The 115361-nt window shown below is 44.6% G+C and overlaps 1 protein-coding gene across 2 annotated transcripts; it reads left to right on the top strand.

Moving 5' to 3' along the window:
- Window positions 1-25377: 25377 nt before the first annotated feature.
- Window positions 25378-105770, top strand: LOC145355954 (solute carrier family 2, facilitated glucose transporter member 11-like). Of its 2 annotated transcripts, XM_080208465.1 has the most exons (13): window positions 25378-25551; window positions 48822-48925; window positions 54264-54362; window positions 58234-58394; window positions 60922-61046; window positions 62360-62489; window positions 73468-73616; window positions 75288-75475; window positions 88163-88273; window positions 89732-89833; window positions 97777-97852; window positions 104152-104279; window positions 104858-105770. In XM_080208465.1, exons 3-13 carry the CDS (start codon window positions 54306-54308, stop codon window positions 105077-105079), a joined length of 1449 nt encoding a protein of 482 aa, XP_080064591.1. In that variant the 5' UTR covers window positions 25378-25551; window positions 48822-48925; window positions 54264-54305; the 3' UTR covers window positions 105080-105770. The 2 variants fall into 2 exon arrangements, with proteins under 2 accessions (XP_080064591.1, XP_080064590.1); XM_080208464.1 differs by lacking the exon at window positions 48822-48925.
- The last annotated feature ends 9591 nt before the right edge of the window (window positions 105771-115361 follow it).

Below are 115361 nucleotides of genomic sequence, written 5' to 3' on the forward strand. Positions count from 1 at the left end.
GTTAATACTCATGTTCTTTTGGCAGAGAAATCTGTCATCCTTACTCAGTATGCCCGACGTGTAACTCTAGACCCACAGTAATGTGGTTGACTCTTAACTGCCCTTCAAAATGCCCTAGCAAGGAGGCCACTCAGTTCAAAGGCAATTAGGGATGGGCAAATATGCTGATCTTGCCAATGATGCCCACATCCCATGGAATAATTTTTAAAAAATTCTCCCAAGCTGGACTTAGAATGGATGATCCCCCTGCAGCTAAGTGGCTTATACGTTTTTATTCACTCTCCCTGAAGGCAATTACTTTAACCCTGGCAATTCAGTGCTCCCTAGTACTCAAACCTCAGACCTGTAGCAGTTACTTCAGTCAAAAATAAGTATAATACTGGGTTCTTACAGTAACCTCTCAATATCCTAGGTAAATACTAACTTCCTAGCAAGTACCCTACTACTGACGGTCTCTCTTGACAAATGCCCCCAGTAAGTATTCTGTCACCCTGTAGTCAATGATGCATTCCTTTTTATACCCTTTTACAGGTAACTTTTCAACATTTAGCCCAAGTCCTTGCACTTGGATCAACGCAACTATCCAACTGTCAATTATTGACACAACACAACTAACAACTTCTAACCCAATATTTACAACTCATGACCAACAGGAAGAGCGCTCCTAGTGTCTCCACAACAATCTACCTTAATTTGTATCTCCAATCAGAGGTCCTTTGAACATTCTAGGCTTAAGGCCACTCTTTTAGTCAATCAGCTTTGCAGCCTTGGCATCCCTTCTAAGTGCTAAATTTCTTTGACCGGAGGTACTGGAACATCTAGACCTCTGGGCGCCTTCCCGGCCAATCAGCTAGACTCAGTGGAAGCCAAATGTGTCTTAGCTGTAACTTCGGTTCACTCCCAAAGGATCCATATGTCCTTGTCTAAATCTCCATCACAGTACTTGGCACTTAAAGAGTTGCCAACTTTAAGACTTACCTAACAACATAGCCCAAAGTTCAAGAATCATCCTAATAATATGTCCAAATTAAGACTTTTCATCACTAAATTCGTATCATACAGTTTGATCATTTAAGCCTTATGAACTAAACAAAATATGTCAACCATGCAAAGTCTAACAGCCAGATTCAAAAAAATAGAAACTTGTAGTGTTAAGTGAAGTGCTAATGGTTCCATGTTTGGTCCCTGGAATAATTCCCATTGGAATAAGAGCTGAACTTTAGTAAATCATTCTATTTATTGGCCCTAAGTGGCTGTCGTGCTTTGGTTATAAATCCTGCTGGTTAAGGGCGATCACTGGATCCGAATTCTGCTGGTCACACCCACTGAGAATCTGGCTTCCTTGTGAGCTTGACATGCAGAGCAATCAGTCTGCAATTTGGAATGTCCTATACTGTCCTCTGCTGCATAAAATCTCAGCCTATGGAATCAGATTTCTACAGGTATGTAAGCAAATGGCAGCAATGGTGTATTCCATAACATGTGACATCATGATGCTCAGTGAATTTTTGTTGGTGTTATTTGCGATGTAACAAGTTTGCTTTGCCAGGCTTTGCTAGTTCTTTTCAAATTCAAAGCCAACCCAGACCAATAGGTGAAACCTCCTCCTCTCTTTACAAGGTTCCTATTGAATAGAATAGGGGACAGGGTTGCAATCCATTTCAAGACAGGTACCTGTCTATATCAGATAAAAGCAAATTACTGCGGATGCTGGAATCTGAAATGAAATCAGAAAATATTGGAAAATCTCAGCAAGCCTGACAGCATCTGTGGAGAGAGAACAGAGCCAACATTTCGAGTCTAGATGACTCGGAAGATTCGAAACATTGGTGCTGTTCTCCCTATCTATTTCAGATTTGGTTATGGGCAATTTCTGAAGGGTTCATAGCTTAGTAATTAAGGTGTTTGATCCTCCTGATGTACTACTATTGATTAAAAGAAAGGACAATTAAATAAAATAATATAGGAATTACAGTACAGAAATATGTTTATGCCAGTTTTAATATGCCATACAAGCTTCCTCCACCTTCACCTCACCCTATCAATATCTCCTTCTTTTCAGGTCTATGACCTTTCATTAAAATGCATTGGAGCCAGTTGGAACCAGAAAGCTTCAATTCTGAAGTAAAACTGATGGAAGGTTACAGACCTGAAACGTTAGCTGTTTTTGCTCACCACAGATGCTGCCTGATACATTGAATATTTGCAGCATTTTCTGTTTTTATTTCAGATTTCCAGTATCTGCATAATTTGCTTCTGTAACCTGCTATTCCTTTCTCCCACATATACTTATCTAGCTTTCCCTTAACCTGCACCCATGCTTTTCGCATCAACCACTACATCCGGTAGCAAGTTCCACATAATCACCATTCTGTGAGTAAAGCCATTTCTCTTGAATTGCTTACTGGATGTATTGTGAGTATTTTGTATACCTGGGCCTTGGTTTTAGACTTGCCCACAAGTAGATTAATCTCCTCTACGTCCACCCGATGGAAAACATTCATAATTTTAATGACCTCTATCAGATCACCTTAGTCTTTTCTGGAAAAAAGAGCCTCAGTTTGTTCAGTCTTTCCTGAAAACTGTATCTTCTTAGCTCTAATATTTTCAAAGTTTTATTTTGTATTTTCTTCAGTGCTTAATTCACGGTCAGATTCAAATTGCCTCCCCCAACTGCGTTAACAATAGAAGTTCCTGAGAGCCATTGAATTATATTTATGATGGTTTCATTGGTTGCATCATTTTGTTCAGCTGTACTCCTCTAAACCCAGCAAAGAAATGATGGTGAGAGTTAGGGTCTGCCCTGGAGATAGTGAGGCTTAAGATTGTGATGGCCTCGTGTTGTGAAATCAATTGTTTCGAAAGTTTGACATATATAATCAAAGTTAAATGTGTAACTTGAAACTCCCATGTGTTAATCCACCAAAGACGGATCAGATCTAAGGTCTGGGGTCCTGCCACATCCAGCTGTGAACAGTGGTGAACAAGTAAACAACTCACTGATGGAGAAGGCTCCACAAATATCCCCATCCTCACTGATGGAGGAGTCCAGAACATCAGTGAAAAAGATAAGGGACTGGGTGGCTCGGTGGCACAGTAGTTAGCACTGCTGACTCATAGTGCCAGGGACCTGGACTTAATTCTGGCCTTGGGTCGCTATCTGTGTGGAGTTTGCACATTCTTCTCATGTCGGTGTGGATTTCCTCCGGGTGCTCTGATTTCCTCCCACAGTCCAAAGAAATGCAGGTTAGGTAGATTGGCCATGCTTAAATTGCCTCTTCGTGTCCAAAAATGTGTGTGTACATCAGATGAATTCGACATGGTAAATGTGCAAGGAAAGGGCAGGTGAGAGGGCCCGGGTAAGATACTCTTTGTCAGAGAGATGGTGCAAACTTGATGGGCTCAATGGCCTCTGACACTGAAGGAATTCAGTGATTCTATGCTGCCAAGTTTATTTTCTACCTGCTGTCCTGCACAGATCCCATTACTTTGGAGACCACCTCATTGCAGTCCCTCGGACTTTATGAGAGAATATCTCTGAACCTTCTGCAGTCCTCATCTCCTGGCCCTGTGATCGGAAACACATACAAAAGTCTGATTGACAGAAATCATCCTGTAACACATATAAAGGTGATCAGAGCAAGCCTATGGCAGGGACCTACAGAGATAGAAATGAGAGTTAGAATGGGTAGAATTCACCTTTAGGGATTGTCACACACCATACGATAGCAAATTGATTGCCTGTTTTATACTCCACTCCATTATTATCTTTCCCAGTGATTTGGCTGCCTGAATTTTTGAAATTAGTTTTCTGGGCAATCCTGGAATGGCGATGATGCCCCTTTTTGCTTTACTCCAGACCTATGCTGTTCTCCTGAATTCCTGGTGGTCCATTGGGCAGAGTCTGTCTCCTTTTCTGAATCAAGTGGTTGAAGGATATTTGATGTTGTAGGATATTTCAAAAGCCAACTTTGAGCATTTAAATTCTGTTTCAGTTTGATATAATAAATGTTCTCCACTCGTTGCTGACTCTAATGTGAAATAAATTTGGGTAAGTGAGCTCCAAGCTGATGTAGGTCATTGCACTAAGCTACTTTTAACTTTGTATTAATGGTAATAAAAATGGAAGGCTGATGAGGTGAGGCCAGGGCACAGCTGCTGCTGGATATGAAAGTGTTGCTATCATATTGGATGCACATCCAAGATTGGGAATGAGACATACAGCAGTAGCGCTGAGGCAGAGTAGAGGAAGCTTTACTTTCCACATAGCATTGCAATACCAGGTGCTGAGACAGGCTATCTAACAGATGCTGCAGTTCCTTCCATTTCTTAAATGTCTATGGTTTCTGAAGAGTTACCTGTTGTAATACGAGATATGGATTTGATTCATTCATATTGGAGTATTCCAAAATGAGATTTATTACAGCAAATCCATAGTAGCCCCAGTGCTGGGATAGCAAAACTCAGTTTGTGCATTCAAATTTCACCTTGCTAATTTGTGAGATTAAGTTCACTAAATTTGATGATTTGATCATAGAATAGATCGTAGAAACCCTACAGTGCTGAAGAAGGCCATTCGGCCTATTGAATCTGCACTGACCACAATCCCTCACATGCCCTATCCCCATAACCCCACATGTTTATCCTACTAATCCCCACTAAGGTCAATTTAATACAACCAATCAACCTAACCAACACATCTTTGGGCCGCATATTTGTGGGACGGTAACACGGAGTACTGCGTCACTGATGTCCTTCAGAGATGGGAACTACCCCATTCCTCCATGGTGTGCTCTACATGTGACTCTATGCCCTGTACACTTGTAGTTGACACTGAAGTCACTCAGATATCAGGGCAAATTATATAAAACTGAGCAAGAACTTTGAAACACATCACCAGCATTGATTTGAATTAATGAAAAATTAGTGATTGTGGACTGCAAACGTACATGCCTCCCAAAGCACTTGCTTCTATATTATTGCAAATCATTTTATGCAATTGTGTACCAGGGTGAAGAGGTCTGGTGGTGCTGTGGGTATTGTCCCTACCTCTGGGCCAGAAGCTCTGAGTTCAAGTTTTACTTCTGGACTTGATGGCCATGGAAGGTGTGTTCATAAGGTGGGCAAACGGGTTGATTATCAGCCTGAAGAGCCTTGCAATATGCCTGATGGCGGGTGATAAGAACAGGAAACCTTTCCAGGTCAGCCATACTGCCAACGGCAAAATACTTTGTCAGGCGATAATTGTGGACCAATTTATTGGTAATCCATATTCCCCAATGCCCTCTTCGGGCATGGTGTCAGGAGAAGGTAACAAGGACAACTACAACTGCTGCCCCTAAAGTGATGAGTGGTTTTAAAAATATCGTGGTGGTCAGTAGTTTATTTGATAATAGTTGTCCTTGGCAAAACAGCCTTCCCCATGTCCAAAGACCTGAAGACGTTAGGAGTCAAGCAACTGGTGTGGGACTGGAGTCCAAAGCGGACCAGGGCGGGATAGGTGGGAGGCAAGTTCCCTTCCTTGTCTGGCATTTATGAACCAACTGGGTTTTGGCAACTTTTACATAATTTATTTCCCCCATTGCCAGCCCCCTAATTTATCAGATTTATTACAGTGGTATTCACCATCTCTGAATTACTGATCCAGTCCCAAGGTCACCGGGCTATTTACTGTGCCCCAGAGTTAGAATGCCAGAAGAATCTTCCAGGAAATAAGATTTCTCCCCTCTTTCTCTTGTCTAGCTCCTACCCTCCCCACCCCCTCAATCTTCACTCTCTCTAATACAGTGCACATTCTTGCTCTTCTAGTAGTGATCATGGTGACACAGTGGTTAGCACTGCTGCCTCACAGCATCAGGGACCCATGTTTGATTCCCAACTTAGGTCACTGTCTGAGTGGAGTTTGCACATTCTCCCCGCATCTGTGTGGATTTCCTCCAGGTGCTCTGGTTTCCTCCCACAGTCTGAAAGACATGCTGGTTAGGTGCATTGTCCATGCTAAATTCTCCCTGAGTGTACTCGAACAGGTGCCGGAGTGTGGCGACTAGGGGATTTTCACAGTAACTTCATTGCAGTGTTAATGTAAGCCTACTTGTAACACTAATAAACAAACTTTAAACTTAAAATGCAATTGTATCTGGTTACAACTTAAAAGTGTGAATTTTCACAATTAACTCGTGTTAATTAATAATATTCAAATCAGTCAAACTTAAAATCATAAGAAATAGGAGCAGGAGTAGGCCATTAGACCCATCAAGCCTGTACTGCCTTTCAATAAGATAACGGCTGATCAGATTTTGGCCTTAGCACCTCTTTTCTACCTGTACTCCCCCACCTCTTAACCCTTAATTCCCTGGGTGCGTAAAAACCTGTCTCGCTCAGCTTTGAATATATTCAATAACTCAGTGTCCATTGCAGCAAGTTAACATAACATAAGAAATAGGAGCAGGAGTAGGCCATCTAGCCCTTCGAGCCTGCCCCACCATTCAATAAGATCGTGGCTGATCTGAAATGGATCAGTTCCACTTTCCAACTTTCTCCCATAACCCTTAATTCCCTTGTCTATCAGAAATCTATCTACCTGTGACTTAAACATATTCAACGAGGTAGCCTCCGCTGTTTCAATGGGCAGAGAATTCCATCCTCTGAGAGAAGAAGTTCCTCCTCAACTCTGTTCTAAACTGCACCCACCCCCCCCTTATTTTGAGGCTGTGCCCTCTAGTCCTGGTTTCCTTTCTAAGTGGAAAGAATCTCTCTACCTCTACCCTATCTAGCCCCTTCATTATCTTGTAAGTCTCTATAAGATCCGCCTAAGTTCCAAAGTCTGGGAGGAGAGATTCCTCCTCATTCCCATCTTGACTGGAGGACTATCTGATTTTCAAAGTGTAATGGCCCTGTCAGATAAAAATGTGTTTCTTCAAGCCAAAAGAAAAATACATTTTGAAATACTGTGAATTGCTTGAAGCAGAACATTGTAAACCAGGACAACGGGAAACAATCTGGGTGCTTCCACCAGGTGTCTTGTCTCAGTGCCATTCTCCTAGTCTTCAGCAGCTGTGTGGGTGGGAAACTCAGTCATTTGCTGGGCTTGAGTGACACCCATCCCCCCAGTGCTTAAGGCAGTACAGTGAAATAACTGGAGTGATTCCATGTGGGCTATTGAACTTTTCGTTGCTGAGGCATGTACAGCAGCTGGAAGCAGGGAGAGGGGGTTCAAGTGTGTGAAATCCGAGCCAAGTGCTCTCCTGTCCGCGGTTTGTGTTCTCCATGCCCTTGCTTGCGGACCAGACAGATTTAGCCGCTGTCTTAAATCTAAAAAGCATTTCAGAAACGGATGAATGATCTATAATTAGCAAGACGAGCCGTACAAAGTTGTCTAGGAGCTGGAAGCTGTTTGAGATGATGAGTGCAGGATGTGGTTGTGGAGGGTACACAGTGTCCCCACTTCACACATGCCAGGTGCGCAGATATTTCAACTTGCACCTGGCAAAGCGCAAGGCTGGGATTGTTCAGAGCACTCCAAGCACCGCATTGGAAGCAGTGATTTCATAGAATCATAAAACCCTACAGTGCAGAAAGAGGCCCTTTGGCCCATTGAGTCTGCACCGACCACAATCCCACCCAGGCCCTACCCCATTTGCTGAATGTTATGTTGCAGGGATGGTTAGACTGGTATTTGGGACTTGTGGAGCGGTGTTGAGATTAACAGGAACAAGCCCAAAACTATTTCACCCCAAAAGTCAACCTTGCCATTTTACTATGTCTCACCACGGACGATATGAGGTAGAGGACTCTTGCAGATAGCAGAGACTTTGATAGTATGCAGAGCTAGGCCAAAAAGTGGTAGATAAGTATGAGGTGATTCATTTTGGTAGGATAAACTTGAATGCAGATTACAGGGTCAATGGCAGGGTTCTAAGAAGAGTGGAAGAACAGAGAGATCTTGGGGTTCATATCCACAGATCTCTGAAGGTTGTCACTCAAGTGGATAGAGCCGTGAAGAAGGCTTATAGTGTGTTAGCATTTGTTAACAGGGGGTTCGAGTTTAAGAGCCGTGGGTTTATGCTGCAACTATACCGGACATTAGTGAGACCACATTTGGAATATTGTGTACAGTTCTGGTCACCTCACTATAAGAAGGATGTCGAAGCATTGGAGAGAGTGCAGAGGAGATTTATCAGGATGCTGCCTGGTTTGGAGGGTAGGTCTTATGAGGAAAGGTTGAGGGAGCTGGGGCTTTTCTCTTTGGAGTGGAAGAGGATGAGAGGCGACTTAACAGATGATATAAGATGATGAGAGGGATTGATAGAGTGGACATGCAGAGACTATTTCCTCGGGTGGATGTAGCTGTTACTAGGGGGCATTACTATAAGGTTCATGGTGGAAGATATAGGAGGGATGTCCGAGGTAGATTCTTTACTCGGAGTGGTTGGGGTGTGGAATGGACTTCCTGCTGTGATAGTGGGGTCGGACACTTTAGGAACTTTCAAGCGGTTATTGGATAGGCACATCGAGCAGACCAGAATGATAGGGAGGGGGCAGCTTGACCTTGGGATTGGACATAGCTCAGCACAACATTGAGAGCCGAAGGGCCTGTACTGTGCTGTAATGTTCTATGTTTCTAATACTGTCTGTGAATTTGTGTGTGAACACACAACCTACTGACTTGCCTTTTACTTTCAATAACAAGAGCAGACACTTACCAAACAAAAGCAAAGTGGTGCAACTACTCTGCAACTCAAGTTAATAACATCCATAAAATTCAATACAGGACTAATATCCCCTAAATGTATTTGACAGATCCTCCCATCACTTTCCAGGATAAGTGTTTAGCAAGGAGGCCGGTGAGGTTGGTGTGGTCTTACATAAAAAAGAACAAAGAAATGGTACCTGTTCGGGTACACTGAGGGAGAATTTAACATGATCAATACACCCAACCAGCATGTTTTTTTGGACTATGGGAGGAAACTGGAACACCCAGAGGAATCCTGCACAGATATGGGGAGAACATGCAGACTCCACACAGACAATCGCTCAAGCCAGGAATCGAACCGGGATCCGTGGCGCTGTGAGGCAGCATGCTTGCCACCATACCGATGGTGTGTGTTCAACTCCTGTCCCGACTGAGGTAATTTTAGGGGCCTGTCTCTGGCATTCCTCTGTCTTGTACCATCATGATCTAATTTCATCATAGCCATGATTAGCAATTGGAAAGGAAAATAGTAAATGTAACACCTTTATTCAAGAAAAGAAGGAGAGGAAGTAATAAGTGAGCTGATAAGAGGGTACCTGTAAATGTGGTATACATTTAAGGTGCCACATCAAAGATTATGACACAAAATAAGAGTCCATCGTGTGTATTAGTATGGATAAAGAGTTGGTTGGCTAACAGGAAGCAGAGGGTAGGGATAAATGGGTCTTTTTTAAGTTGGCAAACTGTAACTTGTGGAGTGCCATATGGATAAGTGCTGGGCCTCAACTATTTATAATCTACATCAATAACTTGGATAAAAGGACTGAATGTACGATAGTTAAATTTGGCAATGACTCCAGATAGGAAAGTAAGTTGCCAAGAGGAGGAAATAATCTACAAAGGGATATAAATAAGTTAAGTCAGTGGGTAAAAAATTGGCAGATGAAGTATGATAGAAGAGAACTTGTCCACTTTGGCAAAAAAAAAGAAGCAGGATATTATTTAAATAGAGAGAGATTGCAGAATTCAGTGATACAGGGGGACCTGGGTGTGCTGGTATATGAGTCACAAAAATAGTAGGTATAGGTACAGCGAGTGATTTGAACAAAGAACAGCACAGGAAACAGGCCCTTCGGCCCTACAAGCCCACGCCACCCATTTTAACATTTAGTGAGTGCCTCATTCAAGTCCTTCCTCTACCTACGACTTTTGTCTACATCTAGTGGACTCCACAATAAAGGGATGCAAATTTAGGGAATTATATGTGTGCCAGATTAAGGGAGGTTGTTAGCCTGTGGAATGGAGGGAAATAGTGCCATGGCCAGATTAGCAATCCAGTGGCCCCGACTAATGCACTGGGGACTTGGGTTCCACACCACAGCAATACATAGAACGTAGAACATTACAGCGCAGAACAGGCCCTTCGGCCCACGATGTTGCGCCGACCAGTTAAAAAGCAATGACCCTCTACCCTAAACCAAACCCTTTTCATCCATAAACCTATCCACGGATCTCTTAAACGCCCCCAAACTAGGCGCATTTACAACTGCAGCAGGCAGGGCATTCCAATCCCTCACCACCCTCTGGGTAAAGAACCTACCCCTGACATCCGTCCTATAACTACCACCCCTTAATTTAAAGCTATGCCCCCTCGTGCAAGCTTTCTCCATCCGAGGAAAAAGGCTATCACTGTCCACCCTATTTAAACCTCTAATCATCTTATATGTTTCAATAAGGTCCCCTCTTAGCCGCTTCTTTCTAACGAAAACAACCTCAGTCTCTCCTCATAGGACCTCCCCTCCATACCAGGCAACAGCCTGGTAAACCTCCTCTGCACCCTCTCCAAAGCCTCCACATCCTTCCTATAATGTGGGGACCAGAACTGCACACAATACTCCAAGTGCGGCCGCACATGGAATTGAACTAATGAAACAAACTAAAAGCCAGCCTCAGTAATAGGGACTATGAAACCATTATGAATTGTTGTAAAAACCTATCTAGTTCATTGATGCCCTTTTGGGAAGGAAATCTACTGTCCTTACTTGGTATGGCCTACATGTGACTCCAGGTCCACAGCAATGGTAACTCTTAACTGCCCTCAGAAATGACCTAGCAAGCCAGTCAGTTGTAACAAACGTCTATGAAGAATGAAATCCAGCATTGACCGAGGCATACAGCTCTGTTGACCTTGCAAAATCTTCCTTACTACCATCTTGTGCCAACATTGGGAGAGCTTGTCCACAGACTAATCAAGCAACAGCCTGACATAATCACAGAATCATACCTTAGAGATAATGTCTCAGACACCACGATCACCATCCTTGGGAATGTCCTGTCCCCACGTCCAAAGCAGACTCACCAGAGGTGGTGATACAGTGCTATACAGTCAGGAAGGAGTTGCTCTGGGACTCCTCAACATCAACTCTGAACCCCATGAAGTTGCATGGCATCAGGTCAAATATGGGCAAGGAAACTTCCTGCTGACTACCATGTACCATCTCCTTCAGCCAATGAATCAGTACTCCTTCATGTTGCACACCACTTGGAGTGGTAAGGGCACAGAATATACTCTGGTGGGGTCTTAAATGTCCATCATTAACAGTGATTAAGTATCACCATTCCTGATTGAGCTGGCTGAGTCCTAAAGGACATGGCTGCTAGACTGGGATTGCAGCAGATATTGTGTTATTTGCAGACTTCTTTAACTGTACATTACTAGATAATACTTGCACTTCATAATTATGTGCAACAGATTAGTCCAAATGTTACGTTTATTCACTAAGCGGTGAAGATTGAAGCAAAGTTCATAGAATGATGAAATCAAAGAAACCCTATAGTGCAGAAAGAAGCCATCTGGCCTATCAAGTCTGCACCGACCACAATCCTACCCAGGCCCTACCCTCATATCCCTACAAATTTACCTGCTAATCCCTCTAACCTATGCATCTCAGGACACTAAGGGGTGATTTTAGCATGGCCAATCAACCTAACCCACACATTTTTGGATTGTGGGAGGAAATGGGAGCACCCAGAGGAAACCCACACAGGCACAATAAGAATGTGCAAACTCCACACAGACAGTGACCCAAGCCGGGAAAGGAACCCAGGTTCCTGGAGCTGTGAAGCAGCAGTCCTAACCACTGTGCTACCGTGCTGCCCATGGTTAAGGAACATAAAAGTGCTACTTACTTAGGTTTGATGATAGCAACACATTGAGGTCACTAAAGTGAGTTGTAATTCCATGTGAAATACCTGAAGTAAGCCATTTTACTGATGTAGTTTGTTTTTGAGTAAAACATTTACGAAAAAGGCACAAATGAAACTTGACATGGAGCACTATAATGCAGCTGCTTTTGAAAAATCAGTGGATCTGCGACTTAGTCAATCAGGACATTATTTTATCCCTTTAACAAAACCTGATGTTTCTCATCAGAGTCTTAGTCAAGTATTACTGGCATCAGCTGATGAGAATCAGAGGAAAAAAATACAAATAATCTCAAAGTTACAGATAATTTACTCACCTTAGTGTCAAATGTTAAACATCCAGCTAAAACGTCAAGTCTGTTTGATAATAAATATAAGAGACTAATAGAAGAGATTAGTCAGAAAAATGCATCAAAGGATGCCATCACATTCTAATATAAACTGTCCATTGGCAGATGAAATTGATGCAATTGTGGAATCATAGAATCCCCACAGTGCAGAAACAGGCCATTCAGCCCAAAGTCTGCAGTGACTTTGACAGAGTATCTTACCCTCCCCCTGTCCTACTAACTCCACACAGTCATCATGGCTAATCCATTTAACCTATACATCTTGGGACACTGAAGGACAATTTTTATCATGGTCAATCCACCCAAGCTGCACATCTTTGGACTTTGGGAGGAAGCCGGAGCACCTGGAGGAAACCCACGCAGACATGGGGAGAAAGTGCAACCTCCATGGAGACAGTGGCCCAAAGCTGGAATTGAACCTGGTGCAGTGCTAGCCAGTGTACCACCTGGTGATAGTTGCAATGGATCAAAAGGTATGAGACAAATACAGAAACATTTTTATCCTCAACATTTTATCCTCCTGAGGAATGTGGAGGAACAGAGAGACCTTGGGGTTCATATCCACAGATCTCTGAAGGTTGCCATCAAATGGATAGAACCGTGAAGAAGGCTTATAGTGTGTTAGCGTTTATTAACAGGGGGTTTGAGTTTAAGAGCCTGGGGGTTATGCTGCAACTATACCAGACGTTGGTGAGACCACATTTGGAATATTGTGTTCAGTTCTGGTCATCTCACTATAAGAAGGATGTGGAAGCATTGGAGAGAGTGCAGAGGAGATTTACCAGGATGCTGCCTGGTTTGGAGGATAGATCTTATAAGGAAAGGTTGAGGGAGCTGGGGCTTTTCACTTTAGAGTGGAAGAGGATGAGAGGCGACTTAATAGAGGTTTATAAGATGATGAGAGTGATAGAGTGAACGTGCAGAGACTATTTCCTCGGGTAGATATGGCTGTTACTAGGGGGCATAACTATAAGGTTCGTGGTGGGAGATATAGGAGGGATGTCCGAGGTAGATTCTTCACTCAGATAGTGGCTGGGGTGTGGAATGGACTGCCTGCTGTGATCGTGGAGTCGGACACTTCAGGAACTTTCAAGTGATTATTGTATAGGCAGATGGAGCACACCAGAATGATAGGGAATGATAGCTTGATCTTGGGTTTGGGGCCAAAAGGCCTGTACTGTACTGTTCTATGTTCTACTTTTTAAATCTGGCAACCAAATCTAGTCTCTCTCCAATGATATAGTGAAGACAAAATGATCATTACAGACAAAATCATGCAGAAATTGATAGGGATTATATTTGGGATACCCGTGGAGTTGCTGACTGACAGGAAGGGAATTTGCTGGAGATGTGTTCAGAGACATGTGAAAATATGAACATCATGGTCAGGAATAATGTAACTGAAGTCCTTTCAAAAATGGTCTCTATGAAAGGAGCTTTACAGCGATTGATTAAATGCTGCATAAATGTTTAGATGATCAATCACACTACAAATTGAACATCTCCCCGGCAGAGGTGATCCATGCAAAGAATTCATATCAGATGTTTGGGGTTATAGTCCCTGGCAGTTATCTATTGGTAAAAATCCCAAATCTCCTTTTGTTCTGTTCAATAGTCCTCTTGCTGTGGAAGGTACAATAATTATATAATATTTTCTGCGCATTTAAATGCTTTACATGCAGGAAGACCGTCTTTCATTAAGGCTGAAGTCCTGGAAAAAATTTAGAGCGCATGGAAGCATCATAAAAGGCCACTTGTGATAGGCGTCTTGGTATGCTACAAAAGAGAGGGTCATGGGAACTCAAAAGGACCTGGTAAGGTAATAGACCATAATGGTAAGTCATTACTTCTCAAACATGACAATAAATCTGTTAAGGTTCATTCATTACAATTAATTGGAATTAACTATAAAATGTCAGACTCTGAGCAGCTAATGGAACTTTAAAAACGCATGTATTTTATGGTGAAGGTCTTGAGGAATAGATTGTGAAAGATCAAGGACTGGATAGTGGTAACGTGAGTGATTGTAACACTATGACAGAGCTGTTGCATCAACAGGCCTGTTGCCCTGACTGGGTACCTGGGTGATAAATATTCCAGAGGGCCTCAGTGAATGGAGGGATCTGCCAACTGTGGGGCATGAAGGAAAAGCTACCATTAAGTTGGAATATTAATTTAATGTCCAAGGTAGTTACTAAGAACTGAAGTCCAGAATGGGTGAAAGAGTGACGGAAAAGCAAGTACTGACAATGAATCCAGTCCGAAGAAACAAACGCCATGGAACAATTCAGTAACCAAATGTAGAGGTCCTCATGAATATGACATTTTGGTCACTGCCAATATGTCTGAAAGTATATTAACAAGGCTGCAAAACCATGGGAGTCAGACAACTTTAGGCAGAGTTTCGCATTTATTCTGAGGTACCAGATAAGTCAATCAGATTTGCTGCAGATGGGTTTATCCTTGCACATGGGATTTAAAAGGCCAAAGTCAGGTTGACTGTTGAGGGTTTTGAAGAGTGACTGGCGGTATAGATACTGGAGTGGCCTGCCCCACAGCTAAAATCGCTTCAGCTCTCTTGCCCACGTATTCATGGAAATGCAAATAAATCGACATAAAAGCCTCAATGCTGCAAGGGAGAGGAATGTTTTTGATATTGCCCAAAGATGTAGCAGAGGTAGATGGAAAGCTATGAAAATGAAACAAATCTGTGGCCCGACTGATTGTTCCAGGGTGTTAAACGTTTTAGTGACACCTGTTTTGCTGAAAATACTGAAAAACATTTTTGACTTAAAAGCAAATCCTTCAATATTTTATTTGATGTCACAAGAGAAAACATTTAGGTCTCCTCATGATGCATGTCAATGATTTCTTATGAAGCAGTACTGGGGAATATGAGAAATGTATTATTAATTAAAAAGATCGAGTAGAATGTAAGATTGGGAGACAGGACTTTGGGGATTTTAATTATATTAGTTTAGATATTAAATAGAATTATTCTGGGGATAATTTTAAATCCACCATCTTATTTAGGGAGTGTTGCTCCCATCTAGATTATTTATACTAGATTGTCAGAGAAAGATAATGGTAAATCTAAAACAGACAGTGGGCCAGTTTCTCCGATCTCACCTGTGGCTGGGACTCTCTGGGCCGGCTGCTGGGATTCTCCGGGCCCACTGTTGGGAACAGAGATTTGGCTGAATGCCAAATTCTCCATTCTCGCTGGCAGCAGAGCATGTGAGACCAGATAATTCTGGCCACAGAAACCACAAAGCTTGATTGGTTAGTCAAATTGGTTATGTATTAGGACCAGACAGAAGTTCACGTTGTATTGGGAATTAAGTACTGCGGAGAAACACTTAAAATGGAGAATGTTGAAAGCATCTTTAAAAATTACACCTGGATAAATGGATACTGAAGTTTCCCACTCTTAGGCAAACCAAAGAACATAAAACTTGTCATTTTTGCAATGCTTCATGTATTTTTTATTCATTCGTCGGACATGGGCATCGCTGACTGGCCAGCATTTATTGTCCATCCCTAATTGCCCCTTGTTCAGAGGGCAGTGAGAGTCAACCACACTTCTGTGGCTCTGGAATCACATGTAGGCTAAACGGGTAAGGATGGCAGATTTCCTTCTCTAAAGTGCATTAGTGAACCTAACCTTCCTATGTATTTGAGTGCATTTGGTTTGTTAATATTTCTGATGGGTGGAAATGGGAAATGTTGTCATTTTGTTTAGAAAGTGATGAAATTAATATAAAAGTACCCTGATAGCTGAAACACCAATCTGTGTGGAGACAGTGAATTCTATTTGTTATTGGAAGTGAGATTCTGTATAATGGGCGTACTGAAGGTTGTATACCCATTGAATGCTATGTAAAAAATGGTTGATTGTGGGACGATGTGCTCTGTGTGAAAGTGAGGAAAGGTTTCAGATTGACTTTGCTGATTTGAAGCAAATGCTGGAGAAAAAGGAAATCTCTAAAGTAAAAGGGACGAACGCTGGTGCAAATACAAAATGCCACAGATGCTGGAATTCTGAAATAAAAACAGAAAATGCATGGAAATACTCAGTAAGTCTGGCAGCATCTGTGGAGAGAGAATCAGAGTTACTGACCTGAACCTTCCGACATGAGAAGTGGTGAATGTCTCAACATAAGGCGCCGATGCATGTTGTGATCCTAAGAAAGTCCTAACGCATGCACATGCGTGGCATTGTGTGGGAAGTTTAAATCTCTGATTGCTGGTTTTACCTAGCATGACCATATCCATGCCGATTTGAACTTGTCACCCTATTCTGCACTGGTTTTTCCGTGGATTTATTCTGTAGCTTTTCCTAGCAAGTCAAAACCTGCTTGGACTGCAGTTCAAAGTCAGCTTAAGAAGCAGCTGATGACATTAGATGTCTGTATTGTAGCTGCACTGAAGTGTTAATTTACAATACATGGATTTAATATAATTTCACACTATAGCAATGCATTACTGGCCATCAAAGAACAATGTATATTACTGGGCAACAGCACCCAACATGTAAAATTGATTAAAAACACCATGTATATTTTTGGATAATAACTAATAATGAATACACAAGGAACTGAAATTTTCCTAAACAAAAGCAAGCAGCAAATAGGATTAGAATGCAGAAATATGTTATAAAGACAAAGTTAAGGACACTCTAACTGAATACAGCTCTATGGGCGCGGGTTTGATTCTGGCTTGGGGTGACTGTGTGGACTTTGCACATTCTCCCCATATTTGTGTGGGTTTCCTCCGGGTGCTCTGGTTTCCTCCCACTGCGGCACCTATATCCTCAATACCGCACACTACGCTCACCGTCACCCAGGCTCAAAAAGAAGCAGTCACTCCAGGAAGCGTGGAAAATGTGCAGGCCTGCAGGTGAGCGTGAAACAATGCAGTCCCAAGGCCTTCTCACTCCCCAGCTTACACCTGGCAAATGTCCAATCTCTGGAAAACAAGCTGGATGAACTTAAAGCCAGAGTCACATTTCAAAAGGAACTGAGAGACTCCTGTGTGCTCTGTTTCACGGAGACACGGCTCACTCCTGCTTCACTGGACTGTGCTCTACAACTAAAGGGCTTCTCAACCTCCTGAATAGACCATACAGCGGCCTCAGGTAAGCCTGGTGAAGCTGGGGTTCTGCCTTTGAATGAATACGTCTTGGTGCCTTGACATTGCAACATTGGCGAGTTCCTGCTCCCCAGACCTAGGATACCTGACGCTAAAATGTCGTCCGTACTACCTTACATGGGCATTCACCTCTGTTACTGACAGCAGTTTACATCTCATCCCATGCGGACATAAAGACTGCGCTGGATGAAATATGCAGCGCCACAAATAGCCTTGAGACAAAATATCCCAAAGCCTTGTTCATTGTGACCAAGCAGCTCAAATCAGGGCCAGCTCAAGAACTTATTACTGAGATACCACCAACACATCTGTTCCACCAGAGGCCCAAATGTCCTAGACCACTGCTACACAAATATCAAACATGCCTACATCTCTGCGATAGTTACAGGATGACTACAAATCAAATCAGATCCCAAGGCTGTTCTCCTGCTCCCAGCTTACAAGCAAAACTGAAGCGGGAGAATCCATCAAAGAAAGTTGTGCAATATTGGTCTGAGGAATCAGATGATCTCCTACAGGACTGCATCGAGTCAGTAGACCGGTCAGTATTTAAAAACTCTGTGACCAACCTGAATGAGTACACCACTACAGTAACTGACTTCATTAGAGTCATAGTCATAGAGGTTTACAGCATAGAAACAGGCCCTTTGGCCCAACTTATTCATGCCACCCTTATTTTTTAAACCCCTAAGCTAATCCCAATTGCCCACATTTGGCCCATATCCCTCTATACCCATCATACCCATGTAACTACTTAAATGCTTTTTAAAAGATAAAATTGTACCCACCTCTATTACAACCTCTGGCAGCTTGTTCCAGATACTCACCACCCTCTGTGTGAAAAAAATTGCCCCTCTGGACACTTTTGTATCTCTCCCCTCTCACCTTAAACCTATGCCCTCTAGTTTTAGACTCCCCTACCTTTGGGAAAAGATATTGACTATCTAGCTGATCTGTGCCCCTTATTATTTTATAGACCTTGATAAGATCACCTCTCAGCCTCCTATGCTCCAGAGAAAAAAGTCACAGTCTTTCCAGCCTCTACTTTTAATTCAATCCATCAAGTCCCGGTAACATCCTAGTTAATCTTTTCTGCACTGTTTCTCGTTTAATAATATCCTTTCTATAGTAGGGTGACCAGAATTGCACACAGTATTCCAAGTGTGGCCTTACCAATGTCTTGTACAACTTCAACAGGATGTCCCAACTCCTGTATTCAATGTTCTGACCGATGAAACCAAGCATGCCGAATGCCTTCTTCACCACTCTGTCCACCTGTGACTCCACTTTCAAGGAGCTATGAACATGTATTCCTAGATCTCTTTGTTCTATCATTAACTGAGTAACTTTAACCAACAACCTACCATTAACTGAGTAAGTCCTGCCCTGGTTCAATCTACCAAAATGCATAACCTCGCATCTGTCTAAATTAAACTCCATCTGCCATTCATCAGCCCACTGGCCCAATTGATCAAGATCCCGCTGCAATTGGAGATAACCTTCTTCACTGTCCACCATGCCACCACTCTTGGTGTCATCTGCAAACTTACTAAGCATACCCCCTATATTCTCATCCAAATCATTAATATCAATAAGTAAGTGTGCAGAAGACTGTGTGCTAAAGAAGCAAATCTGTGTGTTCCCCAACTGAAAACCATGGATGAACAGGGATATTCACAGCTTGCTGAAGTCCAGGCCTGAGGCATTCAAGTCAGGTGACCCTGCCCTGTACAAGAAATCCAAATATGATCTAAGGAGATCCATCAAAAATGCCAAAAGACAGTGCTGGAGCAAGCTGGAGTCCCAAGCTTGTTACACAGACTCCCACTGATTATGGCAAAGTCTGCAAGACATATCAGGCTACAAGATGAAGATATGTAAAATTGCCAGCATCAGTGCATCCCTATCTGATGAGCTCAATGCATTCTGTGCCTGTTTTGAGCAAGAGGTCAGCGAGAGCATGCCCTCCACCCTGAAGGCCTTGGACGATCCTATATCTGAGGTAACCAATGCAGATGTCAGAGCAGCCTTCTCATAAGTCAACCCGTGGGCAGCGACTGACCTAGATGGGGTACCTAGTACTCGGATCAGCTTCTTCCATGCTGCCATCAGACTTTTCAATGGACCTACCTCATATTACGTTAATCTTTCTCTACACCCTAGCTATGACTGTAGCACTACATTCTGTACTGTCTCCTTTCCTTCTCTATGTATGATATACCTTGTCTGTATAGTGTGCAAAAAACAATACTTTTTACTGTATATTAATACATATGATAATAAATCAAATCAAATTTTAAAAATGTGCGGGTTAGGCTGATTGGCCATGCTAGACTTCCCCTTAGTGTCAGGGGGACTAGCAAAATAAATATGAGGTTACAGGGAAAGGGCCTGGGTGGGATTGTTGTCAGTGCAGGCTCGATGGGTTGAAAGCCTCTTTCTGCACTGTAGGGATACTGTGATTCTATGATTTGCAACAAGGTAGGTGATTTGAAAGTGAGGTCAATGGGTATGATTTAATTGCTGTCGCAGAGACATAGTTACCGGGTGACCAGAACTAGTGAGTGAATATTTAAGGCTTTATGCAATTTAGGAAGGATGGGTGGAGGAGAAAAGAGAACGGGGTAGCACTGTTAATAAGGAATCGGTATATTAGTAAGAGAGTATCTTAGATTGCAGGATCAAGATCTAAGTTTGGGTGGATCTAAGAAACAGTAAGATGCAGCTACTATTTAATGTGCAAGGTATAATCAATAACATTGCTGTAAAGGAGCAATTGGGAAATAGTGACCACAATATGATAGGGTTTTACATTGAATTTGAAAATTATATTGTTTATTCTGAAAACAAACCCTAAATCTGAGCAAAAGAAATTCTGAAGGTGTGAGGGACAAATTGGATATGGTGCATTGGGAAAATGCACTGAAAGATTTAACTGTGGATAGGCAATGGTTAGTATTAGTATGTAATAAGTATTACATAGTCTACAGCATGTATACATTTTTCTAAGATGCAAAAATCCAACAGGAAAGATGGATCAACTGTGATAGCAAAGAAGTTAAAGATGGCATTAGATTAAAGGAAGTGAATTATAAGGTGCCAAGAAAAGTGATAAATCTAAAGATTGGGAACAATTCAAAATCCAGCAAAGGATGACCTAGAAACTGATAAAGAAAGGGAAAAGACAATATGAATGTAAGTTTAGCGAGTAACATAAAGGTGGACTGTAAAAGCTTCTTTAGGTATATGAACAGCAAAAAAATTAGCAAGGACAAACATGGGTCCATTACAGGCAGAGACAGGAGAATTTGTAATGAAGAATAGGGAAGTGGTGGAGAAACTAAACTATGGCTTTGAGTTTATCTTCACAGAAGACAGAAGGTACAGAAGATCTCCTAGAAATACTAAGGGACTAGTGAAAAGGAGGAACTGAAAGAAATTAGTATTAATAATAGATTGAAAGTTGAAGAATCACTTCTTCCAGATGAGCTACATCCCAGAGTATTGAAAGTGGTGCTATAGAGATATTAGATGAATTGTGTTTTGACCGGTATGGAAGAAGTGCATGGATAATTGGTCCCATACTCCACAAGTCATACCATTAATTTAGAAGTTTAATTTACTCACCAAAATGGCCAATTGTTTACCTTCATTCCTGTTACCCAGAATAAAAGGGACTTTTAATCTTCTTTCAGTAAAATCAGAATGGTTGATTAGTTATAAAACAAACCTTCTCTTCAAAATTTACAAGAGCTGGTTAACACACAATTGTAATCTGGAAGTTATCTCTTCTTATCGCTTCCCCAGCACACACACACACACACACACACACACACACACACACACACAGTCACACACTCATACAGACAGACACACATTCACACACTCATACAGACACACAGACAGACACACGCTCACGCAGACACACAGACACACACTCACACGGACACACTCAAACAAGGACACATAAGTGGTCTCTGAAGCGAAGGGCAGTTAGAAAAAACTTTAGAAGATAAATTTTGTAGGGTTTGGCACCATCGATTTGGAGCTTCCCTCATGTGAAGATGAGCCACTGGATCCAGAAGATGCCTGGAGGTTCTCACCAATGGAGCTTCAGCATGAATAATACATAGAGCTGGATCAATTCTTTTTGTCTTAACTTTGCACGTTTCCAAATGCGGACAAGTTACATTCAGATGAGGATTCTCTGCTATAGATTTATAATCACACATGGAATTTCAGACGAGGCAGGGAGAGAATCAGCAAGGGCAGCCTTCCTTTGCAACTTATTCCCCAAAGAAAACTGAGTTCAAAAACAACAGGTTCAAAACTTGAAGTTTGTCATGTAATTTCCAATAGATCATTAGCCTTTTGCCCCTTTTAATTCCTTTCCACCCCACCATCCATTGAAGTGATTGCAGTTCTAAACAAACAAATATCTCTTCCCCCTCAAGTGCCATGCTGATTAAGTTATTTCTTTGAAAAGGCATTGTTGCTTTCAGTCCAAAGGTGAAACTATGACCATTTTTGTGAAGTGTCCAAACAATGCATTCACCTTCCAAATTTTAAAAGAAAGATCCAGTTTGTGAAGATGTTGATGGTTTTCCTTCCAAATTCTGTAGATTCTGGGAAAGCTTCCTGCAGACTGGAAAGTAGCAAATGTAACCCCCGCCATTTAAGAAGGGAGGGAGAGAGAAAAAACAAAGAACTACAGACCTGTTAGTTTGACATTGGTAATAGGAAAAGTAGGAATCTATTCTGAAGGATAGAAAGAAACATGGAAAGCTATAATATATTGGGCAGAGTCAACTTGGATTGATGAAAGTGAAATTATGTTTGACAATCTGTTGGAGTTTTTTTTGCATATATTATTTGTAGCATAGATGAAGCAGAACCAGAGCATGTGGTGCATTTGGATTTTCAGAAGACTTTCAATAAAGCCCAACACAGGAGATTAATAAACAAAATTAGAACACTTGAGCGTTCAAACTCAAAATGTTAACTCTCTTTCTCTCCTCACAGATGCTGCCAGATCTGCTGGATCTATCCAGCATTTTCTGTCTTTATTTTAGAACATGTGGGAATGGTGATAGTATAGTGCTATGGATTGAGAATTGGTTAACTAAGAGTAGGAATAAATGGGCCATTTGCAGGGTAGCAGGCTGTTATAGACTCAAACGGGATCTTGGGTTCGTTTTACACTATCTATAACCCCCACAACCTGCCTGGACTTTAAAATCTCACTAACTTTCCTGTCTGGAAATAATACACATCTTTTTAACCTGTGCTTAATGCTCCCTCCACTCACATTGTCTGTGCCTTTAAGACTTGATTAGCTGTAAAGACTCACTTTCCAATCATAATTCATGTAAATTGAGTTTGTGTCTTTATATGACCTGTTTGTGAACAGAACTCCCACCCAACTGATGAAGAAACAGCCAGTTCCGAAAGCTAGTGGCGTTTGCTACAAATAAGCCAGTTGGACTTTAACCTGGTGTTGTGAGACTTCTTACTGTGTTTATCCCAGTCCAACGCCAGCATCTCCACATCATGAGTTGAGAACCAATGGACAGAGCCTCAGCATAAGGGGCCAACTATTTAAGACTGAAATGAGGAGAAATCTCTTCAATCAGAGGTGGTGGATCTTTGGAATTCTTTATCCTGTAAAAAGTCTGACAACACCAGGTTTTAGTCCAATTGATTTATTTGATAGTAAACTCACTAGCTTTCGAGGGGTTTCCCTCTTCTTCAGGTGAATGGAGAGTTCTGGCCTCAGACAGAGCATATAAAGCACAGACAGTTTACAGATTACTGATTAGAATGCGAATCTTTACACCTAACCTGCTGTTCAAGTCCTAAAGTGGCTGACAATGTGTGTGGAAGGAGCAAGGAGCACTGATCACAGGTTAAAGAGGTGTGTATTGTCTCCAGACAGTATAGTAAGTGAGGTTTTGCAAACCCAGGCAAGTGACGGGGGTTACAGATAGTGCGACTTGAACCCAAGATCCCTGTTGAGATCGTCCTCATGTGTGCGGAACTTGGCTATCAGTCTCTGCTCAGCGACTCTGCGCTGTCGTGTGTCGTGAAGGCTGCCTTGGAGAATGCTTACCTGAAGGTCAGAGGCTGAATGTCCGTGACCACTGAAGTGTTCGCCAACAGGAAGGGTACAGTCTTGCCTGGTGATTGTCGAGCGATGTTCATTCATCCGTTGTCATAGCGTCTGCATGGTCTCCCCAATGTACCATGCTTCGGGACATCCTTTCTTGCAACGTATCAGGTAGACAATGTTGACCGAGTTGCAAGAGTATTTACCGTGTATCTGGTGGATGGTATTCTCACGTGTGATGATGGTATCCATGTCAATGATCCAGCGTGTCTTGCAGAGGTTGTTGTGGCAAGGTTGTGTGGTATTGTGGTCACTGTTCTCCTGAAGGCTGGGTAGTTTGCTGCGAACAATGGTCTGTTTGAGGTTGCGTGGTTGTCTGAAGGCAAGAAGTGGGGGTGTGGGAATGGCCCTGGTGAGATGTTCGTCTTCATCAATGATATGTTGAAGACTCCGGAGAAGATGTCGTAGCTTCTCCGCTCCGGGGAAGTACTGGACGATGAAGGGTACTCTGTACACTGTGTCCCGTGTTTGTCTTCTGAGGAGATCGGTGCGGTTTTTCACTGTGGCGCATCGGAACTGTCGATCTATGAGTCGAGCACCATATCCTGTTCTTATGAGGGCACCTTTCAGCGTCTGGAGGTGTCTGTCACAATCCTCCTCATCTGAGCAAATCTTGTGTATACGGAGGACTTGTCCATAGGGGATGGCTTCTTTAACATGTTTAGGGTGGAAACTGGAGAAGTGGAGCATTGTGAGATTGTCTGTGGGCTTGCAGTACAGTGAGGTGCTGAGGTGACCGTCCTTGATGGAGATGCGTGTGTCCAAGAATGCAACTGATTCTGGGGAATAGTCCATGGTGAGTCTGATGGTGGGGTGGAATTTGTTGATGTCATCATATAGTTGTTTCAGTGATTGTTCACCATGAGGCCAAAGGAAGAAAATGTCATCGATGTATCTAGTGTATAGGATCAGTTGAAGATTCTGTGCAGTGAAGAAGTCTTGTTCGAACCTGTGCATGAAGAAGAGGGAAACCCCTCGAAAGCTAGTGAGTTTACTATCAAATAAATCGGTTGGACTAAAACCTGGTGTTGTCAGACTTTTTACTGTGTTTACCCCAGTCCAACGCCGGCATATCCACATCATTCTTTATCCTAGCAGACTGTGGAAGCTCAGTCATTGAACTTGTTCAAGAAAAAAATTGATAGACTTCTGGATACTAATGATATCAAAGGATATGGAGATAGTGGAAAAAATGGCGTAAGAGTTAGTTGATTGGTCACGATCTGTTTGAATGGCAGAGTAGGCTCAATGGGCTGAATGGCCCACTCTTGTTCCTTTTTCCTAAGTTCCTATATGTCCCTGGTGTGGAATTGAACCCTCAACCTTCTGACTCAAAAGAAAAGGTGCCATTGATTGACCTATAGTTAAACACCAAGCAACTAGTTTGCAATTGTTACTTTTTTTGAACTTTCAATTTCCCTCCATTTGGCATATCATGACCACGATTATGAACTGGGGAGTAAGGCCAGAAGACTGGGTTTATGACATGAGGAATACTCAGTACCATGGCACTGTGCCACCAAGGTGCCCACAATATGGGACCTGCCAGATATGTCTCTGGGACTTTGAAAGAATTGGTTGTAATTTGCAACCTGTTCAGTGCAGAATATGTACACAGATTTCAATACAATTCCTGTGTCACAGTCACCCGGATTGTACCGGTGATTGGGAAAGTACAGTTCTTCTAAAGGTCAATTAGAATTCTCATCATGAACGTGCAAAAAAATGCAATTCAAGTGTTTTTAGCATGATTAACAGACCATGAAAAGATCATCTGGAATAGTCCTGTTCTTGCACTAACTATATATGAGACTCATGCTGGAACTCTGCTGCATTGGCCTCCCAATCCTCCTCAGTTCCCCTCTGTCATTCAACTCAAACTTGCCTGGGCTTTTGCTCCCTTTGTAATTTTTCATATCTTTGCAGAGATTGGGACTAGGAAGTGATTTGGGATCAAACATCTAATGGAAAATATCCTGAAGGAGCTGGTATGAACCCGTTACATCTTCTCGGATTTATTAACTGCATTTTAATATTGTGTGCGTGCAACTTGTTATCATTGGTACTTATTTTACAATTTGTAGATTCCAATTTCTCGTCGGCTGCACGTGGATTAATTTTAAATGATGCGAGCGAATGATGAAATCGGGGGGTAATTTTGTGGACTGGGCTGTGAATGGAGAATTCAGATGGGCGCGTTAGGGCAGGTCCTATCTGGGATTTCTCAACAGGGTAGACTTACATGATGACCCCCTTTAAATCTTCACAAGAAGATAAGTAAGCTGATTAATAGCGCAACCTACTCACTCTCTGAAATTCCCTGTTGTGTTTAATTTGCTCAGTGCCCGCTGATGCAGATGGCCTTTAGTGCCCACTGGGCGACGGGTGTGGAGGGAGTGTACAAGAGGTTCAGCAGACTAATCCCTGGGGTTGTTTTCTGAGGAGAATTGAGGAAATTGGGTCTGTATTCCCAGAGGAAGGATATACATATGAAGCTATATATATCTTTGAGCATGGGCGGATACTTGTCTTTCGACAGAGATTCCAACTGTTTGACTGCAAAAACTACCTAAGTTCCTCTGTACAGTGCTTAGAAAAATTTCCAGTTGCCACCCTCTTCTTATTTATTTTTCTTTAACTCACAAGAACTGATATCTTTGCTGGGAAACTGGATTAAAAACATTACTGCCCCCACAATGCCTAAGAGCTTAATTTAAACCATCTGCTAAACAATATAATTCACCAGCAAGGGAAAGGGAGAGCAACGATTAACAGTAAGTAGTGCGTTTTGTAATTGTTTCATTCTCCTGATTGTGAGAGAATTCCTGCCACGGTTTTTAATTTCTATTCTTGTGCGTGATTTATTTTTCCGACCCATCAGCAGGAGAGACGCCAGTGATGGGTATGGAACAGTATTGCTGATTATACCCAGGTCAGCTGTCAGATTGTATTTCATATTAGGACAAATTCTCCCCAGTCTCCCTCTCTGTAACATCTCTAAGATTAGAGAAGTAAAACTCCCTTCATTTTCTTACTGACAATTGCCTGTTACTAAGCAGAATAGGGAATCTCACAAGCGTAGAAACTTTCTCACATTATTATTGCAAAGTGTATTCCAAGGGATAACTCCAAATTCAGATGAACTATTTACCACACTAGAGTGAATAATTGAATAGACACCCATCTGGCTGACAAACACAGGCAAGCACAGGGACAGTAAGGAGATGGACGGGAGCAGAGTGTGTGTATTGCAAGAATCTGAGGATGGAAATTGGAGCGTTAACAACAAATCAAATGCAACAAAAGGCAGTGGTAAAGAAATTTGGCTGTAAAGTTTTCTGAGGCTATTTCACACATCCCCACACAAACACACCTGCACTCTTATATCCATAGCATGTAAATACAGAAATGCTGCATACACATACACTGACACACAAAGGAGAAAAATACTTACACTCATCACTGGTATACAATTATATACAAATCTACATGGATCCATTTATGGATGGATTAAAACACCAAGATAACACATTAGTTTTAAATAGTTTTTTTGTGTAACTGTCATAGTCACATAAACTTATATGCTTTTAAGTGACTCCAGTGCTTTGACTATAACATAAACACACTCCTTTCTCAGCCTCATACGGCCCCACACTGTCAATGATTTGTCAAGATTTATACCTTCACTCCTACCTTTAAGTTCAACTTCTCTAATGTCTTCCCTGTCTGCCTTCACGGTTTGTGAACTCCACGTTGTCTGAAAATGCACCATCTGCATTAAATTCCAGAATGCTTCTTGTTTGCCTATCTCTTGCCTCCTCATTGACACACATTGGGCGCTATCATCAATGGGTTAAATGTAAAATCCTCCTCTCTCTGACCTCTGCAATTTTTCCCAGCCTTATATCTCCTCCTGCATTCTCCAATCCCTACATGCTGACCTCCTGTATTCTCCCTTTTCCCAAAGCTCCACTGTTGAAAGATTCGTTTCCAGTTATCCCGACCTTACCCAAACCTTTCTGCGTCCCTCCCCACATTCAAAACCCTTCATAAACCACCTTTCAATCAAAGGCTCTGCATGCTTTCCTCTTACCGCTCTGTGAAACACCTTGCAATGATTCCCCCTGCTTACAGGGCTAGATAAATATAAGTAACTGCTGCTATTATTGAGGGCCATGAACATCAAACAAGGTGGAGTTGATGGGAATGATGGATGTTGAATTGTAGATGGTGAAGATCACAAGCTGGTGTTGAAACTTGCCATTTTGGAGAGCCAGGATCTGTCTATGTGCGCTCTCTATATTTCACACAAAATTATTGACCAACAGGGAGGGGGGAAGGAAAGAGCAATTTGAATGTAAAGGGCCATTTAACACTTGTGCTAATATAGCCAATGAGTAGAACATTATCGGAACGGAGAATCATAGGCTATTCAGTCCAGCGAGCCTGCTCCACCATTTAATATGATTATGGCTGATTGGACACTTCAATACCTTTTACACCCACTAAGCCCCTAATCCTTAATGTTATCGGGTGGTGGCATGGTAGCACAGGAGCACAGATTCAATTCTGGTCTTGGGTGACTGTGTGGAGTTTGCACGTTCTCCCCATGTCTGCCTGGATTTCTTCTGGGTGCTCCGGTTTCCCCCCACAATCTAAAAATGTGCAGGTTAGATGGGTTGGCCATGCTAAGGATACAAAGGTGTGTAGGTTATGGGAATTAGCCATGGTAGATGGAAGGGGATATGGGGATAGGGCATAGGGGAGGACCTGTGTGGGTGTTCTTTGGGAGAGTCAGTGTGGACTCGATGGGCTGGATGGCCTCCTTTTGCACTATAGGGATTCTGTGGTTCTTGTTATTCTGGTCTTGGGTGACTGTCATTTTTAATCAGAAATCAATCTCTGCTTTAAACATACTCTAAGACTGAGCTTCCACAGCCCTCTGAGATAGAGAATTCCAAAGATTCACCACCCACTTGGTAAAGAAATTTCTCCTCAGCCCTGTCCTAAGTGGCATCCCCATTGTTTTGAAATTGTAGCCCCTGGGTCTGGAATCCCAAACCAAGGGAAACATCTTACCTGCATCTACCCTGTCTGTTCCTTTAAGTATTTTGTATGTTTCAATAAGATCACCTCTCATTCCTCTAAACTCTGGAGAATACAGGCCCAGTTTACCCAATATCCCACCATCCCCAGAACAAGTCTGGCGAACCTTCATTGCACTCCATCTATGGCAATAATATTCTTTCTGAAGTAAGGGGACTAAAACTGCACACAGAGACACCAGGTGCAGTCTAAACCAAGCTCCCATACAATTGAAGCAAGATTTCACTACTCCTGTACTCAAATCCACTTGTAATAAAGACTAACATTCCATTAGCGCCTTTCTAATAGCTTGCTGCACCTGCATGTTAGCCTTCAGTGACTTATGGACAAAGATACCCAGGTCCATTTGTACATCTACATGTTCTAATTGCTTACCTTTTAGGAGATACATGTCTGTTCCTCCTACCAAAATGGATTACATCACATTTTCCACATTATATTCCATCTGCCGTGTTCTTGCCCTCCTGATGGGTCCAATCAGCCTGGCACCTCAGCAATCCCTACCGGGCACCTTGGCACTGCCCACTGGACAGTGTCAGGGGTGGGGCCTAAGGGGGAAGGCTATTGGGTAAAGCCTGGAGGGAGCAAGGCCAAGCCAGGGCCCCATCAGGGAGGGAGGAGGGCCCTGCTGCCACTCTGCAGCTCCAATTGGTGGGTGAGGGAGGGCAGTGACCCACTTGTGTCTGCCTGTGATTGGTGGAATGAGGAAGGGGAGGTCCCACTGCCATTCTGCCTGCGATTGGTGGAGTGAGGGAACGGGGCCCGCTGCCGCTCTGCATTAGATCAGTGGGAGGGTGGTTGGGGCGATCAGTCTGGGTGGTGGGGTGGGTGGCAGAGACTACATTTCTGGTAATAAGAGTCATGGAATTGCCTGCAGGACTCTATGATTACACTGAGGAGGGGGTGTTGGTTGATCTCAGCTGCAACAGCAGAGGCCTGATCTCTCTGTGTCAGCCCTTTGTTATTGTGCATGTACAGACACACAGATCTGCACATGCGCAATAGTTCCCTCTGCTGTTGGCTGGTAAATCAAGCCCTGCCCATCATTGGGACATCCTCGGCCTCTTCCCTTACATGTACACTCTCCTTAACTTTAGACCTCGTAAGGTCACCTACCCTCGCACCCTCCCCCCCCCTAATTAGTTTAAAGCCCTGTCTACAGTCCTCTTTACTCAATTCGCCAGTGACTGGGAGAGCGCGTTGGAGGGAGGGTCTGTTGAGGAGCAGTGGAGGATCTTTAAGGAGATCTTTCTTGGTGCTCAACGGAAATTTATTCCGATGGTCAAAAAGGATAGTAGGAGGAGAGGTAATAAGCCGTGGATAACGAAGGAGGTGAAGGAAAGTGTTAAACTAAAAGCGGAGGAATTTAGAGTAGCTAAGAGTAGTGGGCGAGAAGAGGATTGGGAGAGGTTTAAATGTCAACAAAGATTGACAAAGAAGTTGATAAGGAAGGGTAGGAGAAACTATGAAGCTGGGCTAGCGCTTAATATAAAAAAGGATAGCAAGAGTTTTTATAAATATATAAAAAGGAAGAGGCTGGCTAGGGTGAATGTTGGTCCTTTAGAGGATGAGAAAGGGGACCTAGTGGTAGGGGATGGGGGTATGGCTAAGGTATTGAATAACTTTTTTGTTTCTGTCTTCACGGAGGAGGACGTGAATAATTTGCCGGGTGTTAGCGATGGAAAGGTGGTAGGACTGGAGGGTCTTAATGACACTACTGTTACTAGAAAGGTGGTGCTCGACAGACTGGAGGGGCTGATTGTGGACAAGTCCCCAGGACCGGATGGAATGCATCCGAGGGTTCTGAAAGAAATGGCGGAGGTGATAGTGGATGCCTTGGTGGTTATTTTCCAAACGTCGCTGGATTCCGGGGAAGTGCCGGATGATTGGAAAACGGCTAATGTTACGCCGTTGTTTAAGAAGGGTGCCAGGCAAAAGGCGGGGAATTATAGGCCGGTTAGTTTAACGTCTGTGGTAGGTAAAATGTTAGAATCTGTCATTAAGGAGGAAATTGCGAGGCATCTTGAAGGGAATTGCTTGATAGAGCAGACGCAGCACGGTTTCATTAAAGGGAAGTCGTGTCTGACAAATTTACTGGAGTTCTATGAGGATGTGTCTAGGGCGGTGGATAGAGGAGAGCTGGTGGATGTGGTCTTTCTAGATTTTCAGAAGGCGTTTGACAAAGTGCCTCACAAGAGGTTATTGCAGAAGGTCGAGGGACATGGAGTTGGGGGTAGGGTGTTAGCGTGGATAGAGGATTGGTTGTCAAATAGGAGGCAGAGAGTGGGGGTCAACGGGTGCTATTCGGATTGGCGGATGGTGACTAGTGGAGTGCCCCAGGGGTCGGTGCTGGGGCCTCAGCTTTTTACCATTTATATAGATGATCTGGAGGAGGGGACCGAGTGTAGAGTGTCGAAATTTGCTGATGACACCAAGATTGGGGGAACGGCAAATTGTGCGGAGGGTGTGGAGAGTCTGCAGAAGGATCTAGATAGGCTGGGCGAATGGGCCAGGAAATGGCAAATGGAATTTAATGTTGGCAAGTGTGAGGTGGTCCACTTTGGTAGGAAGAATGGTAGGAAGGACTATTACTTACGGGGCGAAAAACTGCAGCAGGCGACGGTGCAGAGGGACCTCGGGGTCCTTGTGCATGAGTCGCAAAAACCCAGCTTGCAGGTGCAGCAGGTGGTCAGGAAGGCGAATGGGATGCTGGCCTTCATAGCGAAGGGGATTGAATATAAAAGTAGGGAGGTCTTGCTGCAGCTGTATAGGGCATTGGTGAGGCCGCAACTGGAGTACTGTGTGCATTTTTGGGCGCCGCACCTGCGCAAAGATATTTTGGCCTTGGAGGGAGTGCAGAGGAGGTTTACTAGGCTGATACCGGAGTTGAGGGGGTTGAGCTATGAGGAGAGGCTGAATAAACTGGGCTTGTACTCGTTAGAGTTTAGAAGAATGAGAGGAGATCTCATTGAGACGTATAAGATGATGAATGGGATGGATAGGATAGAGGTGGAAAGACTCTTCCCGCTCAAAAAAGACAATAGGACTAGGGGGCACAGCCTCAAGATAAAAGGGGGGCGGTTTAGAACGGAGTTGAGGAGGAACTTCTTCACTCAAAGGGTGGTGAATCTCTGGAATTCTCTGCCCGTTGAAGTGGTGGAGGCTGCCTCGCTAAATATTTTTAAGACGCGGGTTGATGGGTTTTTGATAGGAGAGGGGATTAAGGGTTATGGGGAGAGGGCGGGAAAGTGGAACTGAGCAGCGACAGATCAGCCATGATCTTATTGAATGGCGGGGCAGGCTCGAAGGGCTAGATGGCCTACTCCTGCTCCTATTTCTTATGTTCTTATGTTCACTGCTTATAGCAGCTAGAAACAGTCTAGCCCATTTTTTCACGTACTATCTGCACAAGATTTGGTTTAAATACTCACCCAAAAAATACATCTGCAACTCTCCCATTTTCATGCTAGCTTGTAAAATTCCACCCATATAGTTTTGAATTTTGCTGTCCCCACTATTTTTCCTCCAGGTGGCTGAAAGTAGTGTCGGGAAATAAATCTTTAATTGCTGCAGATTCCAGACAATTGTTGAGGACTGACACCCCTTTAGTAGGAATTGGTTCTAAAATGACTGGTCTGAATTAGAAACAAGCATGCACATTCTGCTGGGCATAAACTCACGTTTATGACTGTCCATAGCTTTGTTACCATGAGACTTGACTCTTCCAACACACTCCTGGCTAGCCTCCATTGTCGTATCCAAGCTCTGTTGTGTATGTTATAACTCATACCAAATCTCATTCAGTTATCACCCATGTGCTGACTAACAATGACTCCTTGTAAGGTACACCACAATCTGAAAATTCTCATCCTTGCCTTCAAGCCCCTGCCTGGTTGTGCCCCTCCCTATCTGTGTAATCTCCTCCAACTCCCTCTGAAAATACCTGCTTTCCACTAATTCTGGCCTCTTGACTTTAATTGTTCTACCTGTAGGCATGTCTTCAGCTGCCAAGGGCTTAAGCTCTAGAATTCCCTCCTAATCCTCGCCACTTTCCTGACTGCAATAACCTCACCAAAGCCAGTCTGCCGATACAACACTGCTCTATGAAACAAAGGAACGGCCACATCTGCGGCTTGGAGCAACTCAAGGTCTGTGCTGTGGACCCATCCCACCCAGGCCCTCCCCTCCATCTTATTCCCATAACCCCTCACATTTACCATGGCTAATCCACCAAACCTCACATCTAGACTGTGGGAGGAAACCCACACAGACATGGGGAGAATGTGCAAACTCCACAGTCACCCAAGACTGGAATTGAACCCAAGTTCCTGGCGATGTGAGGCGGCAGTGCTAACCACTCTGCCGCCATGCCATTAAGTCAACAGGACTGGGCTGTGCTCAAAGATCATTTAGATAAGGAGTCAGCATATGCATAGTAATTCCTGTTCTAGAAAATAAACCACATGCAACTTTTCCCTACTTGTTTCTGGTAAGAAATGTGGCTAATTAAGCCACATGTCAGCTTTCAGTTACGTTTCTTGACCTGTATTGTCTCTGGACTGGATTGTTTGTATGGGTGACCTTGTGTCACTTCCTGTACAACTGGTTATACAGAAGTGTTTGTTACTGTTAGGAGTGATATTCTCAGTAAAAGTGTGGAGTATTGCCCAGGTATGTCCGGTACACAAAAAGCAGGACAAATCCAATCCAGCCAACCACCATCCCACCAGTTTACTCTCCATCATCAGCAAAGTGACGGAAGGTGTCATCAACAGTGCTAGCAAGCAGCCCCTGCTCAGTGACACTCAGTTTGTGTTTTGCCAGAGTCACTCAGACCCTGACCCCACTACAGCCTTGGTTCAAACATGGACGAAAAATGTGAGGTGAGAGTGACTGCCCTTGACATTAAAGCCACATCTGATGGAGTGTAGCATCAAGGACAGAATTCAGAGGGAAGACCCTTCACTGGTTGGAGTCACACAGAGTACAAAGGAAGATGACTGTGGTTATTGAAGGTCAGTCATCTCAGCTGAAGGACATTACTACAAGAATAGTGTCCTAGGTCCAACCATCTTCAGTTGCTTTATCAATGACCTTCTCTCTACCGTAAGGTCAGAAGTGGGGATGTTTGCTGCTGATTGCACAGAATCATTTACAACTCTTCAGATACTGAAACAGTCCATGTCCGTATGCAGCAAGATCTGGACAATATGCAGGCTTGGGCTGATAAATGACAAGTAATATATACATCACACAAGTGTCAGGGAATGACAATCTCCAACAAGAGACAATTGAATGATCTTCCCTTGACATTCAATGGCATTACCGTCACTGAATTCCCTAGTATCAACATCCTGGGGACTACCATTGACCAGAAACCTATCTGGACCAACCATATAAATACTGTGGCTGCAAGATCAGGTCAAAGGCTGGGAATTCTGTGGTGAGTAACTCAACCCCTGGCTCCCAAAAGCTCGGCCACCATGTCCAAGGCACAAGTCAGGAATATGATGGAATAATTTCCACTTGTCTGGACGGGTGCAGCTCTAACAACACTCAAGAAGCTAGATACCACTTGGAACAAAGCAGTCCACTTGATTGACACCCTATCCACCACCTTCAGCATTTATTCCCTCCACCACTGATGCATAAAAGCAGCAATGTGTCGCATCTACAAGATGCACTGCAATAACTCACCAGTCTCTTATGACAGCTACTTCCAAACCAATAACCCCCACCACCTAGAAGAAAAAGGACTGCGGGTGCATGGGAACTGCACCACTTTCAAGTTCCCCTCCAAGCCAGACATCATCCTGGCTTGGAATTATGTTGCCATTCCTTTGCTGTCCTGAGTCAAAATCCTGGAACTCCCTCCCTAACAGCACTGCAGTGTTCCTACAACATCCACATCCCACAAACAAATACATATTAAATTATCCCAAAGCATTGTACAGATAAAAGCAGAGTAGTCCTCTGGGTATCCTAGTCAATATTTATCTCTCAATGAGCATCATTGAAACAATTATTTATGATTTATCTGGATATTTATTCCATTACTGTTGTTGGGAGCCTGCTGTGTTCAAACTTGCTGCTGTGTTTCCTACATTACAAAAGTGACTGCGCTTCAAAGATACTTAATCAGTTGCAAAGCATTTTAAGATGTCTCGAGGCCCTGAGCATGTCTCTACAAATGCAAATTTTTTAAAAATATTTTGAACATACTTTTTTTAAGTTGATCTTTCTCCACTGTAGCTATGACTGTAACACTATATTCTGCACTCTCTCCTTTCCTCCTCTATGTACGATATGCTTTGTCTATATAGCGCGCAAGAAACAATACTTTTCACTGTATGTTAATGCATGTGACAGTAATAAATCAAATCAATCCATTGTTTGATTATCAAAATCAAACCTCCTCTCAAAATAAATCATCCCAGAATACTGAGAGCGTGGAACTGAGAACGGGATAAGGAATGTTTATTGAGAGTAAAGATAGAAGTGAATGCTGGGATGGGGTCGGGTGGGGGAGCTGGGGGTGCAAGGAATGGGGGGAAGAAACAATTAAAATCACTGGGAGCTTACTTAGTTCTGACTTTTGAAGCATTAGTGTCGGGATACAAACAAGCTAAATGTTAAAGCAATTGGTTGCATGGTTACCTTGTTAAACTTTACTCATTCCCCATTCTATTCAGTCGACCGATCCCAAACAAGACACTATTAAATTGCATGCTGCCATAGTCTAACCTTGAATTCATCTACTCTTGTTATTCAAAGCAAGTTAGCTGTACAGGTGCTTGTATTTTATATGTGCGTGGGCCTTGAGGATTCGTTCATAGTCAACCACCCACCGTTTGATAGTTACTTATGAGTAAGACTTTGGATTTGTCAAATTGTCTGCAGTCACCTTTCAGTCAAATTCTTATTCGAAGGAATTATTAATTGGAAATGACCAATCTGTTGGATATCACGCAACCCCTGTGTGCTGAGGGCAGTAAGGTGAATAAACAGGCAGTAGCTATTGGTGACACTCTGTCACCCTTCTATCCAAGCCTTGATTATTAACCTGCACCACCCAATATATCATGCCTGACAATGTGTGCAAGTGAGAAGAATCAGCATTTATTTTCAAGAGAGCTTAATGTTTGGTAACATATTTACCCCAAAAAGACAATGTAATGGAAAAAGTAATTGCCTCACATGGTTTCCAAGCTTGTTGCATTTTTTAATTAAGTCAGCTGATTTTTCAGCACCCCAAAGGTTTGTAGCAACAATATACAAACATACAAAATAAGGGCAGAAGTAGGCCATTCAGCCCGCAAGCCTGCTCTACCATTCAATAAGATTTATTTATTTTGTTTGTGTCACAAGTAGGCTTACATTAACAGTGCAGTCAGAAGGGGGCTTGAGGCACCTCCCCACAAACCCTCCTCCCCACCTTCTCATCTCATATTGAGGATTTAAGTTTTTCTATTTCTTCCTCTGATCTATCCATCGCCCACCAACATAAAAGTTGAGGCTGGGTGGGAAAAGGGTCTTATATGGCTGTTAATTGACCACTTAAGGGCCTTAACCTCACAGTAACGTCATTGCAGTGTTAATGTAAGCCTTACCTGTGACTAATAAATACATTTTAAAAGTTTAATAAATAATAAACTTTAATTGGGGCAAAGCTGGGCTTCCTGTCTGCCCCAGGTTGCAATTGCTTCCAGCTCGGGGTGAGTAGATCCCAGAGGAGATCCCATCCATGCCATTTTCCACTCCCCCATCCAGTCTCAAAACCTGCTGGGAGGAGGAGCGTAAAAGGCAGGTTTTGACATTGATGGGTTGCATCTCTGATACCTGAACTCCCATCCACCCAGAGCAGATGGATGGATGGCAAAACCAAGAGGCTATTTGCAAAATAACAAGGAAGGAAACCAAGGGTGGAGAAGAGAAGAAACTGAAAGTGGAGGGAGCAATTTACAGTTGAGAAACAAGCAGGGGAAGGGAATTTGACCCCATCAATATTTAATAGTAACTCACTCATAGTAATATAAATAGGATAAATTATATAAGAGCAATAATATAGAATCTTGGAATGTCACTTCAGTCAAGTTTTGACATAAGTAAGAGTTGAATAATCAGTGAAACAATACGGAGAAGGGCTGAGGCTGCAGAGTTGTGCTTTCACACTAACAATGAAGACTGCTGGTAAAATCTGAGACCAAAAGAACACTGCTGACCAAGATCAGGAAGACACGATTGGAATTTCTTGGGCACATCATAAGAAATCCTGACTCAGAAAATCTGATGCTGATGGGAAAGCTTGATGGTAAAAGAGATCGAGGTAGACAAAGAACCATTTTTCTAAAGAGCCTCGCAAACTGGATGAACTTACCACCCAAGAAGATGATTCACTCTCGCAATGCAAGGTTAACATGGCCTCTTAGGGCATGGTATCTGAAGAGAGAAAGAATATAAAATAATATAATAGGACATTCAGATTTTTCTCATTACTGACAGGAATACAATAACTCCCTTACGTTTGACATGTAATGTCCTGAAATTCTACCTGCGACTAGCTCTAATCCTAGAAAGGGCTATTCACCCTGTAATTATGTTCAGAATCCCCTTGTATTGTGCAAGGTTATTATGGATGACATGGTGGCACAGTGGTTAGCACTGCTGCCTCACAGCACCAGGGACCTGGGTTCAATTTCTGACTCAGGTCACTGTCTGTGTGGAGTCTGCACATTGTCTATGTGGGTTTCCTCCGGGTGCTCCAGCTTTCTCCCACAGTCCAAAAGTTGTGCTGGTTAGGTGCATTGGCCATGCTAAATTCTCCCTCAGTGTACCCGAACAGGTGCTGGAGTGTGGTGACTAGGGGATTTTCACAGCAACTTCATTGCAGTGTTAATGTAAGCCTACTTGTGACACAAATAAATAAAAGAAAGCTGTAGTCAGTTTCTCCATCAATGGCATTTTTAACAGGTCCTATCTCTGCCCCATTTCCTTGGATCCCACTCCATCTCTTGCTGCCTCTTTTCCCTGTCAAAATTCCCAGCTGGTTTTCTCCCCATTTCCAGTCATATCAAAGCATGGGCTGTTTCTCTGTTGCAGCAGCTGGCAGCATTAAAGATTGGGCAACGGTCCCCGGAATATTCTTATCTCAACTCTCTGCGTAGAAGAGCAAACCCATTATTATATTTCAGAGTTTTAAATGGCATTTCATCAACTGCATTTAATAATTTTCAGTTATTATGACCACCACTATCCTGGGGAGGCAGTGACGTAGTGGAATAGATTAGGTTATGCCCTGGGGACTCGGGTTCGAATCCCACCACAGCATGCGGTGGAATTTGAATCCAATAAAAATCTGATGATGACCATTGTCCATCAGGCTCACTAAAGCCCTTTAGGGAAGGAAACCTGAGTGTCATCCTTAACTGACCTGGTCTGGCCTACTTGTGACTCCAGATCTGCAGCAAGGTGAATCTTAAATGTCTCCTGAAATGGCCTAGCAAGCCACTTTGTTGTTTTACACCACTGCAGAAAATTGGATAAGGAATGAATCTGGATGATCCACTGGCATTGACCATGAAAAGCCCATCTTACTAAATGGTATGAAACCTGGCATCATACTAGATACAGATTGCCCCGCCCACACAGCAAAGTCCTTCTCACTAACATCTGGGACATGTGCCAAAATTAGGAGCGCTGTCCCACAACAGCCTGACATAGTCATACTCATAGATTCGTACCTCTCTGATAACATCCCAGAGCATCATCCCACGGCAGGACAGAGCCTGCAGCGATGGCAGCACAGTGGTATACAGTCAGGAGAGGATTGCCCTGTGGGCCCTCGCTGACTCTCGATCCCATGAAGTCTCATGGCGTCAGGTTAAACATAGGTGAGGAAGTCTGCTGATTATCACCTAATGTTCCCCCCCCCCCTCAGCTGATGAATCAGTACTTCTCCATATTGAATACTACTTGGAGGAAGCACTAAGCGTGGCAAGGGCACAGTATGTACTCTGGCGGGGGGTGGGGGACTTCAACGTCCATCACTAAGAGTGGTTCAGACCACAGACCCAGCTGTTAGACTGGGACTGCAGCAGGTGGTGAGGGAACCAATAAGAGGGAAAAACAAACTTGACCTCATCCTCACCTATCTGCTGCATTTGTTCATGACATCATTGGTAGGAGTGACCACTGCACCGTCCTTGTGGAGATAAAGTCCCGTTTTCATATTGAGGACACCCCCTACCATGTTGTGTAGCACTATCACCGTGCTAAATGGATAAACTTTGAATAGATTTAGTAATTCAACACTGAGCATCCACGAGGCACTCTGAGCCATCAACAGCAGCAGAGTTGCACCCAACCACAAACTGTAACCTCATGGCCAAGCATATCCCCCACTCTACATTAACACCAGATTTTGACCGAGTATGGCATCAAGAGACCTAGCAAAACTGGATTCAGTGGGAATCGGGGGGAAAAGCTTTTCACTGGTTGGAGTCGCACGGGGATGGTTGTGGTGGTTGGAGGTCAATCATCACAGTTCCAGGACATCTTTGCGGGAGTTCCTCAGGGTAGTGTCCCAGGCCCAACTATCTTCAGCTGCTTCATCAATGACCTTCCTTCCATCGTAAGGTTAGAAATGGGGATGTTCGCTGATGACTGTACAATGTTCAGTATCATTCATGACTCCTCAGATACTGAAGCAGTCCATGTTCAAATGCAGCAAGACCTGGACAATATCCAGGCTTGGGCTGACAAGTGGCAAGTAACATTTGTGCCTCACAAGCATCAGGTAATGACCATCTCCAACACAAGAGAATCTAACCATCACCCCCTTGACATTCAATGGCATTACCATCACTGAATCCCCACTATCTACGTCATGCGGTTGCTAATCATCAGAAACTGAACTGGACTAGTCATATAAATACCATGGAAGGTCAAAAGCTATGAATCGTGTGGCAGGTAACTCATCTCCTGACTCCCCAAAGCCTATCCATCATCTACAAGACACAAGTCAGGAGTGTGATGGAATACTCTCCACTTGCCTGGATGGGTGCAGCTCCAACACTCAAGAAACTCAACTCCATCCAGGACAAAGCAGTCTGCTTGATTGGCACCACATCCACAAACATTCACTCCCTCCATCACTGATACATAGTGGCAGCAGTGTGTACCATCTTAAGGTGCACTGCAGGAATTCACTTTGGCTCCTTAGATAGTACCTTCCAAACCCACCTAGAATGACAAGGACAGCAGGTGGATGGGAATACCAGCACCTGAAAGTTCCCCTTCAAACCACTCACCATCCTGACTTTGAAATATAGTGCCATTCCTTCACTGTCACTGGGTCAAAATCCTGGAACACCTGAACAGCTCTGTGAATGTAACGATTCCGCAGGGACTGCAGCGGTTCAAGATGGCTGCTCACTACCACCTTCTCAAGGCCAATTCTGGATGAGCAAGAAACGTTGCCCTAGCTAGCAATGTCCCAGATCTCATGGAGATGGACTAGTGAATCGTGGATTATTTCCAGGTGGTATCTGTGTGGGCGAGTTTCCTAAAGATGCAGGGTGCCTCCGAATTTCATGGAGGTCGTTATATTTGGCCTGTGTCTCTTGTTTTAATTATCTGGTGATTCACTGTCTGAAGTTGGTAAATTTTAAGAAACGTTGCATGGGTCCACAAACACTTGGCACTAGATGAAAGGTGACGCTGTACGTTTTCTGCTGCATGCTGTTCTGACACTGATTCTTTATCCTCCTGACTGATGTAATCTCTGCTGTACATGAGCAATGAACTGTTGAGAGACCTTTGCCAATTGGATCATCCGATGGTGGTGCTCACTCTGAAATAAAACATTAATTGCACCACTGTTGCACTGAAGTCCACACTGCCTTGTTTCTGACTACATTGCTTGGGGCTTACTGGTGTAACCTTTATAATTTCATCCTCTGGTTGAGGGTGACGTCAACAAGGTCATCATTTATTACCCGTCGCTACTTGCCCTGATACAGCTGAATGGTTTACTAAGTCACTTCAGATCATTGCTGAAAGCCAACCTTACTGGTGTGGAACTGGATTCAAATGTATGTCTAACCCAGTCAGGGCAGCAGGTGAACGTTCTTAAAGGGCAAAACAGTTGGGCTTTTGCGACAATTGGACAATTTCAGGAACGCTTTTACCGATTCTAGATTTTTACTTCAAATTGTTAAATTACGCTGGTGGGATTTAAACTTTTTTTATTCCCAGGATGTGGGAGTTGCTAGCCAGACCACTATTCCCATCCCTAATTGCTGTCCCTGGATTATTATAAACCCCAGGTCTGCAAATCCACTACTCTCACGTACCTGATGTAACAACTTAAAGCAAGTGAACGCAGGGTCAGTCAGAGGCCCCAGTCATTCCAGTTTACAGTAAATAATTGTATTTTGCCTTTTCCCTCTATTGTGGTTTTGGCTGGGAAATGGTTATATTCATAACATGGATCTGGTACTACACAGAACAAGTTTTCTTTCTGATCAACATAAGAAATGGAACTGGAAACGTAGGGCCTGATTTTCTGCTCCCCAGCATGGTATGTATTGCGGGAGCAGAGGTGGCCCACCATTGACTGGAGGCAGGATCGTCCAGTCCTGCCACTATCAAGTTGTTCGTACCCTTCCTTGCCATGGAACCTGCGACAAGCGGGGAGAGCACTGTCGGCGGGACTGAAAGATTCCACCAGCGTGAATGGCTGGAAAAGTTTGGCCTTAGCCTTTGCACCCTTTCTCCTTTACTTTTGCCTGTTGCCACCTTTCTTCCGAGATGCTTATTCCCTATGACTGCTTTCCTCCCAACTCACTAGATTCACCCCTGCTTTTGATATTAATTTTTGTTCTTGCAACTTTTTTTTAAAAGAGTCAATTTTAGTCATTAACTGTTGTATCTTTGATGGACTTCCCTGCGGATTCTGACTAAGAACCTAGAGGCCAGCTGCATGTGACTCTATTGTTTCATCAGAATCTTAAAGGGATAGGGATTGGTTTTGTCCCTGTTCCTGGAGTGTCACAGAAATAGAATATGTTCATAGAAGCCCTACAGTGCAGAAAGAAGCCATTTGGCCCATCGAGTCTGCACCGGCCACAACCCCACCCAGGCCTTACCCTGTTATTCCTACATATTTACCCACTAACCTCTCTAACCTACGCATCTCAGGACACTAAGGGGCAATTTTGGCATGGCCAATCAATCTAACCTGCACATCTTTGGACTGTGGGAGGAAACCTGGAGCACCCAGAGGAAACCCATGCAGACACAAGGAGAATGTGCAAACTCCACACAGACAGTCAAACTTCAGTTGGGTGGAGAGCAGAGATGAAAATCTGGCACACAGGATCTCCAACAGAATCCAATTAGGTTCCATTCCATTCATTTCGGTGGAAAGAAAATCCAGTCGTTCATTTCCAAATATGCAGTTACCCGTGCCAGGCTTTCCATTCCATGCTCTGTCCGGCTGGAGTGGAACTCTACTCCGTTGTGTCTATAAACTTACAACAAAATCTAAACTGGGATTCTACTCCAGCACCGAGGGAGTGCTGCACTGTTGGAGGTGCTCTCCTTCAATGAGGCACTAAACTGAGACACCTTCTCAAGTGGATAAAAGATCCTATGACACTATTTTGAAGAAATGCAGAGGACTTCTTCCTGGCATTCTAGCAAATAGTTACTTCATTCCTCACTGCTGTGCACAGAGTAGTCATTCATTTCTTTCAAATATATTTCATTGTCTTCTGCTTTCGATTAAGGAGGTGAAATCATGCTATATTGTACACAGTATAAACTAATCACCTGTCCATGTTCCCTGTTTTTTTATATACGTTTGTCAGTGCCCCAGTGGCTGCAGAATGGTTAGTGAAAGGCTGCTGAGACTGCAGAACGCTTCAGAGAACAGTCTTTGAGCAGCTCTGGTCCTCGAAGGCCTGTCTTCAGACCAGGCAGCAGCCTGAGCTGCTTGGCTGGTGGAGTAGGAGTGGTGGAACCAGAAATGCTGTCACCCTGAGAGAGGGCAGCAGATTTCTACATTATGGATCCACCAATGGTGCCCCAGGTTGGTGCCTCAGTAACCCATGTAATCTGTGATGAGAAGGCCTGCTGTAGCACTCCGAAAGTCCCTTTGGACATTCGTATCTGGAGCACTTTGAACGTTGAGCAGCACATTGAGCGTACACAAAAGCAGTCTGAGTGTCAAAACTTTGATAGCCCAGGTCTCCATTCTGAGCTACCGCAGCAACACGCAATCTCCTGGCGGGAGTTATTTGTGCTGCAATGGAAGTGGAGCCCATTGCACTCTGCGTGTGCTGACACCTGCGATCGTGGTTCACTAAGCTAGGGTAGAGCAAAGGATCAGGGTAACCAATGAGATCAAACCAAGGCTCTACCTGATGCAATTTTTCAAAGCTATTTCGGCCTTTTGGCTACGATGAAGCATTAGATCCAGCACGGGAGGGGGCTGCAATGCCTCATCCTGTCAGCTTGGATCTTGTTTGATCCAGTCCATGATGGGATGCAATATCTTGTTTTGTCAGCTTGGATCTGGTTTGTGGGGACCATGATTGGACTTAATTTGAATTGGATTATTTGATTAGAATAAAAGTACCGAAGTGTACCAATAAAAAAAGAAGTGAAGGCATCAGCCATCAGTCACAAGTGTGCCAATGGAATTGCTATGACTTCCATATGCTGGAAAGAACAGGCTCCTAGTTAATTAATTCCTGTGCCAGATTGGTGCCAGTCTTTGCCATATTCCTTGACATTGAACATGCTTTTTGCCATGCTTCCCAATGCACCAATTTATTCTATACACCCATCCTGTACTGTGCCCCATTGAAGTGCCCGCCTGACCCTCTGGGGTGGGAAGCTGGCTATCGCTGTGCTCTTCCCCCACCCTTCAGGCTGTTTATGCCCAGCATCTCAGTAGGTGTAGACCCTGCCTATATGTTATGTGCTATTTTCCACGCCTGAGCTGGTAAGTGATGGGGTAGGTGATGGATTGAGGAGTGTTCTGAGGATAATGTTTCTGTTGGTAGGATATGGCATTTGCTAATCGTGACCACCTGTAAAAGGGTATTGAATTTCTCATTATCACTGCATCAATATCCTTGGGTATTTATTGGCACTGGAGGGGGTGCAGAGGAGATTCACTAGGTTGATTCCAGAATTAAGAAGGTTGGTTTATGAGGAGAGACTGAGTAGACTGGGACTATACTCATGGGAATTCAGAAGAATGAGAGGGGATCTTATAGAAACACATAAAATTATGAAGGGAATAGATAAGATAGAAGAGGTTGTTTCCACTGGTGGATGAAACTAGAACTAGGGGGTATTGCCTCAAAATAAGGGGAAGCAGATTCAGGACTGCATTGGAGAGGAACTTCTTCACTCAAAGGTTGTGAATCTGTGGAATTCCCTGCCCAGTGAAGCAGTTGAGGCTACGTCCTTGAATGTTTTTAAGACAAGGATAGATAAATTTTTGAACAGTAAAGGAATTAAGGGTTATGGTGAGCGGGTGGGTAAGTGGAGCTGAGTCCATGAAAAGATCAGCCATGATCTTATTGAATGGCGGAGCAGGCTCGAGGGGCCTGATGGCCTACTCCTGCTCCTAGTTCTTATGTGAAGTGTCTGGAGCTGGCTTTTCCTTTGACTCAAAATGTGATTTTTGACTAGTTTTGCCACAGAGTGGATTTGGGAGAATGGTTACCAAATGGATTGCATTGTAAAACAAATCAACTTTGCACATATTGTACTCAAAAAACCCCCACTGAGACAAAAGTGGTTTAAATATGAAATTTTTCTCCACACTGTAAGTGATAAACAACCTGCTAACCTATCCTGGTAATCATAAACATCTCACACCCATTGGGGTGGACTTTCAACTTGCCAACCAAGTATAACACTGGCATTGCAGATCAGCTACCCATTACAATAACTACCTGAACTTCATTTCCATTCATATCTTTAGAAATGATAATTGGTTGGTGTCCACAATGGACGGCCCGATACCCGGAGTACAATGGGCTCCACTTCCATTGCAGCACAAGTAACTCCCGCCAGGAGATTGCGTGTTGCAGTGGGAGCTCAGAATGGAGACCTGCGGCTATCAAAGTTTCGACACTCAGACTGCTTTTGTGTACGTTCCACGTGCTGCTCAAGTTCAAAGTGCTCCAGATGTGAATGTCCAAAGGGACTTTCGGAGTGCTACAGCAGGCTTTCCCCTGGCCACTTAGCTGCGTTTGATTGACATAGGGCAGTCATGGGCAACCTGGGCAAGTGAGTGGGCTGCTTGAGTGGCCCTCCTTCATCTCAGCAAGACTGAAATTGGGCTTGTTTGCTAACCATGACTCCATGAATATGATTAAACACATTTAATACACACTGAATATTTCATAACAAGCTATTGAAAATACTGAATCATTTATACCTTAATGGAATTGTCACCAACTTCAAGTGGTAAAAACAGAATAAATATTTACACTTTAGTCACAGAGGGAACACACGGCTCTCACAGTCAACGTTGTGCCTCACCTCATTCACCCTTGCTTTACGTGTGAATCATTTCAGTTTTGCTTGTAGGAAAATGAACTACGTGGATGGTGGAATGTGGCAACCCTGCGCATGAGCAACGGCCAACAAAATATCTGGTGGGCCATGCTTAGAACCCGGATGGGCCACATGTGGCTCCTAGGCTGCAGATTGCCCACCGCTGGCACAGGGCCTTGAGTTTGCAATGCAAGAAGCTAATGCCATTCCTCTTTGGGGATCCGGGTTCCAGTGGGATACTGAGCAAACCTCTACAGGGTGGAAACATCCACTGTCCGATTTCCCAACTGTGCTGGAGGAACAGCTAGGTCCAGTTACGGCGGCAAGCAGGTAAAAATATGAGAAAGTAATTAGAAATCATTTTGTTTTAGGTCAACTAATGTGACCTAGTGATTTCAGAGAAGCATTGTGTTGTCATCATTTTGACTTACTCGAGTGAATCCATTCATAACCATTGCTCTGTGCTTTAACTTGTGCTTTTGAAGTAAAGTTGTTTGACTATCTAGCCTTGTTTTATTCGTTGTTTGTGCAGTCCTCCTTTGATAAAAATAGAGAGTCATGGTTAGGGGAATATGCCTTAATGTCCAGTTTAAGGAGGAATGTACTGTTACATCCTCCTGCGTTACACTTTTGCATAAGTACAATATGTATCAACCCCAGGACATTAAGCCTGAGATTCACTAACAGGAATGATGACTGAATGGAGCCAAGATAGTAATTAAAATGCTCCATTTTGATCGAATCTCAGTCTACACTGATGTCCAGTGCATGTAGGAATTATACAGTAAATGGTAGAACCCTTAGGAGTACTGACAGGCAGAGAGATCTAGGCGGACATGTCCATCGATCATTGAAAGTGGTAACGCAAGTGGATACGGCATGCTTGCCTTCATCGGTCAGGGCATTGAGTATAAAAATTGCCAGGTCATGTTGCAACTGTATAGAACCTTAGTTAGGTCTCATTTGGAATATTATGTACAATTCTGGTCACCGCACTACCAGAAGGATGTGGATGCTTTGGAGAGTGCACAGAAGAGGTTTGCCAAGATGTTGCCTGGTCCGGTGGGTATTACCTGTGAGGAGAGGTTGGATAAATTCAGTTTGTTCTTGCTGGAATGACGGAGGTTGAGGGGTGACCACATAGAGGCTGCCAAGACTATGAGTGGCATGGACAGAGTGGATAGTCATATGCTCTTTCCTAAGGTAGAAAAGTCAAGTACTTGGGTTTAAGGTGCATGGGGGAAAGTTTAGGGAGATGTGCAAAGCAAGTTTTTTACACAAAGGCTGATGAATATCTAGGACATGTTGCCCGGGGAGGTGATGGGAGCAGGTACGACAGCGGCATGTAAGGGGCAGCTAGGCGAAAACATGAATAGGATGGGAATGGAATGATACAGACTCCATAAGTGCATATGGTGTTAGTTTAGGCAGGCATCATGATCGGTGCAGGCTTGGAGAATCGAAGAGTCTGTTCCTTTGCTGTACTGTTCTTTGTTCTTTGTAATTAAACCAGATTTTGCTGTCAAAATCATGGTGAAACTGTTGGAACTCACTGTTACTCATGGACAAATAGCAGAGCAGATTTAGGTGATATGTAGTTGCAAGGTTAAATGCGGATATAAAAAAGTTGCTGCCTATGTCCCTGATTAGCTTTTTGAACACAACAGCTCACTGTCTGCCTCACTATTCAAATGCATCGAACAGCATGAAATTCCTGTACTTCTAAGGTGGTTACAAACTAAACTCATCACAGAAAAATAAGTCTTATCCAGTTTATTGGTCCATTGTTTTAACAATGTTTTAATAGTTGTATACTGTCAACCAACTTCCCTGACACTGAAAATTAACTATTACAAGTGTGGACTCTCATCCTTTCAGGCATTCATTGCTATGAGAGACCTTAAGATTGTATCATTCTAATTTTGTTAAACTTTTCCTTTATCATTTGTCTCATTCTCAATTCAATCGTCCTTTTATTTCTCTTTCTGTCCTGGATGGTATCACAGTGGTTAGCACTGGTGCCTCACAGCTCCAAGGACCCGGGTTCAATTCTGGCCTTGGGTGACTGTCTGTGTGGAGTTTGCACATTCTCCCTGGGTCTGCGTGGGTTTCCTCCGGGTGCTCCGTTTCCTCTCACATTCCAAAGAAATGCAGGTTAGGTGGATTGCCAAGCTAAATTGCCCCTTAGTGTCCCAAGATGCATAGGTTAGATGGATTAGCCATGCTAAATGTGTGGGGTTAAGGGGATAAGAAGGGCATGGGTAAGATAATCTGTCAGACAGTCAGACTCGATGGGCTGAATGGCCTCTTCATAGAATCCTACAGTGTAGAAGGAGGCCACTCGGCCCTTTGATTCTGCACTGACCACAATCCCACCCAGTCCCTATCCCCATAACTCCATGCATTTACCCTAGCTAGTCCTCCTGGCACTAAAAGACAATTTAGCATGGTCAGTCAGCCTAACTTGCAAATCTTTGGAGTGCGGGAAGAAACCGGAGGACCCAGAGGAAACATAGGCAGACACAGGGAGAATGTGCAAACTCCACACAGACCCAAGCCGGGAATCGAACACAGGTCCCTGGAGCTTTTAAAGCAGCAGTGCTAATCACTGTGCTGCCCCATTCTGCACTGTAGGGATTCTATGATTTAAAATTTAATTAATCAATTCTAATTTATACTTCCTGCTCAGTCCTTCCTCTGTATTGTTCTCAGTTTTAATTGCATTTAAGGTAAGGTTGTTTGCTCTGTTCACTCCGCGGTTCCCTCACTGAGATGTGATCAACTTGTACTTTCAGCCACTTGCCACACAAAATACTTAAAAACTTCAGCACACACAAACAAGTCTGCAGCAAATTCCAGATTAATATTTGATTCTGTGTGCCTATTAGTAATAATCCAACAAAGATAATTCAGAGATAATGAAACAAGCTGTTTGCAAGGCAGCATCTTCATTCTGCACTGCCACAACAATTAAATAACATCTGGGGCTGAGGTATATTCAGAGGCAGATTCTCATAACCCAACATGAACCACAGTTCACTGTTTAGAACTCAGCTGGAGCATGATGTTCATTCATGCGCCTTAGGAAGAAAGTCAAAGCCTTATGTGGTGGGAAGATTTAACAGAATGGTGCAGAGGATGAGTGACTTCAGTTATTTGGAGAGACTAGTGCAGGTGAGACTTTTCTTTTTTTGGCAGAGGAAGGTAAGAGGAGGATTGTTTGAGATTATGAATCAAGATGAGTGGTGGAGCAGTCTCGAAGGGCTGAATGGCCTATTCCTGCTTCGAGTTTCTATGAATCAATATGAATGCATCATTATCCATCTAGGAACCTTACAGCAAGTAATGGCAGGCTGATTAACAGTAATGGCGGTGTGGGTGTAGGGGTAAAAGGTTTGGATGGTGGGGGGTGAGGGTGGGGGCTACTGCTGGTGGATGGGGTGGATGCGAAGCTCTGCCAAGCTCTGCCCTCATGAAGGCAAAATACTCGGATGTTAGAATCTGAAACAGAAACTTGGTCTGATGAAGGGTCATCTAGATGTGAAATGTTGGCACTATTCCCTCCCCACAGATGCTGTCAAACCTGCTGAGATTCTCCAGCATTTTCTGGTCATACAAGCTTAAGTAAGAAGAGAGGGAGGGAGAGTAAAGGGGCTGCAGAGAGATATAGACTGGGTGAGTTAACAAGAAACCAACAGATAGACTATAGTTTGATGAAATATGAAATTTTCCATCTCTTAGGAAAAATAAATGCAGATTGTTTTTTGAATGGCGAGAGATTGGAGATGCCTGCACTTAGAGAGTTCTGGGTCTCCTTGTACTTGAATCTTATAGAACTGCACAGTACAGGCCCTTCGCCCTTCAATGTTGTGTCAAGCTATGTCCGAACCCAAGATCAAGCTGTCCCACTCCCCATCATTCTGGTGTGCTCCATGTGCCTATCCAATAACCGCTTAAGTTCCTAAAGTGTCCGACTCCACAATCACAGCTGGCAGTGCATTCCACCCCCCAACCACTCTCTGAGTAAACAGCCTACCTCAGACATCCCTCCTATATCTCCCACCATGAACTTTATGGTTATGCCCCCCTAGTAACAGCTACATCCACCCAAGGAAATAGTTTCTGAACATCCTCTCTATCTATCCCCCTCATCATCTTATAAACTTCTATTAAGTCGCCTTTGTCGTCCTCCACTCTAAAGAGAAAAGCCCCAGCTCCCTCAACCCTTCCTCACAAGACCTACCCTCCAAACCAGGCAGCATCCTGGTAAATCTCCTCTGCACTCTCTCCAATGCTTCCACATCCTCTTATAGTGAGGTGACCAGAACTGCACACAATATTCCAAATGTAGTCTCACCAAGGTCCTGTATAGTTGCAGCATAACCGCACGGCTCTTAAACTCAAACCCCTTGTTAATAAACACTAACACATTATAAGTCTTCTTCACGGCTTTATCCATTTGAGTGACAACCTTCAGAGATCTGTGGATATGAACCCCAAGATCTCTCTGTTCTTCCACATTCCTCAGAAACCTGCTGTTGACCCTATAATCCACATTCAAGTTTGTCCTACCAAAATGAAATACCTCACACTTATCAGGGCTAAATGCCATCTGCCATTTTTCAGCCCAGCTCTGCCTCCTATCAATGTCTCTTTGCAGCCTACAAGAGCCCTCCACCTCATCCACTACTCCACCAATCTTGGTGTCATCAGCAAATTTACTAACCCACCCTTCAGCCCTCTCTTCCAAGCCATTGATAAAAATCACAAATAGCAGAGGACCCAGCACTGATCCCTGTGGTACACTGCTGGTAACTGGCCTCCAGTCTGAAAATTTTCCCTCCACCACCACCCTCTGTCTTCTATGAGATAGCCAGTTACTTATCCAATTGGCCAAATTTCCTTCTATCCCACACCTTCTCCTCTCATAAAAATAACACGTGGATACATAAACCAATTAGGATTGCATATTAATTTTTGTTTCTAAACGGATTAAAGCATAGACCATAAGACATAGGAGCAGAATTAGGCCACTCGGCCCATCGAGTCTGCTCCGCCATTCTATCATGGCTGATATTTTTCTCAATCCCATTCTCCTGCCTTTTCCCCATAACCTCTGATCCCCTTATTAATCAAGACTAGTTTAGAGAGTAAGGGACAAGAATTCTTACTACAATTGTACAGGGCAGTGGTAAGGCCACACCTGGAGTATTGTGTGCTGTTTTGGTCTCCTGACCAAAGACGAGCCTTCTTGTGATGAAGGGAATTCAACAAGATTGACTAGGGGCGGCATGATGGCACAGTGCTTAACACTGCTGCCTCACAGTCCTAGGAATCCCCGGGTTTGACTCCCAGCTTGGGTCACTGTCTGTGCAGAGTCTGCATGTTCTTCCCGTGTCTGCGTGGGTTTCCTCTGGGTGCTCCGGTTTCCTCCCACAGTCCGAAAGACATGCTGGTTAAATGCATTGGCCATGCTTAATTCTCCCTCAGTGTTTCCGAACAGGTACACAGGTATGGCGACTAGGGGATTTTCACAGTAACTTCATTGCAGTGTTAATGTAAGCCTATTTGTGACACTCATAAATAAACTTAAAAAAACTTTCAGACTGCTTCCTGAGGTGAGAAGATTACCCCAGAACTAGGCTTATATTCCTGATAGTTTAGAAGAATGACAGATGATCTAATTGAAATGTATAAAATTCTTCAGGAACTTGACAGATGCTGAGAAGACATTCCTGCTGAATCCGGAACATAAGGCCCAGATCTCAAACTACTTGTTTGTCCATTCAGATGAAGAGAAATTTCTTCATTCAAAAGGCAGTGCCTCCTTGGAATTCTTTATCCCAGGGAGTTGTAGATACTTGATGCTCAATAGATCTTTCAGTCTTTAATGAATTAAAAGATATGTAGATAATGTTGGAAGGCAGAGTTGAGGTAAATGATGATCATCGTACAGTGAGGCAGACTCGAAAGGCCTATTTCTTATATTCTTATTTTCTTAAGTGGCAAAATATTCCTTTACCAAACAATAAAATTCCTCTCCTTTGATGAACATAAGAACAGTAGGATCAAGGAACAAAGGGACTTATTTTCTACACTGAATTTAGATTTGTATCTATTCGGTTAAAGGAACTTCTGACAACCTAGACATTTATTGCTTGATAATGTACATGAATTATATGTTGGTTAAATGTGAAGCACCTCATAAAGTTCTAATCACCATGACTTAAGGATGCCGAAATTTAAAACTGGAACTGGGCCATTTAAATGTGAAATCTGAAACCATTTTCTTCATGGAAAGGGTGGAAGAATTTTGGAATTCTCTTTTAAAAAAAAGGCTGTGGGTGTTTGGTGAATTGGTGCTTTCAAAATCAAGATGGATAGATTTTCATTAAGACATGGGCATCCATGCTAAGGTAAGTAAATGGGGTTGAGGGAAGCACCAGCCATGTTTTAATTGATTGGAAGCTGACATGAGGAGCTGAATGGCCTGCTGCTAATTCCTATGTTCCAAAGGAGGACCATTCAGGTCGAAGAGGTGCCAAACATGAGAGAAATGATGTTGGAAATATTATAATTCCTGCAGAGACTGAACATACAAAAAGAGATAAACTTCCTAGCAACTAAATCAAAGAACAAGATTTCATTTTTCAGACTTTTACTGTAACAAACAAACCAAAACAAGTGTAGATCAAACATTACTTACCAGGCAACTAATGCACCAAAGTAAAGGTACTTTCGCTTAATTAACACAATCAGGATGTGTTGTACAAAATGTGAGTTTTCTACAATGTGCAAATAAGTTAGAAATGTTACGTTATTGATATTTATTAAGAGTTGTGGAATAAACAATGTTTTACCAATGTTGCAATGCACACTTGCAATGTTTTGCAAGTGTGAGGTTATCCACTTTGGCAGGAATAATAAGAGGAGGGATTACTATTTAAAGGGCGAAAAGCTGCAGCATACTACGGTGCAGAGGGACCTGGGGGTCCTTGTGCATGAGTCGCAAAAACCCAGTCTACAGGTGCAGCAGGTGATCAGGAAGGCAAATGGGATGCTGGCCTTCATAACGAGGGGGATTGAATATAAAAGCAGGGAGGTCTTGCTGCAACTGTACAGGGTACTGGTGAGGCCGCAGCTGGAGTACTGTGTGCAGTTTTGGTCGCCGCACTTGCGTAAGGATATTTTGGCCTTCGAGGGAGTGCAGAGGAGGTTCACTGGGCTGATACCGGAGTTGAGGGGGTTGAACTATGAGGAGAGGCTGAATAGACTGGGCTTATACTCGCTGGAGTTTAGAAGGATTAGGGGGGATCTTATTGAGACGTATAAGATGATGAAGGGGATGGATAGGGTAGAGGTAGAGAGATTCTTCCCGCTCAGAAAGGACAGCAGGACTAGAGGGCACAGCCTCAAGATAAAGGGGGGGGTGCAGTTTAGAACGGAGTTGAGGAGGAACTTCTTCACTCAAAGGGTGGTGAATCTCTGGAATTCTCTGCCCGTTGAAGTGGTGGAGGCTACCTCGCTAAATATATTTAAGACACGGGTAGATAGGTTTTTGGTAGGCAAGGGGATTAAGGGTTATGGGGAGAAAGCGGGAAAGTGGAACTGAGCCACTTCAGATCAGCCATGATCTTATTGAATGGCAGGGCAGGCTCGAAGGCCTACTCCTGCTCCTATTTCTTATGTTCTTACCACCTGGCAATTCTTACACTGAATGAGACCATGTTTTTATGTATTTAATATTTACCATAAATGGTTTTTAATAATACACAATTGTTAACATCCTTAAGATCCTTGTGAAATACACAAGCTGTGTTACAAGATCAAGTCCCAAGTTACTTGCAGCTTTCTAAGAAGCTCACTCGTCTCTCACCCACACTAATCAACTCTTCCAGCATCCTTCAAAAATCATTCTACTCAGCTTGACTTTTCCAGAACTGACTTTCACCAGTGTGGCCCACCTTTCTTGTTGTGAAACCTTCAGAAGTCCCATCTCCTCTGTTTTCTTTTCAAACAGAGGACCACTTACTGAGCACGAAGACAGTCTTTCCCTGAATTCACAGCAGTAACTGCATTCTCTCTCTCACACTTTCTCTTTCTGTGTCTTGATGCCTTTGTGTACAAAAAGCAGTTGTCCCTTTTTCTGTGTCAAGGAATGAAAACAGTCGCTTGATTTTCAATAGGTTTCAGTTTTGGTTTCGCCTCTTCGCCCACTAGCTACTAGATCACATAAGCCTGTCTCTGGGCAGAAGTTTAGTATGACTACCATCCCCCCCAACCCTCAAACATTCTATTTCACCTTAAGTTAAAAGAGGACATTTTTAAAGTAACTGTCTTATAAATCTCAGAGGGAAACTTATAGAGGCTTAGAAGCAAAGAAGCTTCCAGAGAGCATCACACAGCGCAATAAAGTGTTCAAACAACCAACATGACCTTTAAGTGCATACATGTAATGAAGCACTTTCAGAGACTTTGGTGAACAAAAATAGATTTATTTTGTGATCTTTAACAGTAGCTTGATTTTCACAGCTAATTCTAAAATACCTCTGCGTAGGGGAACCTTGCCTATTCCCTGCCCTAAGTCCTGATTGGTCACTCAGGCCAAGTGGCTCTAACTCCGCCAGATAACCCTTAAAAGGAACAATCACCACAGCGTAGCGCTGCAGGCTTAAAGGGGTTGTGCGATGAAACGATCAGGCTGTGCACAAGAAATAAATATTTGGGAGAGTTTGTCCAGAAGGTACATCATGTAATAGATAAAGTAAACTTGGAACTATACGCTAGGAGAGATTTATTTCCAATGTCTGAATCAGATTGCTGGAAGTGTGGTTAAGACCAGGATAACAAGACTGAATTAAATGGTGAGAGAGGAAAGTGAGAGGCATTTTGAAAGATTAAGATTAAATGACCTCATTTTTCATCCACATCTATCTTGTGATCTTAACAATTACTCACAATAACATTGATGACCGGTGATAATTATGAACAATAACACTTTCTCCAAATACAGTACCACCTGAAAGTTCTTTTGCTGCTGATCATTGTCTCTGCGATGGGAGGAACACTCCAGCATGGACTCAATATGTCTATCATTAATACACCATCAGTTGTGAGTAACATGTATCTTTATATTGCTTTATTATTGAGACTTTAAGAAAGTGTTGCAGTTTATTCACTCTGGACTGGTAGAGGCCAACATGAAGCAGCTTTGAGTGCTTGTGAGTGTCTTCCTTTAGCAAGAATACTGCTTCTCATGGATAATGTCACCCACCACTGCTGATAATGAATGTACCACTGGAAATGATGGTGCAAAGCATAGCTCAGAAGAAGTCAGATCAAAATTGTTTGCTTTATTGTAAAATGTATAAATAATGCTTCTGTTGAGACTAAAATAATGCTCCATCTTCCACTCCCACAAGGCTGAACACATGGCTGAAATGCATTTGCAAAACGATCAACAAAGTTGAACAACTGCCATAGGTTGTGGGCACCATTCATTGGAAATTGGAATCCACATCTCTTTGCTGCAATAACTGTTAAAAAAAAAGTTGTCCTTGGCTTATCTTTATATATAATCAAAACTGAAACCTATTGAAAAAATATAGATATTTGTGGTGGCACAGTGGTTAGCACTGTTGCCTCATAGTGCCAGGGACTCGGGTTCGATTCCCAGCTGTATGGAGTCTGCACATCCTCCCCATGTCAGTGTGGGTTTCCTCCCACAGCCCAAAGATGTGAGGTTTAGGTGGATTGGCCATGCTAAATTGGCCCTTAGTGTCAGGGGGACCAGCTAGGGTAAATGCATAGTGTTATGAGGATAGGGCCTAAGTAGGATTGTGGTTGATGCAGACTCGATGGGCCAAATGGCCTCCTTCTGCCCTGTAGGGTTCTATGATTCTATGAGGCTGAAGTTGGCAAAGGCTCATTTTTTGAGCATCCCTTGTTGTCCTGAGAAAATACCTTGGGGCAAGTTTTCCCATTTCACCCGCCACGGGAATCATAGCGGGTGAGGGGTCGACTATGGAAACCGCCCTTGGGTAGGATTTTCTGGTTTCAGGGCGAGTATGGCCATAAAATCCCACCCTTTGATTCTCTTTAATCCTTGGGCTATTGAAACTTCCATGATAGTGTTAATAAAGGGAATTCCTGGATCATGGCCCAGTAATGATGGAGGAGAATTTGGGGATTAGAGTGTTCCCAGATCATTGCTATTCTTGACAGTAGTGATGATGGATATAGAAGAGATTGTTGAAGAGATTCCTACAGGCATAAGATCAATAGGCATAAAGGTTTACGATTAATAGCCATTATTGACTGGTGAAGGAACATTGAAATGAAACCAAATGGAACATTGTCTTTTAAGTCTAACCCTCCATTTATTGATATGTAGACATTTGAAATGACAAATTTGAATTAGTTGAGCCATCAAACCCATCCCACACTTTGATGACCAAGGCACGAAAGGCATCCTCTGTCCATTCCCCTAAAGCTGCATAATCTCCTTGGAAATGGTAAAACCCAAAGGAAAAAAATCAGGTCCAATGGGGAAAATATCTACTCAGAAAGTTGTTTTTTAATTTATTGACAGGATGTGGGTGTCACTGGTTAGGCCAACATTTACTGCCCATCCCCAGTTGCCCTTGAGAAGGTGGTGGTGAACTGCCTTCTTGATCTGCTGCAGTCCATGAGATGTAGGTACACCCACAGCATTGCTAGGAAGGGAGTTCCAGGGTTTTAAAGGATGCTGACAAATTTCCAAGTCAGGACAGCAAGTGGCTTGGCGGGGAACCTCCAGGTGGTTTCCAACCCATCCATTCCCCTGAGGCAATCAATCCTAGTTTGAGAGATCACACAAACCAAGTATCTTCCACAAAGACACCACTTATATGATGCAATCTCTGCCCTAGTCAAGACCCTGTCCAACAATGCCATGAAGGAATTCAGACTTACCACCGACTGCACAGGCTGACAACATATTTCAGAGGCTGACTGCTCTTGGGGAACAGAAGTGCTTCTTATTTTAAATATAGAACCTTTGTGGTGGCCACTGGGTGTCGCTATGTTGTGCCTGACCATTGAAGGATGAAGAGTTCAGTTTGTGTTGAAAAGGCAATGATTGGTAGGCCATGTCGGAGACCAAATCTTCACCGTGAATCCATGTATTGATGTCAACCGTGGCTGAGTCAGCAACGATCTCACCTCTGAGGCAGAAGGTCACGGATTCAAGTTCCACACCAATGACTTGAGAACACAATCCAGACTTACAGTCTCATGCAGTACTGAGGGACTGTGACAGTGTTGGAGGTGCTGTATTTTAAATGAAATGTTAAACCGAGATCCTATCTGCTCTTTTGAATTGGATGTGAAAGATCCTGGAATGCCAATTTGAGGAAAACTAAGGGATGGGACTGGGGTTGGGGTGGGGTGGGGGAGGGGAGGGCAGGGGGTAGTGGGTGGGGGGTGGGTTGGGGGGGCAGGTTGGGGGTGGGCAGGTGGGTTGGCAGGGTGGGTTGGCAGGTGGGGGTGGGTTGGCAGGGTGGGGGGGCGGGTTGGGTGGGTGGGTGGGGGGGGCAGGTGGGGGGTCGGGGGGCGGGTGGGGGTGTGGGGGGCAGGTGGGGTCGTGGGGGGAAGTGGAGGGGGGGAACGGGACTCTCCCCATTTATCCCTCAACCAACATCACTAAAAAAAAGTTGAACTGGTTATTATCACATTTGTGGATCTTGCCGTTCAAAAGGTTGGTTGCCTGAAATAACTCCTCAGAGACCGGTGTCCCTTCACCAGCTTCCCTTTATTTACAAACTCAATTCCATGCCTAAGAATGCTTCAGGTACAAAGTCAGAATCCAGTGAGTCGGTAGCCCTGATACTCCTCAATATGTATAAACATGAGACTCCCTGATTGGGCAGGCAATCATTAGTTCAATCAGCAAGTTCTTTCGATGACTCAACAAGTAAAACAAACTCAAATTAACTTAGGGACAAATTAAGAGGGGCAGTCCCCCAAAAAGGAAGGGGGGAATGGCCCAAACAGAAACCAAAGTCCAAAGGAAACTTAAAACACGAAATCAAAATGTGATTGTAAGGGTTTATAACACACACCAGCCCCTGCAGTGCCCAGCGGGCATAGAAGGTTAGTTCAATTAGGGAGTTCATACTCCAAGAAGCCAACCTCCTGAGCCTCGTTGAGGTAATTACAGCGCCATATCCTTCCATTTCAACATAGATTACATCTTAAGAACTTAATTGGTTGGAAATCATTTTGGAATGCCATTAATAACCATGAATGCATGAGGTAAATACAGGTCTTCCTTTCACACACAAAAACAGAAAATGCTGGAAAATCTCAGTGGGTCTGACAGCATTTGTAGAGAGAGAGTAGAACCAACAGTTCAAGTCCAGGTGACCCTTCAACAGAGCTGCCAACGTTTTGATTCTAGACTTGAACTGTTGGCTCTACTCTCTCTCCACAGATGCTGTCAGACTCACTGAAATTTTCCAGCATTTTTCTGTTTCTGTTTCAGATTCCAGCATCTGCAATGTTTGGTATTTATCACAGGTCTTCCTTTCTTTTTTATCTCAGTGACTGAATGGAATCAGAATTTGCTGCCTTGGATGTGCTGCACCTAGAAACAGGAGTAGTGAGGGCTTTCACATAATGGCACAATAGGTGGGGAAAATATCGATCTGTGCTTGCAATACTTCAGATATCTAGACCAGGCATTTTTCCACAGGTAAAGTGGGAAAATCACCCCTTAGGTTGCTCTTCCCCTGAGTAGTTTTAGAGAAGCTTTGACAGAGGCCTTGGAGTTAAGCTGGTTGCCCAGCCAGGGATGGTACTACATTGGAGCAGATCAAAAGAGGAAGACCGTTGGGAGGCCATACGCTACAGCTTAGCAAGAGAATGTCTTACCCTCAGCACTATGAACACCCAATCCCTGCCCAAACAGATATTGATTTTAACAGGATACTTTCTAATTACAGTACATTAAGTGTTTTATCAATGAGACTTGGCTGGAGCGCCATGGTACAGCAATGGAGGAACATGCAGTGAAGGCGACCTGGTCAGTCATTGTATCGGTGTATTCTATCGGAGCTGTGTTTGGAGCACTGATCGGTGGACATTTCTCAGTAAAGTACGGAAGGTAAGAGTGTACAATTTTGTAAAAGGAAAATCCTTCAGGCTTTGTGCAATGTCTTCAATCAGGCCGTTGGGGTTGGCCTATTGGAGTGTGAACTCCCTGATTAAGGATCCAATTGATGGGCTAATCAGGGAGTCTTTGCCTTGTATTTAACTGGGAGTGTCAGTTCCTCTGGTGCTCTCGGAGGTAGACTGCTGACTGATAGCACTCTGTGTACTGCTGTTAGAGTTATAAATAAAGGGATTTTGGTGAAGGGACTTCTGCCTCCGCTGACTTATTACACATTGGTAGAAATACAACTCAGTATCACACAATTATCCAGCGTAAAACCTGCATTAAACCACAGAATTCTATATTGTCAACTGCTATTCCTAAACTGCATCAGAAAGATGGCCAATGCTGTGTGGCTTTGGGCAGCTTTTGGTCAACCCATGGCTCTTGGTCAAATGTTAATGTTGAATGGTTGTCAACATAATGACACCAATAACAGCTTGTATTTATGTAGCACCTTTAATGTAATAAACCCTCCCAGTGGGCTTCATAGACGCATAGTAAAACAAAATATGGTAACTGAGTCGCATAAGGAGACATGAGGTTAGATAGTCAGGTAGGTTTTAAGGAGGAAAATGAGACAGACAGGCGGAGGGAGGAAATTTCAGAGCTTAGAGCCAAGACGACTTGAAGTTACTGCGACCAGTACAGGAGCAGTTAAACCGGAGGACGCTCAGGAGACCAGAATTAGTTGAGCGCATATGTCTTGGGAGATTTTGGGATTGGATAAGATTTTTGAGATAGGGAAGGGGAGTGAGGCGCTTGAAGGAATTGAAAACAAGGATGAGAATTTTAAAAGCAGCACATTGCTTGATCAGGAACCAATGTAGGTCAGTAAGCACAGGGCTGATAGGGTATGGGTGGCTGAGTTTACAACATGACAGGATGTTATCTACACACAAGCGTCATTAATTGAAGTATTAGAGAATGATAAGCTCAGCAGTACCATGGAGTATGAAAGCACTTTTGGAAGAGGTTGCCAACAGAAATAATCATTTGGCAAAAATATTTCCAGTGCTATAATAATAGGAAAGTAGCGAGAGAAGAAATTAAAATCCAAAGGGATCCAAATGAGCTGAGTCTGTGAAGGAAGAGAAACTCTTGATTTAAATTCCCTTAAGCAAGTGACTGAGAAATCTGTATAGGTATGCGTCGGTCGAAATGCCTCTATTTGTTGGATTTGGGTAAGAGGTTCATATTCATAAGGACACATTTCGTTCACCATTATGGGTGGCACAGTGGTACAATGGTTAGTACGGCTGCCTCACAGGGCCAGGGACCTGGATTCGATTCCCAGCTTGGGTCACTGTGTGGAGTTTGCACGTTCTCCCGGTGTCTGTGTGGGTTTCCTCCAGGTGCTCTGGTTTCCTCCCACAATCCGAAAGATGTGCTGGTTAGGTGTATTGGCCATGCTGAGTTCTCCCTTAGTGTACCCGAAAAATGTGGCAACTCGGGGATTTTCACAGTAACTTCATTGTAGTGTTAATGTAAGCCTACTTGTGACACTAATGAATAAATAAAACAGTGTTTACAGGAGAGGTAGTGATCTTGTCACTGAGCCAGTAGTCCAGGGGAATGACCTGGATTCAAATCCCACCATGGCAGATTGTGAAATTTGAATTCAATAAAAATCTGGAATTAAAAATCTCATGTTGTGGCCTCTTAAAATGCCCTCGGGGATGGGCAACAAATGCTCAGGATCTTGTATTATGCATTGGGGTGACCTATTCGTTTTTTAATAAATTCATAGGATGTTGGCTGAGTCAGCATTTATTCCCCATCCTTGGACAAGCCAGCTGGCTTGGCTAGTTCAGAGAGCAGTCAAGAGTCAACTATATTGCTTGAATCTGGAGTTGTGTGTAGGCCAGGCCAGGTAAGGACAACAGAGTGTCCTCCCTAAGGGACATTAATGAACCAGATGGGTTTTTTTTATGACAGACAATGTCATCATGAGATGATTAATTCCATTTTTTTTATTGAATTCAAAATTCTGCCATGGTGGGATTTGAACCCAGATCCCCAGAACATTACATTAGGCCTCTGGATTACTAGTCCAATGAATCATGGTTATTGAGAACTGTGGGAAGAATCCCTGGCATTGATGATAGATCTCATCTGTGGATCCTCACTATGAACCAGATTGATTGCTCAATCATCAACAGCTTCATTGACTTGTCTGGCTCAGGAACTGGATTCACCACAGTGAGATGACTTGATTCTGAACTTGTGTCATCAGCCTTGTCAGCTGGAAGCCATCTTGACGGCAAAGAAACCCATTTACCTCTAGCAGGGTGATCACTGGTTAGATAACACCTCATGGTGCATTTAGTTGCACTGAATAATTCCTTTCAAACCAAATAGTGTCACAGAGGTATCCGGCAGAGAAAAAGACCCTTCGGCCCTTCGAGTATACCCTGGTCAAAGACAAACCACCCAACAATTCCAATCCCATTTTATAGGGGAATGTTTTGTGTTTCAGGAGAAACTGTCTGATATTCAACAATATTTTGACGATAGTGGCAGCTTTCTTAGTGGGTTTCAGCAGGATGGCGAGATCCTTTGAGATGATCCTAGTGGCAAGATTCTTGTATGGAGTCAATTCAGGTATGAGGAATATTTCTTTGACTAGGTAAGTGACAAGGTTATCATTTCTGATGGAGGGTGGGGGTGGGGAGGGGGACAGTGTTTCCCATCCCGTCTGCTACTGGAATCATAGCGGGAGGTGGCGGGGGTGGGAGGGGACATTGCAAAGGTCTGTTGATCTCGAGTAGGATTTTCCAGTTTTGGGGCAAGCGTGGCTGGGAAAATCCCACCCCTGGTGTCCCAGGCAGCTCCAGCATTAAAGATCAAAGGCAATATTCCGCTATATTTCAGGACCGGAGTAAATCCGATTCCATGGACAACAGAGGGGATGCATAATTTACAGTATTGACATCAAACCGTAACTCCTTATTACCCATGCTGAGGCCATGGCTGGGGTCTGGGTATGTGGAGAAAAGCTGTGTTGCCACGGTGATGGGGGTGGGGTGGGCAACTCTGGGGAGCTGGGGGATGCTGGGGTGCTAGGGTAATGGGATGCCAGGGGTGGGATGCAGGACCCGGACCCATATAGGTAGGCAGGTTAATCAGTCATGGTGGAATCACAAAGTGAGGTCATCGACTATGTGAGGAATCACATACTGATAAGAAGGTTCACAATTTTCTTCTTAGAAGCATTTTGAAATAAAAATAATGAATATAAAGGCATCTGGTCTGTACTGGGGCCAGAGCAGCTGCATAAAGTACCATACAGTGTAAAACCAGACCAATGGCTGTCCTATTCCTGTAACAACACTATCATAACCCCTCCTGTAACATTAAGCTCTCCCACAGCATTAATTACCCTTTCCCCATTGTAACATCAATCTATCCTTGCTCTGTAACATTAACATTATAAGTGAAATTTTCAAACATTATTTTCAAAGATCAGTCCCTCTTCCTGTCCAGCATCAATCCTTCTTCCTATCCAGGGTCAGTACCCTTCCTGTCCAGAGTCAATCCCTCTTCCTTTCCAGGGTCAATCCTTTCCTTTCCAGGGTCAATCCCTCTTCCTGTGTAGGGTCAATCCCTTCCTTTCCAGGGTCAATCCCTCTTCCTGTCTAGGGTCAATCCCTTCCTGTCTAGGGTCAATCCCTCTTCCTGTCCAGAGTCAATCCCTCTTCCTGTCAAGGGTCATCCCTCTTCCTGATGGGCTGAATGGCCTAATTGTGTCCCTATATCTTATAGTGTTATGGTCTGTCCAGGGTCAAATTCAAGAAGTAAATGAGTGACGCTTTTGGAGGAGAACATTATTCTGAAGGGATTAGTACCTCATGTTGCTTGAATTTTCCAACAAGCGTATAAATTAACACAGGAATTTCTTTCCTCTCTATCTGAAGGGAATGGGATGAATGTTCACTGTATGTACATCATGGAGTGTTCACCGAAGAAGTTACGAGGGATTGTGACCATCACCACAGCAATATTCATCTCCCTCGGTAAATGCTTAGGACAGATAATGGGACTCAGGTCAGTCTGTTTGAAACATTCAACTTGCACAGTTTGCGTTATAATGTCGCAGTGTGACCACCACAGAGGGAGTGCAGCTCAGTCAGGGGCTGGAGTGCAGTGTTTTCTATTCCACTGATACTTCACAATGCCTACATCAAAACCATCTGTTCCCAGATATAAAGTATGGAAGACAGAGAGAATTAAAATATGCCAGGTATAGAGAAACCTTTCTGGCATCCAGATGACTATGGTTCTTAGGTTCCCTTGTCTCACTATCCCTTGCTACCTTTAACAGCCATTCTGTCATTGGTGCGAGGCTAGATCTGCTTCAGGATGATGTCCAGTGAGGATATATCAGTGGCTTTGCCATCACTTTATTATCTTGCTGTAAACCATACCTCAGAGTGGACTGGTAGAGCAGACCTACATCCTCCTGTTCTGGAGCATTGAGTTACTAAACACACTTTGCATTCTATGTATGTGAAACTTGATCTCTGTTGCTGATGCTTTTATTAAAAACTTCCCCAAAAGGGATTGTGAAACAAGAATGTCACCTGATTCCTCATTTGGTACAGTTGCCCTCTGATCTCTTCATGTAAATAGTGAATGGTGCTAGGCAAAAGTCCATGCAAGATGTTGGAGCTGAACTTGATCATGTCCTTCCTCAAAGTTAACATCAAGCATTTCTGCCCAGGTTTACTGGGTAACAATGAGCAATGGGAACCAAGGCTGTTCATCCGTTCCCTAGTCAAAGGTGAATCCAACTACAGGGCCCCTAATGCCAATGCACAGATTCCACTTGTAATTCTTGACTAAAGCTAGGAGATAGTACTTTGTGTTGGCACTCAGTTCCAGTGTGGGAGGTTCCACTCACCTCGAAGTCTCCACTCCTCTGCTGCATTCAGTTCCTGGTCTGAACAAAGACTGATACCCTGAGAAGGGATGGTATGGGAAATTGGGCTGTTCCACTCCAAATGCTGGAGGTGTTCTGGTGCAGTGGGTCAGGCTCCTGCCTCTGAGCCAGAAGCGGCAGGTTCGAGTCTTACCCCAAGACTTGATAGCCATGGAAACTGCCTCCACAACTTGACCAAATGGATTGATATCCTGCAAATCTTTCCAACAGACACATGGCAGACAGTGAGAGAGAGAGAGAGTTTCCTGGTCAGCCATGTTTGATATGGAGTGGCACCCTTCAAGCTACAAAGGATCATGAATGAAGCCCAATCCATCACTCAAACCAGCCTCCCATCTGTTGACTCTGTCTACACTTCCCGCTGCCTCAGCAAAGCAGCCAGCATAATTAAGGGCCCCACAAATTCCAGACATTCTCTCTTCCACCTCCTTCCGTCGAGAAAAAGATACAAAAGTCTGAGGTCACATACCAATCAACTCAAGAACAGCTTCTTCCCTGCTGCCTTCAGACTTTTGAATGGACTTACCTTGTATTAAGTTGATCTTTCTCTATACCCTAGCTCTGACTGTAGTAGAACAGAAGTCAAGCCACCCTGATCAGCGCCTATGCCCCCACAATGAACAACCCGGACGAGATGAGAAACAAGTTCTACGAAGAACTAGACGCCCTACCATCAGCAGTGAGCAGTACCGACAAGCTGATCTTGCTTGGCGATTTCAATGCAAGAGTAGGGTGTGACTCTGCAATCTGGCAGGGAGTCTTTGGGAGTCATGGAGGGGGCAAGTGTAACAGTAATGGCCTACTCTTACTGATGACCTGTGCAGCACACAACCTCCTCATCACCAACACAATCTTCCATCTGCCTACCTGTAACAAGACCTCCTGGATGCACCCCCACTCTAAGCATTGGCATCTTATCGACTATGTCATTGTCAGGAGAAAAGACAGGCAGGATGTCACAGTAACCAAGGCCATGTGTGGCACTGACTGCTGGACAGATCACAGGCTCATTGTCTCCAAAATGAGGCTTCGCATCAGACCCAAGAGGCGACCACAAGGAAGCAAGGTTATGAAAAGAATCAATGCGGCCAAGCTAAAGAAACCCAGCATAGCTTCAGCACTGGCTGAAGACTTAGAAATCAAGCTTGCTGACCTACACCTCACAGGCAGCGCTGAGGATGACTGGGAACGCTTCAGGGATGCTATCCATACATCTGTGCTGAAGACGCTCGGGCCCTCCACCCGCAAGCAGCATGATTGGTTCAATGAGAATGATGAGGAGATACAGGCTCTACTTGTTGAAAAGCACCGTCTTCATTGCGCCTGTCAGAATGACCCATCTTCAGCTGCCAAGAAAAATGCTTTTACCAGTGCTCACAGGACAGTTCAGAATAAACTGCGTAAAATGCAGGATGTCTGGCTGAGCATCAAGGCAGATGAAATACAGGGATATGCCGACAGAAACAACTTGAAACGGTTCTATGAAGCCCTCAACACTCTCTACGGACCTCAATCTCTCGGGAGATCCCCCCTCCTGAGTACAGATGGTACAACTCTCATTACAGAGAAGGCTCAGATCCTGCAGAGATGGGCTGAACACTTTGAAGCCGTCCTCAACCGACTGTCATCTATTAACGATGAGGCAATAGACAGGATTCCCCAGGTCATATCAACAGTGCCATGGATGACCCACCAGTAGTAGCCGAAGTCATGAAAGCTGTCAGCCAGCTATCCAGTGGCAAAGCCCTGGGGCAGATACCATACCCGCAGAGATCTATAAAGCTGCTGGTCCTGCACTTATTGAGAAGCTCACCGAGTTGTTCCAGTCCTTTTGGAAGCAAGGATCCATTCCTCCGGAACTTAAAGATGCTTCCATCGTACACCTCTACAAGAGGAAGGGCAATCAGCAAGTATGCGACACCGAGGAATTTTGCTGCTCTCCATCACAGGAAAAACCCTCGCAAGAGTCCTGCTAAATTGTCTGATCACTCATCTGGAGCTGGGTCTGCTTCCAGAGTCACAGTGTGGCTTCTGCAAAGGTCGTGGGACTACTGACGTGATTTTTGCTGCACGCCAACTTCAGGAGAAATGTCAGGTGCAGAATCGCGAGCTCTACACAACCTTTGTTGACCTCGCGAAAACCTTCGATACCGTAAGCCGACAAGGCCTGTGGAGGATCATGTCAAAGTTCAGCTGCCCCCCCCACACCCCCCAAAATTCATTCAGATGGTACGCCTGTTCCATGATGGCATGATGGCCAGAGTACTGGATGGTGGAGAATCCTCTGAGGCATTCCCAGTCACCAATGGCGTCAAACAGGGCTGTGTGCTCACACCCACACTGTTCAGCATGATGTTTGCTGCCATGCTGAATGATGCCTTCCAGGACAGTGTTGCTGGAATCATCCTCAAGTACAGAGTGGTTGGGAAGCTTTTCAATCTGAGGAGACTTCAAGCTATTACTAAAGTGAAAGAGACTGTTCTGAGAGATTTCCTCTTTGCCGATGACTGCGGCCTGTATGCTGGCTCAGAGCCAGCGGTGCAAGTCAGTACGGACAAATTTTCCACGGCTTGTGACAACTTTGGACTCACCATCAACATTAAAAAGACCGAAGTCATGCACCAGCCTGCTCCTCATGCACTGTACACAGAACCCATAATCACAATCAAAGGGCAGAAACTACAGGCAGTGGACCAGTTCACTTATCTTGGCAGCACCCTCTCCCAAGAGGTGACTATTGATGCAGAAGTTAACTGCAGAATAGCAAAGGCAAGTTCTGCTTTTGGTAGACTGTGCTGCACTGTATGGGAATGTCGAGGAATCAGCCCAGCAAAAAAACTGAACGTCTACAGCGCCGTGGTACTCACTACCCTCCTGTATGCCTGTGAAAAGTAAACTGTATTGAAGGCATGCAAGACAGCTCAATCATTTCCACATGACTTGTCTTCTCATAATATTACACATCAGATGGTAAGACATAGTACCAGACATTGAAGTTCTCTCTAGAGCAAGTCTACCATCAGTCCACACACTGCTGTTGAGAGCGCAGACCCGGTGGGCAGGTCATGTCATCCGTATGTCAGACGAGCGCATACCCAAGCAGCTCCTTTTTGGGGAACTCTCTGCTGGAAGACGCTCGCATGGAGGGCAGAAGAAACGTTTCAAAGACACACTCAAGGCCTCCCTGAAGTCACTTGACATTGAAACGACCACTTGGGAAACACTGGCACAAAACTGCCCTACCTGGTGCTGCCTCATCCACAAAGGCTGTCAAGCTCATGAAGCAAGGTGTATTGCTGAAGCACTAAGCGCGAGCTGCACAAGTCCAGAGCCACCAGCGCAACAACTACAGTGTTACACAAATCTGTCTAATATGTGCCAGAACATTCCGTATCCAAATTGGCCTGATCAGTCATCTTCGGACACACTGCAACCAGCCTCAAAATGACTAATGGTGCTCATCGATGACAAGGGACGAACAACATGACTGTAACACCACATTCTGCACTCTCTCCTTTCCTTCTCTACCCACAATATGCTCTTCTGTATAGCATGCAAGAAACAATACTTATCACTGTATATTAATACATGTGACAATAATAAATCTGTATATTAATACATGTGACAATAATAAACATGTAATTAATACATGTGACAAATCTAATTAACCCTCTTCCATTCTATATGGGATTGAGGTGTCAAACAGAATCTTACCCTGTGCACTGGTGAGTAGCCCTCCGGCTCAGCCCAGTTTTCACTCCAGATCTCCAGCCTCTCTGAGTGAGAGAAATGAGTGGGTGTCGCGCTGGCAGTGGGGGCCTGGTAGAACCTGCAAAGCCAGCTCCACAGAGATCAGGGTGCCCCGATCAGCAGTGAAATGGAATCCCCCCACCAGCATGGAGCCATCGGTGGGGGGTCCTCCCCTTGCCCCCAGACAATATTTGGGGGATCCCATCCCTCTCCCACACCACTGCAGGAGTGCCAGCAGCATTCCTGCCCACTCAGTATTCACTCCGCCTGCCACCGCACCACCCCCCCCCCCCCCACCTTCCCCCTGCCTGGAAATTCACACCCCCCCTCCCCTTCACTGATCGCTCTCCTCCCTCCTGTGCAGGGGGACAGTGCGAGGGTAGTGGCCAGGCATGTCTCTCTCCCCCAGGGGTTATACTTACCTTTGCACCCCTCAGGAGGCATGGGGGAATCCCCTTTATTGAATCTCATCCATCAAAACTTGTAAATCTCTCCACATCACACCACATCAATGAGGGTTAAATATTCATTGGGGGAGGGGGGATCACGTGGAGGGGGTCTCGGTAATGAGATTGAAATGTATGTAAAACATTAAAATAAGGTTCTCGATTTAGCGGGCGTGAAGGGGCACGGAACATCGGGAATCACGATTTCTGGAGAGAATCACGATACCTCTGGACGGCTAATATGAGTCAAAGATCCATCTCGCCATGTTGTTCAGGTGCCTTCGAAGACACACCTATGATCTGTAAGGGACTGTGCCTCAGTTCCAAGGGTGATGCAGGTGGCACAAGTGTAGCCCAAAGGCACAAGAGTGGTTTTCTGGCTATGGAGTGAGAGGGCTGTCATTGTTGGTGAGATACATTCCTGCCTTGGATCTATCTGTCTACAGGAAGGAGAAGGATTGCAGAGTGGGGGTTGCAATCAATGCTGCTTTGTTGATGGCAGTGCTCAGTTCGAGAGAAAGGAGGACTTAGCCATGGCCTGAGGTGTTCCAGGAGAGCCCCAGGAAGACCTAGGGGCTGAAGAAGGCAGACCCACCTCACCAAGGTGACTGGCATGAGCAAGAGTTTACTGAAGCCACCTCTCCTATTTGATGATGAGCGAGAGACAGTGCCACACAAGCCTGTGTTTGTCAAGGAATGTGATGGCTCAACCCTGCCACATGGACGGGGAGGATCTGATGCCACATAGACTGGGGGGACATTTCCTGCCAATGCCCCTCAAGGCTACCACCGCACTTAATTACTTTGCAAGCAGCTTGTTCCCGGGATCCACAGGAGACCTGTGCGGCATCTCTCCAGCCTCAACACGTAAATGTATTAGAAAGGTGAAGGATGCCCTCCACAGTACAGTTCACAATGGATGAAGCTAGCCCGGATTTCTGGGATTTGTGGCGATATGCCTAGGGAGAAAACGATTGCACACACATGTCTCTACAAGCTCTTAAGCAGCAGCCCTTGATCTTCATTCACAGAGAAGGGTTTGATTCCATCAACATTCAGCCGGTGTGTGATCATCAGAAGCTGAGTGTGCTAGGATCCCTGGAGTTCTCACAACTCTTACATCTTAAATCGCTCCCAGATGGCACAGACACTCAAAGAACCACAGTGCTATGACCCAGGGCTGGCTGCTGGGTCATAGAATCCCTACAGTGTAGAGGAAGCCATTTAGCCCATTTGAGTCTGCACTGACTTTCTGACAGAGCATATTACCCAAGACCTATCCCCATAACCCCACATATATAACCTGCTAATTCCCCTAACATACACATCTTGGAATACTAAGGGGCAATTTAGAATGGCCAATCTACTTAACCCGCACCTCTTTCGGACTGTGGGAGCATACTGGAGCACCCGGTGGAAACTCACACAAATACTGGGTGAACGTACAAACTCCACACAGACAGTGATCCAAGGCTGGAATTGAACCCAGGTCCCTGGCACTGTGGGGCAGCAGTGCTAACCATTGTGCCACTGTGTCATTGTGGGACCCCACTGAAGTGATGGCTCATGACACCTAGGTGTTGTCCTCGAAATGCCTTGGTGGATTGATATGGCTTCGGGAGTACTCTATGACTGGTCCATTTTGAACATACGCTTTATTTCAGCCATTCAGGGTCGTGTTCTGCAGTACTCTCCACACGTAACATCACCATGGTCTGTTGTGCCCTGTACACCTCAGCAGTTCAAAGGGGAGATCTCTTGCCCATAGGGAGACATGGAGGAGGCTGAGACTTCCCTAGAAGGGCAGGATCATGAGGAGGGCAATGAGGGTCAGCTTTCACACGAGAACGCACTCGCAGCAGCATGACGTGGAAGGTCTGTCAGTGACATACAGATAGCCACAAGCTTCCAGCATGAGTCAGATCCAAGCAAAGGGGCTCCAGCACATTCTTTCTATCCTTGGCACCGTGCCAGTGATTGGGAAGGACTTTACAAGTTGTGTCACTGCAAGGTCAGCATTTGGCCTTGGACCTGTAACTCTGAAGGATCACAAAGCCACCAATCTTGGAAGGTCAGCACCCAAAGTTGCATTTGGCCAGTGAAAGGAGACACTCTCAATGGCCACAGAGATTTACATATGCTTGTAGAGACCATAATGGTTCCAGGTCATGTGTTTTCACACTCGCAATAAGCACAGCACAGCGTTGATGGCACAACATTAGATTTAACTCTCCCAGGAGAACAAGCTTAAAGGGTCAAATCTCAATGTGCTCTCAATTTCAAAATATGGCTTGACACTTCTCCCTTAGATAACAAAACGGGCAAGAGACTATCATGAGTCTGCTCAGCTTCACATGAAACTGAGGCACATGTAGGAAGGCAATCATGGAGTGAAAGCTTGGATCATCCTCGTAATAGTATAACCATAGATGCATATATAGAAGCAGTCACATGGTGAGACCATTATCAGGAATGCAAAATGTATTTACAAAGCTGTGTGATACATGCAGTGAGTGAACATCCACACCACCCTAATTTTTCTCATTCTGCCATTACATCTAGGTGCATTCCCAAAACCCGCAGCTAAGGTGGAGGCAGCCTCCTGACTGCTTGGCTTTGTTGTCTGTTATAATAACTCCAGGAGTCGGCTGTGAAGGAACCATGATTTTATTGCACTAAATGATAATAAACAATAACCACAAGCCTGCGGTGAATACAACAGGTCCCAACAGGAACTGAAAGGATGATGGACCCACTCAGGGTCTTGCTTTATACAGGGCTTGGTATACAGGTTCCATCTGCTTGGCTAATTACCAATCCCCAGGAGCTCATATTCAATGGTCAGCCAGTGAAGCTTGGAAGTCCTGGTCTGCATTTGGTATGGGAACGGCATCCTCCTCAGCCTGAGCTGAGGGGTGGGGAGGGGGTGTCACAGCCAGAGGGGATTGGGATTGGCTGATGCTATCAGGAGTGCCCTGGGGTGTCCAGCTGATGGTTCTCAATTCTTTGGGAGCCCAAGGGTCCTATCTGACTTTTTGAGGAGAAGAGGCAGCTGGAGAAAGGTCAAGGTACCCTGTTCCCCTCTTGCCTAGCCACTGATGGATCCCACCTATTTCTCGAGTGCAGCTTGAAGCACAAGCCGACAGAAACCGCTAGACCAAGATCTCCAATGTGGCCATCGTCCTTCCCACATTTTGGAGTCATGACATCACTCAGAACACTGACAGACTCCTCTATCCTTCACTCTAATCTGTTCACTGCCTCTTGTAACTGTCTGATGTTCCGCCCACTGCCTGCTGCTGCATCTCCAGCAAGTGTATCCAGAGACTCATCATCTGACTCGCACTCAGTGGGTACCTGATCTCCAGCTGTTTTCCAAGCGCTAGAGACCTGGGCAGTTACTGCCTCTGACTGCTGTGCAGACATGTACGTGAGGTGTTCTCCAGATAGTGACCCTGACCCTAATCCAGTGATGATCAAATGGTTCCTCATCAAAGGTGAGTTTGGGGCTGTGGCTGATGGTCTGACTGGACCTGTGTCTGGGCCTGCTACAGGTCTCAGTGAGACAGAGAGGATAGATTTAGTTCCTGAGCAGACAGAGTGCAACATTGCATGTAATTCACTGTGAATGTCAGGTTGTGACATCAGGAAGGCTCACCTTCCCCATAGCAGCAATGTGTCCTCCCTGCCAACCCAGTTGCCACCTCCTTGAGGGAAGTATGTCTGCTATCCCTCCTGTTTGGGATGTCTCCTTCCTGTGGTCAGCTAGCTTGCCTTGCATGAAGTCGAATGGCTAGAATGTGATAAGAAGGGATGAAGGAGTGGTTGGGAAGTGTGCATACCGGCTGTGTGTGCTGAGCCCTTCCCAGTAAAAGTTGAAGATGATATCTGTGTCGGATGATAGATGAGATTTTGGTGATGTTGTCTCCTCTGCTCATTGTGTGGTAAGTCCCGAAGACAGTAACCCTTTGAATGCCTTATTCTGAGAGTGTGAGTCTGAAGTGAACAAAAAGGTTGACTTACCCTTGCAGAGCAGATTAGATCATTCATCCTCTTTCTGCATGGGGGGGGCATTTTGCCCTCTGCTACAACCCCCTACAAGGAGAGGTTGATGATACAGATTAAACAGCAATCTGTAAACTGTGCGTGCTGTTATATGCTCTGTCTGAGGCCAGAACTCTCCATACACCTGACGAAGGGGCAAACCCTGAAAGCTTGTGAGTTTACTATCAAATAAATTGGTTGGACTTTAACCTGGTGTTGTGACACTCTTACTGTGTTTACCTTTCAGGAGTAGCCAGGAGGAGTGATAGTGAACCAATGGCGCATTTTACAATCACAGGCGAATTCCAGAATCTCAGAGGCATTGCTGTCCATAGTGTCTGCCTCTGGAATCAGCTCTAGTATTTAAGGCACATGGCACTTTGACACATCAGACACCCAACTCTACTGTTCCTTCTGCAAGAGGGGCAATTGGTCACAGACAATGCACATGGATTTTGTGCAAATCCCACAGTGGTCCTGTTGAGGACTGTTCAGAATCACAAGGATAATACATGCACTTACGCTCTGTATTCAGAGAAACTGTCAATAAATATAAGCTCTGCTGCATGTCATATTGTGCCATCATTTTGTTAAGGATAAAGTAAAGCGTCAGGGATCAAAACAAAGTAAGCATCTGCAACAAGGGAAAAAACTGCACCATAATGACTGCAAATGTGTATTAACTGTTCAACTTCGAGACCTGATGTCCCACAATAAGCAAAAGGCTGTGACACCCTCCCACATCTCACTCCTTATCTCCTAATTCCGGTTCTGCTGCACCTTTAACCTGCTGCTCGTCCATATCTTCCTATAGTTTTTTGCTGGAATTCCATTGTTGAAACCTCTATACCAAGCAACTATCCTGAAAATATTGCAAGATCTCATTAAATCGGCTCCTTCTTGCTGGTGCAATATTTTACTGGGCAAATTGATCACATGGCTGGGGGAGCCCAATATCCCTAAAGATAGCAAGCCCAGGGCCCTTAATTAATGAAGTTATTCAGTTACATAAATAATTGTAGTGAATGCACTGAAATCTGATCCATTAGGTGCCCTTGTGACTTGAATGGCCGTGTGTTTCTTAACCATCATACTAAACATCCAGCTAATGTTCTGGGAACCCAGGTTCGAATCTCACCATGGCAGATGGTGGAATTTGAATTCAATAAAAAAAATCTGAAATTAAGAATCTACTAATGACCATGAAACTATTGTCAATTGTCGGAAAAACCCATCTGATTCACTAATGTCCTTTAGGGAAGGAAATCTGCTGTCCTTACCTGGTCTGGCCTACGTGTGACTCCAGACCCACAACAATGTGGTTGACTCCCAGCTGCCCTTGGGCAACTAGGGATGGGCAATAAACAGCCAGCAATGCCTATGTCCCATGAATGAATAAAAAAAGCACATATCAGGATTAAATTGACCTCAGCTGTCATGAGAGATGGTAACAATGAGTGATCAATGATGGAAGGATGCCCATTCTCAGGAGTTGCTTTTTTTATCTAAGTTCAGACAAGAGGCTATCTATCCAGATTGGAAGCTAATGTACTGCAGACTGGATAGTAACTCACCCCAGAATAGAGGGTAAGTCCGTCCAGAATGGAGGGTAGATCACTCCAGAGTGAAGGATAACTCATTCCAATCTGGAGGGTTTCTCATGTCATAGTCGAGGACAACCTACTCCCAACTAGCTTTTTAGATTGACTTAATGTTCTACCCCAACTGTAATATTGATTTGACTTGAGCTGTTTTTCATCAATGCAAATATGTCTTAAAAATCTTTTAAGATGCTTGAATATATCTCAACTCTTTATGTTATGTGCTTTTTTTGTTTCTCCAGAGAGATTTTAGGCAGTGAAAGTGTATGGCCTTTACTGATGGCCTTCAATGCCATACCTGCCTTTATACAGCTTATTACCCTGCCCTGGTTTCCAGAGAGCCCCAGATACCTCCTGATTGACAAAGGAAACAGGGCTATGTCCATGAATGGCAAGTGACAATAGTTTATCTGTTGGGTGCCTTTTTTTACCAAGTGCAGGAAATGGGGTTAGCATGACTTTAGTGGTAGTTATTGGTGCCAACTTGATGGGCCAAAGGGCCTTTTATGCACTGTATGACTCTAAGTTAAAGTCCATTTCTATAGACACAATCTGGACATTAACACTCAACAGAACAGGTGACCATGGCACTAGTTGTGAAGAAGGGTTAAGTAATTGGAAGAGGTTTTGACCATTGCAATCCATATTTATCAGGAATCGACAGTACTGGAAGGTGGGGTATCTGAAACTTCAGCTGTACTCTGGTCTGCAACTGTGGATTGAACATTTAATTATTTTGATATAAGGTTTGCAGAGTAGCATGGTTTGCACTCAATCCACATTGTTTAGAATTAAACAACTTCAATAGTCATGCAGCCCTCTTGAACTGACAGATTCCAAAAAGAACATTAATGGTGTGATTACTGATCATTGCCATTCTGTTTTCCATGGAATGAAAGCAGTATAATTGGGCTGTGTCGTGCTGTATTTCAGTTATATTGGGATAGTTGGGTAGGTTGGGTGCCTCACTCTCTGTGGTAAACCAACATTTGCCAATGAGTCACTGTCTCAAAGCGTGGTAGAGGCAGAAAGCCTCATAACATTTAAAATGTACTTGTATGTTCAGCTTAAGAGCTGGAAAGGGGATTAGGCTGGATAGCTCCTTCTTCGCCATTTCCGTTCGGAAATTCCTCTGATTCTAGTCTATGATTTTGAATACACTCCATAAAGATCCCTTTAACAAGTAACTGTTGGGGACCAACCATCTTGGTTGAGATCTTTTCTTGCAAATGGGACTTTTCTCAAGGATAGTGATGGATCTATTTCTAAATTGTGTTGCCTTTTCAGAATGAATTTCCCGTGCTGTCTAGAACATGGCAGTGATCAAATCCTACACACGTGTTGATTCAAAACAACATATTTCTATCAATTACCTGATCCTCACATGTAGATTCTGGAGGCTATTGACTTGCCTAATCCCAGAGATACCCTGTGAGGTTTAGGGAGGATTTGAGGAAAAGCTTTTTTACCCAGAGGTGGTGACGGTCTGGAATGCGCTGCCAGGGACGGTGTTGGAGGTCTCACATCCTTTAAAAAAGTACCCAGATGAGTATTTGACATGCCATAACATTCAAGGCTATGCAACAAATGTTGGCAAGTGGGATTAGGTGGGCAGGTTAGGACTTTTCATGCATCGGTGCAGACTCTATGGGCCAAAGGGTCATTTCTGCACAGTAGTCTTCTATAAGCAACCAATGTTGCTTATAGAGCTAGCCTGCAAATTGCTGGCCAACCTTGATAGTGGAAGCTGATCTTGTTATTAGTGTATTGGGAAAGAACTAGGATTGGAAGAACTCCAGCAATTTAGTCCTGATGCCTTCAAGACTCACTGGACTGGGACTTCTAAACGAATTAATCATTCCGTCCAGGTTCAAGCTCAAGAAGATCACATTAAGACTTTGCTGGGAGCACTTTTGAAAAAAACCATAATCCAGTTGTGATTGAAAAGACACTTCTGACTTCTCTCATGACCTTATCTGAAATACAAACAGTGCAGACATCACAATGAATCACTTGATTTTCCTCTTACACTAAACTTGTATCTCATCTATTTCCATCACAGCACTTCAAAGACTGTGGGGCAAGCGCGATTTTAGCCAAGAGCTGGAGGAGATGCAGGCTGAACGGATTGCCATAAGTAGTGAAAAGGCCAGAAGTGTGTGGGAGCTATGCAGGGACCCTTCTGTTCGAAGCCAACTCCTTATCAACTTGATGATGTCATTCCTCATACAGCTCAGCGGCATCAATGCTGTAAGTATTAAAAAGCAGCTGGCAAAGAGTGAGGTCAGTGCCCACACAACCCTCCCACCATAGTTTGAGTTTCTTTCCTCAGAAATGCCATCAAAGGAAACTTTAAACTTAAAGAAATCCCACAACACCAGTTTAAAGTCCAAACAGGTTTATTTGTAGCAAAAGCCACAAGCTTTTGGGACAGCCTGTCCCTTTGTCAGGTGGCTGGGAGTTCTGGTGTTGTGGGATTCCTTGCTGCTTTACCCCAGTCCAAAACTGGCATCTTCACATCATAGCTTTAAACTTCCCAGAGTGGGAGAACATGCCAGGAATCCTCCCGGTGGCTTTACAGCACATCTTAGTGGATGCTTCAGGACTTACACAAAGGAAGTGACTGGATTATCTTCAGGTACCTACCTAAGTAATGCTACAAGGTGCTGCATTTTCTGAAAAAGCAGCAGAAAATGCTGGAAAACACGCAGCACGTTCAGATTGATGACCTTTCATCAGCCTGGAACGTTCCCTCTCCATGGATTCTGTCTAACCTGTCTAACCTAAGCATTTCTTGTTTTCTTTTAAAATTACCAGTGAAGAGCAGGTTCTGATGTTCTGGTCAACATTTGTCCCTTTAACAACATCACTAAATAAACAAAGCACTCCAGTCATTAATTAAATTGTAATTTATGGGACCAGACTGTGCATAATTTGACTGTTCCTTTTAGTTGTTATAAAACTTACTACAAAAGTACTTTGTTAGCTGTGAAGTGTGACCTTTAACTCAACTTTACCTATACTTACATCAATTTACTTCATATTTACCTATATTTGCCAAAATTTATCTCACATTTACCTCACACTTACCAATATTTACCTTATTTTTCCTACATTTTTCTTCCCTCAGTTTGAATAACCAGTTGGGACAGAACATTGTGGGGTTAAGCTGCATTCCAGGAAGTGAGCCTGACACTCAGTCCACTCCACCCCCCTCAAATTCATTTCTCTAAGTGCATGTAGGACATCAGGTAGACAGGAGGGCATCTGGAGGGAGTGTTCACCAGAAAAGAGTCATCCACCCTTTACTATTGTATTTACAGCTCACCCCCACCACCCCACAAAAAAAACTGACTAGCCCCTTTAATATCCATTTTATGTTTCTGAGGGTCGGAGTCAAAAAGGTTTCAACTGATAACACTCATAAAAGGAAAACTTGCAATGCTTTGCCAAATCAAAGGCGCTATATAAATATAAAGTTGTTGTAATTGTTGAATATTGGTTTGTTTTATGTGATATAATCCACCAAAGAAAGAAAAGAGACTTACATTTATATAACACCTTTTGGAATCTCAGGACACCCCAAAGTGTTTAACAGCCAGTGAAGTACTAGATAAAGTGGTGCATTAAATAGGTAAGGTAAGGAGCATACCAATTGAATCGTGGATGTGATGTAGTTCTGAAGTATGAATGGATGTATAAATAGGAAGAGATGGTAGAGAAGTTGCTACTTGTACTTAATAGTTCATTAGAAAAATCATAGTGCTAGAAAACTGGCAGATAGCAAATGTAATTTCAGTGTTTAAGAGGAAGTGGTGGGGGGACAGGGGAGGGGAGAAGTGGCAAGTGCGTAACATGTCCAGGGAATTTTAGGATTTTAGTTTAACATCAATGATAAGAAAAACACTGGAGACCTACTAAAGGAGAGAATTAAAGAACATCTAGAAATGAGAAGCATAATCATGAATATAATCATGGAGGGCTGTGACAAGTGACATTCCTCAGGAATCAATACTGAGACCTTCGCTATTTGTAATATATATAAATGATTTAGAGGAAAATGTAACTGGTTTGATTAGTAAGTTTGTGGACGGCACAAAGGCTGGTGGATTTGTGGATAGTGATGAAGGCCATCAGAGAATACAGCAAGATATAGGTTTGTTGAAGACTTGGGCAGAGAGATGGCAGATCGAATTTAATCCGGACAAATGTGAGGTAATGCATTTTGGAAGGTCTAATACAAATAGGGAATATACAGAAACCTTAAGAGTATTGATAGGCAAAGGGGTCTGGGTGTACAGGTACACTGGTCACTGAAAGTGGCAATGCAGATGGAGAAGGTAGTCAAGAAGGCAAACGGCATGCTTGCCTTCATCGGCTAGGGCATTGAGTTTAAAAATTGGCAAGACATTGCAGCTTTATAGAACCTTAGATCGCACTTGGAATATAGTGTTCAATTCTGGTCGCCACATTACCAGAAGGATGTGGAGGCTTTGGAGAGGGTATAGAAAAGATTTACCAGGATGTTGCCTGGCATGGAGGGCATTAGCTATGAGGAGAGGTTGGAAAACTTTGGTCTCACTGGAATGACGGAGGTTGAGGGGCAACCTGATAGAAGTCCAAGATTATGAGGCATGGACAGAGTGGATAGTCAGAAGCTTTTTCCCAGGGTGGAAGAGTCAATTACTAGGGGGCACAGGTTTAAAGTGCAAGGGGCAAGGTTTAAAGGAAATGTATGAGGCAGATTTTTTTTACACAGAGTAGTAGGTGACTGCAAGTCATTGCCAGGGGGAGGTAGTGGAAGCGGATATGATAGTGATTTTTAGGGGACATCTTGACAAGTACATGAATAGGATGGGAATAGCCAGATATGGTCCCCAGAAGGGGAGGGGATTTTAGTTAAGTCAGGCAGCATGGTCAGTGCAGGCATGGAGGGCCAAAGGCCCTGTTCCTGTGCTGTAATTTTCTTTGCTCTTTGAATAGTCAGCATGGGTTTAAAAGGGAAAATTTTGCTCTGCTTATTGATTGTTGAAGAAGGAACAGAGAAAGTAGGTAATGGTTCTGTTGTAGATGTAATTTATCTAGTTCTCAAGATGCTAGGGAACATAGGACCGAGGAGCAGGAGGAGGCCATTTGGCCATTTGATTCCTGCTCCACCATTTGATAGGATCATTGCTGATCTAATTGTGGTCTAGCTCCACTTTCCTGTTTGTCCCCATGTCCCTTGATTCCCTCATCGATCAAAAAAAAAGGTACTCTAGCTTGAATAAATTCGATGACCCAGCCTCCACTGCTCTCTGGGAAAGAACATTCCACAGACTCTCCATTTCTGACTTTATAATTATGGTACAATTTTAGTCTCCTTGTTTGAAAAAAGATAAAATTGCATTGAAAGCAGTTCAGAGACAGTGCAGTGGACTCATTCCTGAGCTAATCTCATAAAGAAAGGTTGGGCTTATATCCACTGGAGTTGAGAAGAATGAGAGGTGATCTTATTGAAACATACAAGATCCTGAAGGGACTTGATGTTTGAGCCTCGAGATTGCAGTTCAGTAAAGGAGATACGTATTCTGCCCCTTCATAAACTACCTTTATTTCTCTGATCCAACTCCACACACAATTCCCCACCAACAAACAGTGCCACCTGTAGTACCGCCAGTACTGCCTTTATTGCAGAGACTTTTACTGAACAATTAACATCAAACTAGGACTTAATTGGAAGGTCTGTTAACCCATCCCTAACACTTGACAGGGTGGATACCAAGAGGATATTTCCACTTGTGGGAGCGACAAAAGAACCAGGGTACATAGTTTAAGAATAAGAGGTCTCCTTTTTAAGACGGAGATTAGGAGAATTGATTTCCCCTTAGAGGTTCTCTCTCCACAGATGCTGCCAGACATGCTGGGTATTCACAGCACTTTCTGTTTCTATCATAAATGCCACCAATAGTGATACCAGCCTTCACTCACTCACCCACTCTCACCCACTCACTCACTCACCCACCATTCTGAGGTCCATGAGCAGTCAGGCAGCCTCACTAATAACGATATCAGCCACTCTCATTACTGCAATGGTGCTCCTTTTATATACATCACTGTTGGAATTTCAGTGATGGTCAATTGTAGGAATAGGAGTCAGGTGGCTGATGGATTTTAGTGTCATTTTAATCTGCATTTTAATATTCAGATTGTATGATACAGTCAGAAAGCAGCATGTCATATGGTGAATCTGTTAATAGATTTGTTTTAACTCCCAGGTCTTGGCCTCTTTTAAGGTCAAGCCAAATAAACAAGCTCAAGTTAAATCAGGACAAAGTAAAACGGGCAGCTCCCCAAAAGGAAAGGGAACAGCCCGAACAAAATCAAAGTACAAAGGAAACTTGAAAACATCAAAGTAAAATGTGATTATTAGGGTCAATAATGCACCCCAGCCCCTGCAGTGCCCAACGGGTGCGGAAGGCATCAACTGTGCCCGTGGACATTGCATGCTCCCTCTCCAGAACACCTGGCCACAAACGTAACCACGGTAGAGGGGCAGACAGTCAGGATGGATATCTCCCCCTCGATCACCCGCTGCCAGGACCTGTAAATGGTGTGCTTCACCAGGGCCAGGAGCAGGTTCACGAGGAGGTCGCCATCCTGACCTGCCCCACTCCACACCATGTGTCTGTAGATCAGGAGTGTGGGACTGAAGTGCAAACAAAACATTAACAAAATGTTCTTCAGGAAAACAAAAAGGGAGTGCAACCTAAGACACGAAACATAGACATGGTCCATGGACTCCACAAGGCCACAGAAGAGGCAAGCTTCAGCTCCCAGGTCTTGGTAACAGATATAGTTTGAAAAATTGCAGATGTTACTCAGAAATGGGGAGGTAAATGGAAATTCAGCATGAAGCTCCATATAGAATTATCTCTCTCCATTATCATGTAGTCTTATGCCACTGATGATGTTAGCACTGTTGCTCACAGCACCAAGGACCTGCTTTCAATTCTGGTCTTAGTTCACTTTGAAGTTTCTCCCCATGTCTGTGTGGGTTTCTTCCGGGTGCCCCGGTTTCCTCTCACACTCCAAAGATGTGTAGGTTAGATTGATTGGCCATGCTAAATTGCCTCTTAGTGTCCAAAGATGTGTGGATTAGGGGGGATTAGCCATGGTAAATATGCAAAGTTGTGGGATAGAGTGGAAGAGAGGGCCTGGATGGAATGCTTTTTCAGAGAGTCAGTATAGACTCAGTGGACTGAATGGCTCTTTCTGCACTGTAAGGATTCTGGGGAACTCCTCTTTCAAACTCTCCATTTGCTTGTGCATACCCAGCCATAATTTTCTTTAAAATTCTTGACCTTTCATTCACCAACCATAGACCATTGTCTGAAATGACAAGATATGGGGAATGTCCTGTATGACAAGTATATCTTTTTGTGAGTTAATGACTGCTTCTGAAGTTATTCCATAAAGACATTTAACCTCAATCTATCTGAAGTAATATTCCAACAACTCTGGGGAATGTCTTCCCCATAAGTTCATTCTGAGCTTTTCCCACAGACTGGATGGGAAAAAGGATACGATCAGTGGTTCTTATTGCTCTGGACAATGGATTGCCCAGGTGATGCAATCCAAAATCATTTTCTCAAGTGATTTTGAGATCCCCAGACACCAGTCTGAATTCTACACTCTGGCACGGTGCTTTACAATGCTTGGATGTCCCTGGTGTATTCCTTGTAGGATCTCAAGTTTGAGAGTCTTGGGATGATCAAGAGCCATCGCCAATACTGAGGCGTCTGCATTGTTTGAAGTATTGTTTCAGAGTGAGATTGTTTGGAACATATCCTGGCCATTTATTTTTCAAGCACTCTCTACGATTAGCACATTCTTCTTCTGCTTTTTGAGTTTGTCAGATTTTGTTCAGTCTCTGTGTTGCTGCTGATAGGGATTTTGTAATAAGTGAGCTGCATGATCCTACATCCTCAGCAAGATTTATGTCTCTCTGTTCAGGCTTCCTAACAAGAATCTGTGACAATGCACCAGCTGTTGTTTATCTTGGACATATTCCGTCACAGCATGGGACCTCCTGAGCTTCAGCTGAGATCTCTAGACTCCAGGTGGCATCTTTGCTAGTTCTTTGGGATTTAATAAGATACCCATGGTGAACTGGAGGCCTAAGTCATAGTTGGTGTACTTCTCAGAAGCCCATGTGCCTGCCAATGCCTCCTTTCCATTACAGTGTATCTTTGTTCTGTCTCAGTCACTGACCAAGATGCATTGTAATCACGTCTGTCTGTTCCATCTTTCCGGATTCTGCCTCTTAGTCCAGTCAACAACCCAACCCCGGCAACTACTGTGGGCAGTTCTTGGTTATAGAGTGCCAATATGTCTGGTGAAAGACACATCTTCTGATTATTCTGGATGAGATTTGTTGAAGTTCTCCCCAGCATCATTCTTGGTCTTGCCTGAGCAATTATCATGGTGCTTCATTCATATGCACCAGATTAGAGAGGAACCTTCCTACCTGATTCACCATCCCCATGAAGCATTGAAGCTCCCTAACACTGTGGGGAGTTTGGAAAATCTTTTTGTTGCCCTGGTCATTTGGGGGCCAGTTCTGATGCCTGATGTGTGAATGAGAAATTGAATGTTGGTTGGAGAACTTGCACTATTGTTGAGAGTTAGCCCTGTTTTTTCCAAGTGCTGCAATGTTGGTCTCACTTGTGTATCGTACTCCAATGAGGTGGACCCATAGATTAGGATGTGATCAATGTGGCAAATGACCCCTTTGAATCCCTCCAAAAGGGCTGTCACTGCTCTTTGATAAATCGATGCGGTTCCAAAGGATAGTCATTTGAAACAATATCCCCAAAACATGTGATAGTTTGGATTGCTCGTCCAGAGGTAGTTGGCAGAAGATACAATTGGCATTCAACCTTGTCAAAATGATACTAGCAGCCCATCTAATTCCACACATCGAAGAAGTGGGGGGCGTGGTAGCTCCCATTCTTCAGTGTTCTTGTTGTGGAAGGGAAAGTCTGCATCAACATCCTGTAATTTCTCCCAAGGATGGTACTTTCTTTTTCTTCTTCAACTTCTCAAATGTTAAGTGTCCTTTAATCTTGTGTATAGAGCTGTTTGCTGCAGCAAACTGATATAAAATGCCCTCTCTTCTTGCACTCCACATTTTTGGCAGGGCATTCTGTGTGTTGATGCAGACTTTTCCTTCCACAACAAGAACACTGTAGAATGGCAGCTACCACACCCTCCACTTTTTCCCTGTTTGGAATTAGATGGGCTGCTACTAATACATGTTATAAACTGGACTGTCAGATAAAAAAATTGTTTTTCCTTCTCACTTCTGCTTGTAGTGTTAACTGCACAGCCTTCGATTGGGTCAAGTTTTCCTGAGACTGCAGAAGATTTCATGTACTAAGACTCCCACAGCAATGCCATCCTGAATTAACACAACTTTCAGGGCTCCATATGTGCAATTCTCAGCATTAATAAAGGAATCTATGTTCTCTACTCTTTCTGCCTTTGGATGAACCTATTGAACTTCTCCCCATGATTGTCTTCTTTTGAAAACTAAAATAAATATCAAAAGCTTTGATAACTTCTTCATATGTTTGCATCCTTTCTGACCATTAGATTATCTGCATTATTCCCTATGGTGTAGAGTACAGTACTGATTAGTTCCTTTTTGGCATCTCTGTCGTCCCAAAGCTGATCTGTAACTAGTATACCTGTGACGCTAGCTCTGCCAATTCTTGGCCTTCCAAATGGATGCAGCGCTATGGTAAAGGTAGGAGATTTTCCGTATCTTCCTCTTGCCTTCTCTGGAGTTCAGCTGAAAGTTTCCTGGTGCCGTCTTTGTCTTGCAGTCTTGCCGCTTCTTCAAGTCACTGCACCCTTCAATCGTAGTTCCTTTGGTCGTGTTTTTCCCTGTTATCATCATTGTGGGTCTTAGATGATTCTGGATTTATAGATAATGCTGGAGACAAGGTTGTTGCTAAACACTGGTGGAGATGCTCCCAAAAAAAAAACATAAATGGGAGATTTTCCTGCCCGTTTTTTCGGGGTGTACTTATCTGAACGACTCTCCGGCATCCTGTGCATCAGAGGTTGCCTCAGGAAGATTCACACCAGTATTTGGGGGGAGGGATAATCCTGCTCTAGAAGTGGAATCAGCCTGTTGAGCGGGCCATTGCGCATGCGCTGATCTGTCAGTGGGGAGATCGGCGCATGTACCCAACCCCCCCATCACTGGCCTCCTGTTTGCTGATCTCCCAACTCACAGCTCCAGTTTACCCATACCCACCCCACCTCACAGCTCTGGTTTACCCATACCCACCCCCTAGCCAATACTGACCCCTTCCCCAATAGCCAGCCCTGATTGCCTCCTCATTCCTTCCTCCACTGATCCCATTGCAGAGTGGCAGCAGGGTCCCCCCTTCCCATCACTGATCATCCTGCGGTAGGCCCTGGCCCCACCCCCTTGGCACTGCCGGTGCCCAGTGGGTAGTTTGGCCACACAGACATAGGTGTAAAAAGGGTATGGTAAGGGTCTGAGGAAACAGCATTGTGGGGCACCGGTGTTGAGGATGATTGTGAAGGAAGTGTTCTTGCCTATCCTTACTGATTGTGGTCTCTGGGATAAGATGTCCAGGATCCAGTTGCAGAGGGAGGAGCTGAGCCCCTGGTCACGGAGTTTGGAGATGAGTCTCGTAGGAATAATGGTGTTGAAGGCTGAGCGATAGTCAATAAATAGGAGTATGACATAGGTGTCCTTATTATCTAGGTGTTCCAGGGTTGAGTGCAGAGCCAGGGAGATGGCATCTACTGTGGACTTGTTATGGCAATAGGCGAACTGTAGTGGATCCAGGCAATCTGGGAGGCCGGAACTGATTCATGCCATGATTAACCTTTCGAAGCACTTCATTAAGGGCAGCACAGTGGTACAGTGGTTAGCACAGCTGCCTCACAACTCAGGTTAAATTCCGGCCTTGGGTCTCTGTGTGGAGTTTGCACGTTCTCCCAGTGTCTGTGTAGGTTTCCTCCGGGTGGTCTGGTTTCCTCCAACAGTCCAAAGATGTGTGGGTTAGCCATGCTAAATTGACCTCAATGTCAGGGGGATTAACAGGGTAAATATGGGGAGTTACGGCAGGAATAAGGCCTGTGTGGGATTTTGGTTGGTGCAGACCTGATGGGCCGAATGGCCTCCTCTGTACTGTAGGGATTCTACAATAATGATGGATGTTGAGCCACTGGACAATAGTCATTAAGGCACACTGCCTGCTTTTTCTTTGGTACAGGGATGACGGTCATCTTCTGAAAACAGATGAGAAGGCAGCTGCCATGGATAGATCTTTAGGGGATAAGGTAACAGTTCAAGGATGGAAAGAAAAGCCATTGCAAGTGATTCTCTGGCAACAGTTAGATAAATAATAACTAGATAAGTGCAGTCCCACCCAGTTGGACAACCTTGGAGAGATGTTGGAAGAGGATGGTGTGATTGGCCATGTCATAGGCTGTAATCAGGTCTAAGAAGAATGAAGAGGGAAAGTTTATCTTTGAGACAGTCACATAGGATGGCACCTGTGAGTTTGATAAGAGCTGCTTCAGTTCTGTGGGGGTACCGGAAACCTGATTGGAGGGATTCAGTCATGGAATTCTGGGAAAAATGGACACAGATTGGGAGATGATGGAATGTTCAAGGACTTTTGAATGGAAGGGAATTCAGAGATAAAGTGGGAATTTACAAGAATGGTGGGTCAAAGGGTTTGCTTTTTGAGGAGGTGTTGTTGATGGCAGATTTACTGGAGAGAGTGACAGTACCTGAGGGGAGAGGATCAGCTAACAGCGATCAGGAAGGGAGAGTGGGTAGTCACCAGTTTATTGGGAATGGAGAGTGGTGGTGGTGGGGCTGCGAATGGGGGTGGTCTCATGGATGAGATTAGTTCGGAGAGGGCACGAAAAGAGATATGAAAGGAAGTAGAGAAAGATGTGAGCTCAGAGCTAGAGCAGGGATGTTGCAGAGGAGGTTTATCTCAATGAGCTAATAGCAAGGAGGGAAGGGATGAGGCAGATGACCAGATGCTCTCATTCTTAGTTGCAAAGAAATCCATGAGCTGTTTGCATTGATTATTGAATGTGAAGGTGGAAGAGACAGAGGAGAGAGGTTTAAGAAGACAGTTTGAATAGAGAAGTGAACTTACCAACTCTCACTTATTCATGCACGCACTCGCTCACTCACTCACTCATTCTCTCACTCACTCACTCTCACTCATTCTCACTCTGTCACTCATTCTCACTCTCTCACTCGCCCTCACTCTCACTCGCCCTCACTCTCTCACTCGCCCTCACTCTCTCACTCGCCCTCACTCTCTCACTCGCCCTCACTCTCTCACTCGCCCTCACTCTCTCACTCGCCCTCACTCTCTCACTCGCCCTCACTCTCTCACTCGCCCTCACTCTCTCACTCACCCTCACTCTCTCACTCACCCACTCACACTCACTGTAACTGATGGGGGGGATGTGTCCTGTTGATTGCTCCTCTTTACCTGTTTTCTGTGTTGCTTCTTCACCAGTTTCCCTGGGACAATTGCATTGATCCATCGCTGCCTTCTGACAGTCCTGGCTGGAACTATGTGAAGAGATCCCCATGCAGAGATCTTCATAGATAGCAGTGAGGGGCACAGCTTCATTCCGGATGGAAAGATTTGGCCCAGGCACCACATCGAGCTGCTGATATCTTCCAGGGTTCTGATGTGGCCACTCACATTGTTAGTTATGCCACTAATGTGGTGCCATGTGCAAATTCCAGAGTCCGAATTGTCTATGTATACGGTGAGGAGCAGTGGCCACATTTAGGATCCCTGCAGGAATCACTTCACTGACTGTCGGCTAAAGACAATTCCTTTAGCTCCTGCTCTCTGTTTGTCTCCAGCGGATGATCTAAATGAGGTGTCAGAATGATCCAAAGAGTGAATGGGATAAATTGAAGTAATGATTTCCTCCCGTGAGGGCAGTCTGGCTCATCAGGAATAGCCTTAGAATTGAGTTAGACCATTCAGGGGCATGGCAGGAAGCATTTAGAATCATAGAATCCCTACTGTACAGGAAGAGGCCATTTGACCCATTGAGTCTGCACCAATTCAGCATTTTACCCTAGCCCATACACCCCCTTGCCAACCCGCCCTCCCAATCCTCATAACCCCTAATCCATCTAACCTATACATCTTGGGTCACTGAGGGTCAACTGAGTATGGCCAACCTACCTAATCTCCACATCTTTGGACTGTGGGAGGAAACTGGAACACACAGAGGAAACCCATGCAGACACAGAGAACATGCAGACTCCACACAGACAGTGACCCAAGGCCGGAATTGAACCCGAGACCCTGGCATCGTGAGGCAGCAATGCTAACTACTGTGCCACCATGCCACCCAATCTCTTCACACAAAAGTTCATGGAAGTCAGGAACATTCCCCCAAAAAGCTTATCAACGGAAAATGCCAAAACCGAGAATGGTAGATTTTTATTTGGAAGGACATTAAGGGATATGGAGCTGAAGTGGGCAGGTGATTTTAACATACAGATCCACTATAATCTAATTGAATGGGGCCTGTGGGGTTGAATGACCTTCCCTTGTTCTTTTGTTCCAGGCTCCAGGGTTTTTCTCCCTCCATTCCAGAGTCCGGTGTTCTCCTCCTTCTATATTCCCTCTCCCTCAGTTTCTGGCCTTCCACATTATTCAAACACTGTGTGAAGCTGGCTGCCTGTTGTCTGACTGATTAACCCTGCAAGTTTCATGTGAACATGTCATGGTGAGACCAAGCATGGAAGCAGCTGAAGCTGCTATATATACTGTGGCACCGTCACACAGTATTTCTAGTCCTACTCATCAATGTTGTTAACTCGGAATCTGTGGTACTTTGAGTGTATTTAGGATTTCCACTGTTGCTGTTGAATGTTAACAGAAGGGAAGTTTTGAGGGAGAAAAGTTTTTTCTTTGTGTGATAATTTGAGACCACGAATAAGGTAATCAAATGTGTTGATTAAGGGATAATCCTTATATTAATAATGAAGATTAACAATGACAGTAACTCAGCAGAACAGCAGTAACTATGAAAACAGGAGCACTAGTAAAACAGATCTTCTTTGCAGAACACTCTCCTACAGTCTGAAAAGCCCTCCAAAACCTGCACGTGCTCAGAACCCCCAGCTGATGCCAGTAAAACACCTACATAGGAAAAAGGCTCAAGAAAACTCTGTACTCAAAATGACACTCTGTGACACATAGCCTAACAGCCTTAATTACAGGGTATTGTGGAGGTAGGGAAGAGAATTGGATAAAAAATTAAAGAAATGAAAACATTTTGAAGTTTTCCTGGGAAAGTGCAGAGGAACAGGTCAAATTGGATGCCATATTTATTGAGGTAGTAGGGGCAGAATGGGTCAAATGGTTTCCTTCTGCACTGTATCATTCTATGATTACAGTAAGAAGTCTCACAACACCAGGTTAAAGTCCAACAGGTTTCTTTGGAATCAGGAGCTTTTGGAGCGCTGCTCCTTCATCAGGTGAGTGGAGATGGGTTCACAAACATGATATATATAGGCAAGGACACAATTGCAAGATAATTACAAATTGGAATGTGAAAAATGGTTGGAATGCGAGTCTTTACAGTTAGAAACAGTGTGCATGGAGAGAGGGATAATCACAGCTTAAAGAGGTGTGAATTGTCTCAAGCCAGGACGGTTAATAGGATTTTGCAAACCCAGGCGAAGGAGTGTGAACTCTATGATTCACTGTACTGGATAGTTTAGGTGGAATAGTGAATATTATGTACCATAGAATGAAGATGCGATAATGCACTAATGAAGAACAATTGCTATTGAAGACAAAACATTGACTCTTATGGTACGTTTGTACAATTTTTGTTTTCCAGATCTATTCTTATGCTTTTGAGATTTTCCAGGCAGCGGGAATTCCTGATGAGACAATACCATATGTGTCCATCGGAACTGGACTAATTGAAACTTTTACCTTACTGATCTGTGTAGGTACAATCCTGACCTGAATTTGTTTTGATGGCAAGGGTAGAAGCCACAGACTGCAGAGATTTGAGGTCTTGGTTAGTCAGCTTTATCTGCTTTGTCCATGATGAGCTGCTCTTATCAACTTGTTGTTTAGCAGTGGGTTGGGTCATTGAACCCTCAATCCGCCAGAGTTGAGAGGGTTGGCTTATGAGTAGAGACTGAGTAGACTGGGGCTATACTCATTGGAATTCAGAAGAATGAGTGGTTGACTCATAGAAACATATAACATCATGAAGAGTATAGGTAAGATAAAAGCAGGGAGGTTGTTTCCACTGGCGGGCAAAACTAGAACTAGAGGCCATGGCCTCAAAATAAGGGGAAGCAGATTCACGACTGAGTTGAGGAAGAACTTCTTCACCCAGTGGTTATAAATCTGTGGAATTCCCTGCCCAGTGAAGCAATCGAGGCTACCTCATTTAATGCCTTTAAGGCAAGGATAGATTGATTTTTGAACAGTAAAGGAATTAAGCTTATGGTGAGCGGGCGGGTAAGTGGAGCTGAGTCCACAAAAGATCAGCCGTGATCTTATTGAATGACAGAACAGGCTTGATGGGCCAGATGGCCTAACCCTGCCCCTGATTCTTATGCGCTTGTGTTCTCTCAGGCAGTCTCAGGTCATACGTAAGGAGCAAAGAGCTGCAGGTCCCTCAGTGTAATTGAGTTCAAAATAGCTCCTCCATGCTAATCAGACTGGTCCAGCATCACTTTACCAGTGTCAAGTCTGCCTTTGCAGTGATCTGAAGATTGACACTTGAGTTCACTTGGGTCTAGAAGTGCATCAACAAATGAAATGTTGCCTGATATGGCACTCACTGGCCTGTTCTCTCACACTGTGATAGCCTCATTCTATGTATTGGAAATCCTGCTGCCCCTTTAAAGAGAAATAATTGGTTCAAACTGCAGTGGAATCCGTTTGTATCGTAGACGTGCATCTTGGTGACTAACTTGTTAGCTAAAGTATTCATCTGTTTCTGAGTCTGACTCAGTACTGGAGCTGTGTACAGTAAACAGAGACTGGATAGCTTTATTGCACAGGAACACAGAGAGCTTGTCAACTTGCTGATGCATTTGCAGACTAAATTTTGTTCATTAATGCCTAGTTAGAAGGGCTGAGAGGAAACTCCAGATCTTCACTGTGTTACTTACGGGATCCCCTGGTGTGTAGCAAAATGTACTGACAGTTTCAAAGGAGCTGATGTTGTCTGAGGCTCACTGGTAGACATCTTTGTGATACCAGTATGCTCTCTACCATTAACGGGGTCCATTCAACGTGGGTTTGTAACTAAAGAGGTCTCTTATTGTGAGGCCAGGAAGCAGTCCGTCACTGACTCGGGGTATCCCTGAGGCCAGTCAGAGAAAGTCCAATAGCAGGCTGTCATTGTTACTGAATGTTACCCTTTATGAATCTTGTCACACAGGCAATCTTGGTTGAACGAGCTGGGAGAAAAACACTTTTCTGTGGAGGATTAGGCCTTATGAGTCTGTCGACGGCACTTCTGACAGTCACTTATTCACTACAGGTGAGTGATAGGTGGCCGGGCCTGGGAGAAAGGAAACATTGAGATTGATTTGATGAGGAGGGGTGTCATTGTCGACAGCATTCTCTTAAACTGGCATTAAGACTGATTAGGTCCCGGTTTGTTATTAGCCTCTATGTTGAAAAGTCCACCACTGTCAACATTCAGTTAAGGATTCAAAGAGTGGTATTGTTTCAGCCTCCAGAGGACTGGGTTAAGAAGCCACTTATTCATCCCCTGAGAACAGGATGACTATATTCTCAGGGTGTTTGGTAGGATTCTGGTGGGTGATTGCTAAGGCTGGAAGGTTTTACTGTAAATAAGACAGGCTACTTGACAGGTGGCACAGTGGTTAGCACTGCTGCCTCACAGCTCCAGGGACCAGAGTTCAATTTCCAGCTTGGATCACTGTCTGTGTGGAATTTACACATTATCTCCGTGTCTGTGTGGGTTTCCTCTGGGTGTTCCGGTTTCCTCAAACAGTGCAAAGATGTGCAAGTTAGGTTGATTGGCCACGCTAAATTGCCCCTTGGTGTCCCCGGATGTGTATGTTTGAGGGATTAGCATGGGTGCAGGGATATGAAGATAGGGCATGGGTGGGATTGTTGTCGAAGGGCGGAATGGCCTCCTTCTGCACTGTCGCGATTCTATGGTTCTACTGGAGATGATTGAATTTTGGGTGAGTTGCTGGCTTTTTATTACCTCTTCCTGCATTTTCTCTCTGTCTCTGTTATGTGCTTGCTTTCGAAGGATCTTGGAAGCTTGTTATTTGGTCCTGCCACCTGATCTTCCACAGCTTTCAAAGGCGGCTAAGGGAAAGGGTTTGACTGTTTTGGCCTGACTCTGGTACATGGTCCATGGGTGGAAATTTTCCATAATTTGTCAGAATGTCAGGCCATGAGCGAAAACTGGCATGTGTCTCTCCAGATCCACAGCCGAGTTTTCACAGCAGATCTTGCAGAAGATTGGGAATCGCAACCTTGCCTGCAAAAATCACGTTTCCTGATTCTCACTGTTGGCCAACATGGGCTGGGGGAGGAGGTAGATCTTATTAATTTTTAAGAACTCTGGAATGATCAGACAGTAATCATTCCAGCAGATGGTTTTCATCACACACACACCAGGCCTGTCACTCTGCCTCCTGATTTCAGTCATTACAATTCCATTACATTGAACAGGGGGCACCTAGGATGTCTTTTTGTAAAGAAAAGTCAGGTAATGAGACACACCCACACACATTGCAGCACCCACACACACACTGCAGCACCTACACACACACTGCAGCACTCAAACACACATTGCAGCACCCACCTACACACACTGCAGCACCTACACACACACTGCAGCACTCAAACACACATTGCAGCACCCACACACACACTGCAGCACCCACACACACACTGCATCACCCTTACTCACACTGCAGCACCCACACACACACTGCAGCACCCACACACACACTGCAGCACCCACACACACACTGCAGCACCTACACACACACTGCAGCACCCACACACACACTGCAGCACTCAAACACACACTGCAGCACCCACACACACACTGCAGCACTCAAACACACATTGCAGCACTCACACACACACTGCATCACCCTTACTCACACTGCAGCACCCACACACACACTGCAGCACCCACACACACACTGCAGCACCCACACACACACTGCAGCACTCACACACACACTGCAGCACTCACACACACACTGCAGCACCTACACACACACTGCAGCACCCACACACACACTGCAGCACCCACACACACACTGCAGCACTCACACACACACTGCAGCACCTACACACACACTGCAGCACTCAAACACACACTGCAGCACCCACACACACACTGCAGCACCCACACACACACTGCAGCACACACACACACACTGCAGCACCCACACTCACACTGCAGCACCCACACACACACTGCAGCACCCACACACACACTGCAGCACTCACACACACACTGCAGCACCTGCACACACACTGCAGCACCCACACACACACTGCAGCACCCACACACACACTGCAGCACCCACACACACACTGCAGCACTCAAACACACATTGCAGCACCCACACACACACTGCAGCACTCACACACACACTGCAGCACCTGCACACACACTGCAGCACCCACACACACACTGCAGCACCCACACACACACTGCAGCACCCACACACACACTGCAGCACTCAAACACACATTGCAGCACCCACACACACACTGCAGCACTCACACACACACTGCAGCACCCACACACACACTGCAGCACTCACACACACACTGCAGCACCTGCACACACACTGCAGCACCCACACACACACTGCAGCACCCACACACACACTGCAGCACCCACACACACACTGCAGCACTCAAACACACATTGCAGCACCCACACACACACTGCAGCACTCACACACACACTGCAGCACCCACACACACACTGCAGCACTCAAACACACACTGCAGCACCCACACACACACTGCAGCACACACACACACACTGCAGCACCCACACACACACTGCAGCACTCAAACACACACTGCAGCACCCACACACACACTGCAGCACTCACACACACACTGCAGCACCCACACACACACTGCAGCACTCAAACACACATTGCAGCACCCACACTCACACTGCAGCACCCACCTACTCACACTGCAGCACCCACACACACACTGCAGCACCCACCTACTCACACTGCAGCACCCACACACACACTGCAGCACTCAAACACACATTGCAGCACCCACACTCACACTGCAGCACCCACACACACACTGCAGCACCCACACACACACTGCAGCACCCACACACACACTGCAGCACCCACACACACACTGCAGCACTCACACACACACTGCAGCACTCAAACACACATTGCAGCACCCACACTCACACTGCAGCACCCACACACACACTGCAGCACCCACACACACACTGCAGCACCCACACACACTGCAGCACCCACACACACACTGCAGCACCCACACACACACTGCAGCACTCACACACACTGCAGCACCCACACACACACTGCAGCACCCACACACACACTGCAGCACACACACTCACACTGCAGCACCCACACTCTCACTGCAGCACCCACACACACACTGCAGCACCCACACTCACACTGCAGCACTCAAAGACACATTGCAGCACCCACACTCTCACTGCAGCACCCACACACACACTGCAGCACACACACTCACACTGCAGCACCCACACACACACTGCAGCACACACACTCACACTGCAGCACCCACACTCTCACTGCAGCACCCACACACACACTGCAGCACCCACACTCACACTGCAGCACTCAAAGACACATTGCAGCACCCACACACACACTGCAGCACACACACTCACACTGCAGCACCCACACTCTCACTGCAGCACCCACACACACACTGCAGCACCCACACTCACACTGCAGCACCCACACTCTCACTGCAGCACACACACTCACACTGCAGCACCCACACACACACTGCAGCACCCACACTCTCACTGCAGCACCCACACTCACACACTGCATCACCCCCACACACTGCAGCACCCACACTCTCACTGCAGCACCCACACTCACACACTGCATCACCCCCACACACTGCAGCACCCACAGACACATCGCAGCACCCACACACACACACTGCAGCACCCACACTCATGCTGCGTTCAATTAAGGACTGGCACTCTGGATAGGATTGATCTGCACACACTGTGCCATATTTTGCCTCAGTGTTGTGTGTGGATGCAGAGTGCCCTCCTGGCAACTTGTTGTCCCTTGCCTAGAGAGGCACCTGTGAATTGTACAGGTGCACTCCATCCAGCCCTCCACACCTGTCAACAGACAACTTCGATTCAAAGTTTATTGAAGTGTGTTTTCACGAGCCTTGCTGTTATGAACTTTGTGCTTCCCAGTCATCCCGGAAAGCAGGTGGTGAATTGTGTTAATCGATAACCAAGTTCTGATTCCTGTCAGCTCTGATTGGATTTGCTTTTTCATGGCTGCACCCACCTGTGTAATGTGGAGGCCACCTTCAGCCATCCTCTTCACACTGTGAACAGTATTGATTCTAATCTGCCTTGGCTTCAACTCCCCACAAAGGGCCTGACCAGCAGAGTACACCGTGTTTCAGAGAGTTTGATAATTACTTGCAGTGTGGGGACACTTCGTCTCCAGCTTTCGTTTTGCGTAGTATTAACCAGAGGAGAGATGGAGCTCACTTAGAAGGAAAAACCAGTAAAACTTGGGAAATGATTGGTACTGGTCTGAATGGAGCTTAAAATGGAACTCTGCTTAGGACAAAATGGAGCTCCAGTTCAGAAGCCTCTGTGGCCTGCTCTTGCTTATATGGCCAGTCCAGTTTAGTTTCTGGTCAATGGTAACTCCCAGAATGTTGATAGTGGGAGATTCGGTGATGGTAACGCCATTGAACATTACAGGGAGACGGTTAGATTCTCTGTAGTTGGAGATATTCATTTGTTGTCACTTGTGTGGCATAAATGTTACTTATCACCTGTCAGCCCAAGCCTGTGTTTTGTCCAGGTCTTTCTGCAGGTGAGTATAGACTGCTTCAGTATCTTTTTGAGTTGTGAATGTTGTGCCCTTACAGAAGGACCTGACTTTTAGCCAGTCTGGTTATTTCTGTGGAAAATTAAGTGTTAATGTCTTAGTTAAAAAGGTCCATCAAGGATGTCAAGAAATTGTACAGGGTGCAGAGGGTTTTATCATATGTTGGCCTTCATAGTGAGGGGGATTGAATATAAAAGTAGGGAGGTCTTGCTGCAGCTGTATAGGGCATTGGTGAGGCCGCAGCTGGAGTACTGTGTGCAGTTTTGGTCGCCGCACTTATGCAAGGATATTTTGGCCTTGGCGGGAGTGCAGAGGAGGTTTACTAGGCTGATACCGGAGTTGAGGGGGTTGAACTATGAGGAGAGGCTGAATAAACTAGGCTTGTACTCGTTAGAGTTTAGAAGAATGATGGGAGATCTCATTGAGACATATAAGATGATGAATGGGATGAATAGGATAGAGGTGGAGAGGTTCTTCCCGCTCAGAAAGGACAGTAGGACTAGGGGGCACAGCCTCAAGATAAAGGGGGGGCGGTTTAGAATGGAGTTGAGGAGGAATTTCTTCACTCAAAGGGTGGTGAATCTCTGGAATTCTCTGCCCGTTGAAGTGGTGGAGGCTGCCTCGCTAAATATTTTTAAGACGCGGGTTGATGGGTTTTTGATAAGCGAGGGGATTAAGGGTCATGGGGAGAGGGCGGGAATGTGGAACTGAGCCACGACAGATCAGCCATGATCTTATTGAATGGCGGGGCAGGTTTGAAGGGCTAGATGGCCTACTCCTGCTCCTATTTCTTATGTTCTTATGTTCTTAACAACAAACTAAGGATTTGATTTGATTTGATCTGATTTATTATTGTCACATGTATTGGTACACAGTGAAAAGTATTGTTTTTTGTGAGCTATACAAAGCATACCGTTCACAGAGGGAGAGGGAAAGGAGAGGGTGCAAAATGTAATGTACAGTCACGGCCAGGGTGCAGAGAAAGCTCAGCTTAATATGTAGTAGGTCCATTCAGATTTCAGTTGGCAGCAGGGAGGAAGCTATTCTTGAGTTGGTTGATGCGTGACCTCAGACTTTTGTATCTCTTTCCCAACGGAAGAAGGTGGAAAGAAGAAAGTGTCTGGGACGCATGGGGTCCTTGATTATGCTGGCAGCTTTTCAGAGGCAGCGGGAAGTGTAGACAGAGTCAATGGATGGGGGGCTGGTTTGCGTGATGGACTGGGCAACCTTCACGATCTTTTGTAGTTTCTTGCGGTTTTGGGCAGAGCAGGAGCCATACGAAGCCGTGATACACCTGGAAAGGATGCTTTCTATGGTGCATCTGTAAAAATTGGTGAGAGTCATAGGACACATGCCCAATTTCCTTAGCCTCCTGAGAGAGTAGAGGCGTTGATGGGCTTTCTTAACCATAGCGTCAGCATGGAGGGACTAGTTGTTATTGATCTGGACACCTAGAAACTTGAAGCTTTCTCCACCATTTTTACTTCATCACCATTGATGTTTAAGTCTATTTATTACTATCACAAGTAAGGCTTACATTAATACTGAAATGAAGTTAATGTGAAAATCCTCTAGTCACCATATTCACTCAGTCGCCTGTTCGGGCACACTAAGGGAGAATTTAACAAGGCCAATGTACATAACCAGCGTGCCTTTTGGACTGTGGAGGAAACTGGAGCACCCGGAGGAAACCTATGCAGACTCTGCACAGATAGTGATCCAAGGAATTGAACCTGGGTCCCTAGTGCTGTGGGATAACAGTGCTAACCACTAGACAGGAGCATGTTCTCTACAATGCTTCCTGAAGTCAATGACTATCTCCTTTGGCTTACTGATATTCCGAGAGAGATTATTGTCATCGCATTGTTTCACCAGATGCTCCGTCTCTTTCCTGTACTGTATCTCGTCATTGTTTGAGATCCGACGCACTACACTTGTGGACATCAGGAATGCAATTTTCCCAAAAAAATTCGAATGGGAGGTTTTCCCACCCATTTTTTGGACGAGCTTAGTTAAATGAATTTCCAGTGCAGAGGCCTTCAGATGATTTATGCCTGTGCGAAATGCCCCCCTTGGCATTGTCCAGTGCCAAGGCAATGCCAGGGTGCCCTGCAGGCAATGCCAGAGTGCCCAGTGTGCAGTGGCAATGTGCCAGGCCTCCGAGGGCCTCAATGTCCTCCAGTCCCATGAGTGAGGCCATCACTCCTGGTCCCTGTTGCCAGGAACCCTATGTGGTATCTGCTGGTGTGAACCTCCATTAGCAGAGTCAGAAACATGAGTGAGCCCAAACAACAGTGTCCCGGGCTCGTTAGAGAGATGCAAATCAGTATTTGCATATTGTAATCGACTGCTCCCCGTCATGAGGCTGATTATACTGAGAAAAACAACCTGGGATGACCGCGAACGGCCGTACGCCAGTTCCGATTTCCACTTTTGGCCACCTGCTGACTTTTCCTGGTCCGCCATGCCACTCAACCAGCACAGCGGGCCAGGAAAATCACGCCCCATCTACCTGGAATGACTTGAGGAGCTGGGGTTGTACTTCTTTGAGCAGAGAAGGTTGAAAGGAGATTATAAAGATTGAGCAAATCATGAGTATCTTTTCCACTGGGAAGAGAGTAAATAAAGGGCAGACACTGTTTTCAGATAATTGACCAAACGATTAGATGAGCAGAGTTTATTTTTAGAAGGGTCACTTTGATTTGAATGCACTGTCTGACAGGATGGTTGAAGTGGATTTATCAGTAATTTTGAAAAGGGAATTGTCTAAATATTTGAAAAAGTTAAAAATACTTTACAATTGCAGGATTATGGGAAAAGAACAGGGTACTGGGACTAATCAGATCACTCGTTCAAAGAGCCAGCACAGACTAAATAGATTGAATAGCCTCCTTCTGGTTTTATAATTACTGATCACCCATCTGTCCTCAAGGCAAAAGAGCAATAAATATTTGGAATAATCTGGTGAAGTAATAGAGATAAAAACTTTGGGGTCAATCAGAATACAGGTCAATGACCGAGTTAATGGGCCAGGTTCTCCAGTCCCGCTGCAGTGAATGGAGATTTGGCTGAGCACCAAATTCCCTGTCCTGGCTGGCAGTGGCGGCTGGGAGTGAATGGCTGGAGAATTCTGGCCAATATGTTTGAAGAGACAGTTCAGGGAGATGATTGTCCTCCTCTCATCTTATGTTCTACTTTCCTCGCAATGGGTCTTCCGGGAGCTGAAGTGATTGAAAGGTATTGTGTGGGGTTCAGGGCTGTGGGGGAGGGGGGGGGAGGGTGTAAGAATCGTTTCAGTTTACGTGACTGGCACCTAATCTTGTCCATTGCCCCGCAGCACCTCATTCACTGGATGCCGTATTGCAGTATGGTCATCATCTTTGCTTATGTCTTCTGCTACGGAGTGGGCCCAGGTGAGCTGAATCATACAGGTATCCTTTCTCCTAACGCTGCCTCTACTGATCGTCCCTTTAAGCATCAAACTGCAGCGTAAAGGTCACAAAACCCGGGAAACCAATCGGGGAGTAGGATGGGGGGGATCACACTGGTAAGTATGGGCTTCTGTACTCAGAGTCATTTTGGCAGCTCTGCAAGTCTCTGTATAGTTTTAACCTCTAAATAAACTCGTGTTTTTCTTAAACCGGTGAGTGAACATCTTTACATTTGGTGATGAAGATTTTTAAAAAATCCTCAGACTGAGAGTATCCAGTTTACACTGAAGTTTTGAATAGAAAAGGATATTTAGCAGGATGTCCATCTTCTGACGGATAGGTACATTTGACTTCTCCACAGTGGACAATACATAGGGCGCCTTGGGGATCACTTCCAAATGAACAAAACAGAGGAGGAGGTGAAGCACAAGGCAATTCTTCTAAGTGTGTGTGAAACCCAAACTTATCTGATTCACAGTCTCACAGCCCCAAGTGTGCCCAGCTCCAAATCATCCAGGTCATTGAACTGGTGAAGTCACATTTCCAGCTTAAACTATCAGTCACACTCCAGAGATTAAAGCTTATTTCAATCGGGAGATCTCTAAGTGAAACAATTGCAGCTTACATACCAAATTTGAACAGACATCGGAGCATTGCAATTTTGGGGCTACCTCGAATGACATGTTATGGGACAGATTAGTCTGTGGGGTGAAAAACGAGGCAATTCAACAGAGATTACTTGCAGAAATTTTAAATGAGCAATGGAGATAGCACTGACAATGGAAAATGCTGAAAATGGAGCACAAGAGTCACAGAGCACACAAAACAGTGCTGTTCACCTGTCAGGCCAGGAACCTGCAGTCAGCAGTGGTGCCAACATCAAAGAAGTGGGCGCAAGGCGGGAAACGAGTTCAGCCACAAATAAGACAAGAAGATTTAGAGAAGGCAATCCAGCAGCAAAGCTTGAAGAGAAATGTAATTTCTTGGTGGGTCGCCCGAGAAGTCGTGGAGCCCATGTGATGTACGTCCAACCACTTGGAGTGTGCATCCACCATGATTCAAATTGTGGGCCCCTCAAAGTTCACATGTGCCTGCACCCATGGTCTTCTGGGGCACTCCCATAAGGTGTAGGGAGGCTGAGGGTGGGAGTTTTTAATTTTCTAGGCACAGGTCACATAGCTTCAACAAGTCTGTGATGTCGGAGTCAAGACTGGACCACCAGATGTAACTCCTGGCCAGTATCTTTATTTTTGATATTCCCAGGTGGCCATTATATAGTTCTGTAAATATTGAATGACATCCTGGGGAGGGGGGAAGCAAATACTCAGGACCCCCAAGGAATGATCCTGTCCTCAATAAGCTTGTCTTTTTAATGAAGCAGGGTTTCGTTTCTTCAGAGGGTTGCCCTTGGAATCCAGTGTGCAGCATCATGTGCCTTATTTTAGATGAAGTTTGAAGTTTTTGGGTCCAGGCCTCAGTCTGCCTTGCTGACACCGGCAAAGTCTCCAAAAAATTCAGAATCATCACGACCTCTTCCAGGCTTGTGGGCAACGGGAGGCAACGCAATGTGTCAGTATTGGCTACCCAGGTTCCAGGGCAGTGTTCCAGAAGATATTAGTAGGCCATCAATAACAAGACCCAGCACTGTATCTGGGCTGAGGCGATAGAGGGGGTTGCCTCTTTGACTAGGTACAATAAGGGTTTATGGTTGGTAACTATAAAAAACTGTCGACCATAGATGTGTTAGTGGAACATTTTCACACCAAATACAACCACCAACCCTTCTTTCTCAATCTGAGAATTTCTTTGTTCTGCATCCAAAAAGGTCCTGGAGGTATATGTGATGGGCTTTTCCATCCTGTCTTCTAGCAATGTGACAGTCTCAATGCCATATGGGGAAGCATCACAAGTCAAGATAAGTTCCCTCTTAGGGCTAAATTGGACCGTAAGATACAGGAGCAGAATTAGGCTATTTGCCCCATCGAGTCTATTCCGCCATTCAGTCATGGCTGATATGATTCTCATCCTCATTCTTCTGCCTTCTCTCCATAAGCTTTGATCCCCCTGCTGATCAAGAACCTATCTGTCTTAAAGACGCTCAATGACTTGGCTTCCACAGCTCTCTGTGGCAATGAGTTCCAAGATTCATCATTCTCTGGCTGAAGAAATTCCTCCTCATCTCTGTTTTAAAGGACCATCCCGTCACTCAGAGGTTGTGCCCTCGAGTTCTAGTCTCTCCCACTAGTGGAAACATCCTCTCAATGTCCACTCTATCTAGGCCAGTGGCTTAGCTGACACGGCTGATATTTAACGATTAAAAGCCTCTGTCTGCAGAGAACATAAGAACATAAGAAATAGGAGCAGGAGTAGGCCATCTAGCCCTTCGAGCCTGCCCCGCCATTCAATAAGATCATGGCTGATCTGTCGTGGCTCAGTTCCACATTCCCGCCCTCTCCCCATAACCCTTAATCCCCTCTCTTATCAAAAACCCATCAACCCGCGTCTTAAAAATATTTAGCGAGGTAGCCTCCACCACTTCAACGGGCAGAGAATTCCAGAGATTCACCACCCTTTGAGTGAAGAAGTTCCTCCTCAACTCCATTCTAAACCGCCCCCCCTTTATCTTGAGGCTGTGCCCCCTAGTCCTACTATCCTTTCTGAGCAGGAAGAGTCTCTCCACCTCTATCCTATCCATCCCATTCATCATCTTATACGTCTCAATGAGATCTCCCCTCATTCTTCTAAACTCTAACGAGTACAAGCCTAGTTTATTCAGCCTCTCCTCATAGCTCAACCCTCTCAACTCCGGTATCAGCCTAGTAAACCTCCTCTGCACTCCCTCCAAGGCCAAAATATCTCTAGTATTTTTATCGTAGGGCGACCAAGGGGACCAACCTGGAAGCCAAGTTTGGGACAATTTTCCATAATAATTGACTAAATCCAGAAAAGACTTTATCTCTTTGGTGTTCCTTGGGGTTGGTGCTGCCTTGAGGGTCTTTACATTATCCTCTACTGGATGTAACCCCTTGCCATTTACCCAGTAGCCTGAAAAAGGTTACTTCAGCCGTCTGGAAAACACATTCCTCTCTCTTCAGATGAACTCCTGCTCTAGAAAATGTCTGCAAGACTTCCAAGTTGACCAGGTGTTTTTGTTCCAAAGTTCCTGTGACCAAGATATTACCTAAGTATACTGCTACCCTAGATAACCCTCGAAGGATATTCTCTAAAACTCTTTGGAAAATGGCACTCGCTGACAAGACCCCCAGAGGGCAAGAGGATATACTTGTAGATTCCCTTATGTGTGTTGATTGTCACTCACCCAGTTCACATTGAAGATGGGTGTGTCTCATGTTCAACTTGGAGAACATCTCAATGCCTGCTAACTTAGCGTACAGATATTCGATTTAGGGCATGGGGTATCTATCGAGTTTAGAGACCGAATTGATTGTTAGTTTACAGTCCCCACAAAGACTGAAGTGATTTGTCAGCATTAAGAATGGACTATGGGCACAGCCCATTCTGCAAATTGCAAGGGCCTTATTATATCTAAGCCTTCAAGGCACTTTCTCTGCATGGAACTGGGCTTGATCTGAAGTATGTAGTTGTAGCATTGGGATCAACGTAGATCTTGGCCTTGGCTCCTTTTGATTTCACAGGCCCTCTTAGAAAATACCAGGATATCTAATAATAACTCTGTAGAGTTCCCTACACTTAGCCTGAAGAGTCCCAACCAGTTCAGCCAGATCTGCTAGAGCCAATCCCTCCCCATAAGGTTTAACCAGCGTCTCCATGGAACAATGAGTGGGAGGGGAGCTGATTGCTGTCTATAAGTTACTGGAACCATTGTGGTGCCTTTTACTTGTAAAGGTTCCCTTGGATAGATAGCTAGTCTGGCCTACGTGTCTTCCAAACTTAGGAGTTGGATGCCAGATTGGAGATGCTTATATGCCTGTTCTCTGATAACGGAGACCGCAGATCGCATGTCCGCCTCCTAGAAAATTTACTGTTATTGGGGCAACCTTTGTTGTGATGATACAAGTCAGTTGTAGTGTCCCTGTCTCAAGAGGAGAGGTTACCTGCATGGCCTGGTCAGGTACTGGCCTTTAGCTTTTTCACTAGGCAGCACGCGTTTAGCCTGATCCTGAAACTTCCCTTGGCTGAGTCCTTTGGCAGTCCTTGCAATAATCCATCGTCTGGCAGTTGCACCTTTGTGGAGTATGTCCTCTAATACTCATGGGGTTGTCACTGTCATTCATTGACTGACAGCTGGTGACGTTAAGATTCATATATCGAAAGGGGCTCTTTAACACCTTTACACAAGCATTCTCCAATGAGGACTGATTACACGAATCCCACCCCCTGTTTGGAGGACATTGTGCCTGATGCTCTCTGTAGTTCCTGAGTCCCTTTTTCTGCATTCTCAAGTGATAAGGCTACATTAACAGCTCTTTTTAAGTCCAAATTTAGTTCTGCAAACAGCTTCTTTTGGTTGGTTGGGTCATTTATGCCGCATACCAATCTGTCTCACAACACTTCATTAAGAGGCAGTCCAAATTCGCAATATTCAGCCAATATCTGCAACCTAGCCAAAAACTCCATGATCGGTTCCCCAGGAGCACTCCCAGCCATGTTGAAGCAATATCAATGGAAGATTACAGAGAGTTTGGGTCATCGTAGTTTTCACTAGATTTATGAGTTCATTAAAAGTTTTGGAATCGGGGGCATCCGGATAAGTCAGATTTCTTATCACAATGAACGTCAGGGCCACACATACAGTCAACAACATCACCTTTTGTTTTCCGTCTCCTTCAATGTTGTTAGCACGGAGGTAGTAACTCATTTACTCAGTTATTGGGCCCATTCTTTCCCACTGGTATCATAGCATTCAAGTTTCACAAGAAGAAGCTTAGTAGCTTTTTCTTATCAGAGAAAATTCTTGATGTTTGAAGGTTGTCTTGGAGGGAGAGATGGAGAAAAAGGATTTTTATCTTCATCACCAATGTGGTAATTGAGCCAAACGCCAGTTTCCTGTCACTGACACCCTTTCTTGTGCACTGAGGGAAAGGATCACACCTGCAGCTTACAGTCAGCTAGTCTTCACCTGGGGACCAACAATAACGGTTCGGGTAGAGTAACAGGTTTAAAAACACTCACTGACTGCTTCCCATTGGGCGAGCCTCCATTCATTCAGGTCATACAGCAGGGATCCCATAGGGAGATCTATCAATGATCTCCCGTTCTCTTTATGGCTATAACACTGACCATAAGCCTCTCTTGGATCTTTTTGAAAAAAGACAAGACTGTTTGGCCAAATGCATCAGCAAGAATTCAACGTTGGGCATTAATTCTGTCCACTATAAATATACTTTCAACCACCGACCTGGAACTCACATAACAAATGCAGATGCATTTAGCCACCTACCTTTATAAGAAAGTGTTACAGTTGCTCCAATACCACAGGAAATTGTTATGGCATTGAATTTTTTGGACACTTTGCCAGTCTTGGTGAAGCAAATCAGGTTGGGATCCACATCTGTCCAAAGTGAGATGCAAGATGCAGTTGGCCAATGAGCCAGTTACTGAAGAAATTTGTTAGCGGCAGGGATGAATTGAGTTTCCAGCTTGGCATCAGACTCCAGGGAGCAAAACTAGCTGTCCCTGTACCAGGTGGAGAGTTGCTTCCAGTGGAACGACGCAGCACTCATCCTGACATCTCAAAGATGAAGATACTTGCCAGAAGTTATGTGTGGTGACCTGGCATTGAGCCAACATCAGGAGCCTGGTCATGCACTGTGAGCAGTACCAATTGCAACAAAGGTTTCCTGCACCCTTGGAAATGGCCAGGCTGGCCATGGAAATGAGTCTATATTGCTGTGGAGTCACAATTAGGCCAGACCAGGTAAAGACAGTAGATATTCTTCTCTGAAGCACATTGTTAAATCATTTGGGTTTTTACAATAATTGGTAATGGCTTCATGGTCATCAGACTTAATTCTAGATTTTTTAAGAATTCAAATTTCACCATTTGCCATGGTGGGATTTGAACCCAGGTCCCTACAGCATTACTTCGGGTCTCTGGGTTACTAGTCCAGTGACAATACCACTCTGCCATTGCGTCCCCAAAATGGCCTTGTTCCCATCTTCAAATTGCCCTTGCTATCCTTCCCATAGCAGCAAGGTTCCAACTTTGGGTCGATTGATGTCTCGAATGAAAGGTGAAGGGTGGATTGTTTTGAAAGATGGGGTAACTTTATCTGAAAGATTTCCTTCCTCTGTTCCAGGTGGAGTAGCTATCATCATTCCCTCGGAAATATTCCTGCAGTCCGATCGGCCAGCCGGCTACGTTATTAATGGTTTCTGCAACTGGATTGGCCTGTTCCTCATCGCAATGGTTTTCTCCTTCATGGTTGTAAGTTAAATTAGTTCCTTTGTAAACCTTACTCACTGAGCACCATCTCATCAGCTCAGGTTCACATAGTGCCTCCCCACTGAGCCTTAATCAATTAGTCCTGATCTCACTCACTTACTCCAACTCACCGACCCTCACTGACCCTCCCTCCCTCTCTCTCACTGACCCTCTCTCACTGACCCTCCCTCACTTACTGACTCTCCCTCCCTCCCTCACACTGACCCTCCCTCACTCATTCACTGACCCTCTCCCACTCTCTCACTGACCCTCCCTTCCTCTCTCACTGACCCTCCCTCACCACCTCACTGACCCTCACTCACTTACTGACTCTCCCTCCCTCCCTCACTGACCCTCCCTCACTCCCTCACTGACCCTCCCTCACTCCCTCACTGACCTTCCATCACTGACCCTTCTTCATTCCCTCACTGACCCTCCCTCATTCATTCACTGACTCTCCCTCATTCATTCACTGACCCTCCTTCACTCACTCACTGACCCTCCCTCACTGACCCTCCCTCACTGACCCGGTTTCCCGTATTTCTCCCTGTCCTCACTGCCTGTTGGTGTTTGTGTTGCAGGAAAGCCTGGGCCACTTCTGCTTCCTGATATTCTGCGCTGTCTGCTTACTGCTCACCATCATGGGCCACTTCATCCTGCTGGAGACAAAAGGCAAGTCACCCCTGGAAATCAGCCAGGAATTCAGGAACAGGAGACTCTGGAAAAATTCCCCGCTGCAGGTCACACCCAACGGGACAATCCCACAAAACACGGTCGAGATCATTATGTCAACTGCATTTTAACCGGCTGTGAGAATCCAACTGGAGCTATAGGAAGATGTTTTGAACTGAGCTATCATGTTTGGCATCAGACTGTGTAATAAGCCCCCAGCTAGCAGTGCAGGGAGAGCCCCTATTTCTATTTAAATTGTGTAACTAATTATTCTACTGTAGGATGTCAGAGGCGGCCAGCTGGGAGAAGTGCCCTTTGGAATCACTGCTGGAGAAGCGCACTCACTTACTGATAGGCCTAGTGGTTAGAATGTGGTTTAGTTATACATACCAAAGGTCTTTTTTTAAAAGCTCAGAGTGTTTTTAAACGCTATTAAGCGTGCAAGAAATCTGTGAGAGTATTGCCAGCATTCTGAGCTCTGTTACCATGGCAACACTGCCCTTTTGCAGTAATTTAATCACAATGCAACCTGATTTGAATGTTAGATCTCCGCCTGAGTCAAGGAGTGACACACAGTGATGGATGTCCCCCTCCTCAGTGGTACCGTCACCGAGAACCTCCTCAGGGAGTCACTTCACAAATTAAATACACATCGTGTAGATACATCTCAGGATGCTGTCTGAACCACTGCTATTGTTAATCTCAGGTTTCGAGAATTATTTAGCGTAACTTTGGGCATTTGGTATCTCCAGCCAGACAGTCTTCAACTTCAGGAGTTTGCTGGGTTCATTGCCTTAGCCTTCTTTAACTTATTTAAGTGGGGGGGGGTTGGTGGTGTGGTGGTGGTGGGAGGTGATGGCCCAATGATATTAGCGTTAGACTAGTAACCCAGAAACTCAGCTAATGCCCTGGAGACCCAGGTTTGAATCCCGCCACAGCAGATGGTGGAATTTGAATTCAATAAAAAATATCTGGAATTCAGAATCTACTGATGATCATGAAACCATTGTCAATTGTTGTAAAAGCCCATCTGGTTCACTAATGTTCTTTAGGGAAGGAAATCTGCCATCCTTACCTGGTCTGGCCTACATACGACTCCAGAGCCACAGCAATGTAGTTGACTCCCAACTGCCCTCTCAAAAGCCGTTCAGTTCGAGGACAACCAATTTAAGTTATAGGGATGGGCAATAAATGCTGGCCCAGCCAGCGACGCCATATCCCATGAATGAATTTAAATTAAAAATTCATTGATAGCCTTCTGTCCATCGCCAGAACAGGAGTGGGGCTCTTAGCTGACAACCCTTCCAATAAGGAGGCAGACCATGCCGGTTTACAATGTCCAGGCTAGGATAGACAAGTGGCTGCAGAGTTTAATACCCACAGGATGCACTGCAGCAACTCACCAAGTTTACCTCCACAGCATTCGACTACTTTCTTGTTCTAATTCCTCTCACATCTTCTAACACCACTTTCCAAGCACATATGTAGTTGTAACAAGGTAGGATCAAGTCTTTTTTAGACATCATACCACACAATTCCAATACAAGCGCTGCTTACAGAGTTTTTCACTCACATTTCTGATACCAATTCTGCCTTTTGATCTTTACAATCTGTACATATCGCGAACAAATCATTAAAGATCAAATATACACAGAAGTGACATCAAAGTAAAGACACAAAGCCAACAAAATGCACCTAACTTACCTCAATTTCTTCCAATCATCTTCCTGCCATGATAATAATATAGCAAGAAATCGCACAACACCAGGTAAGGTCCGACAAGTTTATTGGAATCACAAGTTTTCGGAGCACTACTCCTTTATCAAGTGATGAAGGGGCAGTGCTCTGAAAGCTTGTGATTTCAAATAAACCTGTTAGACTTTAACCTGGTGTAGTGAGAATTCTTACTGTGCCCACCCCAGTCCAACACCAGCATCTCCACATCATAATAATATTACACTGTTAAGATTTTTCTATCATTTTATTGCCATACGTATGTTGTCCACACAATCTCTTCCCACTCCCATACACACAGTAACCAAGGACATCATTGCCACGGCTAGATAACTTCCACACATTCCATCACCCTCCTTCACGCCTTAGGCCCACTCATACAGCACACTCTGAGCTCAGAATAAGGCTATTTTAACTCATTGTGTGTCGATCCCACAGACAGTCCAGAATATGCTGTTCCCATGAAGAACATTTTCCGAACCATAGAATAGAATCCCTACAATGCAGAAGGAGACCATTCCACCCATCAAGTTTGCACCGACCCCCTGAAAGAGCACTCTATGTAGGCCCACTATCCCCACCCTATCCCCATAACCCTGCACGTTTACCATGGCTAATCCATCTAGCCTGTACATCTTTGGACACTAAGAGACAGTTTAGCATCACCAATCCATCTAACCTGCACATGCAAACCCCTAAAACTCTACCATCTAGAAGGACAAGGACAGCAGATGCCTAGGAACACCGCCATTTGCAAGTTTCCTTCCAAGCCACTCACCACGCTGACTTGGAAATATATCACCGTTTCTTCACTGTCACTGGGTCAAAATCCTGGAACTCCCCCACCTAACACCACTGTGGGTGTACCTACACCAAATCAACTGCAGCAGTTCAAGATAAAGGCCCAGCATAATCTCCTCAGTGCATGGGCTGGGCAGTGATGTCTGCATTCCCAAAGTGAATTTAATAAAATTAACATTCATACTCATAAGTGTCAGGTAATGATTATTTTAAACACTTTTCCACTATCACCGATATACCCCCCGTATCAATATCTTGGCTGCTATCAATAGCTGGATACTTATGTGGACAGCCCATATCAGCATGGTGGTTACAAGAGCAGGGCAGAAATTCTCTATATTCTCTGCATTGAATGATTCAAATCCTGATCCATCAAAACTTCCCCATCATCCAAAAGATTTAATCAGGAATGTGACACTCATCAGACATCAAGTTGGTCATCTTTGTAACAACACTCAAGGAGACTGACACCATAGTGAACAGGGCTGTTCATGTATTCAGTATTTCCCCTCCATCACTGGTGGCAGTGGCTGGATTAGATGTTGGGTATGGTATTGAATTAGAGGTTGTGAGTTCAAACTGTACTGTGATAGGAGAACGTTGGAAATAGGAGACCTTTTGATCTCTCAAGCCTGCTCCACCCTTCAATAAGATCACAGCTGATTTCAACCTCAACTCCATTTGCCTGCACAACCTCATCATCTCTGGATTCCTTCAAACTGCTTAGAAGTCCTAAAATCTATCAATCTCAGCCTCAAAGCAGTCATTGTGTAGGCTTCACTGCCTTTATAATGGGAGCTTGGTGATATGTTCTGCTGTAGCCCAGAGGAAGATCCTGTTTATTTAGTATCTTTCACAGTCTCAGGATTATCCAAAGCCGAGTACAGCTGATGAGGCACTTGTGAATTGTAGTCACCCTTGTAACATCGCAATTACACTGTTTAAAATCAAGTGGTCACAGAGATGAGGCGAAATCTTTTCTTCCAGAGGGTCATGAGCCCAGAATCACCCAATTGGATATTTGCTTTCTAATTCATGAAGTGAGGCTCCACGTCTCAGGGATAGTGGGTCAGGTGAGCAGCGGGGAGAGTGTGTGGCTGCAACCTCCAGGAAGACATCCAGCCAGAGTCGGCAACACCTGCTGTGAGAAAAGGAGATAAGAGAGGCCAAAGCAAGATGTGCGAAACAATGATGTGTAAAAGGGGGCATCTCCAGAGCCAAAGAGACACCTCCAGCACTCACTGAAAAATCAACAGCAGCACTATCTGCTATCAAACCCTTACAGCTACAGCAAGAGCGTCACTGGCAGGTATTGACCTGACAGGACTTATAGAATCCCTACAGTGCAGAAGGAGGCCATTCAGCCCATCAAGTCTGCATTGACCACAATCTCACCCAGGCAGTATTCCCATAATCCCTCATATTTAACCTGCTAATCCCCCTGACACTAGGGTCAATTTAACATGGCCAATCAACTTCATCTGCACATCTTTGGATTGTGGGAAGAAACCAGAGCACACAGAGGAAACCCATGCAGACATGGGAGAATGTACAAACTCCACAGACAGTGTCCCGAGCTGGGAATCGAACCCAGGTCCTCTGTCTCTGTACGTAGATCCCCCTTTCAGTCCGTAATTGCAGCCACCCGTCCTTTTACTGCCCTTTCACTATTTTTATGCCCAAATATGACATGTGGATTCTGTCTATGTTACCAGCCAATCTCTTCTCAAAGGCTTTTCTCCGATTTCTTTTCACAACTGCCCTCTGTTCTTTCAGTATTTAACCTGGCTCTGATTGTATTGTCCACCTGACACCTATCATACACCACTTTTCTCTGCTGGCTTTTGCCCTCTATCTCTCTTGTCATTCAGGGAGCTTTGACTTTGGTTGTGCTACCTTGCCCCAACATGTGAATGCACGTTGATTGTACCTGAGCTCTCTGTAGGCAGCCATTACTGTTCCATTACAGTTTTACCTGCAAATTCTCTAGCCTCAATCCAGCTGGGACAATTCTTTTTCCAAGCCCATGAACCTGGCCATCCTCCAATTAAATATTTTTACTCCAAATTGCTCCTTCACTTTTCCCATGGTTACTATAAATCTTCTGTAGCCAATGCTCCCGAAATGTTTTCCTGGTGATACCTGATCCTGTTGACCTACCTCATTGGCCAGAACCAGATCCATCAGTGCCTCTCCGCTCATTGGGCCAGAAAGCTGCTGTCAAGAAAGTTCTCCTGAAAGTCCTCCTGTCAAAAACCCCTCTTGCTCTTTGTCCTGTTCACTAGCCTAGTGTATACTGGGATCATTAAAGACTCCAGTTGTCACTACTCTGCTGTTCTTGCACCCCTCCGCACTTTCCTTGCAAACCTGTTTCTCTCTTTCTCATTAGTTAGTAACCTGTAGCACCAGCTTTTCCTCACTCTCCTCTGCGCTCACAAATCTTCATTGGATCTCACTCAAACAATGCCTCAATTGGTTCCAAATCTCTCAATAGCTCTCCTCTCCCTATCTCTGTAATCTCCAACAGCCCTTCAAATCCCCTGAATCATAGAATGTCCATAGCGCTGAAAGAGACCATTCGGCCCATCGAGTCTGCACTGACAACAGTTGAACCCAGCTCTTTTGCCACAACCCCACATATTTACCCTGCTAATCCCTCTTTCAGTAAGAGTTAATTTAGCACGGCCAATCAACCTAACCCATACATCTTTTGATTGTTGGAGGAAACCGGAGTGCCGGGAAGAAACGGGGAGAACATACAAACTCCACACAGACAGTGACCAAACTTGGATCCCTGGCGCTGTGAGGCAGCAGTGCTAACCACTGTGCCACTGTACTGCCCCAAATTCTGTCTGAAGTTCCAATTGGAATCCCTCCATCTTTGATTGTCTCATCTCCAGCTTACCAGGCCCTAAGCTCTGGAATTGCCTGCCTATATCTGCGTGCCTCTCTCTCCTCCTCCTCCTCCTCCTCCAAAGTTTTGTATGTTTAATTGTATTGCAAACAATGAAGTTTGTTTGTGGCATAATCCTATTATTTAAAATGAGGGTGGGCGTTCTCCAGTTCTTTTCTAAGTGCAGTGGTGGTAGTTCAGGTAGGGTTATTCCTGCTGGCTAGAATGACGTGAACTCTTGCCCGATTACGTGCTTGGAGCCTCATTAATTATGTGTGAGCGATTATCTTTCCAAAGTTTTGGTGATCTGGTCAGATGTCCCTTTTTGCAGCTCAGTGTTGAATTTTGTTCCACAATGCTGTTGCTGAGATCTAATTCATGGTTCGTGTGTTTTAGAATATAAATGTAGTTTTAACATTTTTGGAAATAGGTTAATTGCACATAACTAAGCTGGGAGGTTATTACACTTAATTGGTCAGAACGTTATTGGTCAGAACATTAAATACAAGGGTTGGGACATCTTGTTGAAGTTGTACAAGACATTGGTGAGTCCGCACTTAGAATACTGTGTACAGTTCTGCTTACCCTATTACAGAAAAGATATTATTAAACTAGAAAGAGTGCAGAAAAGATTTACTAGGATGCTACCGGGACTTGATGGATAAACTGGGACTTTTTTCTCTGGAGTGTAGAAGGCTTTGCGGTCTTATAGAGGTCTATAAAATAATGAAGGGCATAGATCAGCTCAATAGTCAACAGCTTTTCCCAAAGTTGGGGGAGTCTAAAACTAGAGAGCACAGGTTTAAGGTGAGAGGGGAGAGATACAAAAGGTCCAGAGGGGCAATTTTTCACACAGAAGATGGTGAGTGTCTGGAACAAGCTGCCAGAGGCAGTAGTAGAAGTGGGTACAATTTTGTCTTTTAAAAAGCGTTTAGGCAGTTACATGAGTAAGATGGGTATAGAGGGATATGGACCAAACGCGGGCAATTGGGACTAGCTTAGTCACTTAAAAAAGAAAGGGCAGCATGGACAAGTTGGGCCAAAGGGCCTGTTTCCATGCTGTAAATCTTGATGACTCTATTAAAAGGTCAGAGCAGAAAAGATAAAACTGTAAAACAGCAGGTGCAGAAACTGAAACAATACAGGCCTGAACTGAAAACAGAAACTGAAAATGGAACTAGAGAAAGGAAACTGGCCCTTCCAATTTTAAAGGAAACAAAAACTGAAACTTAGACTTGCAACCCAAAACTGAAACTGGCTGAGACTATATAAGGTAATAGTTGCAACTTGGAGCTATTGTATTGTGTACACTTTGCAACTCAACAAGAGAAAGCAACCAAAATAAGCGATAGACTAGCACTGTATGGAATGTGGGGAGGCTTCATCTCAGCTTAAATTTTGTAAAGGAACAGAATCTTGAAGATTGCCTAGCTTGAAACTGGTAGAAGAACCTGCGGTGGTCCTCATAGAACCTTGCGGCAAAGAAAGCAATCACAAATTATCTTGAAAGTATTAGAAGGCAACCAGCACTGAGGCATCTACAGTCAAGAGGAGTAAATGAATGTCTTACTCTGAGAATAACTGCAGCTGAGGAGAATTAAATATTCTCTGGGGGGTTGTGGCATATTTATGGTTGTCCATACAGAAGTAAATAATTTTACAGTTGATATGTCTTATAAGGAAAAGGCCTAGGGGAAGTAAGGAATAAAACTGAGTGCATAATTTACATAGCCAAAACTTATAACATTCAGACTGCGTGTCTTGTTTAATTATATTGCATACAATAAAGTTTGTTTGTGCCATAATTCTAATATTTAAAATGGAATTCTCCATTTCATTTCTAAGTGCAGTGGCGGTGGTTTTGGTAGCAGTATTCCTGCTGGCTAGAATGACGTGAACTCACACCCGATTACATGCATGGAGCCTCATTAATTATGCATGAGCAAATATCTTTCCAAATCACTTGACGGGTCAGGAGTTGACTTGTCTGCCTGCTGTCTGCTAATGGGCCCAAAGGTCCAGGCACCTCTACAAGAAGTTTGTACTCCACTTCAACCAATGTGCCCTTGAGGCCTTGATTCAAGGAGTCTGGGAGCTGAGGCAAGTCTACTGCCCAGAGGCAGGTTCCAGATAGCACACCAACCTCACCTCCTGGGAGGCTGTTCCCCAGGAGGTTTGCATGGCTGGCAACTGTGTCAGAACCAATCAGTGCAGGAAATCTCCTGGGGAGGGATCAGCTCTTTGTGTGGCCAGATTGTGAAGGGCACAGCAAAGTGATCAGGTGGAAAATCCACTCTGGTGCATTGCACAGAGCCACCTGAGAGATCCAGGTATCGGAATCGCATCTTCAGAAGTCCTGTGGTTTTCTCAATGAGTGAGCACAGTGGTTAGCACTGCTGCCTCACAGCGTCAGCTCATTTCCAGGCTTGGGTCACTGTCTATGCAGAGTCTGCACATTCTCCCCATGTCTACATGGGTTTCCTCCGGGTGCTCCAGTTTCCTCCCACAGCCGAAAGAAGTGCTGCTTAGGTGCATTGGCCATGCTAAATTCTCCCTCAGCGTACCCGAACAGGCACCGGAGTGTAGCAACTAGGGAATTTTCACAGTAACCTCATTGCAGTGTTAATGTAAGCCTACTTGTGACTAATAAATACACTTCAGAACTTTGAAAGATGAACAGTGTGGTACTCTCCTTGGCATGAATCTGAGGGTGATACACCAGAGTCATCAGCCAGTGTTAGTGTGTAGCCCTTATTCCCCCCACAACCATCCCTGCAGGAATTCTAAATCCAGTCATTGCGGTGAACATTCTCACCCTCCACCCAAGCTCATTATTTGTGGGACACCTATGTCCCACATGGACCTCTACCCACCAGCCTGGAGTCTGTGTATATCCCCTTCCAGTAAACAATGTGTTATCACTTTCATCCTCTGCTTTGTGACATTTTCATGCTGTTTTGTTGGTCCCACTTCCTTTCTCTTGATCTTCCCCATGCCTTCCATTGTTCATCATTCTCATCCACCTGGATGAATGGATAGAACCATAGAACACTACAGCACAGAAACAGGCCTTTTGGCCCTTCTTGGCTATGCTGAGCTATTTTTCTGCCTAGTCCCACTGGCCTGCACCTGGACCATATCCCTCCACACCCCTCTCATCCATGTACCTGTCCAAGTTTTTCTTAAATATTAAAAGTGAGCCTGCATTCACCACTTCATCTGGCAGCTCTTTCCACACTCCCACCACTCTCTGTGTGAAGAAGCCTCCCCTAGTATTCCCTTTAAACTTTTCCCCCTTCACCCTTAACCCATGTCCTCTAGTTTTTTCTCCCCCAGCCTCAGTGGAAAAAGCCTGCTTGCATTCATCCTATCTATACCCATCATAATTTTATATACCTCTGTCAAATCTCCCCTCATTCTTCTATGCTCCAGGGAATAAAGTCCTAATCTATTCAACCTTTCTCTGTAGCTCAGTTTCTCAAGTCCCAGCAACACCCTTGTGAACCTTCTCTGCACTTTTTCAGCCTTATTAATATCCTTCCTGTAATTAGGTGACCAAAACTGTACACAATACTCTAAATTCAGCCTCACCAATGTCTTATACAACCTCACCATAACATTCCAACTCTTATACTCAACACTTTGATTTATAAAGGCCAATGTACCAAAAGCACTTTTTATGACCCTATCTACCTGTGACGCCACTTTTAGGAAATTATGTATCTGTATTCCCAGATCCCTCTGTTCTACTGCACTCTTCAGTGTCCTACCATTTACCTTGTATGTTCTACCTTGGTTTGTCCTTCCAAAGTGCAATACCTCACACTTGTCTGCATTAAACCCCATCTGCCATTTTTCAGCCCATTTTTCTAGCTGGTCCAAATCCCTCTGCAAGCTTTGAAAACCTTTCTCACTGTCCACTACTCCTCCAATCTTTGTATCATCAGCAAATTTACTGATCCAATTCACCGCATTATCATCCAGATCTTTGATATAGATGACAAACAACACTGGACTCAGCACAGATCACTGTGTCACAAGCCTCCACTCAGAGAAGCAATCTTCCACAACCACTCTCTGGCTTCTTCCATTGAGCCAATGTCTAATCCAATTTACTACCTCTCCATGGATACCTAGTGACTGAACCTTCCTAACTAACCTCCCATGTGGGACCTTGTCAAAGGCCTTACTGAACTACATGTAGACAACATCCACTGCCTTCCCTTCATCCACTTTCCTAATAACCTCCTTGAAAATAGATTTGTTAAACATGACCTACCATGCACAAAACCAGGTTAACTCTCCCTAATAAATCCCTGTCCATCCAAGTATTTGTAGATCTTATCTCTTAGTACTCCTTCCAATAATTTACCTACTACTGACTTCAAACTTACTGGCCTATAATTTCCTGGATTACTTTTAGAGCCTTTTTTAAAGGATGATGGAGGATAATCCATCTCGGCCTCCTCCAGTGGTCCCCAGCATCTCAGATTCTAGTCTCCAGCCAATTCAATTCACTTCATGTGATACCAAGAAACGGTTGGAGGCACTGGAGACGGCAAGGCCCTGATAACATTCCGGCGCTGGAACTGAAAACCTGTACTCCAGAACTTGCTCCCCCCTATCCAAGCTCTTCCAGTACAGCTACAACACCAGCATCCACCCAACAATATGCAAAATCACCCAGGTATGTCCTGTACACAAAAAGCAGGACAAATCCAACCTGGCCAATTACCGCCCAATCAGTCTGGGTGCTGCCAGGGTCACTCATCCTCTCTCCTTCTACCCCCCACTGATCCCTGCAGAGTGGCCGTGGGCCCCCTCCCTCAATAGCCCCCTCCCTCAATAGCCCCCTCCCTCAATAGCCCCTCCCCATTGGCCCTCTCCCATTAGCCCCGACCCACTGGCCCTGCCCCATTGCTCAACATGCCCCAACTGACCCCGGCCTCACTGGCCCCTCCCCCAACTGCCCCCGTCCCCATTAC

Source organism: Carcharhinus amblyrhynchos, chromosome 20 (genome assembly GCF_965287045.1).
Source record: "Carcharhinus amblyrhynchos chromosome 20, sCarAmb.v2.hapA, whole genome shotgun sequence".
Classification (NCBI taxonomy): domain Eukaryota; kingdom Metazoa; phylum Chordata; class Chondrichthyes; order Carcharhiniformes; family Carcharhinidae; genus Carcharhinus; species Carcharhinus amblyrhynchos.

Bases quoted from the DNA above. Each gene is read 5' to 3' on its own strand.
- LOC145355954 (XM_080208464.1), top strand. From the start codon at position 25,528: ATGGAAAATATCCTGAAGGAGCTG. The intron at 61,047-62,359 runs GTATGAGGAATA...CTCTATCTGAAG, and splicing joins CTTGTATGGAGTCAATTCAG to GGAATGGGATGAATGTTCAC. The intron at 62,490-73,467 runs GTCAGTCTGTTT...TTGTTTCTCCAG, and splicing joins GGACAGATAATGGGACTCAG to AGAGATTTTAGGCAGTGAAA.